At 33.2% G+C, this 133,216-nt stretch overlaps 5 protein-coding genes, 1 long non-coding RNA gene, 1 other non-coding gene and 1 pseudogene across 7 annotated transcripts; 2 read left to right on the forward strand and 6 right to left on the reverse strand.

The window, feature by feature from the left end:
• Positions 1-9,310: 9,310 nt before the first annotated feature.
• LOC106796704 (proline-rich receptor-like protein kinase PERK13) lies at positions 9,311-81,192 on the reverse strand (annotated as a pseudogene).
• On the reverse strand, positions 19,437-23,581 carry LOC102665813 (protein PHOX1). Its single transcript, XR_003266412.2, has 3 exons — positions 21,467-23,581; positions 21,130-21,364; positions 19,437-19,710 (listed from the first exon to the last, which is right to left on the reverse strand). It is a non-coding gene; the product is annotated as a protein PHOX1 (transcript).
• Positions 25,988-31,939, reverse strand: LOC100806575 (calcium uptake protein, mitochondrial). The gene is made up of 7 exons (XM_003549248.5): positions 31,417-31,939; positions 31,240-31,307; positions 29,899-30,122; positions 29,299-29,382; positions 28,746-28,959; positions 27,185-27,481; positions 25,988-26,919 (listed from the first exon to the last, which is right to left on the reverse strand). The coding sequence occupies exons 1-7, from the start codon at positions 31,787-31,789 to the stop codon at positions 26,716-26,718; spliced, it is 1,464 nt and encodes a 487-aa protein (XP_003549296.1). The 5' UTR covers positions 31,790-31,939; the 3' UTR covers positions 25,988-26,715.
• On the forward strand, positions 38,525-39,875 carry LOC121173792 (uncharacterized). The gene is made up of 3 exons (XR_005889187.1): positions 38,525-38,933; positions 39,058-39,396; positions 39,483-39,875. It is a non-coding gene; the product is annotated as an uncharacterized lncRNA (long non-coding RNA).
• LOC100780557 (uncharacterized) lies at positions 52,562-53,660 on the reverse strand. The gene has a single exon (XM_003550145.5). The coding sequence runs from the start codon at positions 53,517-53,519 to the stop codon at positions 52,905-52,907; it is 615 nt and encodes a 204-aa protein (XP_003550193.1). The 5' UTR covers positions 53,520-53,660; the 3' UTR covers positions 52,562-52,904.
• Positions 81,193-92,367: 11,175 nt separating the features above from the next.
• Positions 92,368-93,474, reverse strand: LOC102670504 (myb-like protein J). The gene has a single exon (XM_006601601.1). It carries the CDS (start codon positions 93,472-93,474, stop codon positions 92,368-92,370), a length of 1,107 nt encoding a protein of 368 aa, XP_006601664.1.
• An 18,217-nt stretch (positions 93,475-111,691) lies between these two features.
• Positions 111,692-112,555, reverse strand: LOC102659712 (uncharacterized). Its single transcript, XM_006601602.1, has 2 exons — positions 112,220-112,555; positions 111,692-112,000 (listed from the first exon to the last, which is right to left on the reverse strand). The coding sequence occupies exons 1-2, from the start codon at positions 112,553-112,555 to the stop codon at positions 111,692-111,694; spliced, it is 645 nt and encodes a 214-aa protein (XP_006601665.1).
• An 11,302-nt stretch (positions 112,556-123,857) lies between these two features.
• LOC100808697 (BAG family molecular chaperone regulator 1-like) lies at positions 123,858-126,045 on the forward strand. The gene is made up of 4 exons (XM_041010975.1): positions 123,858-124,693; positions 124,793-124,939; positions 125,036-125,199; positions 125,756-126,045. The coding sequence occupies exons 1-3, from the start codon at positions 124,403-124,405 to the stop codon at positions 125,099-125,101; spliced, it is 504 nt and encodes a 167-aa protein (XP_040866909.1). The 5' UTR covers positions 123,858-124,402; the 3' UTR covers positions 125,102-125,199; positions 125,756-126,045.
• The last annotated feature ends 7,171 nt before the right edge of the window (positions 126,046-133,216 follow it).

The following is a 133,216-nucleotide window of genomic DNA, read 5'->3' on the forward strand; positions in this document are numbered from 1 at the left end:
ATCAAACAGTAAACGTGTTATCAGTATTAGAAAAGTTTTTAAATTTTCAAAAACATAATTCAACTTCTCTTCTTGTTTTGTTTGCTTCTACAATGCTCAATACAAGGAATTACATGATTAATAGAGTATAGGCTAGGGAACAACGAAGTCATCCTTGCTAACTCACGAGCAACTCCATTAGCAGCTTGCTTCTTAACAAATCCTATTGCATAGGATGAATGAGCAACTAAAATATTTCTACATTCAGCAACAATATTTCTCAATTTTGTTTGTCCCCACATGCAGTATTTATCTTGCCAACTATCATTTTATAGTCCAATTTAAACACTACATGATTCAAATTCATTGTAGCTACAAAATGAAGTCATTAATAAATCCCATGTTTCACTTTCTTGAACGTCCATGCATAGTTGTCTCCACAATGTCATTGCTTAAACCAATCCCCCATGCTCATCATGAACACACAAACCAATTCTAGTGGTATCACAAATCATATGGAAACTAGAATCCATGTTGAATTTGAGTCATTCATGTTCTGATTTTCACTAACTTTCAATGATGGGGTTTCGAGTGTCAATTCTCCCCCGCTAATCTTTCATCTATGCACACTTCCAACTCTACTAAAGCTCCTCCCCTCTCCTAACCACAAATTCACTTGGGACATCTTATTTTTTCAAACCTTGTCATTCCTCCTCCTCCATATGCTTCATCGCAAGATGGTCATTTGATATTTCCTTTCTTTATATAGTTTTAAAAATAAGGTGAAGAACTCCTTACATGATTTGATCTGTAACAAGTCAATCAACTCAACTTTTAACTATTAAGATTAGTTTTTAATTATTAGAATATATGTAAAAGATACAACAATTGAAGAATGTTTTTACATATTTGAAATACTCCAAATCTCCACCCTTGATTTTGGAGTTCAAGAAATGATTTACATATTAGAATATATATAGTCGTCGGTGAATGATGGGTTAATGAAACATTTAAAGATTGCTAATAATTAATATAGAGAAAAAATATGATCAATCCTTGCATAAATTATTCATAATTGAAATTTTTTGGCATTTCAACTGAGTGACTATTTTTAATTATTTATCTACAATCTTAACAACTAATTGTTTTTTTATAAGGCAAATAGTATTATTAATATAACGAAAAGGGTACCAGAATCAGTTATCAAAAGAGAATGGTGATTTTCGAGACATCATTCTCCATATAACTAACTCTCGCCATATTAATCAAGCAAGAAGAAACTTACTTTAAAAAACTACCCCTGTACTATTATATTTCAGCAACCACTACTAAAAATTATACATTTAGCCACGCTCGTCGAAAACTCTTTCCCTCTCTCGACTGTGCTTCCCTGTGTCCGCCAATGGTGTCCCTACGTTACCTGCGTTACCTGACATTGGTCTCCGCCATCGTCCTCACTGTTTGTGGCACAGTGCAACCCTAAGGTAAAGTCTTTCCTTCTTGTTAAGTTGTTCTCAAATTTTCGTACTTTGTCTTCTTCGTTTCCCTTATTGCAAAAGGGTAGATGTGGTACCATGGTAGGGCAAAAGGGTACCCTTCTTCTAATTTGATAGGGTTGGCTGTTTCAAAGAATGGGGTTCATTGGAAGTGTGGTGGAGGCCCTGCTAGGTCAAGTTCTAATGTGGGGCATTAGGCCTTCTGAGATGGTGATCATGTCCAGTTCTAGGGTTAGAGGCTCTAGTGTTGTTTACTGGCTTTACTACACTAGCTTTGTTTCTAAGAAGGAGGGGGACTATATTCTCATACTTAAATGTTTTTGGACCAGGTCTCATTTCTTCCTCGGAGACATGACTTGGCTACATTCTCATACTTAAATGTTTTTGGACCAGTAGTTTCCCTTTCTTTAACCTGATGTTTTCTTTGTTTTTTTTTATAATTGATAAGTCCAGACGCAAGTACATTCTATGTATATTCTTATAAGCTTTATCTATGACTTGTGTCTATGTTAGACTTCAACACTGGAGGTAGAGGCTTACCCAGCTTTAGAAGAATTGATCTCTCAACTTAGCACACTTAATCTTGAACGTGTTAGACAAATCAAGAGTCGTTTGGTTGCACTCTCCAGTCGTGTGCAGAAGGTATATAATATTCATCATCCAACACCTGTCACCATGCATCGCGATTTGTAACTACTTTACATAAGAATTTTGGAAAATGAAATTAATACACCCTCTGATAATATTTTATAGTACATAATCAGCAGTGTGCAAATTGATTTGAGCATTAGCAACTAACCATAACATTTCATTCTTCTTTCATAGATGCCAACATGTAGTAACACTAAGTAAGTCATAAAGAACTTGTAACATTTTGTTTTCACCGTGGCTATGTGCAACTTCTGCAAATGCTGGTCGTTTTGTATTGCATTTTGCAAACGCACTTGTGAGGTTATTATTTCATTGCCTTCTGAGATGGTGATCATGTTGTAACAATAATTCTGTTTGGTTTATGTTGGAACCATATATGAGTTTGTTCCTTACCAGTTGTATCAACTTTTATTGGTTGAAGTTAAATTTTAGATTTGATAATATTTTTCCAAGAAGTTATTGGACTCCTCAAGGATGTGGATGGGCCTATTAACCAGTACACTATGCCAAGAGTACCACACAGAATATGCATGTAGTAAACTTGTATCTTTCTTCATCTATGTTTCTGCATTAAAGTGGCTGAGATCTGCCGGTCTCTATCACTGAAGCAAGCTTCACTTGAGTGGAAAGGGTTTGGCTATTCAAAGTAACGACATAATTGAACAAAGTACTACTTCCAAGTAAAAATTGGACACTCACACTACATGTGTGCCCCTTTGTACACCATAGCATATATAATTACTATAAGATGTGTCTTCCTTAAGGTATATGCTAGGTCAAGCTCAACCAACCCAAGTGTTACCCTTGCTCATGTGATCAAGTCCCAGAAACAATACCGGTGGAACAATGGGGTTTAAATTTTAATTAAACTCATGTTTTAGACACAGCTTTTGGCTTTTCTTTGCCTCATGCACTAGCCTTAGATTTTGTTCTCATAAATCTACAGTGATTTTTATTAATATCCTATTTTAATTCTTTAACCACTCTAATTTTTTTATATAAAAATATAGATATTAGGAGAAGGGTTGTTCCCATATAAGGTACGAGGTGAGAAACACAAAAGTTGCTTTTATGTCTCAACCTCCTTGCTAGAAATGCACTATTAAAAAAAGATTACCCCTCTCACAGATAAATTAAAAATGATAGGATGGCTGATGAAGAGAGAGAGAGAGGAGACTGGAAAATGAAACTAGTTTTGTAAAATGGTAGCAGCCTCTCTTTGCTTAATTTTTTTTTTCTTTCTTTTCCATCATCATATATATAAAATGTGTAGGTAAAAGGTACATGTGTTGCTTCATTTTAGCAATAAATTAAAGGTGTGCATGTGTCAGGCAGCAATTCTATATTGCAAAACTGATATGATTGGTTTCGTATGCACTGCTCATTGCAAAAGTGATATGTTTGTTATGTTAAGATGTTTCCTTCATGAATGATGATCAGGTGTTGTGGCCTGAATGTGGTTGGCTTTCAGTTTGTTTGACTGATTTGATTACTGCTTGCTGTTAGAAAGGTTTATAGGAAAGCTACATTGTGCACTCATCCTGATAAAGTACAACAAAAGGTACATTTGCTTCATCTTTTCTGTTGTTGTTAAACCCAATGAGTGTCACTCAATTAAGCCCAAAATTAATGTTGTTGTTAAACCCAATGAGAAATTTATTACTGCTGCTGTTAAACCCAATGAGTGTCGGTCAATTAAGCTTCATCTTTTCTTTCCCAGGAACTCTATAGGTAGAAGATACATTTCTTTGGGTTTTAGTGGTCAGCTGATCGAGGTACGAGGTTTGTTTGCTACGTCATCAGTCTCTTGGCTGGACTTGCTAGACGTAATCTTGCAGATACAGAGGTACAAGCTGATCGAGGTACGAGCTGATCAAGATACATTTCCTTGATATTTTTGTATGCTTTGCTCTGCTGATGATTTTGTTGGTGAGAATTGCAATTGTGATGTCATGCTATCTTGAAACACAAGCTGACAATTAAAAAGATATTGATTAGTATAAATAATAGGGAATTTAGGCCTTAATTATCATGTTGTTTTGAGAAAGAGCTCATAAAATCTCCGAACCTTGTTCATATATTCGTCCGAACTGTGAGTGTTTTAGTGAAAATAAAGAAATCCCCTACTAAAGGATCTCGATAAGCAATTCACAAAGTAAAGAAGGCTGATAGAGTATGTTATTTCTTAAATATCTAGTGCATATCTTATTCTTCTGTAGTTGCTTTTGAAGGATATTTCTCTTCCTAATCTGTAACAAGATCCTACAAAACCTACAGTACTCCATTGTCATCTTGAGAAGTACCTAAAAGACTCAAGCAAAGAACGGATACCATGTGGTGGAAGATGAAACATATAAGAGTACATGATAACCTGGAAAGATATATGTCAATCATAGAATACTCTAGACTGTAGTAGTTACCTTTGTATGAATGAAGTTTTCAACATTGGTTCAGACTATCTGATTCATAGCTATAGTGGTAGCATATATATATATACATACATAGCTTCATTGCTTCACCAATATCCCATTCCCATACCAATGTATTGTCTTTAAAGAAGCTAGTGTTTGGAAACTTAAACAAGTCTTAGCTTAGCTGGCTTTAAATGTAATGTCATCCACTACACTAATAGTGTATGGCAGCTAGCTGCAAATAATTGAAAGCAGTGCTAGCGTGTGCATGTGGCTACTATAGGGTCAAACACTTGCGCACTTCTATATAATTGAAAGCAATTGGATTCAACTGTAAAAGGAAACTGAAAGTACAAGCACTGATCAGCCAAATTTATCAAATTCATCCAATGAGAGTTCCACAGATAAGACTGAATTGAGCAGCAGGAAGGAAGAACAAAGTTCAAATGATGCACAATAGTTACTAGGTGTAAATGTAGTGAAGTTTAAATCAAGGTCAGCAAATTTTATCCACATGTAAAATTAACATATATCCTTTTTCTTTTGGGAGTAATGTAGGTGGCAAGTTCAATGCAGTTACTAGTCTTAATGTTCAATATTTTGAAAGGTTTATGGAAGCTATATACTCTTGTCCCCTCCTTTACCCTTTCTGTTTACCAAAATTTTTTCAGTTTTGTTTTGATAGGAAGAAGCTGAGGATTTGCGGTTACTCAATCCATTCAATGAAACATCAATTAAGTTTACAAATTCCACTTGCTGCATTTACATTTTTGTGGCCTTCACCAAAAACTTGTGTTTTATTGGCATCACTTATTTGAGATGAAGAACAAGGTGCATACCCCTAGGCCGTGGTCTATCCTTTGCCACTACTGGTATTTTTGCCAATTAGTGTGTGCCCGGAAAATATAATGGCGAACTGTGCATTGTATTGATTTTGCTGATTCTTCTTTGCCACCAATTCAAGTTACACAAATCCTTCTAATTGGAAGCTTAAAATTAAAACCATCCCCTGCAATGCAATTTTGCAGTCTTAGTCCTTAGATATTTGGATTTGGGTCTAGTTTAACCCCAAAAGCTAACTAAAAATGTAAAAATTGTCTTTTACTTATATACTTTATTTTGGTCATATCATTAATCGATATAGGATTTTCAACATGCAGTGCATACACACGACAAACCATTGTGTTCAGATTTAAGGCATGTCTTGACCCCTAAGTTGTATGGTAATATCTTAATTAGACTAAGAACTCAATCACCCTTGTCTGTACCTTGAATCTCTAATAACTGGCCACTAAGGCCAGCTTGTAGTGAACTTGGAAGATCAACTTTGAGTACATTTAGTTAGAGATGCATGTGTGTTTGTGACATTCATAATTGTGGACAATCATACATATGACTTAAGTTCTAATGGGGAGTGTCAAATGAATAATGATTCGTGTAGGTTGTGACACCCTTTACCCCACACATATATGTACTAATAATAAAAGAAATAATTAAAAAAAATTAAAATTAATTCAAGTTTTTAAAACATATTTAAACACAAGCCTTTCAAGAGGGTAGCAGATTCACATTCACCTTTCTAACATCATCATAAAACTTTTCTAAATAAATAATAAATTCACTTCGGCTCAAACAAGGCCGTCTATAAAACCCTATACCCCAATGCCACATCCTATCAGAGCGTTGTGTCTCGACGTCCTTCAGCACATGGTTCCTTAAAGCAATTCACCTAGTCATCTGCTCCCCCGAACACAAAGTTCAAGATCATCACAGGATCCAAACACAAACAACACACGGGGAGTGAGTTATCACATTCCTAACTAATAGAGAAACAAGACAACTAGATATACATATCATATAAACCAAATAAAACTTAGTTACACATAATTCAAGTAATTCCACTACCTTGTCATTCAAAGTTCACTTTTCAATCATCAATCACATTACACAAGAATCACACGCTCTGATCAAGACATAATAACACATCAATTTCATAATAAACAATTAGCAAGCGCATGAGACAGTTATGCTAAGACTCAAGCCTACACTCTGAAGAGTCCATCAGGGCTTCTCCCTCCTGATTCAGGTCCAACCCCTAAAATCATTTTAGCACACAGACACTGCTCGTGAATTATACAATACTCATGACCTCACACTCGTGTGTTAAACACGTACAACATATTGCGCTACAATTTAACACTGGTTCCTAAATAGGAAACCTACACTTTCTCTTTAACACTGCGCATTTACACTTTTCTCAAGATAACACTGGTCGGGTTATTGTACAATTCACAGCTTACAACATAAATAATGTCACATCAAGAGTTAATCACACACTTATTTACAACCAAAACTCATTCACAATTTCACATCTCATAATGTCACAATCCATCATCACATGTTTTCACGTATCTCACAATTCAACACATGTTCTACTTTACACTTTTACTCAATCTCAATAACAATATTATAATCTCAAGGCAACATATTATTCCATAATTCATCACATATTTCATTTATAAACACTGCTAATGAATTATACAATACCACGACCTCACACTCATGTTTCAAACATGTTTAACACAATTGCGCTACAATTTAACACTAGTTTCTAACTAGGAACATACACTTTCTCTTTAACACTGCGCATAAACACTGGTCGAATTATTGTATAATTCATAGCTCACAATATAATTAATGTAACATCAAGTGTTAAACGCATCCACTTATTCACAATCGAATGTCATGCCCACACTTTAACATCTCATAACATCACATCAACCATCTCATAACATTCCTAATGATATTCATAAGGTACAACCTACACATGTTCATCATATTTAACCATAATATTCTCAAACTCCAACACTTAATTTTTGGAATCATACTATAACACTCTACAATATTATTTACATAAATTATCAATATAAATAACTACCTCTATATATATAAACTAGCATACATCATATTGAATCACAAATTACAAAGTAAGCTTTCAATGCACAAATTCTAAATAATTATATGAACACTTTGGTCAATTTCAATTATGATATTAATTTTTTAAATTATATATAAAAACCTAAAAAAACAAGAAAAAGAGAAAATACAAAATCAATATCTCTCTCTAAATTTTTCCTTACTTTATTTCATCAATTCATATTAATTAGAAAAATGTTCGATTTATAGGGTTCACGCTCAACACAATAACATATCAATTTCACAACAATTGGTCTGTCAAACATATATAATTCACTGTAATAATTATAAGGATAAAATGAAAATTGCAAAAGCACCCCAAAATTCATTCCAATTGATATCTCTAAGGATCCCTACACATGTTGTCACTAATTTCCAATTGTGAATAACTCATCCCTTACCTCTGAGCGGACTCACATGTCTTCAGCCAGCAACAGCAGCATCTCTAGCGATTCCTTGAGATTCCTTCAGTTATTCCTCCGATTGCTCCGATAAAATTCCCAAACGTCAGAGACAGAGAAGAGATTGAAACCTCCACTTGTACTGTCTTCATGCGATTCCTTTTTCTCCCTCTACGAATATTATCTCGCAAATCCCAATGGTGGAAGTGTGCACAATTAAATTTCGAACAATAAATTTAAATTTCATGAAAATCCAACAGTTAACGAAACCGGGATTATAGTTTTACCGAGACAGTTTTGGGTTTCTGCGGGAAATTAAAAGGCTACAATGCGAAGGGTTTTCCTATATGCGCAGACATGATTTTGAAATTTCCAACGGTGAGAGTTCTCGGAATTGGGTTGTGAACCTGGTGTTTAAATTTCATGACGATCCAACGGTGAATGAGTCCGAGATCGTCGTTTTTCTGAGACAGGTTTAGTGAGCTACGGGAAAAAGAAAGGTTTTTGAGAGGAGAAGGGGAAAAACGAAAATGAGAGGCAGAGGAGGCTGAGGAGTCAGTCTCTAAAACTTAGCATGTTGTTATTTATAGCTAGGGGTATTTACGACCTATTATTTACTCTATTTATTTATTTTTTTTACTTTTACTAAAAAACTTTTTAAATTTATTTATGAAAAAAATGGGATGTTACATAGGTTACCTTAAAGGAGGTAATATCTACTGTAAACAAATAGAGAAAATTATATAGAAGTGCGCAAGTGTCTGAGATAATAATTGAAAATTATATAGCTCAAAATAATTGAAAGCAATTGGTGTTGTTGCCCTTAAATAAAGAATGAATAAATTAAACTAGTTAATTCTAAGATTTTGTGAAATTACTTTTTGTTTTAACTTTTTTAACGTTGAAATTTACCTTGTTTGTAGACTGCTTTTGAGTTGGGAAAAAGGAACCATACCCACCAAATTTTGCACCAGACAACAATTACTGCTCTTTGATTTCTCAGTACAAGGTTAGAGTTTTATTATTCCAGTCATGTTTAATCGTATTATAAAATCTACAATTAATTATTAGACAAAAGTAAGTACCTAGTTTTTAGCTCCCACAAAACCATGATTTATCAATAAAATCATTAGTTTATGATAATAAATTTGAAATTTGACTATCCCTTCTGCTCGCAACCATGATTTTGGTTTATGATCATTTGGCATGACATTCACTGCTTATCCTGAGTTTTACCATTATTTTGAGAGGTTGATTCTGTATGATTAAGCGAGGGTTTCACATGATCTAATAACGTTCTATTACTACAAACCACGTGGTCTCTTGTTCTATTCGCCCCTCTCTATCTCTCTTTATTATAACTCTCTCACTCTTATGTGTTTATCTCATGGGTAATTCAATCGTATTCTAGATAGGGCATGTAATCATAGACAATGACACATACACCCTTGAGCCACTCCACCACCTCTTGCATGCTAGGCCTCTTCTCTGGGCTATTATCTGTGCACCTCATAGATATCATGACCACAAATTTCAATTGCTCTAAATCAAAATGCCCCTTCAACTTTGGATGAGCAATATGAATGAAGTTACCCTTTTGGACATGTGGTGTGACCCATTGAACTATGTCCCTTTTCACTCCACCAGGGAGTTTCTCAATTGGTTTCTTGGCACTCACAATCTCCAAAAGCAAAATCCCAAAACTGTAAACATCACAGCACCCAGAAACCTTCCCCTACATAGCATACTCTAGCGCCAAATATCGAAGGGAGCCTTTAACCCTTGTTGTGAGATGGCTTACACCTTCTGGTATCAACTTAGCAAAACCGAAATCAGCAACCTTGGCTTCAAATTCAGTGTCTAAAAGAACATTGCTTACCTTTATGTCTCTATGAATGATGTGAGGATTTGCTTCATGGTGCAAATACCTTAAGCAAACAGAAACACCTCATATATAGATGACAAAGTTAAATAAGTTGAATAACACATATATGTAAAAGCTTTTTACATGATTAACCAACTAGAACTTGTCAGGTCTAATAACTTTATTAACTTTATAGAATAGATGAACAAATTAATATCGAAACTTCAATATATGATGTTTATTAATTTTGATTTCATATATAACTATATACTAGCATGGTAAGATATATTGATGTAAATAATGAGAGTTGAAAGGTAAAAGGAGCACATACATTAAGCCTTCTGCAACTTCAATTGCTACACACACACACACACTTTACAACAGTTGATACACCCTGGGTTGGCTGGTGTACTCACAACCTAATCCTTCTTGGTTGTCACATATTCCATCCACCTCTGTTAGACCACCTTCTCATTACCAGTGGGAGGGATTTCTCTTTTACTACCCACACTAGAATCCCATACTCTTGTATGTCAAGAATGTAATATGCTATACAAACAACTGTTGATGTCAATATTTGTCTGTAATCAAAATTTAGATTTTGTATGTTCTTGTACGTCATCAATGTAATTTGCTATATAAACAATTGTTGTTCATGCTGAGTGAACCTTAGATTCTCTTTTGAGACTGAATGCAATGATTCTTGCGGACAGTTTGCATTAGTCATTGTATTTAGTCTTGAATTATCCGTTTGGACAGTTTGGGGAGACTCGTATTTTTATGTTAGGTTCATTCGTTAAGGTTATTATTATTTTGATTAATTTGATGAAATTTCGGTACAATGCATTTCAAGTTGTTCTCTGAGTGCATACTTGATTATCGGGAAATTAATTTCACTGATGTCATGTCGTGTACTTGGAGACCAATGCGAAATGCTGCCAAAATTTAGTCAAATTTTTCAAAATAATGCTAACCCTGACATATGAAGCTAACATAAAAGACAGTCTTCCTAAATGGGATAGGGCCACACCTATAAATAAAAAAGTGAGATTTTCATGCATGAAATTGCTTAAATGGATCGAAGTTGGATGAATGAAAGTCGCATGAGCCCAGAATATGAGGATGGCATCGAGTAGTTCTTGCAATTTGCTTCAAAAAGAGGTCGACCAAATGAAGAAGGAAAATATTATTGTCCTTGCATCAACTGTTTGAACGGATGATGACAACTACTGGAAGACATACGGGAGCATCTATTGTGTGATGGGATTAAGAAGAATTACACGACATGGATATGGCATGGTGAAGTGATAGACATGTAGAGTGGGTCCCAATCTGAACTATTTGATATAGAAATGGGAGATCGCTTAGAGGACATGATTCGTGACCTTGGACAAGAATTTTTTCAACTAGCACGCGCCCCTGTGCATGAAGGATTGCAGAGTGATTCAAAAAAGCCTTTGTATACGGGGTGCAAGAATTCCTTAACTCTGTTTTTTGTGGTGTTAAGTCCGGTTAATGTGAAGGCCAAGTATGGGTGGAGTGACAAAAGTTTTACCTCACTGCTTGAGGTAGTGCACAATCTGCTTCCAGAGGACAACACACTGCCTAAAAATTACTATAAGGCGAAAAAGATATTGTGTCCAATGGGTATGGAGTGTTAGAAGATTCATGTTTGCCCCAATGATTGCATACTATACAGGCATGACTTCTAAGAAATGTCCAAATGCCCTATCTGTGGAACTTCACGGTACAAAGTGAAGGATGAAGAGGAAAGCAGTTATGATGAAAACTCAAAGAAGGGCCCTCCAGCAAAGGTTTTGTGGTATCTTCCAATCATTCCAAGGTTTAAGCGTCTTTTTGCTAATGAGGACAACGCAAAAGACCTTACATGGCATGCAAATGGAAGGATTTTTTATGGAATGGTCCGTCATCCGGCTGATTGCTCGTAGTGGAAGAAGATTGATCATTTGTATCCGGATTTCAGGAAAGAGCCAAGAAATCTTAGACTTGGACTAGCCAGTGATGGAATGAATCCATATGGCACCTTAAGCACTCAACACAGTTCATGGCCAGTTCTGCTAGTAATTTACAATTTTCTTCCTTGGTTGTGCATGAAGCAAAAATACATGATGTTGTCTATGATGATATCGGGCCTAAGACAGCCAGGAAATGACATTGATGTTTATCTAAGTTCGTTGATTGAAGACCTGAGAAAGTTGTGGGATGAGGGGGTTTTAGTGTTTGATGTGTTTCGCAAGGACACATTTGAAATGCGTGCAATACTTTTTTGTACCATTAATGACTTTCCAGCATATGGGAATCTCAGCGGTTACAGTGTTAAGGGTCATCATGCATGCCCTATCTGTGAAGAAAACACAAGCTACATACAACTAAAACATGGAAGAAAAACAGCCTACAGTAAGCATCGCCGTTTTCTAACACCCAATCATCCTTACAGACGACTAAAAAAAGCTTTTAATAGAAGTCAAGAGCACGATATTGCACCGATACCGTTGACTGGTGAGCCGGTATACAAGTGGGTTCAACACCTGAATATTGTATTTGGAAAGACTCAAAAGAAGAATAAAAGTAAGACTTGCATATGGAAGAAGAGGTCCATTTTCTTTGATCTTCCATACTGGTCTGATCTAGACGTTAGACATTGTATTAATGTTATGCATGTGGAGAAAAATGCATGTGACGGTGTGATTGGGACGCTCCTTAACATTCAAGGCAAGACAAAGGATGGCTTGAATACCCGTCAAGATCTAGTTGAGATGGGGATACAATCACAGTTGCATCCAAGGTCTGATGGTAAGAAAATTTACTTGCCCCCAACTTGTCATACTTTGTCTAAAAAGGAGAAGATAAGTTTTTGTCAGTATCTTCATCAGGTGAAGGTTCCACATGGATACTCTTCAAATATTAAGAGCCTTGTGTAGTTAAAGAAGCTTAAGCTTGTAGGGTTAAAGTCTCACGATTGTCACATGTTGATGCAACAATTGTTAGCAGTGGTTATACGAGACATCTTGCCAAACAAAGTCAGGTTAGCCATAACTCGCCTATGCTTTTTCTTCCATGCCATATGTAGCAAAGTCGTTGATGCTGTCTAGTTTGATGAGCTGGAAAATGAGGCTGCAATTATATTGTGCCAGTTGGAGATGTATTTTCCCCCTACTTTCTTTGACATCATGATTCACTTGATTGTGCATCTGGTCAGAGAAATCAAATATTGTGGTCCTGTTTATTTGCGGTGGATGTACCCGGTTGAGCAACAAATGAAGATATTAAAAGGGTATACAAAGAATCTATATCATCCAAAAGCATCTATTGTTGAGAGGTACATTGCAGAAGAAGCCGTTGAATTTTGTTCATAATACATTGAAAAGGCTAAACCTGTTGGCCTTCCTGAGTCTCGGCATGATGACAGAGTGCGGGTAAGGGTTCAAGAGGACTGCATGTGATCACTTCAAGTCTAGAAGATTTGTTACAAGCTCACTTGTATGTCTTGAACAATAGTAATGAAGTTTTTCCATACATACTTAAGCATGAAGCTTTAGTCAAACAGAATAATCCAAAAATGTAAAAGAATTGGGTGTTGAAAAAGCATAACAAGACTTTCTGTGATTGGTTTAAAGATACAATCTTTGCAGATGAAAATGCTTCAAAAACATTAAGAAAGCTAGCAGATGGGCCTAAAAGAAATGTTATAACTTGGTAAGGATACGACATAAACAAGTATTCATTTTACACAAAAGCACAAGACGACAAAAGTACAATGCAGAACAACGGGGTCACCCTAAGGGCTGAATCTCAACACTTCGCAAGTGTGCATGATGTCAATCCCTGTGTAGCTTCCATCCCTTACCTTGGGTTCATTGATGAAATTTGGGAGCTTAATTATGTCAAATTTACTATTTGTGTTTTCAAATGTAAATGGGTTGACAGCAACACCGGTGTGTGCACTGATGATATAGGATTTACGCTAGTAGACCTAAAGAAACTTGGTTACCACAATGACCTTTTCATCATGGCAGAACAAGCAAGACAAGTATTTTATGTGCAAGACATTTGTGATGAAAGGTGGTGCGTGGTTCTACATGGCAAAAAAATTGGTGTTAATGTAGAAGATGATGATTCATACATGGACACCTATGTTAGTCCTTTGTCCACACAAATCACTCCTAACGTTGTCAGAGAAGAAGAAGCTGATGACGTTCATGCTAATCGTAATGATCATGATGAAGGAGAATTAATTAACATCGTCTAATGTAATTTTTTATTTATATATTTGATTTTGCTAGATTGATTTACATAAGTCATACAGTTATTTTTTGTAATGTTTATTAACCCTGGTTTTTTTCTATAAAGGATCATGGCTTCTCCACCTGGCTCGCCTCCTCCTCCTCTTCCTCCTTCAGATGCATCAGCTTCACCGTCTACTGTGAAGTGGGCACGCAAAGCCATACATCTACGATCCTTGTCTACTAGACCACCTGGTGGTCAGAGACCAGTGGTCCACATTGATCCTGCTACCAGCAAGGCCAACGATCCCCACAAGAAGAAATTAAGAACATATTTGGGGGTTATGGCGCGTGATAAGGTGGACGTCACGTACGAGAACTGGAAGGAGATCCCTACTGCTCAGAAGGACTTGATTTGGGAGGATATTTAGGTATTTTTCTTTTCTTATTTGATGTTCTTTAATTAATAGCCAAAAAATACATTATTGTAACAAATAAACCTTATTTGTTATTGTCAGATGGAATTTGAAATCCCAGAGGCTTCTGACAGTAGGACGAAAAAGAAATTACTTCAGACTGTCGACGAGAGATGGAGGCAGTTTAAATTAGACCTCACGAGGAAATGGGCCCTTGCAGTCGATCAGGACGGTGTGGATGTCACTGTCTATGAGAAATACGGCAAAAGTAAGGAAAAATGGGCCCAGTTTTGCTAGACTTGCAGATACCCTTCTTGAGAGGTATGTACCTTGCCATTTAAGTTGTTTTTCAAAAAACATTAACTTGTTATAATTCATTCTAGCAATTTGAAAGATTATTGTTTTATTTTTGCAGGATGTGCAGAAAAAGAAAAAGGTCATCCAGAAACAGAACACTGTCCCCACATTTTGTCTCGTGGGGGTTATGAATATTTGGAGCAGAAGCTCCCGGTTGAGAAGACCAAGAAGAAGCTGGAGGAAACTGCACAGTCAGGAAGTGTGGATGGCGTCATTGACCCTCCATCCCCCGTCAGACGCCACGTGAAGTGGAAAATGGCCCGCACCAAGAAAACAGGGGAGATGACGACTAAGGCCGTAAAGGAAATCACTGAGAAGATCGTAAGTCATTTTCAACTAACCATTGGAATTATATTTCTTTATTTTGTGAATGTCATGTACAAATGTGTCTTTTTTGTTCAGGATTCCTCTGAGGAGCAGGCGTCACAGGGATCCTTCGTCCCCCATGGACGTCAGGATGTTCTCACCGCTGCTATTGGACGTCCAGAGCACCTTGGATGTGTCCGTGCTGCTAGAGCCGGTGTCACCATCAAGCAATACTTCGGATCGGCTCCACGGACGTCCCGCATCTCTTCCTCGTTGCCTCCTGAAGAATTACAGCAACTAACCCAGCAAATCAGGGACCAGCTAGAGGAGTCGATCACAGAAAAAGTGACTCAGCAGCTCATGGCATCGTTTAGCCAGATGCAGTCCCAGTTTTAGTCCCAGATGCAATCTCAGGGACTTGCACTACCTCCGGAGCCTCTGGTTGGTCTCTCAGGTCCTCGAGTAAGAACAAAGGAGATTTGTGTGGATCCCTCAGGAAACGATCCTGAGACGGGTGACTCAGACAGGTGCGGCTTGTACATCGAAGCAAATCTTGCCCGCCTGGTTGCCCTAGGAAGAGTTTATGAGGGATCCACTGTTGTTCATAACACTTCTTTGTTGTCTAGCCAAGTAAAGATGGGTGTGGAGGAGGTTAAAGATCCAGATGCTCCCGTTCATGTACCCACTGATGAGGTTTCCTTAGTGGGGTAGGCAATTCACACCTTCCCTGCTTGGCCGACACATCTGGTCAAGCCTTTATCACAGCAGGTACTTTACTCTTACTATATGTTTCTTCTTTTTGAATTAATTCATTCAATGTGCCTTAAATTAGGTCATTTAACTTTGTTTCATGAACAGGCAGTTGTGTCTCCAGCAAAACCACCTGAAAAGCCGGATTCGAAGGTCGATGATCCGCTTTATTTAATGGCATTGACCATCCCAGAGCTTTTCTTGAGGCCTTACTAGGTTACATGGGATGCCACCATGTTCGGGGTCTTTAATCCAGGCTTCCCACTCTACATAAAGCACGAAGACCTCTCCGAAATCGCACACAGTGGTCAATGTCTCAACATATCAGTGTTACAGTTGTGGATTTTGTAAGTCATTTTAGATTACTTTTAATTACCTATGTTATTGCTTTCAATTCATAAATATTTAACTTTGACTTAACATAAACAGGCATCTGACTGAAACAAGTATGCGAGCAGGGAATTCTGATCTGTATGGATTCCTCGAGCCACAGTCCATTCAGAGGTCTGGGCAATCGCAATTTGAGGCTAAACGTTACATAAAGAGTTGGATGCAGAGTTCAAAACGTGATGTCTACCTTGGAGCCTACCTGAATGGGTAAGTCACACAAAATGACTGAATTTAATTAATGTTTACTAATATACTAACCCATATTCGTCTCCACTGCAGCAGACACTAGCAGATGGTGGTCATCCTGCCCAAGGAACACCTAGTTGTCTGGTTTTATTCATTGCATAACAGGCCAGACAACTACCTTAAGGGGATAATTAACAGGTCAGTGTTCTTTTCAATACATTTGCATTCAAATACCTCAACAACACCAGTTTTTAATTGTTACTCATCTGGAACAGTGCTTTAAAAGGTCTTGATGATGCTCCACAACCTAAATCAAAGGCTCCTGCTAGGTGGATTATCGTCAAGGTACATCATTTACATAAAACTTCCACTTATATATACTTTTTATGTGTTTGTACACTAATTGTTTAATTAATATCCAAATTTCATTATGTATTTAGTGTAATAGACAAAAAGGAAGAACTGAGTACGGCTATTATGTCATGCACTGGATGTCCACCATCATTTTAGGAAGTTTCAAGAATAACTAGGAAGCGGTACGTTTATTTCAAACAAATTCGATTTTTTTATAATTTGTATTACATTATTAACTTATTATCATTTATTTCATCATGCAGTATTTTAACAATCCTAGACCATTGGAGCCAGAGAGATTAAAGGCGTTGCGGATTCAGTAGGCACAATATTATCTCTGAGTTAGAGCTTAGAGCTAGGATTTAGGGACATTAAGTTTAGCTTAGTTTACTTTGGTTTAACATTTTTGTCATTTCCTATGTTATTTGAACATTGAATTCATTTGTTGATAGTTGTTAATAATAAATCAATTATTCATTGTTTATTGTGATTAAAACTGCTTGAAAGCATAATAAAATGTTTATTTGTTGTGAATTGAGTATGAAATTGCATTTTATAGGTACAATTTTGGATTTATTGTAAAAATAGAAAGTTTATATAAAAAAAACTTGAAAACAACATCGGTTATTAGTAAAAATCGATGTTAATATAGTAAACAACATCGGTTATTTAGAAAAATCAATGTCAACATACACCTTAACATCGGTTTTTAAATAAACCGATGTCGGTTATTTCTAATAACATCGGTTATTTATACTTAACCGATGTTAATATACAAACGTTAACATCAGTTATTTATAAATAACCGATGTTATATATAACTAACTACAGCAAAATAAATGTATAGATGATGGACGTTCACATCGGTTATACACAAAAAAAAAAAAAAAACTGATGTTAATCTATTAGTTAACATTGGTTTTCTATAGAAAATTGATGTTAATCTATTAGTTAACATCGGTTTTTCTAGAAAACCAATGTTAATTTATTAGTTAACATCGATTGTATAACAAAACCGATGTTGGCGTTCATCATGTGTACACTTATTTTGCTGTAGTGCTTTATATATAACATCGGTTATTTAGAAAACCGATGTTAGCATTTTTTTCTTAACATCGGTTTTTAAAAACCAATGTTAACAATAATACATTCAACATTGATACTTTCAACATCGGTTTTAAAATCGATGTAGAATGTCATAAATAACCGATGTTAAAAGTGTATTTTTTAATAGTGAACTTCCCTAATCCCACCTCCAGCAGATGTTTCATTCATCCTTTCATGTTCAGAACAGATTTTCTGGCGAGCACCACTAAGGATTGTTGAATAATTAATTTTTGTATGATATTGATATATTTTTTACAACCAAAACTGATTTAAAAAATAAAATGAAAATGCAAGGAGATAATGAGGAAAAACAACTCGAATAAATATTATTTTAAATTTAAATTCAAACTAGACTAAATTCCCACTTATGAGCTTGATGTGGATGTGATTATTAATATTTGCTTCACATTTTTCTAAAAAAAATCAATTGATACATCTATTATAAAGATTTAATTTAAGTTTTATATAAAGATAAATATGACAATTAAAAATACTCTTATAAGATAATTTGTATAAAGAGGTGACAAATAAAGTTCTATAAAAAATTAAAGAAGTTATTAAATGCTATACAAGCATAAAAAATATAAGATAATTCATATATATATATATATATATATATATATATATAGATAAAAGTAAAATTATATTTTGGTCCCCTTGTTGTCTCTAATTTTGATTTTGGTCCCCCTTTAAAATTATAGACGCATTTAGTCCTCCAACTATGTTCAATCCCATAAATGTGATCCTCAAGTTCAGATTTAGACGTTTGTTATAAAGGAATGTTGACTACCATATATTACATTCTGATTAGACGATGATTGTCACGTGTCCTAAAATATAAAATATGGAGATCAAAATCAAAATTGCCTGTAAGAAAGCATTTAGGCAAGGGTAATTTAGAAATTTAAAATTCTGAATTGTGAACAGAGTTTGAAGAAGCAATGTGATGTACCAACGACAACATCATTAATTTAATTGATCAATGTAATTTTAGACATCGATTTTACCCCTAAATTGATGTTTAATTTACACGATGAAGGACTAAATGAAATCTAAGATATTGGATATGCCACCTTTATGTCATATGTACCTTTAAAAGAATATTTTCAATCATTATTCTATATATTATATAAAATTGCAAAGGAGTAATTATCTTGTGTATTTATTTAAAATAAATTCACAATTAGATATCTATTTAATATAAAAAAAATCCTAGTATAATAGATATTACATCAATTTCACCTTATTTGAGATTTTTTGTTAAATATTCATTCTACAATGTAAAACTAAATCAACAAATCTCAATCAACAAAATGAAACTTAAAATATTCAACTTGAATAACCAAGGAAACAAAAGAAATATGTACACACATGAGAACACTTGTTATTACACTTGTTATTCAAACATGAATTGGGAAAATATATGTGTCACTCAAGAGAATATTAGATTAAAAAAATGCACAACATACTATACAGTATACAGCACTCGTATAATGTTACAAATGACAACTTGACAACTAAAAATAATCATCAAACCCCAACCAACAACCTTCCGGCTGATTTTTTTTTTCTTTATTGCTTTTGTAAGGCCAATAAATCAAAATCCAAATACTCACTACCTCAAACCACCAAAAAGAATCATATACTGATATCACAACTGTAAAGAATGACACACTAACGGCACATCCCCTCTAAAAGATGACATCAAATCATATAACTAGGCTTTCTAGCCTAAGATATCAAACTCATACAAAACTGCAACAGAAAAGAATAATCCAATCGTAGCACCAATCATTAAGTTAACAGTATGGAGAAAAAATACCTGCAACCAAAAGGCAAATGAATCCATCAGGTCAATCACATAGATGTCATCATTGATAAATTAAAACTTTAAAAGTAGAACAAAAACATAAGATCAGTTAGAAGTTGAAGATGAAAATATTGATCATACCAAAGGAAGATAAATGAAAAATTTGTTCTCTAGAGTTACTAGTTAGTCGATCCACTAATCTTATTTACCCAACAATGAACATCTCTCAAATTATCATATGATTTATTTCATCTTAAGCCAACTCAACAGGAGAAAAACTGGTTTTGAAAAATATTTGCAGGAGCCGTGGCCATCATTGAAATGAATAATCATACCCATAATAGTAATTCAAATCAGCAAATTTCATCAATCCCACTAAAAATTGAAAGCCTTATCACACAAAATTCACTAGGGTTTTTTTTCCTGCTTTTTCTTTTTGGTCTCTGCTGTACTCTTTCCGTTTGTGATTGATATTCTCCATTTTTATTTCATACGGGGGCAACATATCAAAGGCTATTGACAATGTCATTAATTCCCCAAAACATTTTGAGTAAGGAAGATGATACCTGTCCCCAGAGACCAGAAATCTTTCATTATAATATGCTTCAAATTTTACACAAGGCCTATTTCTTATGCAATGTCACCAGAAAATCAATGCAAATTTTAACATGATAATCCTTTTCCCAGAAATATAACTGAGATTACCTTAGCAACCTTACTAGTATATTGCCTCATCAATAACTTGTTGCATCTGTCAAACCACAGAAGCATCTCAGAGAGTACTAAAGACATCAGCATCAAATTGTGATTCCAAGCAGCTATCATTTGTCAATTAATTATAGTATTCTAGGTCATAGGTCAACCACATACACCCATAGGTCTATAACTTGTATAAAGAAAAGTTTTCAGAATTTTTACTATCTTTTTTTAACATGAGTAGAAATATATTTGCTATTTGTATTGAGGGCAAGCCTTGGCGCAACAGTAAAATTGCTGCATTGTGGCCTAGAGTTTAGGGGGTTCAAATCTGGGAAACAGCCTCTCTGCTTGTGAGGGTAAGATTGTGTTAGTGTGCATCTACCTCTCTAGATCCCACTGAGTGGGAGCCTCATGCACTAGTTGCCCCTTTAATCTCTCTACTAGTATTCTGAACACAGAAATCAGTATATTGAGCTCTCAACTGAGAGCCTTAAAACAGAAAAGATAATTCCTATCATGAGCCAGCACAGAAAGATACCTTAAATATTTTTAACAACAGAAAACACTTGTATAGCATTATGTTGTTCGTGAAATTGCAATTTCGGTTAACAGAAAAAGCTTGTAACACTTTCAGATTCTACCAAATCTCCCTAAAGTTTCAAGAAAATTTAAAAGATATTCTGAAACAGGAACATGCAAAAGAAACTATAGTTGAAGCATGATCTTACTTACCTGTCTTGAAATCAAATGAAGAAGCCTTCAAAAACTTATAAAGAAAATAGAAGCACTAATATCGCCTCTATAAAGAATAACAAACAAAAGAAGAAAACTCAAAATTGCTCCAGGATGTAATGGAGTGTAGGAACACGCCGACGGAACAATGGTTCAAGTCGAATTGATGGAACATCAAACTGCCACCCATCATACATCTCATTCGACGCTTGCACTATCTCATCAATTTTGAACCCTGCCATTATGAGAATCAGTTAGTTAGTTCCCTGAAATATATGAAACTTCAAAAAGGAATTTGAGAAATACACACGATGGATCACATTTTCCCATTTCATACCTTCCATTGTTGTTTCGTTAGAACAGTGGTTCTTTATCATGACCCCAATGTCAGTTGTAGAAGCTCCAGCCAGTTCAAATTTTTCAACAGCAACCTCTAAACATTCCTCCCATGTTGGCAGGCCTAGCTTATACTCTACAACAGAACGCTCGTACAACAAGGTACCCCATAAAAGATATATTTGCAACCTCATCCTTGTAGCCTGATCATCAGCTTCATCAGAAGAAACATCCCTGAAAAGGCCATGCAACCCATTTTTTCTAACTGCTCTTTATACTTATCCGATTTGGAAAGTTCATTCAAACGCCGCTCCTCAATCTCCTCCCACATCAGCATGCCTTTCTCCATGCTATCCTCTGCCTTGTTATAGAACTGCAGAACCTCATCGGAAGAGCTAGTTTCCAAACCCTTATTTTTTGCAATCAAATAAGACCAGCAGAGCCTTGCTTGCTCAAACTGCTGATGCCCAAGAGCAAGCAGCCCTTCATAAAAATCCGATTTAATCTTCACAGCCTCTTCAAACCTCTTCTCTGCATTCATGTACTCCTTCAGAGCCCACTCATACCCCACCTTAACAAACTCAAACGATGACTCCCTCGATCCATCGTCTGGAATACTCACCATCTTCCTCGCCCTTGACATATGCACACTCCCCCAATTAAACAACGCCAAAGCGGCCATCTCCTGAAACCTATCCGCCGCAATGTCAAACAGCTCCTGGGCATTCTCACTCGTCACCGCATCCTCCATTGCCTCTGAATACAACTTCATCCCAATCCCATGAATATCTAAATACGCATCCGAATCAAACCCAACATGATTCTTAAACAGCCTCGCAAACTGCACAAGCCAATCCTCCATAGTACTCAACCCTTTCCCCACACCCTTCCCTCCATCCCCAGCCCCACCCCCACCCCCACCCCCATTCTCAACCACCTTCATCCCCATCCTCCCACCATCCTCCACCCCTGCCACACCATCATCATAGCGCAACTCCTGATCCGGCTCAATCTCCGTAACATAAAGCCGAATCGATCCAAGCACATGACAAGTCTCCGCCAACCTCAACTCAGCAATATTAGTGATAGTAACCAAATCACCCTCCCTATCCCTATACTTCACAAGAACACCCTTCAACCCGGGAAACCTATCTCTTATCACATCCCTCACCAGCCTCATCCCACAATTCACCGGCAATTGCGCCCATCTAATATCCTCTCCATGTATCAACTTCACAGTCCTAGTAACAACCCCTTTTTCCTTGTCTTTCTCCCCCAATTTCTCGTTCTCTTTCACTTTCTTCACCACCTTCTTCTCCTTATCCTTATGATCCTTATGAAACTTATGATCCTTATCCTTATAATTATCCTTCTTTTCAACATTCTCAACCTTAACCTTCTCCTCAATTATAACCTTTTTTGCTTTCCCTTCATCCTCTCCTCCCGTGTGTTCCTTCTTATTCTTAATCTTCTCCCTCACAATCTTCCTCAGTCGCGCTGAGGCCGTATCAGGATGGTGCTACAGGGCGGCGAGGGCGATCTCTGTCTCATCGACGACAATCCCCTTCTCCTCCATCGTCATCCTCAAGCTATCCAAAACCTCCAACGCCATCGAATTGTTCGGCTCCAAGTTCAAAACCACGCGCACGTCCCGCATCGCCAAATCCACGCGGTTCAGCGCCTCGTAGCATTTCACGCGCTTTAAAAGCGCTTTGGTGTACCTCGGCGAGACCTGCAGCGCCATGTTGCACTCGCTGATGGCGCGTGGGTACTCGCCGACCCCCAGCTGCATGTAACGCACGGCCATGCTGGTGTGAAGATGCGCCACGTCGATGTGGCTCTTCGGTAAGAGCTTGAGGGCTTTTTCGTACTTTAACATGGCGCCTTCGTGGTCCTTCTTCTGGAAGAGCCTGTTCCCTTCCTCACGAAGCTCCTGCGACATGTTTATGAACATCGCCGTGTCGTCGTCCAGCGCCGAGGACGACACCGCCACCACCGCCACGCGTTTGTTGTTGTTGTTGTCCTCCCATGATTTTGACGGGCGGTGGTGGTGGTGGTGGTCGTTGGCCTTCGGAGGAGTCGAAGGACATTTCTTTTTCCTTGTCGACTTCCCCATGTAACTCTGAATCAATCAAGGTAAAAAAAAATATATCAAATTAAATTAAATTAAACTAAACTAAACTAAATTAGTGAATAGTAATGAAAAATGAAATTTGGATTGGATTGGATCTTACACTGATTATATTATGATTAAGATTTGGTTATGGTTATTCCTTCCTTACAACTTTGGCTTAGGGTTTTCTTTTGCCTGAAGTCAACCTTGGGAGGAGGAAGAGAAAGAAAGAATTGGTGTGGTTTGGAATGAATGAAATGATTGTGAGATGAAATAAAGGGTGGGTGCTTTATTAGGGGGAAATGAAATAAAACAAACATAGCATTAGCATGTGGAATGAGGCAAGGGTGGGGTTGAGATGATTTATAATTGTTGCACCTAAAATAGATGAAACGACATAGTTTGAGCCCACATCTTGTTTGGGTGGAGAAATTCGGCGAGGGAAGAAAGAAGCAAACCAAGATACTTTTGTGGCTTTCATTTTTTAATGTAAATTTGGGTGTATTTAATTTTCACGTGTGGACCTTTTCCTTCCCAATACGCAGTATTTATTATTTGATTTTTTTAGATCACATATATTTTTCTATTAGAAATAATTTATTGGAGTAGAAAAGTAAAATATAACTCTCTCTTTAAGTATAATGCAATAACATATTTAATATTATAATTAAATTAAAATAATTTCGCCAATTAATCTACACCTTAGATGATATATATGCAGTATTTATTTTGTTCTTTCTTTAATTACCACTTTCTTTAACATTTAAGGCTGTAACGACTTCTTAATGAGACCACAGGACACACGGGACAATAGAGATACTACTCGACCGTTTTTATTGTTGTCCTTTTCTTGGCGGTTATACTAGTTGTGATACTGTATATTTGTTGGCCAATTCTAATGACAGCCAAAGATTGGTAGGGGTATATTCTTTGTTATGTTTTGTTATTATTTGCTGAGATTTATGTAAAATTATTAAATCATAGATAAATTATTTTAAATGTTGATAATATATATATATATATATATATATATATATATATATCATACTAACTTAAGAAAATTAATTAATCATATTTAATTACATCAATTTTAATTAAAAAAATTTCTAACTTATTTTTCATTTAAATTTGATATTAAAAATAAAAAAGAATTATTAAAACTAACATATTGGTTACATAAATAATATTTTAAAAATAATAACATTAAATAAAATAAAATTAATAAAATATTTCTTATATTTAAAATTAAAAAATATATTTTTTTCTTATATTTAAGATCAGAATGAATATACGATCTATGTGTTTATAAATATTTAATAACAATAAATAGTATTATATTTGAAAGAATATGGCAATAAATGTTTGATTAATAGTATTTTTTTAGTTTATAAATATGCACATGTAAATTTACAGTGTATTAATTATTTTTAAAAAATTATTTTATTTCTTTTCTCAACAGTATCTTTCGGTCAACATCCATACACTAATTTTTTTTAAAGCAGAAATTACTATATTGAGTTTGTCTTTTCTAAATACTTTTATGTAATCAGGAACATTAAATAGTCACATGTTTAGAGAGTAGAAATGGCAGAAAAATTGAAAAAACGATACCGAAATCTATAAAAGCTGTTTATGATTTTTGGTTAAAAAAGAGAATTCAACAAGGATATTAATTTTTTTTGTCATAAGGTTAAAATAGTTTTTTCCTTCCTCTTATTACTAAAACTTATTTTCATTTTTTATTTTAAAAAATATTCTCTAACTCCCAAATTTAAGTTAATGTTGTCGTTTTGGATTTTAGAAACAACTTTGAACCATTATTTTTTATTAATAATAATTATGTGATACTTATCTGATTGATTCACTGCATAAAAACTATAAAACCTATTTAATGATAGGAAAAAAAAGTCAATAACCTAGTAAAGAAATACTTGAAAAGTGAATTTTCCGAGTAACCAAACAAAATGCATTAGATTTTTTAGTCTCTGTTTTTTTTTTGTTACATCTCTTTGTTTTTTGTTACAAGTGTCTTTGTTTTTTGTTACAAGTCTCTCAGTTACTCAATGGACTCTGTTTTCACACCATTTTTTTATTATCTTTACGGTTTTTGTTTTATTAATTAGTTTTTTTTAAGACCAGGGCTAATGCCCTTAAAAATTATATTAAAAACCACGAGGAAAGTGAACAATTGTTACATCACTTAAAATAGCCGAACTTAAAAGGAAGGAACAAAATGAAAAGCATGACCATGAGTGTCAATATTTAGACCATGCTTCCATAGGAGATCTACTACTTGGTTTATTAGGTAGGTTTCATAGTTTTTATGTAAGTGAATTTTAATAACCCACGATTTTTCAATGAATTTGGGATATCCTTCGGTTCAAAAATCATAATCAACAGATATGGATCGAAAGGAATACAAAGATTTTGTAATATATTCGATGATGCCTTGTAATTTACTCCCCCGCTTTTCTCCTCAAGGCTAACAATCTCACTGTACAGTGTACTCTCTCTGAATTGTGCACTAATAAAGAGCTAGAGTATTTGTTATAGCTGCATGCCCATACCTATGTACTACATTACATCAACATAAACCGCAAAGCATTCATAAATAGTATCACCATTCATGGCAAAATAGTTCCAGGTGTTGGGTATCACCATTCAACCCAAAATCAAAAGCACAAAGGGGGAAAAACAGGTGACCACCTCAGTGGTACATATTGACTTTACAATATATGAGTGTGTTTGGTTTGCAGTTGGCAAACCTCAGACGTCGGCGATTGTTACTTCTCATTTTTGTGCATGGGAAAGTGGGTATTTCCGTTTGCATTGCAAGTATGCAAACGGGTTCCCAAACACACATACTTGTTTGATTTCTAAGCTATTACGAAGTAGATTATTTATGTGCCCATCTTTTCTTTAAGGGTACTGCAAAGTGAGGTGATATAAGGAAGACCTGTGTTTGACCCACAAATGTATTTTACGGGAAACTTCTCCAGTCCCAGACCAACCATCACTACCCATCTCTTCCTTTGTTTTTCTTTCGTTTTTCTCTTCCCATCAAGGGTTCCAATCCATTCTGTTATGTCTGTTCTTGAAATGTTTGTGGCATTAAATCTTCTATATCAGGAAAACAATCATGAAGATGAGAAGTTATGCGTACAGTTCCAACCGCAAGACAACCAACCCCGTATTCCTGTCTCCACGGGTTGTGCAATGTCCCTTTCGCGCTTGTGTAGCACTCTGACAAACTCGTCAAAACTTAGGTTTCCATCCCGATTTGCATCAAACAAATGGAAAACAATTTCAACCACAGTGTCCGAGAGAGATATGCCACATACCTGAAATTATAACAATCAGACAAAATAAGAATTTACTGTCATCGCCGTATAATCTAGAAAAACCCACCAAGGAAAGAAAATTAGAAAAACACTTTGTTTAATCTAAAGTCCACACTCGAGATCATATAATAGAAAAAATTGATAGCAGAAAAAAAGATTTGCCGCATCAGTTAGATGATATGAAAATCTTATCCTCTATAAAAAAAATGTCCATTCATAACTATTACTACTATGTTGAGCAAAAAATCAAAGATAAACGTCATACATGTGATGCTGCTCTCTGAAAATCATCTCTTGTCAACAGGCCATTTACTTCTCCAAAACTGAAAAGGGCCAATGAAAATGGCAGTAACTTTTTCCGTAGCTCTGCAAAGTTTTTGAAGTCCTCAAATGTGATTCGTGCATCCTTAAGGCGTGGATCATCATTCAGTCCATCAACCCTTTCAAGCAACCTGCCTAGATGACTCATGTCGGCAGAAGCAACCATGGAGAGCGCAAAGTCCTTGGCTGATATGGTTTGGCAAGATTGGTAGTCATAATGAGCAAACTCCAGCCTCAGAATCTGCATAAAATATTGCAACTGTCACGCATAATCACTTCTAAGGTCACTATAGAAAAGAATCTACATTAATGAAACTTTTCCAGCAAATGGAAAAGAATAATCTAGTGTATATAAATTTATGGCAGGGATTCAAATCCACACAATCGTTTATGTAGAAGCATAAGTGTCAAGTTATCTCATTAAATCACAACCACATGTCACATACTGGTAGATAAACCCCCATTAGTAGTTAGTTACAATAGGTTAATTAGTTAGCATTTGTTAGTTATGTGAGATTGTTTGAGTAAGGCCTGTCCCTATAAATAAATAAAAAAGGGTTGAGGGAGGGGGATCTTATCAAGTTGGAAAGGTTTGGACTCTTGGAGAGTGGGAGGATGTCAGCCTCTCAAAAATACCCTAGCATTAGTGTAATTCATCTCTGGCTCTGTTACCAGAGTACAGAGTGGTACTAAAGAATAAAGCACATTTTGTCACTTTTCTTCCTCTATTTTCTTCTCTATCCTGATCCATACCAAGCAGAATAAGTATTTTCACTATCCTTGTGCTTGCTTTTCCCTTTCTTAGATCAAAATAGATCTAAAAGATAGCATGCCAAATCCACAAGTACAATCACCATATCTGGCATAGTTCTAAAGAATTATTGGCTGCCAAACAGCTAGTCTTCATGCTTCCTAATTCCTATAGTGTTTAACATGACTAAAACTTAAATTTGCAAACATTAAAATTTCTTAAAACTATCTCTAATTACGCATACAAGCAAAAACAGTTTTTTGCAGTTCTTAATGCTATTATCACAAGTCTCAAGTACATCCACATTAATGATATTAAAAACATAAAAGTATAAAGATCTTTTTCCACATGCATAACTATGCAATATATCACAAATATTCAGCCAACTTATAATACATGGTTTCCGAAATATGTGGACCAGAAGTAACAAGCATACCCTTTATCACTATCCTTCAAGCCAAAATACCAGAAACCAAAAATCAAACTTATGATTTTACCTTTCCCTGCATTTGGGAGGGGGTGTTTAAAGAAGAAATTTACCAAGACAAAAGACAAGAGCTTACAGTGCATTTAAAGGATAAGGAATCCTCTCTAACATAAGAGAAAAACACCGAATGAAAAGATATAGAGAGGGTTAAGAAGAAAACTTCAGTGGAGTACAGCTGCTTAATCCCTCAACATACCATTCCCTACAAAATAAAAGTAAATCAAACCCCATAATGACAGGGTGTGATTGAAACAACTAGAAATTTACCTCATCATGCAAGCCTCTCAAAAAATTTACAAATTTATCATGTTGGAGGCATCCATTTCCATCTTTATCAAAAAAGTATTCCACCAGCCCTCCATCTTCCACAGAATCACTCGCCTTTAGGCCAGTTCGCAGTCCATCCCTGTGGTGAACACCCTGTCGATGACGAGATCGCATCAATGCCATCACTTTCTTGAATTCTTCCTTATTTATCTCCCTGTAAATGGGGAAAACAAATTAATGTCATCACAAGAGAGGTATAATTGTAATAGTGGAAAAGCAAGCGCCCACAGGGATGCAAATCCAATTCAAATGTAGCTAGAATTACAATGCAACATTTTGTGTAGCCTTGAAATTGATGCCATCACAAGTTCACAACAAACTAATTGCAATATCCTTATGAAAATGACTGATTAATATAATGGTTAAAATGAGTAAAGTGAAGAATATACTGTAAAAGAAAGAATCACATTTTACAAAATATTAACTCGGGCTATATATACATTGAGACTACCAAGTGATACTTCACTTTCAAAGGAGTAGCACAAACACTAACCCATTATTGTTGACATCAAACATTTTAAATGTCACTGAAAAGCTTGATTCTGGGATGCTGAGTAGTGTTACAAAAAAGATATACCTGCTCCAGAGAAAAATAACAGTATTTAGACACACATACAAACATATAGATCACGAGGAGACCGTTTGAAAAGAAAGTGCAAAATAGAAGAAAAATAGCCAAATAACTTAAAGTGGCAGCAAGCCCCTTTGAGGACTGCTTCATCCTCAAATCATATCCTACATAGGCTTCCTTGCCTCCACTTTACCTTATCCCCCCCTTCCCATAACAGGTCGTAGATGTCCTTTGCAACTAAAAAGGAAAGAGAAGAAAGCAAAGGACATGTTTAGTTTGAGAAAACATTTTCTCTTTTCATTTTGTATTTTCACATACAACTACAAAATCATCACCTCATTTTTACTTTGTTTCATTTTTTCAAAACGCTGCACAAAAAATGTGAAAACAACACGTTTTGTGAAACCAAACATGCGAAAACTGCATACACAATAGTAATACACCCTACCCCCGCAATCACCAAAAAAAATAAAAAAAATACTTGACAGAGAACACAACATTAAGACAAAGGAGATAACTCACTCTTTAAAAGATATCAGCCCATCATTGTTTACATCAAAAAGCATAAAAAATTCTGAAGAAGGGCAGCATAAATGGCCCGGCCTCCTTTCACCTTCCAAGTATCCATCTCTAACAAGGTGGGATTCAGAAGGAGGGAAAACAGGAACCACTGCTCGCATTAGGTCTGCTGGTTTCATCAAAACTTCTCCTTCTGAACTACGATCAGATGCAAAGTACTCAAAAACCTTAATCAAAAGAGTAGTAGACATTGTCAATGCAGTGATCATTCAAAAGCATATTACTTTGTGTAACATTAATTGAGTAATGCTACATTCTATTAATAATTCTCCTAATTCCCTACAAGATAATAATTAAATGAAAAGGGACAGCCATCTAATATCTTTAAAAAAAATGAAATGCATTCAATACTTTCATGCATTTCAGAATGCAGGAGGATTTGCGAGAAGATGTTACAGAGAGGTTTAGAATTATCTTTTTAAGTAGAAATTTAGCCCAACTTTTTTCTGGACTTCTCTTCTCCTTTAAAGGAAGAGCTAAGCCAAACACATTTTCTGAAAAATTATTAAAACATCATCCAGCTTAATTTTATAAAAGGAAAGGAAAAAATAACGTTCTTAAAAAGTTGAGTTTTTTAGAAAAAAGAAAAATTAGAAATATACACCCACTTTCTCTTTCTATCTATATTCCTTTTCCCATTACATCACTTATAAGTTATAACAACTATCATTTTTTTCTCTTTATCTTTTCTTTTTCTTCCTGTCTCCTCTTTCCACCTCTATCTCTATCTTTTGCTCCCCACTCTCTCCTCAGTCCTTCCCCTTCATGTTCTAATTTCTATCTCTCTCCTCCCTTTCTTTCAAGTCAGTTTTTAAGGGGAAAAAAGTTACATGATCCTGGATTACAACATGTTTATGGTCCCAATCAGTCTCCACACAACACAACTAAAATTCATAATGCACTCTCATATGTTTTCCAATAAAAAATTTCCTCTTTTAATACCGTAAAGGCAATGGTTAGCAAGAGCCACAAAATAAATCTCAATTATGTTTTACGTGAAAATTGGTCTAATTCTAAACCATAGTAGTCTAGAGTCTAGACCATGTAATAATTTCTCTCTCTTTAAGCTTAAGAGAAATGAATTTTGTCATACAACTTTTACTTTAGTTCTTAAGTTCTGAGATTTAACTTTAAAGTAAATTTCTAGTAAAAAAATATCCAGACTAATAAACCACTATTAAATACATGGATTGAACTTTGTGCACGTAGAAAGATACTATTATGTTACAAATTAATTAAATCACTAAATATTTACAGTGATACATATGCCATTATTAAAATCACCTTTTCCGGAGGGCTTCGCAACCGTATGCGCTTCTCATAGTTGAAGAAAACCTTTCTCCTGAACGAATCTGCACCACAGAAAAATAAATAAAACGCATTATTATTATTTAAAAAAAAAAAAACCTAGAATTTTAGAACCACCGAATGGACCTTAAAAAAATGATGAGAGAAACTTGCCTCCAAATAGCAAGGCACCGGAACATTCAGGGAGCGAAATTTTCGAAAGGAACGAACGACGCCGTTCTTGGTCCTCGGAAATCGGCGTTGACCGGTCAACGAGAGAAGAAATTGAGCTCTTCAGCAGAGACGAGTCGAACTCGGAATTGTGCGAAGAAGAGTAGCCGTAGAGAAGAAGCCCTGATACGCTCGCGCCGGCGAGGACGGTCGAGAGTGCGTTTCGACCGAACCAGGTTCGAACCGGGTTCGCGGTGTTGTGGAGTGAGGAGGAGGAGGAGGAGGAGGTTGACGCGTGGCGGATCTGGGACCGTTGGGTTGAGAAGCGTCGGGCGAGGAAGGGTGAGGATCTTCTGAGAGTGGAAAACGAAAGCATGATGATGATAACTGGAAAGTGGCGTGTTTGGGTGAGTGGGTGAACTCGAACGGGGAAGTAGTAATTAAAGAAATGAGGGGAACAGCAAAACCAGGTGCGGAACTGGAGAAGCCAAATGAAACTAATGAAAGGACGTTTTAGTAATTTTGTTGTTCAAAAATCGGTGGGTGAAACCATTTTTTAGGGGATCGCTATTTGCTATTCTCACCCCACACTTTTTGAAAAAACCTTTTACACCCCTGACCTAGATTCCCCAATAGGAGGGTGTTGGAGAGGAGTTTCTCCGAGGCTGAAACCGAAATAGGTTTTGTGCTTGGAAGCTTTATGAGGAACTTGGCTTGGGGTTTCTACGATGTCGAACGGTCTTGAATGGGTTAATTTTGTGAGTGCTGTTGTGCAATGGTGCTGTGAAAACCTTTTATCACCAGGTTTTGACAATACCTGAGTGTGAGGTCGAATTCGGGGTTGTCTATGTTTTGTGTTGTTCTATGTATAATATGGCACCTTTTTTTTTTTTGAATTGATATTAGTATACAAGGATATGTAATAGAAATTTGATTTGATGATTCCGTGGAAACTAGGCAACGAAAATTCGGATTGAAATATAAATTGCTGAAAAATTGTTAGGCAACGAAAAATTTGATTCTGTTACGTAATTTAAGCAACAGAATCGAGTTTTGCTGGAATGGGTGGTGAATAATAGCAATGGAATTACGATCTTATTGTTAACTTTACAACCAAAAAAAATATGATTTTGTTGCATAGTTTTTTCTTTTATGCAACAAAATCATATTTTCATTTTTTTTTCACCTTTATATCTTATAAAGAAAATATGATCTTGGTTTAAAGTTCGTAAGGATTAAGGAATCATGTTTCTCTTGGAAAAATATGATTTTAGTTTTTATATTTTCATTTACTATTGGCTCCCAATTCCATGCTTGTCTAACCTTAATCATCTATCATGATACAAACAAGTCCCTGACAATGCCTACGTGGCATTGTCAGTGCCGACGTGTCGCAATGTCAGCGCTTCTCATTCCCGCCCAAAAATGTCTTATCGGTTGCCATTAATTGTTTTTGTCGTTTTGTACATAACCCTTCAGTTACCGATGCGCCTTTTCAAATTATGCACTATTTTCGATGTCCCACGCTTTCCATTGTTACACGCCTTTCCATTTTCCATTTTCGTCGTGGCTTTTGGTTTTTGGGTTTTGAATGCTCTCCCGTTTCGATTAGCTCTCCTTTGCATTTATCGTTCGACTCACCGTAGGTGCTCTTTTTTCCTCATTTTTGTTTTTGCTATTTAGTTTGGTTTGCCATGAATACACGCCTTTCCATTTTCCATTTCCGTTGTGGCTTTTGGTTTTTGGGTTTTGAATGCTCTCCCGTTTCGATTAGTTGTCCTTTGCATTTATCGTTGGACTCACCTTAGGTATATCGGTGTATATTACGTGTTTTTGTTATGCTACATGAGTTTTCGCAGGCTAACAAGACAAAAGGTTCGACCTTTGTTCATTTTGTCATTCGTTTATGTTTTCCTATACCAAGGTTTTCCATTTTTGGCTGTGAACCCTTTTTTATTATGCATGTGCATTCTTTATAAGGTTTTCTTCCTCATTTTTGTTTTTCCTATTCAGCTTGGGTTGGACTGCATGATGAGGTTTGAATATCGGTGTATATCGGTTTAGGTCTTTTTGATGATGCATGTCTATCAGTGAATACGTTTTTGTTTTATTCTTAAGTTTTTGCAGGACAACAATACAAAAGGTTAGACCTTTGGGCATGTCTACCAGATTTGTTGTGTTTGGTCTTCGTTTTAGGTCTTTTTGATTATGCAGGTCTATCAGTGAATACGTTTTTGTTTTATTCTTAAGTTTTTGCAGGACAACGATACAAAAGGTTAGACCTTTTGCCATTTTATCATTATGTTATCGTTTCCTAAAGGTTCGATCTTTGTTCATTTTGTGATTCGTTTCTGTTTTCCTATACCAAGGTTTTCCATTTTTAGTCGATTATTTGTGTCTGTGAACGATTTTTGACTGTGAACCCTTTTTTAGGATGCATGTGCATTCTTTATAAGGTTTTCTTCCTCATTTTTGTTTTTCCTATTCAGCTTGGGTTGGAATGTATGATGAGGTTTGCATATCGGTGTATATCGGTTTAGGTCTTTTTGATGATGCATGTCTATCAATGAATACGTTTTTGTTTTATTCTTAAGTTTTTGCAGAACAACGATACAAAAGGTTAGACCTTTGTTCATATCTACCAGATTTGTTGTGTTTGGTCTTTGTTTTTGTTTGGGTTGGTTTTGTATGTTTGGTTTTTTCACTTCTTTATCGTTTCTTAAACCCAGATTTGTTGTGTTTTGGTGTATGCCATGAAGCCAAAAGGTTCGACCTTTGTTGATGTTGCATGTGCATTTTTAGTACTTTTTGTTGTTGTTTTCATTTACTTTGGCTACCCTCATTTTTGTTCAATACTCTTTAATTTGGTTGTCTGTTGGCGGAGAATAACCAAGTAGCCGAAGAGAAGACCTGCAGGTTTGTTCTTTCCTCATTTATTTTTTTCAATCCTCTTTTATTTGTTCAATGGTTCACATAAATTTTTTCTTTGTAGTCATGTCTCGCAAACAAAACCTCCTATGTGAACTGCATACAAAGAAAGGTACTTGGAAGATTGTCGTGCGAATAACTGATATGTGGCGTCTTAACAAACATAATGGTCGACAATCCATTGAGATGGTGTTGATGGACCATACGGTAATTTAAATGTTATTCAGTTTAACAAGTTTATCATCTTTAGTTAACTGACAAGTGTCATTTGTATTTGTTGTAGGGTACAAAGATTGGGGCAACTCTATGGCAAGAATTGTTCCCTGAATTTGAACCCAAGTTGCGTTGTGGTGGTGCATATGTTATTCAGAACATGAAGGTTGTTGATACTCATTCTGACTACAAAGTGAATGCAATTAAATATTTGGTTTATTTTGTGAAGACAACGTCTGTCAAAGAGGTGGACAGACCTGAGATTCCTCCTAATGTTCATGCCATTACTTCATTTGCTGATATAATTTCAGGCGTTGCAAAACCTGATACTTTAGTTGGTATGCAATTTATTTTTTTGGTATACATCATTGTTGTACGCATCATTAGTTGGTATGAATATATTTAACATAATTAGCATTACTCTGTCTGCAATGTAAATAAATATTGTGGGTGTTATTGCTGAAGTGATTGAACGCAAAACAGTTAATTCAGCATATAGAGTGACTGTCAAGTTGAGAGACAACAGGTTTGTTTAATTTTAATCCACCTCTGTAGTATTCTGTGATCTGTAATCAAATTTCACTTTGTCATTCTACCCCAATTGAGACCCAACATGTATGTATATGTTTTGTTATGTTATAGTCATGTTGAGATCTTCATGACTATGTGGGAGGAATATGCTCTTCAGCTGGATGATGCTATTGAGAAAAACCATTTTGTGCAAAAGCCATTGGTTGTTATACTAACTCTTGCTAAGATCAAAGAACCCAAGGGTCAGTATTAAGTCATTCTCCATTTATTAAATGTTTCATTGTTAACTTCAATTTATGAATGCATTATATGTGTTATATTTTGCAAACAAGTATCCCCTCAGTGTACAGAATATAAAGCATGATTTGAAGTTGTATGTGAATGGTGACAAAAACGAAATTCAACAGTTCCATGATAGGTACAATGAATGATTTGAATTTGTTTGATGGGTTATTAAGCAGTTTGGTACAGGTATACATTTAAATTGTTAATTGATGCAGTTTACGTGTGCCATTTTATATTGGCGGTCTAGATGATGAGGGTGGTGTTTCTCAGTCACAGTCTACCCAGAATTGCCAAGATAAGTTTTTGCATAATGCTCAAATAGTGAGCTTTGGTGAAATAAAGACTCTGCAACAGGTAAGTCTATTAACTGTTGTTAATTTAAAATTATGAGAGTCGTTATCATTTTCAAGTATTACCACTTAAAGGCATTGTTTTTAGATTATAGGTAAGTCCATATTGTACAACCACTTTTGATCCATTAAAAATAGGTGCAGCCTGCCATTCATGCCAGAATCATGTTACTCACACTATTCCAAGGTAACATTTATTTTTTGTCGAATACGAATTGAATAGTTATTCGAATTTATGTTCTTTAAGTCATCCAGATTCACTGTTTTCTGTAACAATGTTTTGTTGATCTAGGTATAAGTTAGTTGTCAAGATGGAACAGAAGTGAGAGAAGGCGAACTTCCATTTTTGGGATGCAGTATGTATCAAAATATTTGGTAAAACTGCAGAGGAATGTCGTCAAGAGTTGATTGCGGTAAGTTATTTATATTACAATTATATTACAAAATGATCAATGATCACAAATGTGTATTTAAAATGGTTTTTTATTTGTAGAGTGGTGATGAGATCAAGGTGTTCCCTGCGTGTGTTGATCAATTGTTGGGTAAAACTTGGGTTGTGAGATTCAAACACCGTATACAAATGCACCCATCATCCATGTTGGATTTTTGTGAACAGGAACATTATATACAGTCAGTGATATCCACGCTAGGTCTATAGGTAATAATAATTTGTCCATGTCAGTGTAATTCGTAGATGTTAAAAAAAAATTCTTATCAATCTATTCTTACTTGCAGGATGAACAATGTATAAGCAACAAGTCAGCCGATGTTGGTGTTGCATCTTCATCACAACAAGATTATCATCCTACAGTAGACATTTTATTTATTTGTTTACATTATTTGTTTTTACCGGGAATCACTTTAATTATTATTGTATTGTTATTTACTAATAATTGTTATTTACTAATAATATATGTATTGTTACACAACCTTCATTGTCACAGTCATCTGAATATGATCCTGGAAATGCTGCCTTTGTAACTCCTGCAAAAAGAACGTCCGATCAGCAAGGAAGTAGTCAGTTTGATAGTGACGACTTCACAACATATGAGCTATCAACCAACAAGCATATAAAAGATGAGTAATTAGTTGTTATTTTGATTTAAAAAATTGTAACTTTTTAAGTGATGTATGTATTTTATGTTTCACATGTCATACCTTTTGGTTTGAACAATGTGTGTATGTTATGCTTGAAATGTCATACCTTTTGGTTTGAACAATTAGGTCATCTTTATGATGTATTTTGTGATGTGGAACAAGTTTAATTACCGATGTATGAAGAATGAATTGTATGAATGTTACAACTTATGCCAGCATCAACCTTGAGTTATTTTATAAAATAGTTAATGTAGAATATGATAATAACAAAATAATAACTTCAAAATTGTTCATAATGAAATACGGATATAAGATTCATATTAAAATACCAAACATTAATGTATTTTAATTGTTGTTGAAATTTTACTGAAATTATTTAACGTTTTGTGTTGTGTTTTAATCGTTTTATGCATTGTATTAAAATGAAATTAACATTGTTGTCAAATTCAAATTTGTGTTATGAATTTGTTCAATAAATTTAATGTATTTCATTTTCGTAAACAAAAGTTCAGTTTTATTATTTTAGTATATAATTTTAATAATATGGAATGTCATACTTTTATTTACACATGCAGGTGTTTGAAGGGTTTTATGCATTGTAATACAAAATTGTTGAGTATTATTATCTTAATATATAATTTTAATATGGAATACAAAATGTGATTCTTTATTTACTTGCAGGTTTTCAAGTACAAACGTAGGATTTAAAACTTCACATATCATGCTGACGTACTTATGAAGGTAACGTATACTCATTTACAAAATCCGGCCAAAGGATCATCTTGGAAATAGTACATATACACAGGTATGCTCGATGCCATCAAAAGGATCATGGGGTTATAGCTATAATAAGTCTTATGGGTACAAACGTAGGATATATATCAGTACATGTAATTAATTGGCCAGTTATAAAGTACAAATGTCAGCAGGTGCAAATTCCCAATGCACAATATATGTGTCGAAAGTTGTAGTGGTCTAATCATTATTGGGGGGGTGAGAAAGGTACTCATTATTATTACGGGGAAGTGTAAAAGCCTCCCAACTAATACACATCACCAGTATTAAATATATTAATTTAGTTTATATAATTAAGAAAACATTTATTATTATGAACTGTTAATTAACTGTTGATAGTCGCGCTATTAAATTAAATAGTATTAAAATAGTAGTATATTTGAAGAGACGTCGCTTAAAAACCCATGAGAATAAGCAATAACTGCTACGCCAAGTAGGTTATGCATTTATTAAACTCCATTCATTTTCATTCAATAATAATAATTACAAAACGTGAAGTATATCAAACCACCACCAACAATTATCCACATTTTTTATATCATTTCTCAAACAACGTCATACAACCCTTAACAGCATGAGTACACAGTCATCAACCGCCTCCAATGTCGAAAGTTCTTTAACTTTTCCATCCTTCGTCTTTACTTTGTATATGTTTTTCCATCTTCCTCTTTTGCTTCTCATTTGTATATGTTCAACATTCGTTCATCACTAATCGTTGCAATGTTGTTAGTGAATTTTACTTTTCCCTCCTTTTTGTATGGTTATTATATGTTATATGCCCTTTATAGACTACATGATGTTGATGTTTGTAACACTGTTGACTACGATATTCGTCATGTTCAGTCCGCAGATTTACAAAATATGTTGTTAGATTTATGTCTTTTCCTATTATTTGTGTGATACTTCTTATATGTTTTTGGTCGATCTTTGGTTACATTTTTTAAAAAAATGTCTTCCAAACACAAACCCAAGTACATATATTTTGTTGTGCCTTCGTATAGCGTATTTTTCTATTCTGATTTGCAGGTTTGTTGTAATGACCCATTATTTTTGTTTGTATTGCCTTATAATCCCCCCTGTGCAAGATTCACTACATTTTTTTGCAACCATTATTTAATATTAAGGATTGTATTCGGAACATTAACGGTATTTATTGATCATTTTCGTCAGTACCTTCGTATACCTGTTGTTATGTTTCATTATTTGTTTGTATTAAATTATTTTATTTGCTTTCATTTTGGTTATGCCATTCAGGACCCACCTATGTTATTCGCATTCGGTATGACATACCAATTTAAGGTCGTATTTCATGTTGATAGGGTTAGTATTTGTCATCCTTTATGATATTTATCCATTTGTTTTAATCCCACAAAAAAATAATATATGTTTAAATATTTACATGATCCCTTATAAATCAGTAACACGTTTAGGTTTTTACTTCCAGAATATCATTGAGGTACCCTCTGTTTATCATAAACAATGGGCTCCAGATTACCTGGATTATGTGGTGTTGGACTACAATGGAAAGAAGCACCATATAAGAGTTAGAAAATTTAGTAACCGAGTCTACATTGCTGATGGCCTCAAACACTTCAGGAGGGATATGAGAATATATGAAGGTGTGATGATCACATTTGTTGCGCCGAACAAGAATTGGAAGTTTGATATCCACTTCTCACCGCCACTGCATGCATAGACATGTGGCAGGCTTGTCCATTCTGCCAGAGAATATGTGTTTACTGTGGATGTCGACAATCAGATGATTGTTAGACTTTATCCATTGGTAACAGTTTGGTCATATGAAGTTTGTTTTTGTTTTCTAATATCATACTTTTTAAATATTTACTGATTAGCTTCGTTCCAATGTAGGTACTGCCACTCGATGTTGTGGGTTATGTTAATGCAGGAGACGACTATGTTACTGTCCTTGGTGTTCGTGGGCATCATCACTTTTGGAAGTTGAGTATGCATAATGGGCTTAAATGTTTTGCTGAGCCATGGTTCCAATTCTTAACAGAAAACGATTTGATGGCCAGTGACGAAGTTGTCTTTTATTTCAAGCCAAATCAACTTCTTTGGGAGGTCATTGCCAGAAAGCAAACTGTGTGGGACGAGGACGAGGACGATTCCCCATGATTATTTATGTTAAGAATTCACTAGCTTTTAATATTTTGGTTTAAAATATTTGTAACTTTGTTTGATATTTTATTTAGTAATCATGTAATATTTATAAGCATTTTAATATTCCCTTGGGGAACCAGACAATTTATTATTTGGTATGTAAGTTTTATGAACAACATACTCGCTTAAGATTTGGATGCTATTGATTATGAATTTACTTAGTTGCTATATTTATGCCTTTACCTGTTTGAATAAAGTGTTTGATGTTAGTTGATTAATATCATATTTATTCCTGATTGCTTAACATTACCAATGTTTGTTAATTAAGTGAATTTTTAGTCCTGAAACAATGTAATGGGTACCATGAATTTAGTTTTTAGTCTTATTAATCATTCTGTTTGAATACCAACAGATTTTTAATATTACCTACTTACATTAAATACGATGAATAATATATACCACTTTAACTACTATGGATAGTTATAAAATATATTTTATGAAGAAAAAAATATATTCTAGATTTTTTTAAGAAATATCGATGCATATTAATAAATTAAATATTTAAAAAGATATCACAAATGCAACAACTTTTCCCGTTTGTCAAATCAAAAGAGCAAATTTGCAGGATTAATTAGACATTTGTTTGCATATCAATAAAGGCTACAACCACATTTAATGGAGCAATTAATAACCAGTACTGTTGTTTACTGTTGGTCTGATTGACACAAGCGTGAGGGCCACACAATCTTTGATTTCAGGCTTGGAGGAAAAGAAAACTCCACAAATTAGTGGCAATGGACCGAAACCTCTTCTTCTTTTTTGTTTAACAGCTTTAGTGCAGAATACTAATGGAGAATAATTCATAACCTTAGTCTCCCATCTTCAACAACATTCGCTCACATTCATCACCATCTAAAACTCATCTATTGATAAATGAAGAACCAAAAGTGAAGCTGCTAAACAACAACACCACATCACTTACTTCTACTACTAACTGCCAAGTAAGCTTTTTATGTTAATGCAATAAATTATATTTTACATTAATTATTGTCCAGTAATTGATGTACATGTAGGGCATGCATATTACATAATGGTGTTTGAGTATGTTTATCTGACATTTGTATTATGAAGCTCTGACACAATATTGTAGAACTTATTCATTACGAAAAGGTTAAATGGAAAATTTTGCTCAACGGAGGAAACATAGAAAACACATTTTGCAACAAAGAAGACAAAGCTTTGCCACTCCAAATCCAGATTTACATAGTGGTAACAATACATTCAAATATTCTTTTAATTTGTACTTAGTTTATAAATTCTTATGCATGTATCACAATTATTGGTGCAAAAAAGCGTAGACGTACCTCATCATGTGAAACACACCCTTTTGTAGACAGTGCGTTACCACATACACAGTCTACACCATTATCAGAAAGCACTTTGACTATGAATCAGAAACAACAAGATTTTACAAGACAATTTGAAACTCGACCAAAAATTTTTGTGAATTCACGTACCATCAATGCATCTTCAATACAGAGGAATTTGTTGTCCAAGTTTGGGAAAGAGAATATAACTATGTCAACCCTTAATTCATCACCATGTATTCATCACTTGCTTGACACACATACATTTGAGGCTTCCTACCTCTTCTCCCTCTTCCTGGTTTGGGCCTCCCATGTCACTTTAACTCATCACACCACTAGTTCTCAATCTCCTTAAAGTCATCATGTGCAACTGAGTTGCCCATCCAAAATCATCATCGGCAAATTAACCCTAGATAATGGAGATGAGAAACCAATCTTGTATGAAGAGAGTGTGTGATCTAAATCAAGAGAGAACGGAGGTTGTAGCCATTGTGAGAGTATGCAATCTGAACGAGGTAATAGCCACCGAGAGTGTACGATTTGAATGAAGGTTTTCATGACCGTGAGGGAGTGAGAACGAGGGTCGCAAGGGAGAGTGTGTGAGTGAAGAGGAATGAGTGAAAGCAAGTGAGGTGTAGGTGCAAAGTGATCGAGACCAATCGTAGAAAGGAATGGCAAAGAAATTGAAATTCTCTCATTTTTGCAAAGAATTTCAATTCATGCATTCTCTGTTGAATAAAATTCTTTATTAAAATGACTGAATTCAATTTCTCTTTAAATGATTTATCCAAACGTGTAATTTCACCTTAAAATATTTTAATTACAGGATTAAAATGAATTATCCAGTTAAAAGTCATCATCATGTTATGTAACTAAATCCATATACAAAACGAAAACACAAATTCATTATTTATGAGGGTAAGGGCTATTTGTGTTACTTCACTTGTCCTGTCTACAAAGCTTTTGCTTAGGAGTCGACTTTCATCTCCTGCACATCCTTGGCTTATTGATATTTGATTTGTTAATGGTTGTTACTTCATGTATGTATAGATTTTCTAATTACTCTATTATTTAGTATTGTTTGTATGTCAATTTGTTCACTAATTTATTTGTTTGTTTACTCTTATAGGTTTATTCAAAGGATGAATCTCCCCTACCTCCTATTGCACCACAATGGAATACATTTTGAAATTGAGAAGCTTGTTCATGGCAAATATCATATATGCAACACATACAACAAGTAAATTCATTTCAATTCAACCAGAGGAGATGGATATGTAGTAGATATCATTAGAGACTCACTATAATCATTTGTTCATTTTTATTTACTTCTTTCATGGTACACGATTTAATTATTGTTAGACTAATTTGGAATTAGAATTATGATGGTATTGATTTTTATTTGATATTATGGACACTACTTTTGGTCAAGTTATACCATTTGGCCTGTTTGCTAAATAGCTTTTTCTATTTGTGAAAAACACTCACAATTGTTGTCCATAAAACACGACGAAAAATGCATTTTCATGATGCATCTTTCTCGATTTATGCTATGCAACTAGGATGCACATCTTAATGTGACTGAAGCACATTTCCATTGAACAAAATACATAATGGAAATATGTTTTTGTTGCATATATAGGGGTGTAAAGTGAAGCATAATAAATCCATTTTGGTTGTATATTTTGTTCAATGAAAATGCTTGGTTGTGCATTCAGTTACACCTTCATTTAGACAACAAAAATATTTTTTTGTTGTGTATTTTGTCCAACGAAAACACATTTTCGTCAGGAAAATATTCAAAATGTAGAATTATCAAACAAGTAATGGGGTGGAAAGAACAAAAAGTGGGATGAGAATAGCAAAGCCCATTTTCACTCCAACCTACTTAAAGTGTCTATATTCTCATATAGATTAATTTAGTCTTTAACTTTAAAAAACAAAGATTTAGTCTCCCTATCTAACAATTCATCATGCTTTTAAAGTTGAGAAAGACTAAATCAATATATATATATATATATATATATATATATATATATATATATATATATATATATATATATATATATATTTAATTTTAAGAGTTAATTTTATCATTATGAAATTATAGGAATCTAGATTATTTTTTATCAAAGGTATAAGAACTAAAAATCTATATTTTTTTCTAAATATATATTGAGAAAAAAACAATATTATTTTACTATCATTATTAATTGCATGTTTAAATTCACATGAAATCATTTAAAATTACATTGAAATAACAACTAATATGTTTTTAGGTAAATTATGTTCACATCTTAAACAATTTAGATAGAGTCCAAAATTAATAAATTGATTTTGAATTGAAATAATTTTAAATAATTTTTTAATTGATAGTGACTTTTACTTTTTAGAATAAAAATATTTAATTATAAATTAATTTAATTCAAAATTAATTTTAATTAAATAATGAAGTTTAAAAAATTAATTTAATTCAAAAACAATTTTACAATTACTCACCCAAACACAGGCTAAGTGTGTATGTTTCTATATCATTTTAAAGTCATGTTGAAATACTAGTTAATATAATTTTAGATAAATATTTACATATTTAATCTGACATTTTAGTGACTCTTAGTATAAAATTAATTTCAAATTAAAGAAATTTTAGTGACTCTTGTGTTGAATAAAAAAAATATACTATACTTTACTGCTTTATTTTTTTTATCAAATACAAATTATTCCACTTTTAAATCATCAATTATGAAAAGTTAATTTTATTTAAAACCAATTTTGCAAAACCTAATTAAAACCCACCCCTAAACTCTTTGGTCCATTATTTGCGATAAATACAAATTGAATTTAATTTCAATACATGGTTAGTGCCAAAAATTTACATTATGAATCAATAAAAAAAATGATAAATGTTACTTTTAAAGTAGTCATCATAAGTTCATAAACTAATTATACATTATAATTTATAGTTAGAAGGCACTATAAAATTTATTTATATTATTAGTACATATACTACTTATTCATTTAAGTTTACATGTATTATTATTAATATATTTCCTATATAAATAATTTATTTTTTTTTTAATTTTTAAACTTATCAATATTTTATCAAGCATAGAAAAATCAATCTTTTACATTGTGCTGGGAAACAATGGTAGACTTTACATATGTTTGAGACTATGCAATTATACCACCTGAATTTGATAATGTTACAAGTAAATGTGTTAACATTTTATATTTGTCTTTTTTTGTTTTTATATCTTTTTTAACCCACTACTTCTTCTATATAAAAAAAACATTGCTTCTCAATTTTTTTTATTTTTAATTATAAAATATGTAATTTATTTGATTAGTTATATTAAAATTTTATGGTTTTAATATTTATGTCATTATTTGTATATATAATAAATATTATCATTAAAAAAAATTAAAATGCATTGGGAAAGATTGTAAAAAAAATTGATGAATGAGAAAAAAGAAATGCAAAACAAAATTACAGCTTCAAATGCAACACCCCTATGGTATCAGACAACATTAAAGAAGCCGACTGAGGGGGCATTGTGTCCAATCTTGAAATGAAACATCATGACTGACACCATATTTAGCAAGCTAGTTAGTACATGAATTAGCTTCATGCAATGTATGCTACAAGTTGACGCTCCAAGGTAACTGCAGTAGCTTCCTAATTGCATTAATCAAAGGAAAAAATGGAAGAAAGTGATCCAAGCTACTCTTAATCAATTCCAAGGCCATCATAGAGTTTGTATCACATAAAATAACACAAAATCCTTCCCTTTAAGCTTTGTTAAGAGCATGAAAAAGAGCGAATAGCTCAACCCAAATACTAGTTGAAGTGCCACACGACCCATAGAAGCCAGTGATCTAGTTTCCCATATGATCCCTAAACAAGCCTCCAAAATTCATTCTTCTTGGATTTCCAAATGAGTTTCCATCAATGTTAATTTTGGTGGCAAGAAAGGTTGGTGTTTCCCATCTGACTTGTTGACATTGTTGGTGTTGTCTTGGATGGTTAAACGCCTTCATGATGTCAGCAAAAAAAGATTGGATTTGACTAACAATCTGCCAAAGGTCCCATAGCTGATCATGAAAAATAGTTGCATTCCTAGATTTCCACAAAATCCAAATGGTGATTGCAAAAAGAATACCATTTGGTCCTTTAAGATTGTTGACCAGCCAATCAAAAACATTAGATGTATAGAAATTTGAGGGCTTGTCTAGCTTCAAGTGTTGCCAAACTTGGGTTGAATGATCACAGTCACGAAGAAGATGGTAAATGGTCTCATGTGCGTTGCCACACCTATTACAAAAAGCATGAATAGACATATGTCTATAGACACGAAACACGTTAGTAGGGAGGCTACCATGCAAGGTAAGCCATAAAAGGTGTATAATATTCTGCGGTAATTTTAATTTCGAGACCCAAGTCCAGTTCACTCAATGAGGAAAAGGCAATGGACTCTTGGAAATAAGCCAATGAAAGACGAATTTAGAGGAATGAACACCATTAGCAAACGGTCCCCAAATTACCACATCATCAACAATGACATGACTTTTGAGCCCCTCTTTCACCTCTTCGAGTAGAACCATAGCAAGCATATAAAAATGCCAAGTACCACCATGGAAAATATCACATAATCGTAGAGTGGTGTCTTAGATATTAACAAAAGGGACCAAGTGGCAAAAATAATAATCTTGTAACCATTTGTCATACCAAATAGATATTTCTCTCTTTCCAATTCAAACTTGAAACCCCATTCTGAGGTTATCAATAGCTTTAACAATTGAGTTCCAAGTATAAGAAGCTCCTTTGATAATAGATGCATGAAGGATGGCACCTTGCCTCAAGTATTTGACTTCTAGGATTTGCACCCACTGTTTATGTCTCGCATGCAGCATATCCCAAGCATGTTTTCTCAAAAGAGAGATGTTGATGTGTCTAGCAGGGCGTATGCCCAAACAACCACTAGATGTAGGAAGAGTGATGGTTTTCCAATCCACCCCATGGCAATGATTATTTCCCAAATGAACTGGCGGATAGTAGAGTCAATCTTGTAACAAACACCTTCAAGTATCCGTAAATTTTGCATAGTATAAATGGGCATAAAAGTCAAAATATTGATTTAGCTAATGTAACTCTACCAACTCTATTTAGAAGCTTCACATTCCAACCTACTAATCTCAAATTAGTCTTCTCAAGGATTTAGTTGAAATCACTATTTCAAACTCTACTAGACAACATCAAAAATCCCAGATATTTCCCAATTTGGTGGGTATGTTGGAACTGAGCTATAGTCACAAACTTGTCTACCTTGATATTAGAAATATTTTTAGAAGTCATAATTTTGGGTTTGTGAACATTAACTTCAATCTATAAGCCAAGCAAAAAGCATCAAGGACTTCCTTGACAAGTTTTATTTAGGAAGATTTGGCCTTAGTGAACAACAAGCAATCATCTACATAGAAAAGATGAGAAATACTAGGACCATGGTGAAAAATTTTAATGGGCAACCAACTTTTCTCCTGCACTTTCATTGAATAAGCAATGACAGCTTTTCCATGCAAAGAACAAACAAATAAGGAAACACGGGGTCCCCCTATCTAAGACACCTCTAAGGCTTAAAAATATTAAGCTTTTCTCCATTCCATTTCATAGACAAAGTCGTGGAGAAGGTGCAATTCATGATAATGTCAATAATCTTTTGGGGGAGTCCAAAATCACTAAAGGTGATTCTCAGACATTTTCAATCTACTTTATCATAAGCTTTTTCAAAATCAATTTTGAACATGACAAACCCTTTTTTCCCTTTCTTCTTCTTATGCATTTGATGAACTATTTCTTGAGTTATTAACACCTTGGGTATAGCTTTGAAGAGGACGTTACACAAGCTTATGTGTCTAAAATCTTTAAAAGTCATAGGAACATATACTTTAAGGATAGAAACAATTATAGTTTTTGTCAAGCTAGTGTCAAAAGTCCCTGTAGCAAAGGCAATAGCTACCATACTCAAAACATTATTAGCAACAACACCCCAATAAGATTTGAAGAAGATTGGTTGGAAGCCACTTACTCCAGGAGCTTTGTATGAACTCAGAAAAGATAACATGTCTAACATCTTCCATGGATACCTGTTTAATGAGAACATCAAAAAAACTCTTGATCTACTTGAGGAACATGGAAAAGATGAAGGCTTCATGGATAACACTAGTCTCTAGATTGAAAGAGATTCTTGAGGAAACATAAAGCCTTCTTTTTTAGCACCTCATCGCCAGTACACCAAACACCTCCAATATCAAGGCTTGATATCCTGTTTCTTCTTCTCCAGATGATTGTTTATGTAAGGAAAAATTTGGTATTCTTGTTACCAAACTTAATCCATTGTTCCCTTGATTTTTGATACCACAACATCTCCTCTTCATGGAGTACCTGATCATACTGGACCTGAAGTTGTTTCTCCAAAATAATAAAATGAGAATAAGGGAAAGTATCAAGTTGCTTATGCATTCCCTTAACCCTAGCCTCAATCTGACGCTTCTTTTGAAAATGTTGCCAGAAACTCTCTTATTAAACTCAATTTGTTCTGAATATAGCCAAGTCTTTTATGAACATTACCAGCAATAGAAACCCATGTGTGTTGAACAAGAGGTGTATAATTTGGATGAGACATCCAAGCTGTTTGAAAATGAAAATATTTAATCCACTTACTCCTAGCTTTCACATAACTAAGAAGAAGAGGGTTATGATCTGAGTTATGCATCGAAAGAAGTTCAAGTAAAGCTTAGGGAAACATTAAGCACCAATCAGAATTAACTAGACACTTATCAAGCTTTTTCCTTACATGACCATCGGCCTGAATATTTTTCTGCCAAGTAAACCAGCCCCTTATCTTTTCCAAATCCATAACACCACAAGCATTCATCATATCCGCCATGAGACAAGCACGAGAAGAGTTGAATTGCCCTCCTGAAACTTTTGAGGGGAGAATAATATCATCAAAATCCCTAATCAGTAGCCACGAACCTCTAATTTGATTCCTTATATCTCCCAAGTGATCCCATAAGTGATGACGGTTGGAAGGTACAAGTGAAACATAAACTGTAGTGCAATACCAAACAATATATTCCTTCTTTTGATTGAAAAGGTTATTGCTTGGTTCATGGAATGAATCAACGAACATGTAATATTCACTGTAAAGGACAAGACCCAAATGCCCAGAGTGGCCCACAACTTCTTGAACAAACAAAGGAATGTATCCTAACCTGTTCCAAAAATCTTCAACCCTAGAAAAGAGGCCATGAGATTCAAAGACTAAGAAGAGGGAAGGATAATGCAAATTAACAATATCGCAGACTTGACGCATAGAGCTTTGACCCCAGGCACCCCTAATATTCCACGTTATAATTGAAAAGTCCCGAAACAAATCCATAAACACACAAATAGTAAGCATGGTAATAAAACTGAAGGTCTACATTGGTGCGGTTTGTCCTTCCAAGGGTGCCTCCTAAGCCATATCATCCTAATTGATCACATGAGTCTCCTCCTTATTGGTTGTGTCCATTGGTTGACTTTGACTATCTTCCTCATTGCTTAAAATAATAAACATGTTTGGAGAAGTTGTCTTCATAGGCATGGTTGACTTTGCATTGAATCCCATGTCATAAATGGTGGTACCATCATTTGTTGTCAATGGTCCCACATGGTTAACGTGTTGATTGTCAGCATGCTTGTCCCTTGTAGTTTCAAATTTTTTAACTACACTATTCTTCCACACCACCTCATGATTTGGCTTTGCAATGGTCAGTACATCATGTCGTGGTTTTTTTTATTTTTTTTCTTAATAAATGAACCCTTGTCTTTGGTAGGCGTTGCAACATACCCCTAGGCCCCATTATTAATTTATGGATTCTCATGATGCATAGAATTATTGTATCTATTTCTATCATGAAAAATTTGTTGATGCTAATTTATAGGCCTACTTCCCTTATTCCCCTTTTCTTGCTTTTTATTTTTCCTGTTATGAGATCTCTTCTTCACCACCAACCAATCGCCATGTAATTGATCAATCTCATGATTGGTTTTGTCCTCCCCATTAATAGCATCATTATTGGATATAAATATTTAAATTAGTAACTGCATGAGATGTGGAGCCCACGCGAACCATCGTTGAAGTAGTTGCAAATTGTTTCTCCTTCCCTTTATTGATCGGAACATGTGACTGAGCAATATTATGATCATCTACAAGGACAACCTTAGGATAATTATGAGCCAGGTGACCATAAAACCTGCAACAAGAACAAATCCTATGTAAGCCTTCATATTCCACTTTGTACCAGTGCCCCTTCAACCAAACCTTACCCACTACAGGCTTGTCCAAGTCAATTTGCACACAAACTCTTGCAAATTTCCCACTCTGACATCTAGTGTATTCGAGTCCACCCTAATAGGTTTGCTTATGGTTGTAGCAAGAGAGAAGGATGCTATTATCATAATAAACAAGGTTCAAACATGAAAACCTAACCCAAACAAGGGTTTTTATCAATTTTTGCCAATGGAGATATGAATTCCGGGGGACCATGTCGGGACTGTTAGGTAGTGATAAAAAATCATCCATGGACCATCTTCCATAACCTTTGCTTTGTCAGCCTCCATATCAAATTTGACCATATAAAAATTATTCTCAATGTCTAAGATATCAAAACCTACAGTTAGTCTCTATACTCTTGATAGCCTATCCTTCATGACAGGATAAGCAATATTTTTTCCCAGAAGCTTCACCACCAGAGCGTCTTGCCAATTAAGGAGCACACAAACCCATCAAAAATTGAATCTACAATGTGCACCATCGATTTCAACGGATTATCATCTTCAAAAACTATCATTGTCAACTTCTGTTGAATCAAGTCTATTTTTTTTGCCTTGGTGGCACAATCACCTTGTTCTCCAACATGAGATCTTAGAAAGAAGTCTATTTATTTTCTCATTCGTCATTCGGAGCCTCTTTGTCGGAATCCCCATTACCCAACCCTAATACAGAGAAAAACAAAACCTTAAATCATTGTATGCATGATAGTTTGTAATTAGATTGTAAAATGAAAATGTAAAGAGTAAAATCAAGTTTTCCTAAGACTGTTTTAATTTTCAGTAACTTTAATATCAAGTTAATAGTTAATTAATTTTATTCCTTCCTATTAATAAATATTAATTGCTTGTCAACTATGGATCATATTCAAAAAGTTAGAGAGGACTACTTCTAGTTTCCACGCGTTGCGCGTGCGTTACAAGACCAAATTGTCAAATTGCTGAAAATTAACGTTTGGTCCAAAATGTGTAGCCTGTAGCGTAGAAGTAACATATTTAATTTGGGATAAAAAGTTAAAAGAAAGAAATAAAAAAAATGAGATAATATTCAAAGTTGTTTGTTAGAAAATAAAATAAAATATCAAAATTTAACAATTTTGTTTTATTTGATTATGTAGAAAATAAGAAAAACATGTATATAAAACAACTTAGGCATTCCTAAAAAAGGAAAAAAAGTAGAAGAAAATAAGGACATTTTTTATTATTATGGTTAAAAAATAGTTGATACAAGTTGTAATATGAAAAAATAATTCTAAATTCTCTTATAGTATCCTCTTGCTTCCTTTGTATGATAAATATTGAATGCATTTTATATTTTTAAGACATTAAATACAATATTTTTTATTTAAAATTCCTTTATAAAATAGTAAAAAAAATTAATAGGAAATATGGTATTACTCATATGCAAAAGTCTTATAAAAAAAGAAACAAATTTATAAATAAAAAACTTGTATAAAAGAAGGAAAATGCTGATTGGTACGAAATCATTTTCGTAAGATATGTACGAACGTCTTTGTTAATTAATATTTATTTTAAGAGAGAAGATTATCCCGTATAACTGATTCTTGTAATTCCAGCAAGGAAACGTTGGTACGAAATACCATTTTTTATAGAAGAATCATGTTGTAGTTGTCTATTGCATTTTTCAAGTATAAATGTCATCTATTTTTTCATAAAAAAGGAAAAATATCATCTATTTGCTTTTTTACTACCTCACTTTTGTTTTTTAGAATTCAATAATGTTGTACTTTTCATGTGAACTGTCACATTATTGTTTTCTAGAATTCAATGACATTGCTCATTTCACATGAACTGGAAAAAGTCCTGCCGCAAAATTGAGAAATTCTTAAGGCAACATTTTCAACATAACTTGTAATAAATAATTTAATTTAATTAATATAAATTCGATTAAGTGTGCTTCCCAATGTTCCCATATTACCATCTGGTGAAATTTTCACATAATCACCCACTGCCACTTTTTTTTTTTAACTTTGAGTCGTATTGCACAATAATTACAATAAATGCAACTTTAATTATAACGAATCACATCATAAGGCAGCTAGCTGTCTTCATCTCATGAAAATATTATTGCAATATTCAATATAGCTAACTTTATCTCATGAAAAGATTTTTGTGATATTCAACATACGATTATCAGTGCATTTCAACTCAATCTACCTTTTTCCAACTTTTTAAGAATTTTTTGGCCAAAATTAATCACTTTATTTAAAGTGTTCTAATTAGAATTTTAGGTTCTCAAATGTCAAGAACTTCTCGAAAATTTTAATTGTTGATTATGAGATTAATTTTTTATTCTGAACTTCGTTCTTTCTCCCTCTTAATCACTTTAGAGGAACACTCTTAATCACTTCACACGAACAGTTAGGTGCTTCTTTTTCTTTTTTCATTTTCTTTTCACTTTTCAGAATATTGTTAAAATCTTTTTTTTATTTAATTACTAGTTTAATTTTTATAATTTTTAAATTTATTTATTTTAATCCCTATAATTAATATGTAAATTTTTTAATCTGAAAATTTACATTTTAATTCTCAAAAAATATTCGCAGTTAAAATTCTTCAGTTAAAATTCTTTAATTAATAAAATTAAAGAAATTTAATAAGAATTTTTGGGAAATTAAAATATAAATTTCATAGATTAAAAAATTTCCTTATTAAATATCAATAACTAAAATATCTACTGGTCAACTATAAGACATAAATTTAAAGATATAATAGGATTAAATGAGTATTTAAACTATATTTTTTTTTATCTATTTCTTCTTTATTTCCACTTTTTTCTTAAAATATTTTAAAGACGTCAATTCCACCTTCCTTATTTTAAAGACGAAATCCGTCCATCTAGGATAGCTCCGGCACCAAACATCTGCACAACCAAACTAGCAATTAATCAAATTAAATAAAATACAATAAAATAAAAACATAAAAAACCATTAAGAGAAAAAAAAAATACCTTGCACCAAACGCAAAGCAATGAACGAAAGATAACGGAGGTTCAACGGCGGCGACAAAACCACCACACAACGTGACGAACGAATGACGGAACGCTAACGGCAAGAACAACAAACTCATGAATGCATACTCGCTAACTCGAATTCTGAAGATAAAAATTTCACAAAATCAAATTGTGAATAAAGATTATACTTTAATTTTCTAGGGTTTTATTTTTTTTTAATTGAATTTTAATTAAAAACTAAAATTGTCCAAAAAAAATTTCCTTCCATAGCAAATGTTATGTACAAAAAGAATTCTCCGAGTCCAGGGTCCAGCCTCTTAGGTCTACGCCAACAAAATCTTCCAAATTCTCCGGCGACGCAATCGGAGAGAATCCGTCACCGGCGGCGGAGATCCGAATATTCCGGCGATTCAAAAACAACCTGTGAGAGAGAAACAAATAATAATAATTCATAGATCTTATTTTTCTTCTTCTTCATCATCAGCTTTTGACATGATTGAAAGACGACTCTGTCGCGGTTCAAACGCCGTTCTTCTCCGCTGTTGATGCGATGAAGGACGAATCAGCGCGGTGAGAGCACGTTTCACCCACTCGCCTTCGACGCCACCGATTCTCACGAGCGAGTTCTTCATTGCGGACCGGCGCATGTTGAGCCGGTTCGACGGAAACGAACCGGTTTGCGCGCTGTGGCTGTTTTTGTGGAGGCTGCATCGGAACGAACCGGGATGCGTCGTAGGGGAACACATGCACGATTTCTTCTGAGCCGTGACGTGGCGGTGCTTCGCGATGACGTGGCTCGAGACGGTCCGGTTCGGGGAGATGGACCGGTCGAGAGCGAACCGGACCGAGTGCGAGGGAAGCGGCGCGGCGCTGAATAGGTTCACACGTGTCGGGGAAGTGGAGCGGGGAGGCACGTGCGAGTGAGGTTTTCTGAAGAAACTCGACGAAGGTGAGTGAAACGGTGCGTTTGATGTTGAGTACGAACAGAAGCTGTTAGAATGTGAGAGAGAAGAAGAAGAAGAAGAAGAACGAAGCACTGGTCCACTAGATTTCGTTCTTGAAGAACTCGCCATTACGAAGAGGAAAACTGAGAGAGAGAGAGAGAGAGAGAGAGAAGGAAAGGGCAAAAAGGACTTTTTGTATTCTTCTTCTTGTTGTAAAGTCCCCTTTGGGGAGTTGGTTCGGCAAACCTAGCGAGTCTCGGAGGCTGGTCTTATACTGCGTAACAGATGGTTCATGGTTGTAATTAAGTTCAAGGTCAAGGGTATATTCGGAAGATGCTAACTAACCATGGTTGAGTGAGGTTGGTTAAGTGTGGTTTAGGATCTGATCAAACGGCTTGTTAAAAAGGATGCAGAATCTGAACCGTTGATCTCTGTGTAGGATGTTTCCTCGGCCACTTCAATGGCTGCCACGTGGGATTATTTATTAACTAAAGTTAAATGCGCTTAATTGTCGGTTAAATGCAAATTAATTAACCACGGTCCACGGTGTCCCTACTACCTTTTGAATAATCTTTCCACGGGGCGTTAAGGCTTGACCAAGTTGCTAGGACGCATAATTAATGGGCTAACTACTTTCATTATTTTTGTATATATATACGAATATACGTATACGATACCAGTACATTACGGACATTTTTTGGATTTTTTTTTTCCTTAAAATCACATTTGTTTTCTCGGATTTGATTCCGAATGCTGTATAACTCAAACTTTTGAAATCTCTAAGGTTTGAAATATGAAATATGAATGGTGTGACATATCTCTCGTGACATGTTGTAGTGTTAGGTGAACGTTTCAGTATATTGCGTATTTACTTTTTTTTTTTTGTGAATGACATTATTGTGATCTATGAAGGTTTTGTAAGCAGATAATTAACCTATCTATTTATTCTAGCCTCCAAAAAATATATTTGTATATACAGTATATATAAAACTTAAGTGAGTTATTAGGGTGGATATTATTTTTAAATTAGTTAATATAAAACTTTAAAATTTATTATTGACGATAATTTATGATTAAATAATAATATATAATACTAAAACTATTTTGTGTTGTTAATTCATAACTCATTTTTCCTACTTTTCTTTCTTGGTTATATTTTTATGAATCATATTAAATGCTATTAAATTAAAGAAAATAAATCGTTATTCTTTTTTTGGTACATAAAACAAATCGTTATTCTGGAGTACACTTGAATTTAGCCAATGAATATTCCCTTAAAAGAAATTTACCCATGATTATGAATAAGCTTTTAGTTAAGTCTTTCAGATGAAAAAAAAAAAACGAAATAGTATGGCAGCGTGTTAATACTCGTAGCTTTTAAGTGGGAAAGCGGTAGTTAAGAATCCTTTTTTCTTCTTTCAAACAAATAAAAGGCTTAAAAATAATAATAAAAATATTAATAACATCCTTGTTGTTAATACTAATAAAAAAGTCATTAATTGTAAACTAGTAATAACATTTAATAAAATAAAATTTTCACAACTCAAACTGGATTTGATTGAAGTTTGTCCCCTAAATTTGAGATTAATTCGATTTTATCATTAATTTTTTATTCAATTTAACATTCTAATTTTTATGTTTCTATAATCTGACTCCAAATTTGATCTTTTATTTTAGCCAGTGAAATGATGAAATTTTTTATATGTTAATCGTAATTTATCATTTAAAAAATCTCCTCGGCCATCTCTAATAATCGATGAAAGAAAAAATGAAACATAAAAAAAATAAAGAACAAAAATGTGTTCATAAGCATGGTTCAATTATTATCAAACTAACTGATTATGAATGAGTATATTTTACAAAATTCATTGATTTAATTTTTAAAACGTTGGTCCAAGATATTATTTAAAAATTAAATAAAATAATAATTATAAGCAAGGGTGATGTTTAAGGGTGCATTTGATTTATTAAAAGGATATGGTAAATAAGACAACACTAGACAAGTAGCTAAGTTACAATACAACTTTTTGTATTATACATTGTTTGGTGATCAATACATAATACATAATAGAAGTAATTTTATATTGTATTTTATTTGATATACTTATGTTGTGAACACAATAATGTAAATTTTATTATAAATTCTACTTGTATTAGCACACCTTGATAACGTAACTAAGGAGAGACACTTCCATGAAGGAAGCGCAATCCTTGACACCACAAGGTCATGATGATGGTAGTGGTGACATAACGGCGCAACGTGACATCGTAGAGTTGGCCAAAAGAAAAGAGTATAGCGGGAAGGAGAAAGATAACGATTGAAACATTTGGATAAATTAATAATAAATAAATAAAAAAGAAATAATGAGTAAAAAAGAAACAACACCCATTTATACGACCCTCATGAGGGACTAAGGTACAACGTTTTGAAGAGGGAGGTTTAGAGAAGGAGATGCATATGAAAAAAAAAGATAATGAAAAGTCAGAAAATAAGATTTTTACTCTTGTTAGACACTTGACAAAAAGTTATACGATTTAGTGAGTTACAAGTTTTTGGGTATTTGTCAAGTCCATTATTTAGTTATTTTTTTAAATCAAATATTGGACAAATATTTTTGTGTTGTTCATTCCCTTTTTTTTTATCGAATCAAATACAACCTAAAATTGATTAATTTGTGCTTGAATAAATATTTATAAGTTTTATTTTATATAATTTTAAAACAATTAATTTTACTTAACATGAAATTTATATAAAAGTTGTAGTTTTTAAAATAGTTGACTTCAGATGTATATTTATAATAAAATTTAATATAAAAATAATTAAATTAATATACGCTCAAGCAAAAGAAAGAAATTCTCTCAAAGACTAATTTTAAAGGAATATCTTTATAATAGTTTCAATAATCGACAAACTATAAAGATTTGAGAGTTTCTAGTAGACATGACAAGAAAACTCGTACTCATGAGTATCCGACCAAATTCGTTCCAACTTTAACGGGTAATATCCAAGTTAATCGGGTATGGATTCAGGTTCGGGTTTTTCTCGATAACCAAAAGTCGGGGATGGGTATGAGATTACTACATCCGCCCCAACCCCGAACCCGGACCCGTCACGCCACTTAAAATTTATAATTTTTGCATAATTTGATCAAAATGCCTTGAATTTTTATTACTAGTTAATTTTATTTTAGAATTTTTACATAATTTAATATTCTTTTCTTAACCATTTTTGTAGACACATGCGCTATAATAAATTTATTGATATATAAGTAGTTAAAATTAAATGTTTAACAATCAATTTATTTATTCTAAAATTAAATTTTTAATATTTTCTTTACAAAAAAAAATATTTTTCTAATTTGAATCGAGTAGGGTAGGAGATACTCAATACCCGACGAGTATGAGGATGAGATAATAAATTTTATCTTATCGAATATAAGATACGATTAGGGACATGTTGAAAAGTGAGGGTCAAAAATTTGGAAGACAATACCCATTCATGTCCCGCCCATTATCATGTCTAGTTTCTAAAAACAAGACTTTGAGAGTTTGCATTTATTTGGTAAGGTTAAGAGAAAGGAGATTTGTATCCAAGTTGTTCTATATTATCGTTTTTTTCTTTATCTCTATAATTTATGTTTTGACTAACATTTTTTTTATTCTCGTTCTTTGGTTTTTAAATAATTCAAATTGCTAGTAATTATTTTTTATCTCAAGTTCTCATGGGATCCATTCTCTACTCTTTATATTAAGGATGACAAAAGGTGGGTTTGACTATTCTCAGTCTGACTTTCATTAAGAATAAGTATGAAAATTAATTTACTTCTATACAATTTTATTCTCGTTCTTTGGTTTCTTTATCTCCGATGACTGTCAACTTTTTCCTAAAATTAATTTAGTTCTATTCAATTTTAAATAAATCATATACTAAATCATTTATTACATTTTAATTTAAAGAATATATAAAAATGAATAAATATTGAATCAGAAAAATAAAAATTCAATACGTAATTATTTTAATAAATTGTAATTTTATATTTTACTCCCTCCATTCTTTTTTAATTATGAGATTTTGAAAAAATATGTATTCATATTTATTTGTCACTTGCAAAATTCAAAATTATATTAATTACTCTTTTATCAATTATACTCTTATTAGTTTTTTATTTTTAATTAATTTACACATGTATTTTATTGTAAAGTAGAAAGAGAAAGGAATGAAATAGGAAATTTCACAATTATTTTATTGAAATAAAAAATTAATGTATTTTTTTATTTCTACAAAACAACCTTAAAAGATAAAAAAAATGAATGTTGTATTATTTAATCATTATTATATTTTAAATGATTTACTATCTTTGTGTTTAAAAAACAAGTATTTGTCATTATGTATCATATTTTTTAATTTATTTTTTTAATCAAGTGATTAATAGGTTAAAATTAAAGTTAAATTATTTTATATAGTACCTGAATTTGATCTGTAATGAAAAAAAATCTTGAGTAAGTTTTATCGGTGGGTTAAAACAAAAAAAAAATCCTTTTGAAAAGCATGTTTCACCTTTTTTTATAAAATCCATTTCAAATTAATTATTTTTCTTTTACCTAAACATTCTTACATAATGTTCAATATTTTAGTCAATAAATAATAGATGTTGTAAACTAAAAAGATAAGCTTTTCCTCTCCTATAAGAATTGGAAAAGACGACTAATTAGTTATAACCAAAAAGTAATAAATAAAAAGCACAACTATTATTTTTTCTCAAAAATATTAATTAATTAAGATGAAAACAATTAAATACAAAGTGATATAACGAATCTAATTAATATTAAAGGTTTAGAAGAATAATAAAAACTATTATCATTTAAATTGCTCTAAAAAATATTTATCATTTAAATTAATCAACTTTCTTAGTTTTCTTAAATTAGTTAAAAGGTTTTATGGAAAGTTTTGACACAAGTATTAAGAAATATAATCAATATTTTAAATTTCATAAAATATACTCTTTATTTAATTACTTTTACCTTATTAATGATATTATCCCCGAAATATATTTCAATTAATTGACACTGATTTTCAATGACTTCTTTTAAGTTTTGATATCAAGCCTTAATAAAAAAACATTTTAGAAAAAAAAATTAAATGTGATCGATGGGTAAATTTCAATCACATTAACTAACCTTTTTAATTATTTTTTTTAAACAAACTTTTTTGATTGACCCAAATGTTATTAGTTAATTTTGTTTATATTTGAGTATGAGGATGTACCTTTTTTTGTCATCATCATATTTATTTAAAGTATCTATTAATTTTATTAAATTTTGTCAATTTTTAATCTTTTATGATAAATTTGACTAACTAATTGAAACATGTCAAGAAGAAAAGAGTAACTTAATCTTTTGTCAACCATGTTTATGAATGAATGGATAATTGTTTTGAAATCGTCTGCCGTGCCCCCTCTCTAAGGAGTATATGATTCAACAAAAATCACATAGGGATAGATTTGATATAATCAAAACCTCTCATAAAATATGTACCTGTAACTAGCGGATGAATAAAGTACATTAAATAGTCCGTTTTAGGGATTGACAACTTATCCATTCAATGACTTTGACACGGGACGTTCATTGGTTTTATAAAATCACAACTAATTGAAACGTGTTTTCTTTTTCTATCTAAAACATCATATAAAATGAAATAAAAAGAGTAATTATTATCAATATTTTTGGGGTCAGATTGCCTTGTTGTCTGCATTTAGGGTTTCCGGTTTCGAAGAATCGTTATTAAAACTAATAATAATAATAATAATAATAAATTCTAAATATTACATTAAATAATATCAAATAAATATAATATAATATAATAATTTTATGACAAAAAGAAAAAACTAAAAAAGGCATCATTTTATAAACATAAGTAACTAACATAATACAACAAGAGAAAAACTAGAATACGTTATAGTGTAAAATAATTTTGTACTATCTTCTAATTATAAAATATTATTTATAATAAATTTTTTGACTTTTGTTAAATTATCTTAAAAATTACACCAACCTTAATTTTATGATTGGATGACAATTAGTATATCATAATTAAACTCATAACAACATCCATTAATGCTAACAAGTTTACATTTAGAAAAAAAAATGAAAAATTAATATAATTTAAACTTGTAAAAAATGAATCAAGATATAAAAGTTATAGATTAACATAAATAATTAAGTTATATGATTTATAAGATAAACAATAACAATAATTTATAAAATAACTTGTAATTATGTGTAATCCTTATTAAATATCTAGTATTATTCATGTTAAAAATATTTTAGATTATTTTTTTAAAAAATTACCCATTCAAATCATTTTTTACATTAATTTTGACCTATTCTTTCCAAAAAATGATCTAGTTTTTTTTAAGAATTAATGAATTAGTCACCAAACTCAGACCGACAAAACTGTTTAATCTGATTTTAAAAATCATGGTTACTATAATAATTAATGTATATTTTTAATAATTCTAAATTATATTCTACAAATATATTATTAACTATAATATCTCTATACATAGATAGATAATTAAATAGATACATAGATGGAGTTCATATCTTTGATCTTGAAAACTACATAGCCCAAAAATTCGAACCTGACCCTATCCTAGTCAGAATAGATTTTTACTTTAACTTTTTAATTATTATATATTGAGGGTTACTCACTTACACTTATAATTGAGAGTGGATAATTTATTATTACTCCATCCTTTTTAAAACTAGTGATGTTTAAGATGAATGTTCAGTTTTTAAAGAAAATGTACATGTGTTAAGAAGTATTTAATAATTGTAAGATATTAATATATTTGGTTGAAAATTTAATGTAAGATGCAAATGCGATGTAATTGTTTGTTGAAGTGTTTTTTTTTAACTAATTGTTTGTGATTTTTTTTTATCCGTGAGTATTGTAAGTGTTATTCTTCATAAAGATTAAATCTAGTTATTTTAAAAAGGGACACATGCCTAGAAACATAATCATTGAGACTTAAAATTTGTAAAAATCAATAATTTCAAAATAAAAATAAGGATAAATATGATTTTAATTTTTATATTTTTCGCTTTTTCATGTTTGGGAAGCTTCATATACTTTAATTTAATTCATGTACTTTATTAAAAATATGCTTTTAGTCCATTCACACATATTCTTTACAAATGGCCTTAGTTCTTGGGAAATGAATTATTGTTAGTATTTACTTTCAACAACATCAATTTTTCTCACATACACATTCCTTTTGTTTCGTTATGAAGAATAAGTTATGAATTTCAAATCACAACTATCACATACAAATATCGATGAAAAATCATGTGATTTCATTGATCTACATCACCAACTGTTGAAGAATATAATGAAGGTGGAAATAAAGACAAAAATAAAGTAGTTGAAAATTAGAATTTGATATGTCTAAGGAGACATTTTAATAACTTCTTTTTTTAAAAAAGAATAATTTAAAAAAAATAAAAAAACCTAACCATCAATTCTAATAGACAAAATTAATGTCCCATGTGAAGAATAAAAACACGTTTTTAATAAAATATATAAACTAAATTTGACTATATCAAACTTCAAGAAATTAAAATCAGGAAAAAGTGAAAATATAATGAATAAAAGTATATTTTTCCCATAAAAATAATCCTATACCGCCGCCAAACTTTCATTGTCCTTCAAACAAACTTTCATTGTCCTTCAAACAACTCACCTTTACTTACGTAGGCAGCTCTACATGCCACATTAACCATCAAAGAGTAAATGGATGGTTGGATTAAAATTTATAAATATAAGTTTAAATTCAAAGTATGTTGTAAACTTTTTTTTTTTGATAGAAATATGTTGTAAACTTAAGTTTAATAATTAAGAAAAAGTTTACTATAATGCATGTGAAAACATAAATCAGAAGTACTTTTATTTTAAAAGCAACCCATTTAATATTGTTTCTCATCTAAACCCAAATTTACCCCAAACATTAGTTACAAAATTAATTTTAAGAGAATACAAATATGACACAACTGAATTCGAGATTCTAAAAGTATGTTTAATGTATGTAGGCTATCTTTAATAAGATATTTTAGTTAATTTTTAATTTTTTTATTGGATTAATAATTTATTTGATTGTTTGATAAATAACTTTTTGAATAGTTTTTTAAATGCTAATTGAACTAATTTTTTTTTAAAATTTAATTTATAATTTTTTATATTTTATTCATTTTTATCTTTAAAATATATATTAATTTGATTTATTATCGTTTTTTAAAATAAAACAATATTTTATTATTTATTTGTTTTTATTCACTCATTCGAACTACACATTTTTATATTTCACTATTTGTTTAATAATTGTACTATTTATAATATTTAATTTATTATTCCAACATTAACTTTACAAATTTGACAATGATAAAAGTCAGATTTATTTTATTTTTCTAGTATTTTATGAATTTATTTAACTGGTAAGTCAAAAGTTAAATTATAACTTAAGACAAATTATGATTTTTAATTGTTTTGATTATATGCAAATAAATATAAATGGTAAAAGCAATGTCCAATGCATATAATCAAAACAATTAGACCATAATTTAGAAGATAATTTAAGAGAAATAATTAAGAAGATGATTTATTTCTCTATGTTTGATATTCTATTTGCAGAGATATTCCTCTAGGATTCAACAAAATCCTATGAAATGAAGTCCAAGATTTGAAAGTGATGATGATAATCAAAAGACACACTCTACTATATAGACCTGCTCTGACGGGGTGAAGTGACTTTCTGCTGAAGTACTCAACCCGATAACCTATAAGAGTGGACTCTTTACATGAAGTACTCAACAACCATTATCATCAAATGAAAATCAAGTGAAAAATTTAATTGTTAAGAGACAACAAACACTTGAAGATGAAGACTATAAATACCATAAACTTTGAAGAAGAAGACACCCTACATGAAAAAAAGATGTGCATTTAATGCAAGCATTAAATACTCCCAACAACCATTATCATTAGATGAAGATCAAGTGAAAAATTCAACCATTGAGAGACAACGAACACTAGAAGATAAAAACTATAAATACTAGAAACTTTGAAGAAGAAGACACATGAATCTCATATGTGTTCATTCTTTCAATCTTTATTTAAAAAGTTTTATGTTTATCATTGTAAAGTTCAAAAGCTCTCAAAAAACCTTTTACATATTGAGAGAAAAGACTAAAAACCCGAGTGTATATTCGTCTATAAAATGATCATAACTTAGTTAGTGAGCAATTTCAAACAAAAAATCCTTTGATTTTTTTGGAGACAACATTTGCTTGGTAGGACAAAGAATACTGAGTTTTTGTCAAACTTGGAGTAGAACTTGATTGTGTAAGAGTTAGAAGTGACAGTGAACGATATTTGTAATTCATGTGAAGTTAGTGAAACTTGGTGGTTTGCTATGAATTTGACGTAATTGTGAATGTATAAATACATGATTTTGATGATGTCAAAAAATAATCACACAAGGTTGCTTTCAAGATTACTTCAACAAACATTCAAAGGTTACACATTGCTTCAAGATTAATACAAAGTTGATTTAACAAACAAGCATTATTTCAAGATTAATTCAAGGCTCTGGTAATTGATTACCAGGCAGTGTAATCGATTACCAGAAGATAATTTTGAAAATTAGCTTTTAAAAAGGGTTTTGAATTTGAATTTTGAATCATGCAATCGATTACCAAATGTTTGTAATTGATTACCAGCAATGACACTTCAGAAAACACTTTGAAAAGTCATGACCCTTCAAAATATAACCGTGTAATCGATTACCTCGATTACCAGTGAAGAATTTTAGAAAAAGTTTTTTGAAAAGACACATATTTTCAAACTATTTTGAAAATGCACAAAGGACCTATATATGTGTGTGTCTGACTTCGAAAAACAAGAGAGAGATTCTAAGAGAACTCAATTTCCAAATGCTCTTCCAACAACTCTTGGACAAACACTTGCAATTTTATTGAGAATTCATCTAGGAACTTCAAATTGTATTATCATCTCTAAAAGAGAGAAATTCCTCTAGGATCTTCAATTTGTATCATCCACTCTAAAGGAGAGAAATCTTTCTGTTCATATCAGAAAGTCAGTTGTAATCAACAAACTGGTTGTCTCTTGGATTGTGAGAATTGTAATCAAGAGACAGGTTATCTCTTGGATAATCTTGAATACAAGGGTGAGGATCCCAAGGTGTGTTCAAAGTTTGTAGAGGATTTAGTGGAAAATCTCAAGTGGGTTGCTTGAGGATTGAATGTAAGCACGAGAAGTGGTCGAACCAGTATAAATTGAGTTTGCATTTCTCTCTTCCCTTATCTTATTTATTTTATTGCAATCAATTTTGTCTTTCACATTTAAAGAACATTATTAAATTGATTATTGCTTCTTCTTCTGCATTATGAGCCTATCATTTAAAAAGAGGGTAGTTAAAAGTTTGTTAGTGGAAAATTTTGTAAGACTTAATTTACCCCTCTCTTAAGTTATTGAGGTCACTTGTCCAACAGTAATCTTAATGGTAGAGATGAACCATTATAGAACTTCTTGTGTCTACAAATCTTTCTTGCTTTTCTTTGAAGTTTTAAACTAACCCAAGGATGTGAATTTGTTTTTAGATTTAAAAACAAATGTCTTGTCTTTTCTAAAAATTTGTTTACATTGTCTGATAGGTTTTGAGAAAAATATTCTATATGCTTTCTAAAAAGTGTTTTATACAAACTTTCTTATAAGTTAAAAAGGTTTTAAAAATTTCTGAAATCATAATTGAACCCCCTTCTTATGATATTTGTCTTTACGTTAACTATTATACTAATTAACATAATAAAAATATAATGTCTACTAATTGTATATTTTTTAAGTTTATTTAAAACTTGATTAAAAACACTTTAAAATATAATATAAGATTAATAGTAGAATAAATAATACGAAAAAAATGCAATGATTGTAACTAAAAATGAAATAAAAATACTTCATCTATAAATAAAAATTACATTATAAAATTAATTAATTAAAAACTAAAATTATAACACCTCAAAAATATTTTTATTCATAAAAAAATTAAAATTTATATATTCATTTTTTATCATTTTACATTTTTACCTATTTCAACAAATATTTTTACTAAACACTTATGATTTAATAAGTCATGCATTTGAATGAGGAATTTTAAAACATCATAGAATTCGAAATACTCATCAATTCAATTAATAGCGATGAAATGCCATTCAATTTTAAATTAATTTATTTGGATTATTAATTTTGAAATTTTCATAGTAACTAATTATAAATAACTACAATTTTTGTTTTAAAATTGTCTTCTCTCTCCTCACTTTCTCTCTCTGTCGCACATAACTACCAAAACTCAGCAATGTTTCTCCTCACTTTCAACAATCAAAGATGATGTATCGTCATATGACACCTCCTTCGTGGTATCGTCATATGACACCTCCTTCGTGGTGATCTCTGACCAACAGTTTGGTTTTTTTGGTAATTTTCAACTCTTTTCGTAAACATATTTGTCTCTGATTCTCTTGTCAGGGGTTTGGTTCAACGTTGTTTGTTGGCAATTTGGATCTCCAAGAGAGAATATGGAGATGATCGATAGAGATCAAAAATTTGGTGGGAAAGGTTCGCTGAAGAGAAGCAAGTGTCAAATGAACAGTGGAGGGTTAGGATTTTGTTTAGGTGAAGATGGAGAGATGAAGAATGCGGAATTTCACAAATTCCACCTATTTTAGTGGAATTTCAAATTCTGAATTTTACAAAGAATTGAAATGCTGAGGAATTCTTTAAATTCTAGTTTTATAGTATCCCAATGAAGCATTTTAGTGAGTAGTAATTAAAATATCTTAAAAATTACATTACCCACTTAGATTGCATCATCCAAACACAGGGTTAGGGTCTATTTGGTAGAGTGATGGAAATAAATGAAATGAAAGTGAATTATGATGAAATTTGAAATTAAAATAAAATATAAAAACATCATTTTACTATTTATTCTTCTTTTTTGTTTTCTTTCTAATCAAATGAACCAACCTTTAATTACCAACTAATTTTCTTAAACTCTTAAACGGGTATTTAAACATACCCTCAGGATTTCCTCAGTTTTTACTTTGGTTCCTCTAGAAGTATCTCAGGTTAATTCTCTAATGAGTTAGTTGTGAGGCATTTGTAGTTGTAGCTAGGTTGATTGGATGGCTGGCTTCTCAATCTAACTACAACCTGTCCAGATATTAGCTATGCCACCCAACAAATAAGTTATAGTTCCTTGACCTACTATGCAACATTTCAAGACTGTTCATCATGTCCTGCTTAATTTACCTTAAAGGTTGTCTCGCGGAAGGTCTTTTCTTCCATCATTCTTTCTTCCATATTCAACTTCTTGATGAGAAGTCAATAGTTAATTTTATTTTGTTTCTAGCTAGTTTGTCGTTAGCCTTCTTCTAAAGAATATATTGCTCGAACCTTCACTTTTATAATCATTTTTTTTTTCATTTCAATTTCTATGAATCAATCTTTCTTCAGTTTTCCTTTTATTTGGTACGAGTGTTATCAATCTAACGTTAATGAAGAATCAACTCATGACTCTTAGAGTGCGTTTACTTCACGGACTAAAAATTCATTTATGGGAATATGAACTTGGAAATATAAGGGATTGTTTTGGTTAGAGAAAATATTTTTTATTTTTATTTCTTGTTTTCATTTCTTGAAAACTAATTTCATTTTCAAATTTTTAAGTTTTAAAAATGTGTTTTTAAGTTCATATTTATTTATGGAAATATGAACTTGGAAATATTAATATTCTCAGTTTTAAAAAAGATTTGAGTATGTTCATTTCCGAAAAAGTGATTATAACATATGATTTTTTTTCCATTTTTATTCCCATGGTGAGGGTCGGTAAATTGCATGTATTTCCATGAGAATGTGGACAATTATTTTTTTAAACCCACTTATAACTTCCATTTTAACTCATTTTTTATTTCAATTATTTTTAATTTAAAAAATATTTCTAGAAATATTAAAATTTAACCAAACAATTTTTTAAAATATTTTCTGAAATATCATTCTAACTAATATTCTTAAATATATGATTCCTGCAGAAAATACAGTATTATACCTTAAAACAAATGTCCCCTTACAACACAAACTAAATACACGTTCTACTTTTAATTCTCTTGTCTTTTTTATAACTACAATTGAATATAATCTTGATTCGAGCTGCTAGAACTAGTTTGAAGAACAAAATTCTTCCTTTGAACACTAATGTAGTTACATATTAAAGATTTAAACTTGTGATTATTAATTAAGATGAAATAATTGTGAGAGCTAGTTAATCTACACTCTCAAGGGTTCCTATAATTTCTTGGGAGCTTTTATTTCAATGTCAAAATTCTTGCAAGTGTCCACACTTGGACGTGACCTAAGAAGATTTTTGAAAACCCCTTCTTGGAGCCCATCTCTTCTAGTGAGTATTCCATTCCGTTGGATCAGTGTAGAACACGAATGATCTTTTTTTAAAAAAGATAAATTAAAAGGATAAATATAAAGAAGTAAATGGAAAGAAGTAGGTCAGTGTACTGCAAGAATACTGAAAGTTTACTCGTTGCATATATGCAGTTTGTGGACTTATTAGCACTATATGTGTTACCAACCAATGCAAATATGTTAAATGCATTTAAATAAATAGTCATTTTATAGGTTTTTGCCTTGAAAGAGTAGTTGAACAGAAATGAATGTTTCTACGCAACAGTTGGAAGCTTTATACAATTTCCAACCATAATTTGGTCTTTTTATAAGCTTCATTTGACTCTGTAGCTCTGTTGCAATTTTTTATACAGAAGCAGGAGAACATCTTGCGAATAGCTGGTGGTGGGATTTTAGAATAATTGAAGTCTTTAGACTATGATAGGTCAAAGTTTTTATAGCGAACTTTCGTTGTCAAACTTATATTATATATTGAAGTTCATAAAAATTGATAGGCAAAATAGTCAATTTGATCCTTGAGAGTGTTTAGGGATTTCAAGTTAGGCTCTAAATTCAGGGACTAATTAACTTGAAATTATCATATATTTTAATAATGGGAATGTCTAATTAAGAGATTGAGGAGAGTTTTGGTCTTCAAGCTAAAATAAAACTTATTTTGAAACTTATTTTTTCGTTTTACATGACAGTTAATTATGAGACAGATTGGGTCTAGGGCTACTCTGTATATAATGTCGACCCTTTTGGCCCAAACAATCTAATCACTGAATTAGTTAAAGCAACAAGTGTTGATCGAGGTAAACATTAGGTATAAGATTTCTAACATATTTTTATGAAACTTCGACTTAAAACAAAGTTAATTTGTTGTGATCCACCCCATGACAAAAAATTATTGTTCAAGTTAGGCATTAGACCTCATGCTTGGAAATTCAACCAATCTTAATTAAACCTCTATAAATAAAATTAACTCATTATACTATATAAACATTTAATATATATAGATACTTTGGTGGAATAATTTCTATTGACTTGAGCACAAAAGTATTTTTTTAATAGGTATTTAGTCATTTTTTCATAGTCTCAACTTTACTAGAGAAGCAATCAAATTCAAAAGATCTGAAACCTCAATCTACTCAGAAGCCTCATTCATCCAATATACACTAGGGTTCTTTTGTAGTCAATATATAGTCCACTATAGACATGTTTGTTTACTCCATATCGGGGTGTATAACAACTTATTTTTTTTAAACCACAAATATCTTTTATAGGAGCCAAATAGATAATCTTATTTGATTAGATCAGAGTGCTTAGTAGTAAAATTCTTGCCCTAAGTATTCAATGTATTCGATGTAATTATATATCCAAGATTCAAACTAGGTCAGATGGTGTATAAAAACTTAATTAGAATATACTAATAGTGTAAAAAGTTCTTTTTTATATATATATATTTCTCTTTAATTATAAGTTATCATGTAAGATATAATTATTATATTTTTTTAATATTTAGTTTAAAATTTACTTACAAATTAATTAACTTTATCGTGTAAATTTTTTTTATCGACGATAGTCAAATACCGCAAATAAGATTAATTTATGATTCAATGGATTGAAAACACTGATAATTTTTTACCTAGGATAAAAAAGAAGTAATTTTAACACGTTAATAATTGAAAAATCTTTATACTAACGTTCTATTAAAATTCAACTCTTAAACTATTCATATTTTAACCTAACATAATACCTTTATCACAAACTTGCGGAGTAAATGAAACCCCAATATAATAAACTTGGGCGGTCACCTGTGTGTGAATGTGAGCGAGCGAGACAAGATTGTGGAATATAACAATGTATATTGTTGAAGAAAGACAGTTGTCATTATCATCACGAAAGAGACTGGAATTTCATATATAACAAATTTGGTTGATTTAAAATTGAAGGGACAACAATTGACAATGATTGGTTATGTTCATCTTATCATTCAACCATTATTTAGCTGTCTCAATTTGATTGTTAATTTGTTTTGGGGGCCATTAAATATTTACGACTTACCTCCAAGTATTTTGTATATCAATTTATCATTAGACTTAAATTCCTGTACCAAAAAAAGAAAATCATTAGACTTAAATTTCTTTGACAATGTTGGAGGATATAGCAGGCGGCGACCTTATCCGAAAAAATTAAAGACATGGAAGAAAAATTGTCTTGCCCTTTATCATAGCTTTTGAGCAGATTCAAAGGCCATTTTAAGGACAGTAATACATAGACGTATAGGTATATATAGGCGGGGACACAAAGTGTGTTTGGAAAATTTCTCACTATGATTGTTGTTTTTGATGTACTTTCACTGTTTCTAGTTTTGTTCTTGGAGCTTTAACGTTATATAAATATCTTTTGGTGGCATTAACTTATTGTTGAATACGATATCTTGTACCCGAAGTTAATGAGATAAGGATTGATCACCTATAATGATGGAGATTAATTATCAAAGATGGTAATTTATCATAGTTAGCTAAGGGAAAGGGACTATGGTTATGAACCACCTACATTTGGATGGCAGTTTGGATTTGTGGAGTGTCGAAGGGTTGCTGGAAAGGGAAACATAAAGAATTAAAGATACTTTGATAGGTGAGGTTGTGGATGACTCAAGTGTTGGGTGTTGCAAATGTAAACACATGCAAATAAACTAAATGGTAAATAACGGGAAAAAAGAAGGTGAACTTATTTATTTTTTACTCACCCTATCGATATGCTTTCGTGATAACATATGTATGAATGTCCATATATATTGGTGCGTCCATACTAAAATTTTATGGGTTTTTATTGGGGAGAAGGAAAACAAGAATAAATAGAGCATTTGATAGCAATTACTGCAGATGAAAAAACTATACGAACAAATTATCATTTGTATCGAGATATCACTGCAAATTCCCTATTTAAAAAAATTATTTTGATCTTCTCAATCATAAATTCTTGATTTGATCTTTCTTATTTTGATGTGTGACTTCTCTATCAAGGACCGATAAAAAAATATATGATTGAGTGTAGATACTTACGCATGCACTTGTTAAAAGGATTACAAAAATAAATTAATAATTGAATCACCATTGAGATCTTGTGTTTTGGCCCTGCAGTTTACTGACACTATTGTATTTTACGACAGACTTATTATGATGGTTAAATAAAAAATGTCGTTGAAGGTAACGCGATGGTAGTCTTGTAATTTTAAAAATTACATACACGCCGGTTATTGAATGACCGTCTTAGAAGGCGAGTTTAATAATTATTGCGATGGATAGAAAAGACCCTCATAGTTGTATTAGTGTACAACAATGACCTTTTCCTTTTGACCGTCTTTGAATGATTTACTTATTTTTATTCCCGAAATGACTAATAATAACGTTAACCTAGCTATCTTTGTCCTCGAGAGCTCTCAGTCGCGCGTAACCTTGCTTCTTCTCCTCGAGAGCTATGTTTGAATGATTTACTTGTTTTCCCTCTAATCAGATGTTTTCTGGCCCTAGTAATCCCTCCATTAATAACTTTGTTTGAAAAATTGTGTGCCACATTTGAGGTATTGGTAGGATTTGCATGGTAGTAGTACTTCGTGACCAGGTGTATGTTCTTGTCACTGGTGGCAGAATCTAGCTGAAAACTGAAATGGAGAACTGGTCTTGCATTGTAGAAACAAATAGAAAAATTTAAAGATAAAATATTTAAAGATAAAATTTTATCACTCATAATAATATTACGTATTAAATTTAAATAAGATTGTCTTTCTCCATTACAATATCTGTTGTAGAAGAAAAATTGGTTGGAAAAAGGAAATCCAAAAATCAATTTGTTGTCACTTTACCTAATATGTCCTTTTTTCAGCTTGGTGGAGGTTATCTTTTTGGGCTTCTAGTGGGATTCCTTGCTGACTCTATAGGTGCAATTGTTGGTGCTGGAGCTGCATTTCTTCTTGGTATAACAATAAGTTTTTCAAATTTTACATTTTTAAGTACTTGTCAAAGTTATACAAGTTTTTGTCCGGTATTTGCTACTCAAGAGTTGATTTATGCTAGTTTTTCCTTGATTAATACAAGGTGCTCTCTCTTCATGTGCATGATTTTTGCAACGTCATTAACATTTCTATTGGGCGTAACTTCAATCCGTGTTTCCATATGATGATATAATTATTTCTATCCTATTACTTTACTTACCCATATCTTTGTCAATTTGGACAGATTGGGAGATCATTTGTCATTTCTAGTTTGAAGGATTATCCACAATTCAGATCAGGGGAAATTGCAATTCGAAGATTTGCTTTTAAGGTTTGTAGGTTAATTTTTAACACTGGTGTGAGATTCTTGATTCTATTGTTGTTAACTTTCTAATGTTCCTCTCCTCTTTTTAACCTTTTTTCTAGGTTTCTTATTTCTGAACTCTCAACTCTTTGTGGTGTGGGTCATGAAATTAAGAAAACTTTAAAATATCAATGGATATATTAAAGTGGTATTGTGTTTGATCATCTGTTATTGTTAATACAAAGAACTATCAAGTACCAAGCCTATCCCACTAGGCAAGGTCAGCTTTTCATGGATCATTTAGTAAAACACTATAAAAAACTGTGATTGCCTGTTAAAATGAGCAAGTATACTTTCTTATTTATTGTGAAGGTCATATTGGTATGTTGGTTAATGTTAATGAGGTCCATCATACCAGAGATCATCTTTAGTAGCAACAACTAGTTGTATATCAGTTCTAGATGTATATTATGTCCTTGTCTTGATAACATCAACATCAAGACAGAATCTACAAAATCTAGTCAAATTCCATTTTGGTCTTTATCTGCATATAACAGTTTACGACACTGAAAAATTAGTTTGTATGCTCTGTATATTTGATTGGCCAGAAAAGGAGGAAGAGGAGCAATTTTAATTAAGCTGCTAAACTTATATGTCTTGTCATATTAATGAAACTATACCTCCGATTTTGGGCCGACCTATATGCATTATAGATTTGTGGTTTGCAGAACTATATCTTGTTTAATTTTCAGCTGAACCTGATTTAAAACTAAGTTTTATTGTAATTATATTTCGAAACTTAGTTTGAAATAGAAGCAAGAGTAGAGTTTTTATCCAAACTTTAGTTCCAAACTGTAGTCCAAACATAGCCTTACCAAGGGAGTGGCCATGCTTCTCAGTTCTGACAACAAGGACTGCAAATTGCAATGCAATAACCATAACCAGGCTGTATAGCAAAGCACATTTGAAGTTCGTTTCTAGGAATTGAATATCATGGCAGACATAGGACACACAAATCACATCAAATGTCAACATGTCAATATATATATATATATATATATATATATATATATATATATATATATATATATATATAAAAAGTCAGACTAGAGAAGGAAATTTTCTAATTTATGTAAGAAATAACTATAATTAGGTTGTCCGGTTGATATGATTTTTCTCTTCATCAACTTGTTAGTATTTTCTTAATGAAAAAAAAATCATCCAGAAATCAATCTTATATTTCTAATATATTTACAAGTATCTCATTCACTTTTATAAAAAAAAGAAGTACAATCATTAATATGTGTTACAAGTAATTAGAAATAAAAGAAAAATTTAATAAGAAAATAATAATTCTATATTTTTTATAATTAACAAAAAATATATATTTTTTTACTTTTTTATAGACCGGGGTAATATGAGGTACAATAAAATCTTTGACTGAGAGGATCAAATTTCTTCCATTTGTAGTTCTAGAAATTGGCAATGTTACAAAGGAGTTTGCTAACACATGTAGAGTTGTGACAAAACTTCCTACAATCTTTAACATTTGGCCTCGAAATTTGTTCTTCTTCGTGAAAGATTGCTTCCTTACAATCTTTTCAAAACTTCCTTTTGTATACTAGGGACCTCGAAACATTTGTACTTCTACAAATCTCCTTAGAATCTTTAACAAATGCCCTCTATCCATCCACATTTCTACAAGGACTGATCTTTCTAGAGATAGGTGGATTGTGTAACAGTCGTTTTTTTTAATAAATAAATAATACAGTAATAAGTTAATAAATAAATAAATAAATAAAAATATAATTAGGTCATAAATCTCCACTATATAAACAAAATGTTAACCTAGAGCAGCTTTTACAAAACACTTCTGCCCCTTTTTCTTTTCTGATGCACAAGAACCCTAACAAAGCAACCAGAGGAGGAGCTCTAGAGAGCACTAGAGACGCCACCATTGCTAACAGAGAACATTTAAGCGACTACCTCGAGGTAAGGGATGTGTTACTCACGCTTGGGGATAAGAAGGAACATGTATAGGGGTCTCTAGAGGATCAATTTTGGGTTGTTTTTATAAAATGTTAATTCATGATTCTTTCAAATTGAATAATTCTTACGCTAAATTGAGTGTAATATCTTCTATCATGAAATTCTATGATCCGGTTTAGTGTATATTGATATGATATTTGTGTTAGTGTATATCAAGTTTTTTTAAGTGGCAATTGTTATTACTGGATTCTTTTTGTATATTAACTAACGTGTATAATATTTGTTGTTTTGTGCTTGTGAATTACTTTTTTAAATGTGTCAGTGAATTGTTATAATTTGAATGAAAGAATTTGAAATGTGTCAGTGAATTGTTATAATTTGAATGAAAGAATTTGACCCAAATAATTATATTCCTTTTTTTGTAATAAAAATTTATGAATAACGCGTACTGTGTCTTTGCATATATTTCTTTTGTTGAAACTGCAATTCCCACCTACACTACGATGCAATATGTATATTCCCTTTTGTTAAAGTTGCAATTCCATGCTCTGTATCTACGTTCGTTATATATATATATATATATATATATATAATAAATTAAATATTGTTATGAAATTATTATTTTATTGTTTTGCAGAAATAAATTAAATATTATTGTGAAATTATTTGTATTTCTTTTCATTTATATATGTTATATATGTATAATAATCAATTAAATACTGTGTAAAATTATCCTTAATAATAATTATTTTTGCTATATCTTAAATTAATTATTATAGAGGTTCTCTTTAATTGGAAATAATATATTTTATTTAAATTACACTTATTTTGTGCAATATGCATTATTACTAATGACATAATTGCTTGTTTTAATAGTATAACAAAACTGCAGCAATTAAAATGAAAACTTTGATACGTTAAAGTGCATCAAATATGCTTGATACGTTATTGTTTCTGCATATTAAATTGATAAATAAATTCCAACATTAAACGTTCCTTTTAAAGTGCGGAGAATATGCACGTTATTGTTTTTTCTTCACCTTGATTTGAGAAACGAATTTTGAGCAGTCATATATTCCTTTGCAATAATATATATATTTAATATATTATTCATTAAAGATATTATCCTAGTAAGTGCAGCAACGAATACACATGCTTTTTACTTTTCATGTTATGCACATATATATATATATATATATATATATATAAAATAAATTAGATGTTGTTGTGAAATTATTATTTTACTGCTTTGGAGAAATAAATTAAATATTTTGTGAAATTATTATTTTATTGCTTTGTAGAAATATATTAAATATTGTGAAATTATTATTTTATTTTATTTAGTTATATATGTATAATAATAAATTAAATACTTTTGTAAAATTATTGCTTAATCATAATTATTTATGCCACATCTCAAATTAATTGTTGTAGATGTTTTTATTTATTTATTTTGTTGAATTAATATATTCGGTTTAATCTATATTTTTGTTGTGTCAAGTAAATGTTACTAATGAATGATATGTGTAGGATGCATGAGATACGATAAATTATTTTATTATGAAATTATGGTTGAGACTGTGTGTGTAAGTGATAATCATTTAGTACGTAATGGATTGTGAATTACATAATTGTTGAGATGTTGTATGTTTTGAGTTGTGAGCCATGAACTATGTAATCACACAACTGTAAGACCCTTTAAGGGCGACGAGTTAATGCGCGATGAGTTGTGATGGGATCCACTGTGGGAACCCGACGAGTTAATCACTTGAGGCGCACTGAGTTAAAATATTTTAAATATATATATACATTCGAGATTTTGAAAACAATTGAGTAGTTGTGTGTATTGCATAATTCATAGGTAGAATCTGTGTGTTCAAATATATTTTTTTGGGTTGGACCTGAATCAGGAGGGAGAGGCCCTGACGGACTCTTCGGAGTGTAGGCCTTGGGGGTCATCCGGTTTGAGTGCTCCTGTAAGCCTATGCCGATCCCACATGGTTGGAGCATTCTCGCAAAACAGCGTGACCCTGACTGGTCTCCCTATAATTTCACTTAGTGAGAGTGACCTGACTTACCCATTGTGAGGCATGTCCTGTCATGTACTCCTAGGCGCCCGACGAGGTTTTTCACTGGAAAATGGTACCACATTGCATGTAGGCTTGAGTCTAGAGTATTTGTTGCATAACACATGTGTTTGTCTTTCATTGGGTTAACAATTATGGTTTGATGTTATTTTCTGGAGTGGACGAACTTAAATGAATGTGCATAATATGTGTGATTTTGTGAAACGGTGTTAATTATATAAATTCAGTTGTAAGCACTATATGTTTTACATGCTCTAATATTTTATTATATATGAATGTGATAACTCATTCCCGGTGTGTGTTTGTGTTTGGGCTGATTGTCATTTGTTCAGGTGAGCCATCATATGATGAATTCCATGTTAGAGCCGAAGAGACTTAATCTGTGATAGAGATATGCTCTGATAAGTGTGACATTGGGGCATAGGAATTATTTCGCATGCTATATTTTTCCGCAAACAATATCGTTGAGTTATGTTTTCTGTTTTAGTTCTTTTTATTATTCATTCAGTATGGACGGCCTTGTTTTGAGCCGGAATAACTTTGTTGTTTTTATTTGAACAATTTCTATTATGTTTTCATTTAGTGAATGTGAACCCTTTATCTTTTGAAATCAATTTAAAGTCAATATGTTTTTTTTAAAAAAAATAATTTCCGCATGATTTTATTTCCTTGTATTTGTTATTTGTGAGGGTAGAGGGTGTCACAGATTGATACTTGGGTGATTTGATTAGCGATGCATATAACTATGAAGTTTATTGCTTTAGAGTTCAGAATGATGATGAATGACAATGCATATAAATGTTTGTGTTCGAGTATGTCACCCTCATGGATTGAATGCTTATTTGTGCCTTTGTGTTTACAGTGACCCTTGAACTCACCCGCACTGTGTCACTCATGCTTTGACTGGGTCCTCTGTGTCTTCAATCTCTGGGAACCAACGCCCGAGAAGATCATCAGTGAAGTCTCCATCAAAGGTAAGTACCCCTGTTTTATGTTTTTTCCTTTCATGAAAGTTTGGTGGTTTCTTTATTTACTAAAGCCAGTAGTTGGATATTGATTAGCGTTATCCTCCTTTTAATTATGTTGCGAGCATTTCTTACTTATTTGTGGATTATGATGTAATACAAAAACACGTTTTCTAGAGAAATTATGCACAAAGAAAATTAGGAGAAGATAGACTGTTTTTGTTTAGAAAATGTAACAAGATACATAGAATAGTAAGAGCAAAATATCCAAGCCAAAGCAAAACCTTTGGTCACAAAGACAATGCCAAATACAAACTGTAAGGCTTTTGGTGCCCTCTCCCATTGCAAAAATTCCTATTGAAACAAATCTCGTTAGACCTTCTTTTCTCTGTCCCCTAACTCTCTTTCCTAAATCCTCTTGCCCCTTTTAGATTATGCTTGTGAGGGCTTTTAGTAACAAACCCAGCCTTAGTAGTTGCTGGGTTGGTTGGACTGTTGGCTGCTGAGTTAATTGGATCTGAGTTTCCTATCAGTATCTTAATGTTTCAGAACTAAGGAAGAGTCAACAATGACATCTTTAGTAGCATAAGCAATATTCAGATAATTGGGAAAAACGGCAGACATGCCATCAATTGTCCTATCTTCAGGAGCCTCGACCTAAAACATCTAGGAAACTTTTAAATGCCACTTCAAAACTTTCTGCATCAATGAAGACTATGAATATGATTATACCAGGTCATCCAATTGATCCAATGGCTCATATTAAGTGGTGCAACAGTGCACCCAGGGGTGTGCCATCATAGACTTGTCCAAACAATATGATAATCTATATACAGTAGTATCCTTTCTTTATGTTCAGGAAAAGGAAACATATCCAAAGGTTCCAATGACCCTAGTTGATACATGGGTATTGGCAGCATAAGCTAACCTCGCAAGTCCAAAGTCAGCAACCTGTGCTAAAACAAGGGTGAATTACCATCCAGACTTCGTATTTAGAGAAAACTAATGTGTCTAGATTGAAAAACAAATTTCAGCATAGTACATGACCAAAACAAAATGTATGCATACCTGTGCCTCATAAGCATTATCCAAAAGTATTTTTGCGGACTTTATATCTCTGTGAATAATCTTTTGGCTGCCTAGAGATAGATAAAATACTTTAGTTATTCATAGAAATGAAAAATTAACATTGACATAAGAAATTTTGAAATGAAATATGAAATATAAAAATCCAGAAGTTTTTTGCAGGCAGTTGTCTTCCTATTAAATAAAAAAATCATGCGCTATGTAATTCCTTAGTTAGGTCCTCAAAAAGGTTGAAAATATGCCACACTCTTGTAAATGTCTTCTTTGTATTTGTAATAGTTGGAATAGTTGCTAAGCTCTACCCAAAATTTACTTCTGTTTGTAGTTACAAACACAGTGGTGTTCGGAGAAATGTTCAGAAGAGTGAAGCATAGTCAATAATTATGTGATCTCCTTAAGATACAATGAAACATAAACAAATAAAGTGACTCAAAAGTAACAACAATCTTTCTTAAAGCGTGAAATGAACTTCATAACACTATTGAATAAAAAAATCATGCGCTATGTAATTCCTTAGTTAGGTCCTCAAAAAGGTTGAAAATATGCCACACTCTTGTAAATGTCTACTTTGTATTTGTAATAGTTGGAATAGTTGCTAAGCTCCTACCCAAAATTTACTTCTGTTTGTTGTTACAAACACAGTGGTGTTCGGAGAAATGTTCAGAAGAGTGAAGCATAGTCAATAATTATGTGATCTCCTTAAGATACAATGAAACATAAACAAATAAAGTGACTCAAAAGTAACAACAATCTTTCTTAAAGCGTGAAATGAACTTCATAACACTATTGACATCTAAGAGGTATTCATATTGTAACTTGTAAGATCTTATAGGCTTTAGGATAGTTCTCTGCTTCAGAAATTTTTTATACATCAGTACATAATCTTCTCGTAACATCCATCAAACATCAAGCAAAGTTAAGGGATGAGAGGATAACAAATTAAGAATTATTAAATTGTTGGCCCATAATTCATGGAGAAAGGGTAGCTAGGAGTGTCTTCAGATAACAGAAAATTATGACTCACTCGACAAGGATAAAAGGAGTATTTCAACACATCACTTGAAAACCTATACACATCATATAATGAGTTTAACTGAACCCCCTTAAACCATCCGCGTTCCACCTAAAATTTGTCAGAAATTAAAATTAAATTGTGCAGTTCAGATTTTCTACACAACATTTGCACAATCATTTTGTTGGTAAATATTTGTGTTTTAATTTAAAATTTATAAATATATATTAATTCTATTTTATAAAATAATATTTATTTTAGATTCTCTTAAGATTTTGTTTTAATGAGTCAAACTAGTTTGTTATATTTGTTGTGACAACTGTAGGTTGGTTTTCCAACGGTCATATTTTCAACGGTCATATTTTGTTGTTGCAAAATGCCTATATATATATATCTCTTTCCTCTTTTCTAGAAATGACAAACTGAGAGCTCTGGTTTCTTTCTGTAAAAAATTTATCTCTTTCTTTTCCTATACAAAACTTAATTTTTGTGAGAGCAAGAGCATTGGTGTTCATAAGGTTCGGGGATCCTTTCGCTGCACACGATCGGAACCAACGGGTTGTCGTATCTTGGGAGAGGAGCGCAATCAGAATTTCTTACCCGTGCAGTGGGGGCGTTTTCTCTCTAAGGATAGCGTTTACGTGCTTCAACCCAGGCTATATCTTTCTTCCCTTAATTTTTTTTCTTGTGCTTATTGTATGTTATAATGCATTATTCATGTGCTGTCAATTAAATTTAATTTGCTACTGCTATTTTGTTATTTAATTCAAGACTGTGCATCTTCTTCATATTTATTTTCTTTCATTTTTTATTTTATTTTCCATCAGTCTTAGAGAGAAAAATTTTATTTTTTCACTTTCTTCTTGCATAGTCTTTTTGCAGTAACATCCTATTTAAACTTTTTTTATAAGCACTTATGGGAGACGAAAATAAATACAGATATGCTTACAGTCCTCATGCAGATATGCTAGGCCCTTTGCAGCACCTATTGCAATCTTTAGCCTCTTGGCCCAATGTAACACTTCCATTCCACTTTCTGTAATAATACACATATGATGATGAGAAGCAAATGAAATACAGAGAAAACACGAACTCCATTATCATTTTCGAAGAAAAAATCAAGTGAAACTCACATTACCATGCAAGTGATGATGAAGTGTTCCATTAGGAACATACTCATAGATAACAGTTCTTTGCCGCTCACATATGCAATAACCAACTAATGCCACCAAATGTCGATGATGAACACAGCTGATGATCTCCACTTAAGCCTTCAATTCCCTTTCTCCCTGTCCACTGCCAGCCTTAAGCTGCTTTACTGCAACTGTTTTTCCATCTGGCACCCAACCTTTGTAAACACACCCAAACCCTCCTTCCCCAATAAGCTTTTGATTAGAAAATGCATTGGTCATTTCCATAACCATTTCATAGGTAAAAATTATTTGAACACTTTTGAACTGAGCCGAGTCGAAAGAAGCGCCTAAATGTTGCATGCTCATATTCCCATTTCCATAGTTGTTTGCAAGGGGGGGCGATGGGATAGGCTGCTGTACATAACAATGCCCATTAGCACCTGGTGGCCATCACAATTAGACAAGAAAATCAAATGTAGCAAGGCAATGAATAAGTAAAGAGAAATGCTGATTGGTATGAAAACTTAGTGAAAGACATATATGAAAGTGAAATTTCTCTCCCAGGATAAAAAATTATTTGTTACAAATTTCCGGAAAAAATTATTTGTTACAAATTATTTATTGGGAGGTTACACAATTATTTTTTTTAATCCCCAAAATATCTTTTTATCCTTATTCTGGATTTTACCATGTTATTAATGTAGTTAGGACATTTATGTTTAGTTACTAAATCTGTTGATTATTTAAGTTAGTTACAAAAGTTAAACTTTGTATAAGTATGGCATTTACCTAATAATAATAGTTTGTTGTACAATGAAGCATATCAATACAAATCCATCTTTCATCTTTAAGCTCTCTAAGACTGATATCTTATACATATAATTATTATTACTCCAATGAATGAATCCTACTAGTAAGCAAGGTTGTAAGTGAGCTAAACTGCTCATGAATTAGTCAGAAATCAATTCGTTAAATATTTCAGTCAAACTCAATTCTCAACCAAATTTCTTGCATATCATCTATTACTTCCTCCTATTTCTTTTGTGATCATATGATCCACTACCTTCTCCACTCCTAACATACCCTCCACCCTCACTTGTGCTACCACCACTAACAAAGCCTTCACAACCTCCACCATCACTAGTGTAACTACCACCATCGAAGCCTTCACAAACTCCTCCATTAGGAACTGCTCCTCCTCTAACTTTGAAATCCAACAACCCTTCTTCATCAGGTCTATGATATAAGTAATTACTATAGAAGTTAGGAGAAATCCTTTGTAAATTGTGTCAAAATAAAGTTTATTATTGATTGATTGATTTTTTTCTCAATGTTATACATAGAATCTTGTATTTTATATTTGTTTTTATCCAACAAATGAGAGTTATGTACAGAAAGTAAAAGCCTAATTAATGTTAAGATTATTTTACTAATGTGGTTGCATGTCTATGTAGGCTGATAGAGTTATTTTGTCTTTAAAACATGAGAAACCTCATTGAACATACCAAAACTGTCCCTATTGATGAAGAGTACTTCATGTTGCATCGAACATGACAAACCTCATTGAACCTATATAATTGCTTTAGATATAAATATATCAACATAGTTGCCTTGCATGGTTTTCAATCATTTGAATAAGGCTTAATAGCTTCAATTTTGCCCGCCTTTGTATTGTTTTACTTCTTGTTTTGATTGTTTCCCCCATTCATGGTACAGATTATATCAAGGACTTCAGAAATACATATTTTCTGTACCATTTTACTACATCCCTGCACTCATTGTGGTTGTTAGTCAGCATCTTTCGAGGTATGTATGTATTTATGAAAGTATTGTGCTTATTGTACGTCCTTGTTGAAATATAAGTATTCTTTTATATTCGTAGTTACGTGCAATATGAGTGAAACCTAGTTTCCCGTTTGAGATTCAATACACTGATTAATACGAATAGTTTGGATTAATCGATGCATTGAGTCTTGAATTGTCCGTTTGGACAGTTTGGGAAGACATTTTTTTATAGTTGATTCATACGTAGAGGTAAATTCTCTTTTGAATGATTTGTTGAAATTTTGGTATACTGCATCTAACATTGTTCTTTGAGTGCATATTTGACTACGGTGATTATGCAGCATGTCATCGCTTTCTTTTTGTGTACCTGAAGACCAATGCCAAATGCTGCCGAAATTTCGTCAAATCACTCGAAAGAGATTTTACCTGTACGTTTGAATCAACTATAAAAATGTTTTCCTGAATGGGATAGGGCCACACCTTTAATGAAAAAAGTGAGTTTAGCATACATGATAGATAACTTAATGATTTTGATCAATAGCACAGACGAAAGATGGATCGAAGTTGAATGAAAGCATCACGCATCAGTGACGAGTATAGGAATGGGGTCGAACAATTTCTACAATTTACACAACTTAATGCTGAAAGTTTGAGGGGAGATTTTTTTTGCCCATATGTTCAATGTTTGAATGGGAGACGACAGTCAATAAATGAAATCAGATCACATCTTATATGTCACGACATCATTCCGAATTACACAAAATGGATATGGCATGGGGAATTGCCCGACATTCCAACTGTTTCTCGTACTCAACCGGTACATGAAGACACCGAAGATCGTATAGAGGACATGATCCGTGATCTTGGACAAGACACTTTTGAACAAACATGTGACACCCTCTACCCCTCACATATATATTAATAAAGGAATAAAAATTCAAATATTAATTAAAAGTATTTTTTTAAATTTTTTAAATACAAGCCTTTCAAATGGGTAAAAGGCTCACATTCACTTTCTTCTACATCATATTCAAACTTGTCCAAATAAATAATAAAGTCATCTCGGCTCAAACAAGGCCATCTAAGTTTCATACAATTAATATAGAACCTATATCCTAATGTCACATTCTATCAGAGCGTGGTGTTCTCGTGTCCTCTAGCATGAGGTTCTTCATAGTCATCCACCTATTCATCTGCTCTCCCGAACACAAAGGTCAAGATCATCACAGGATCCAAACACAAACAGCAAACCGGGAGTGAGTTATCACATTCGTAACTACTAGAGAGAAACAAGATAACATATAGTAGCCAAATACAATTTACTTAGCATATCTCACATTATTTCATCACTTTGTCATTCATCAATCACACTTTCCATCCATCAAATCACACCTTTCAATCATCAATCACAATACACAGGAATCACACACTCCGATCAAGACATAATAACACATCAATTTCATATTAAACAATTAGCAAGCGTATGAAACAGTTATGCTAAGACTCAAGCCTATATGCAATGTGGTACCATGTCAGTGAAAAACCTCGTCGGGCGCCTAGGAGTACATGACAAGACAAACCACACAATAGTAAGTCAAGTCACTCTCACTAGATAATATCATAGGGAGACCAGTCAGGGTCACAGTGTTTTGCGAGAATGCTCTAACCATATGGGATCAACATAGGCTTAAAGGAGCACTCAAACCGTGTGACCCCCAAGGCCTACACTCCGAAGAGTCTGTCAAGGCCTCTCCCTCCTGATTCAGGTCCAACCCAGAAAACATTTTAGCACACAGATTCTATCTATGAATTGTACAAAACACACAACTCCTCAATTGTTTTCAAAATAATTTTAACTCGTCGCCCTTAAAGGAACTTAACATTAACTCGTCGCCCAAAAAGGGACTTAGCATCAACTTGTCGCCCAAAAAGGGATTTAGCATTAACTCGTCGCCCAAAGAGGGACTTAGCATTAACTCGTCGCCCTAAAAGGGACTTAGCATTAACTCGTCGCCCTTAAAGGGACTTATGGTCGTGTGATTGTACAATTCATAGTTCACAACTCAATGCACATATATATCTCAATCATATACATACTCAATTTATCACATACACTTAATCTCAATCACAATGATATAATCTCAATTTAACATGTTATCACACCTCATGAATCATATACATTTTACTTATGAACTATGCAATACACACATTTACTCAATTGTTTTCAAAATTATTTTAACTCGTCGGGTTCCCACAGTGGATCTCATCACAATACTCGTCGCCCTTAAAGGGTCTAACAATTGTGTGATTGCATAGTTCATAGTTCACAACTCAATACATATATCTCATCTCAATACACACATATTTCATTATCCGTCACATGTTCAATTTATCACATACGCACAGTTTGAATCATTATTTCATAACCTAAACATAACAATTTATACAAAAGATTTTATCACAACATGGGGTGTAAAACCTCTGAAATAGTTTTTCACAATTGTATCAAAATTAATTAATCAAAATCATGGGTTAAACACAAAGATATCAAGAGCACTCAAGTTTATCAATCAATTCTCATCAGGACATCAATTGGTACATAGAACACAATAATATTGTATTTATAATCATAAAGGAAAAATTATAATTCAATAAACATCCCAAAATAAACTCAAATTTAGTTCTCTAAGGATCCCTACACATGTTCATTCTAACCCCCAATTGCGATAAACTCATCCCTTACCTCTGAGCGGACTCACGTGTCTTCAGCCAGCGATAGTAACATCTCTAACGGTTCTCTGAGATTCCTTCAGTTATTCCTCCGACTACTCCGATAGAGTTCCCAAACGTCAGAGAGACGGAGAAGAGATTGAAACCTCCACTTATACTGTCTTCATGTGATTCCTCTTTCTCCCTCCACGAACATTATCTCGAAAATCCCAACGATGGAAGCGTGCGCAATTAAATTTCGAACAACATATCCAAATTTAATGAAAATCCAACGGTTAACGAAACCGGAAACGTAGTTTTACCGAGACAGTTTTGGGTTTCTACGGGAAATTAAAATATTACAATGCAAAGGGTTTTCCTCTAAGCTCAGATATGATTTTGAAATTCCCAACGGTAAGAATGTTCGGAATTGGGTTTCGAACGTGATACTCAAATTTTACGACGATCCAACAGTGAACGAGTCCGAGATCGTCGTTTTTCTGAGATAGGTTTGGTGGGCTGCAGGAAAAAGAAAGGGTTTTGAGAGGAGAAGGGGAAAAACGAAAATGAGGCCAAAAAGAGGCACCTGACTTAACTATTTATACCTAGGGACTCAGCCTATTATTTGCTCTATATTTATTTATTTTATAAAAACAAACTTTATTTTATTTTCTATCAAACATGAAATACTCTTTTTATTTTCTCTCAAATCATTATTTTAATTAATAATTATATCTCCTTATTTATTTATTTATAAAATCTCATCATTTTTATAAAACTCTATTTATTTATAAATAAAAATCCTTTTTAATCTAGAATACAAAAATTGGGATGTTACAAAACACATGCACCTTTGTATGATAACATAGAATGTGATTCAAAGACGCCATTGTATTCAGGGTGCACAACTTTCACACGGTTGTCAATAGTCTTAGCTTTGGTCAACTTCAAGGCAAGATTTGGGTGGAGTGATAAAAGCTTCACTGAATTGCAGGTGTTATTGAAGAACATGCTTCCTAAACATAACACGTTGCCAAAAAATCACTACGAGGCAAAAAAGATTTTGTGTCCAGTGGGAATGGAGTACCAGAAGATCCATGCATGCCCTAATGATTGCATATTGTACAGAAATGAGTATGCAGAAATGTAGCAGTGCCCTATGTGTGGGGTATCACGATACAAAATGCAGCATGACGAATTACGTGATGATGCAACCACAAAAAATTTTCGTCTTGCAAAGGTCAGCTGGTATCTTCCAATAATACCAAGGTTTAAGCGATTGTTTACTAATGGACATGATGCAAAAAACCTTACATGACATGTAGATGACAGAAAAAGTGATGGATTACTCCGACATCCAGCTGATTCTCCATAATGGAAGACAATTGATTGTTTGTATCCAAATTTTGGGGACGAGCCAAGGAACCTAAGGCTTGCTCTTGTTTCGGATGGAATGAATCCTTATGGTAAGTTAAGCACCAACCATAGTTCATGGCCTGTTTTGCTGATGATTTACAACCTCCCTCCTTGGTTGTGTATTTTGCGAAAATACATTACCCTGTGTATGATGATAGCGGGTCCAAGGCAGCCAGGGAATGATATTGATGTGTAGGCAGCCAATTAATGACTTTCCAACATATGGAAATTTAAGTGGATACAGTGTCAAAGGGCATCATGCATGTCTTATCTATGAGAAAAACACAAGCTTCATCCAACTCAAATATGGAAAGAAGATAGTATATACCAAACACAGAAGATTTCTGAAACCTTTTCACCCGTATCGACGATTGAAAAAAGCTTTTAACGGAAGTCAGGAAAATGAAAGTCCGCCGGAACCATTAGCTGTAAAAAAAGTTCATGATCGGGTAAAAGACATTGTAACTATATTTGGGAAGTCCCAAAAGAAGACATCATCTCCCACAAACATGTGGAAGAAATGATCAATATTCTTTGATCTTCCATACTGGTTTGATCTACATGTGCGTCATTGTCTAGATGTTATGCATGTGGAGAAAAATGTTTATGATAGTTTAATTGGTACCCTTCTTAACATTAAAGGCAAGACAAAGGATGATTTGAAATGTCGTCAAGACTTGGTTGACAAGGGAATACGAGAGAAGTTGCATTCGATATCACAAGGTTGGTGAACATATCTGGCCCCAGCATGCCCCACAATGTCAACAACAGAGAAGAGAAGTTTTTGTCAATGTCTACAGAATGTAAAAGTTCCACAAGGATACTCTTCAAATATAAAAAACCTTGTAGCCCTCAATGATCTGAAGTTGGTTTGCTTGAAGTTTCATGATTGCCATGTTTTAATGCAACAATTATTGCGTGTTGCGATTCGCAGGATCTTGCTTGACAAAGTTAGGGTTGCCATAACCCATTTGTGCTTTTTTTAATGCCATCTTTAGCAAAGTCATTGACCCTCAACAATTGGATGATTTGGAGAATGAGGCTGCCATTGTCCTTTGTCAGTTGGAGATGTATTTTCCTCCATCATTTTTTGACATCATGGTTCACCTAATTGTTCATCTTGTGAGGGAAATTCAGTTGTGTGGTCTGGTTTTTTTTTTTGCGGTGGATGTATCCAATTGAGTGCTACATGAAGGTGTTGAAGGGATATACAAAAAATCAATACTGACCAGAAGCTTCCATTGTTGAAAGGTATGTTGCTGAAGAAGCTATTGAGTTTTGTTTGTAGTACATGAAAACAGTTCAACCTGTCGGGGTACTGAAAACTCGTCATGACCGGACATGAGGAGGTAAAGGGACACAAGGATACAATGTTGTTACCATGACTCAACAAGCGCATTTGTATATCTTGAATAACACACAGGAGGTCGTTCCATACATACAAACTCACAAAGAATATCTAACATCTATTCACCCAAAAATGAACTTGATGAAATTGTTGCAAGAGCATAATAGAACTTTCATAAACTGGTTTAACGAAACAATCATCAGTGATGATAATGCTTCCAAAACATTAAGATTGTTGACTATTGGTCCAAATCTAAATGTCCCCACTTGGAAGAGGTATGATATAAACAATTATTCTTTCTACACAAAGTTACAAGATGATAAAAGTAGTGTGCAAAATAGTGGGTCATTGTAGAGGCTCATTCCGAACACTTTTCTAGTGCATCAGATAACAACCCAATTCATGCCTCAATGCCTTACATCGGAGTTATTGAAGAAATCTAGGAGCTTGATTATAATTAACTCAGAGTGCCTATATTTAAATGTCAATAGGTTAATGGAAATACCGGTGTTCATAGAGATCAAATGGGATTCACTTTAGTAGACCTTAATAAGGTGGGCTACAAGGAGGAACCATTCATTATGATAAAACAAGCTAGGCAAGTGTTTTACATCCAAAAATGAACTTGATGAAATTGTTGCAAGAGCATAATAGAACTTTCATAAACTGGTTTAACGAAACAATCATCAGTGATGACAATGCTTCCAAAACATTAAGATTGTTGGCTATTGGTCCAAATCTAAATGTCCCCACTTGGAAGGGGTATGATATAAACAATTATTCTTTCTACACAAAGTCACAAGATGATAAAAGTAGTGTGCAAAATAGTGGGTCATTGTGGAGGCTCATTCCGAACACTTTTCTAGTGCATCAGATAACAACCCAATTCAAGCCTCAATGCCTTACTTCGAAGTTATTGAAGAAATCTAGGAGCTTGATTATAATTAACTCAGAGTACCTATATTTAAATGTCAATAGGTTAATGGAAATACCGGTGTTCATAGAGATCAAATGGGATTCACTTTAGTAGACCTTAATAAGGTGGGCTACAAGGAGGAACCATTCATTATGGCAGAACAAGCTAGGCAAGTGTTTTACATCCAAGATCCAAATGATTCTAGATTATAAGTGGTTCTACAAGGAAGACCAATTGGTATTAGAAAACAAAATGATTATGCAACCCTTGACATTTGTGAGACTCCTCCTTTTTCCACAAAAATGCCTTCCATATGTGAACAACCCGAGGTGGATGATGTGTGAATTTTTGTGATAAAAAATATTTAGATAATAAAGTTTTAGTAAATACTCATTTTTAAAATAAATGAAAATTTGAATTTCATCTTTATATATTTTGTGTAAAGTAAATTTTTGGTAAAAGAAAATTATGGCAGTGGAAGTTGACTTTGAGTCAGCATGCAAATATGTTAGATTTGTGTGTCATTGTATGAATCCATTTACTGCTGAGCACCACATTTACATTGTTGCAAACAAGACAAATAAATTTTCTATAGGATTATTGATGAAGTTCAATTATTAAAGTGTAGATATTTTATCTTAGGATTTACTTAAACTCACATTATAGTTAACTTATTTTAGGATTTATATAAAGAGAAATAGATAGCACCCATTTTTACAAAATTGCCAGCAAATTGACAATAGTTACGTAAAGATATAAACAAATTTTAATTTATAAATACTTATTAAAAGAGTTTGAGTGAGTTAGAATAGCCGAAATAAAAAAAATTGGGATATGTATGTATTAAGCTATCAAGAGTAAAATCAATACGGATATATTATTAACTAAATTTGCATTTCTTTTTATTTATTTTTTATCTTTTTAAATTGAAATCAACTGAATTTTATTTACCGTTATAAATAGATATTTTTAATTTTTTGATAGTATACCAAAATTTAAATTTAAATAAATCTAATAAGGTTACTGGGTTTTTGAACAAACTGGAATATTGAGAAATAAATAAAGTAAAATTTGTAGCTTAATTCATGGTAGAAACAAAATGTTACTGTTTAATACTACAGACTCAAATTTATATAATATAACACTCATCCAAGGAGTTTTTTTAATAAATTGACCCAAAGAGTTAACATGGTATCGTGTTTTTTTAAATTTATAATTTTTCATACTTAAATATGTTTGAAACATCTGATAAATAATCAAAATTTGTTTTGTATTGTTAAAAAATAAAAAAATTTGCATTGGATTCTTGGGATATTAAAAACTTTTGTTACGAGTGTTTGTCGTTCTTGGACTCACTTTTTTCTTTTGAATGAAAAGAGCGAAATACAACCAAAACACTATATTATCCATGTCAAAAAAAATTAAAAAAAAGCCATAAAAAATGAAAATAAAATCACAACGGAATTTCTCTTTTAAACCATCTATCAGCAACCAGCTAGCAAAAAAAAATCATCAGGAGGCAAAAGAACCATCCTATCCAACGGAGTGCCCTTAAAAAAGATAACATCATCTTCTAACCAAATTTCAAAACCTTTTAGTTAAACCTAACCAGCAAAATCTTTGCCAAATTAGTGGGAGCCAAAAGCCTTGAATGATGCTTACATGATCCGAACTAGAGTCCTAATGTTTTTAGAATTTTACTAACAAGGTTATGTTCCTTTCTTATAGTATATGTTTGAAACATTTAATAAATGATCAAAATTTGTTTTGTATTGTTAAAAAATAAAAAAAATTACATTGGATTCTTGGGATATTAAAAACTTTTGTTACGAGTGTTTGCAGTTCTTGGACTCACTTTTTTCTTTTGAATGAAAAGAGCGAAATACAACCAAAACAATATATTATCCATGCCAAAAATTAAAAAAAGCCATAAAAAATAAAAATAACATCACATCCGAATTTCAATCTTTTAAACCATCTATCAGCAACTAGCTAGCAAAAAAAATCATTGGGAGACTGAAGAACCATCCTATCCAACTGAGGGCCCTTAAAAAGGATAACATGCTTTTCTAACCAAATTTCAAAACCTTTTACTTAAACCTAACTTTGCTCCTCATATTCCTTCCTTTTTGTGGTTCCCACTACTAAATTAAAAGCTTCTTTATCTCTTCTTCACTTTCCTTAATCCATCACTCCACTTAGAATAAATAAATAAACATCGTCAATCTTAATCTCTAGATACATATCTCCCTCATTGTTTTTGTTTGAGTGAATCAAGTGTAACCTTTTTTTTCTAGCAGCCTCCCACCTCCACCTCCACTCCTATCCACAGGACAAACCAAGCAAGTCTCTCCTGTACAAATTGTCATATCAAAATAACCAATCAAACAATATTCTCAAGAATCAGATGCACCAAATTATGTTAACCACCTATACCAAGGCAACCTCCATTTCAAAGGACTAATCTAATCATATGGTTTGATGCAGTGCTGCGCCTAATATTCATCCGCCTCATATTCATCATTATGCTCATACAACTCTGATCATTTTCCTAGGAATCAAGCCAAGAAACCCCTCCTTTGACATCCCCAATGCAAACCTCAATGCAGTGTACTTTGACTCAACAGAGTAATGGTGACTTCAGCCTCCTTGCAAGCATCACCAATCCCAATAGGAACATTGATGTGAGGTTTGAGTTGTTTGATGTTGAGCTTTTCTTCTCAGACAGGATCATATCAACACTCCATTCAGCCCTTTACTCAGGGAGAAGGGAGGGCAGGTTAGAGTCCTTGTTGCACACTTCATATGTGAGTCTTAAAGGACAGGGGCACAATGGAACAGGGTTAAGTACAGTGTAAGAGGAAACATAAAAGTGATTAAAGTGAGAGTGAGTGTGGGATTCTTCCACTTGTCTTACTTACTGGTTGTTGCACAGGAGATGCCAGATAGAGATTGACTACTGACTACTGCTCCACCACCAACTGGTGTCTTAGTAGATAGGAAGTATATCACAAAGATAAGATTCTTCTACTTGGGATTCTTCCACTTGACTTACGGCTTATATGTGTTTTTCAAAATTTGGTTAGAATAACATGAATGATTCTAAGTGAGACAATCATAAAATTCCGTGACAAATTTCCATTTGAGCATTTTTCCTCTCTCTCTTTTTTCTTCTATTTTTCTCTTTCACTCTACCATTCATTTTATCACACAACCTCTTACAAAAATAAATAGTGATCATAAGAAAGTTCAAACATGAACAAACTAACACACTTTTTAGTTAATATGAGAATAAGAATGACAAGTGACGACTACATGGAGACAGATACACAAGCTTTTAATTCAGCATGGCACATTAGAAACCTCTTGAGCATTTTAGGAAAGTTAAAACTGTGTTGACCAGTACAGAGTGCAGAGTGCAGGCAAGACATGAGAGCAAAATTGGTGGAATTTTGACAAATATACAAGCAGCATATCATACAATTTGCTACTGTGTTGACCAACATGAGAGTGCAGGCAAGACAGGAGAGCAAAATTGGTGGAATTTTAACAAACATACAAGCTGCCTATCATACATCTAGCTACTGTGCACTGCAAAGAAACAATTAGCAAAAGCAACCGTGTTTAAGCCATAATTCACAGGATAATGTAGTAACTTAACTATATTTGTTCATGATAGTTAGAAATAAAACAACATGAAAGCAAAACTAAGAGAAACATTATACCTCATGTTACTGCCGATTTTCCACGAAGTAGCCTATGGTGGTAATTCATATTTCCAATACAGACTTCTACCATTTACTACCTTTGTTCAATGTAGATGATAGAATTTACTGACAAATGTATCATCATCACACTTATGATATGCTTGGCAGCCACTACACATATCTGCAAATAATCATTTCCATTAACAGCCATTGTGTGAACATGAATTTGTTTAGACAGAAGTGAAAAGAATTCACAAAGATGCAGGTATTTGATTCAAATAAGCAATGCAATACTATCATCGAGTGAAAAGATTAATATGCTAAGGAGATGTTTTGCGTAGACTTGGGAAATCAGACTTACTCACAATATTGGAATTTTGCTGACATTACAAGTCTCTCAAGGAATTGACTTGTGACACTTCATATAACATATTACCCAAGTTTTTACAGCCTGCATATATACACACTTATCACAACAACCCACAAACACACTACCTGTTAGTATCTAATAGTAAAGTATGAGAATTGAGTCTTACATTAGAAGTACGAGATAGTGGTGTGAGATTTATTAAACTCGGATTCCTCAATTAGAATGCCTAACTTTTATATTCAGATTCTTCCAAGATTTTTATGAATTGACATCAAAACTTTTGGTCATGTCTCTTGGCTTCAAATTATAAGCAGCACGGGACAGTAACATGATTATTGTTAAAATAATAGACGTCTGAATGCAACAACGTAATCGTATTATGGTGCTTAAACAATTCTTAAGCTATAACCTGACACAATCTTTATTTAAAGAAAGAATTAAATAAAGTGAAATCCATAAATGCATAATCTAATAACATCTATCTAGTTGATCCCTCATTGTTTTTGTGGTTGAACTTGTTCTTATATTCAAGGATCTGTTGTGCAATAAGATCCAACTCATTCTGGGGATGGCCACTATTAAAATTTCTATATTCATCCATTTGAGGAGATGAACTATGTAAGTTGAGCTACTGCATCTGCATATGTTGTGCTCGTTGCATTTCATGTGGCTGCACTGCAAAATCTGGAGGAGTTGGAACCCAATTATCTTGATCAATAAGGGAAGTATGTGGTGCAAGATTTGCAGGTGATGGAACCCAGTTATGTTGATCAATATGAGGAGTAGGTGGCTGCACTGCAAAATTTGGAGGAGGTGGAACCCAAGTATATTGATCAATATGGGCAGTACATGATTGCACTGCAAGATTTGAAGGAGGTGAAACCCAATTATTTTGATCAACATGAGGGATACGTGGTGGCACTGCAAAATTTGGAGCACAAGGAGGAATCCAATTATGTTGATCAGTAACGGTAGAATGTGACTGCACCATAAGATTTGAAGTTGATGGAACCCAATTACTGCCGAGAGTATGTGGCTGCACTATAAAATTTGAAGTTGGTGGAACCCAATTATGTTGATCAATGCGGATTATATCAATGTCTTCTAAAATTGTGTCGTGGATGCTTCTTCTCTTTCTCTCTTTCATAGGGCTATTCTTTCGTTTGACGTAATTTTGAGCATGACTGGCAACTTGAGATGCGGTTTTTGATGGAACATATTTATCTGAAATCTGTTTCCAACCTTTCTCTTTCTTTATCTCAAGCCCAAAGAGAAATGACTTGTGTTCTTCTATTGTCCAATGTTCGTATTTCTTGTGATGAACTGAATGGGATGAGTCACCGGACAAAATGACATGACTAGGGTCCATATTATGCTGCAGCAAGTGGTGTGGGTGGCTGCTCGACAATGTCTCCTCAGATGGCTTGGTAGGATCCTGAGAGGCAAGAACCATCTGAGGAGCAGGATCCAGAGCAGTGGCAGAAGTATGAACCCTGTTAGGTGCAGGTGCAGGAGGAGGAACAGGAAGAGGGGCAGGAGCATCAAGAACCTCATGGGCAGGAAGAATCTCATCATCCGCTGGAGGAGAAGAATCCTCATTGGCGGGAAGAATCTCATCAGCTGGAGGGGAAGAATCTTGAGTGGCAAAATTGTTAAATAAGTCATCAAAGACTGGCCAATCATTCTCCTTCAGCAACTCTAGTATCTCCTCCTCGTCAAAGTAATAATCAGACATTGTTTTCTTTCTTTTTCCTCTCTGATTTCTATCAGTGATTACTGAATAATGAATTAGCTCTGTTTGTTTGCCTTATAGAGAGTAACAGATAGCATCGAAATTTTTCAAAATTACCGCCAAAAGTTAGTTAGTTACTTAAGGATTGACTGTGGTCATTTTAACCCTTATGATAGATTTGTTTGCCTTCGTTATTTTTTGAACTTGCGCGCCCAAATCATTATTAAAACAGGTTGAGAGACTTATCATCAAATTATCATACATAAAAGAGAGATATACCATAGCTGTATTATAGTGACCAGACTCACAAAATTCGGATGTATATATTAAACTATCAACACGGATATCCTTTTAAATACATCTTTTCAACTTGTTAATAGTGTACCAAAATATTGTTTAAATTCATTAAGTTTAATAATTTTGGAGCCAACTTAGAATAGAGAAATAAAAAAAGTAAAATTAGTAGCTTATTGGAAAAATTTTAAAATGCTCCTGTTCAGTATTAAAGACTCAAATTTATAACATAATATAATGCAATATAGATCCAAAGAATTAATATGCTTAGTTTGACCACCTTTTCAATTTATAATTTTATTTCAAAAATCTCTTAAAAATTTGAGAAAAAGTTGTCCGTGTGAATTTTTGTGATAAAAAATATTTAGATAATAAAGTCTTAGTAAATACACATTTTTAAAATAAATGAAAATTTGAATTTCATCTTTATATATTTTGTCTAAGGTAAATTTCGGTAAAAAAAAATAAATTATGGCAGTGCAAGTTGACTTTGAGTCAGCATGCAAATATGTTAGATTTGTGTGTCATTGTATGAATCCATTTACTGCTGAGCACCACATTTACATTGTTGCAAACAAGACAAATAAATTTTCTATAGGATTATTGATGAAGTTCAATTATTAAAGTGTAGATATTTTATCTTAGGATTTACTTAAACTCACATTATAGTTAACTTATTTTAGGATTTATATAAAGAGAAATAGATAGCACCCATTTTTACAAAATTGCCAGCAAATTGACAATAGTTACGTAAAGATATAAACAAATTTTAATTTATAAATACTTATTAAAAGAGTTTGAGTGAGTTAGAATAGCCGAAATAAAAAAAATTGGGATGTGTATGCATTAAGCTATCAAGAGTAAAATCAATACGGATATATTATTAACTAAATTTGCATTTCGTTTTATTTATTTTTTATCTTTTTAAATTGAAATCAACTGAATTTTATTTACCATTATAAATAGACATTTTTAATTTTTTGATAGTGTACTAAAATTTAAATTTAAATAAATCTAATAAGGTTACTAGGTTTTTGAACAAATTGGAATATTGAGAAATAAATAAAGTAAACTTTTTAGCTTAATTCATGGTAAAAACAAAATGTTATTGTTCAATACTACAGACTCAACTTTATATAATATAACACTCATCCAAGGAATTTTTTTAATAAATTGACCCAAAGAGTTAACATGGTATCGTGATTTTTTAAATTTATAATTTTTTCATACTTTGAAACATCTAATAAATGATCAAATTAGTTTTGTATTGTTAAAAAATAAAAAAATTTGCATTGGATTCTTGGGATATTAAAAACTTTTGTTACGAGTGTTTGTCGTTCTTGGACTCACTTTTTTCTTTTGAATGAAAAGAGCAAAATACAACCAAAACACTATATTATCCATATCAAAAAAATATAAAAAAGCCATAAAAAATGAAAATAAAATCACAACGGAATTTCTATCTTTTAAACCATCTATCAGCAACCAGCTAGCAAAAAAATCATCAGGAGGCTAAAGAACAGTCCTATCCAACGGAGTGCCCTTAAAAAAGATAACATCATTTTCCAACCAAATTTCAAAACTTTTAGTTAAACCTAACCAACAAAATCTTTGCCAAAGTAGTGGGAGCCAAAAGCCTTGAATGATGCTTACATGATCAGAACTAGAGTCCTAATGTTTTTAGAATTTTACTAACAAGGTTATGTTCCTTTCTTATAGTATGTTGTTTCTTTTGTATTCTTAAAAAATAAAAAAATTACATTGGATTCTTGGGATATTAAAAACTTTTGTTAGGAGTGTTTGTCGTTCTTGGACTCACTTTTTTCTTTTGAATGGAAAAAGCGAAATACAACCAGAACAATATATTATCCATGTCAAAAATTAAAAAAAGCCATAAAAAATAAAAATAAGATCACATCCGAATTTCAATCTTTTAAACCATCTATCAGCAACTAGCTAGCAAAAAAAAATTATTGGGAGGCTGAAGAACCATCCTATCCAACTAAGTGCCCTTAAAAAAGATAACATGCTTTTCTAACCAAATTTCAAAACCTTTTACTTAAACCTAACCAGCACAATCTTTGGCAAAGTAGTGGGAGCCAAAAGCCTCCTTGAATGATACTTACATGATCAGAACTAGAGTCCTAATGTTTTTAGAATTTTAAGAATAAGGTTATGATCCTTTCTCATAGTTATTAATGAATAGTCTTAGTCGATACTTAAGAGATTGGATACAGTTTCTAGTATTATATATATATATATACACTTTTATTGATGTGGATGTTATGCCACCAACATTCAAAACCCAAATCTCAATGTAGCTCAACTTTGCTCCTCATATTCCTTCCTTTTTGTCGTTCCCACTACTAAATTAAAAGCTTCTTTATCTCTTCTTCACTTTCCTTAATCCATCACTCCACTTAGAATAAATAAATAAACATCATCAATCTTAATCTCTAGATACATATCTCCCTCGTTGTTTTAGTTTGAGTGAATCAAGTGTAACCGTTTTTTCTAGCAGCCTCAACTCATTCTTAATTCTCAAACAATGCTTGCCCTCCCACCTCCACCTCAACTCCTATCCACAGGGCAAACCAAGCAAATCTCTCCTGGCCAAATTGTCATATCAAAATAACCAATCAAACAACGTTCTAAAGAATCAGATGCACCAAATTATGTTACAACAAAGTCAATTAGGCCACAACCACCGATACCAAGGCAACCTCCATTTCAAAGGACAAATCCTATCATATGGTTTGATGCAGTGTTGTGCCTCATATTCATCCGCCTCATATTCATCATTATGCTCATACAACTCTGATCATTTTCCTAGGAATCAAGCCAAGGAACCCTTCCTTTGACATCCCCAATGCAAACATCAATGCAGTGTACTTTGACTCAACAAAGTAATGGTAACTTCAACCTCCTTGCAAACATCACCTATCCCAATAGGAACATTGATTTGAGGTTTGAGTTTTTTGACGTCGAGTTTTTCTTCTCAGACAGGGATCATATCAACACTCCATTCAGCCCTTTACTCAGGGGAGAAGGGAGGGCAGGTTGGAGTCCTTGTTGCATGTCAACGGAATTAAATGCCACAGCAAATTGTATGGGATTGCACATTCATTTGTAACAATTACTCTCTTAATTAGGATAATTAGCTGTAATTATATATGACAGTTTAGCTATTTATTGGGCTGAAAATCAGCTTGACAGGTTGTAAATAAAGTGTATTTATATGAGAAATCTCCATGAGGAGCAAGCAGTTTTTGGCCTAACCTTTTTTTAGTTTAAGATGGTATCAGCCTAGGTTTCGATCCAAGACCCTAGTCTGCACTTCTTTCCTTGTTCTTTCAGCCTCGTCCAAGTTTCAGTTCTCTCCAAGTTCTTGTTTTTTTTCTGTTTCTTGGTCATTTCTTTCCCAGTCCAGATTACCATCCCTTGTTCCATGTCTACCGAAAAGTATGATGTTCTCTTGGTTCACCTTAATGGCAAAAACTACTCAGCTTGGGCATTCCAATTCCAGATCTTTGTCACAGGAAAAGACTTATAGGGTCATGTTGACGGCAGCTCTCTCGTCCCTCACAAAGACATAGCTAAGGTTGAACACGCCAAATGGACAGTCAAAGATGCTCAAGTCATGGCCTGCATCCTAGACTCTGTCGATCCCAACATTGTGCTGAATCTTCGGCCTTACAAGATAGCAGCCACAATGTGGAATTACTTGAAGAAAGTCTACAGTCAGAACAATGAAGCTCGAAGGTTCCAGCTTGAACACGACATCGCTACCTTTAGACAGGATAGTCTCTCCATCTCTGATTTTTACTCTCAATTCATGAATCTTTGGGCTGAATACACTGATATAGTTTATGCGGACTTGCCTTTTGAAGGCCTCAGTTCAGTCCAAATGTGACACCCTCTACCCCTCACATATATACTAACAAAGGAATAAAAATTCAAATATTAATTAAAAGTATTTTTAAAACATTTTTAAATACAAGCCTTTCAAAGGGGTAAAAGGCTCACATTCACTTTCTTCTACATCATATTCAAACTTGTCCAAATAAATAATAAAGTCATCTCGGCTCAAACAAGGCCATCAAAGCTTCATACTATTAATATAGAACCTATATCCTAATGTCACATCCTATCAGAGTGTTGTGTTCCTGTGTCCTCTAGCATGAGGTTCTTAATAGTCATCAACCTATCCATCTGCTCCCCCGAACACAAAGTTCAAGATCATCACAGGATCCAAACACAAACAACAATCCGAGAGTGAGTTATTACATTCCTAACTACTAAAGAAAAACAAGACAACATATAGTAGCCAAATACAATTTACTTAGCATATCTCACATTATTTCATCACTTTGTCATTCAAAATTTACTTTTCAATCATCAATCACACCTTTCAATCATCAATCACAATACACAAGAATCACACACTCCGATCAAGACATAATAACACATCAATTTCATATTAAACAATTAGCAAGCGTATGCAACAGTTATGCTAAGACTCAAGCCTATATGCATTGTGGTACCATGTCAGTGAAAAACCTCGTCAGGCGCCTAGGAGTACATGACAAGACAAACCACACACTAGCAAGTCAAGTCACTCTCACTAGGTAATATCATAGGGAGACCAGTCAGGGTCACAGTGTTTTGCGAGAATGCTCCAACCATATGGGATCAACATAGGCTTAAAGGAGCACTCAAACCATGTGACCCCCAAGGCCAACACTCCGAAGAGTCTGTCAAGGCCTCTCCCTCCTGATTCAGATCCAACCCAGAAAACATTTTAGCACACAGACTCTATATATGAATTGTACAAAACACACGACTCCCCAATTGTTCTCAAAATAATTTTAACTCGTCGCCCTTTAAGGGTCTTATCATTAACTCGTCGCCTTTTTAGGGTCTTATCATTAACTCGTCGCCTTTTAAGGGTCTTATCATTAACTCGTCACCCTTAAAGGGACCTAACATTAAGTCGTCGCCCAAAAAGGGACTTAGCATCAACTCGTTACCCTAAACGGGACTTAGCATTAACTCGTCGCCCTAAAAGGGACTTAGCATTAACTCATCGCCCTTAAAGGGACTTATGGTCGTGTGATTGTACAATTCATAGTTCACAACTCAATGCACACAACACCTCAATGCACATATATATATCTCAATCATATACATACTCAATTTATCATATACACTTAATCCCAATCACAGTGGCATAATCTCAATTTAACATGTTATCACACCTCATGAATCATATACACTTTACCTATGAATTATGCAATATACACATTTACTCAATTGTTTTCAAAGTCATTTTAACCCGTCGGGTTCCCATAGTGGATCCCATCACAATACCCGTCGCCCTTAAAGGGTCTTATAATTGTGTGATTGCACAGCTCATGGCTCACAACTCAATACACACTCATCAATATACATTAATTTCACCATTTATCAGAGGTTCAATTTATCACATACTCGAAATTTGAATCACCATTTCATAATCTCAATATAATAATCTATACAAAAGGTTTGTCACAACATGGGCAATAAAACCCTTCAAATAATTTCACACAATTATATCAAAATCATGGGTCAAGATGCAAAAACATCAAGAGCACTCAAGTTTATTAATTAATTCTCATCAGAACATCAATTGGTACGTAGAACACAACAATATTGTATTTATAATCATAAAGGAAAAATTATAATTCAATAAACATCCCAAAATAAAATCAAATTTAGTTATCTAAGGATCCCTACACATGTTCATTCTAACCCCCAATTGCGATAAACTCATCCTTTACCTCTAAGCGGACTCACGTGTCTTCCGACAGCGACGACGACATCTCTAGCGGTTTCCTGAGATTCCTCCAGTTTTTCCTCCGACTGCTCTGATAGAGTTCTCAAACGTCAGAGAGGCGGAGAACGGATTGAAGCCTCCACTTGTACTGTCTTCATGCAATTCATTTTTCTCCCTCCACAAATATTATATCGTAAATCCCAATGGTGAAAGTGTGCAAATTGAATTTCAAACAACATATCCAAATTTGACTACAATCCAATGGTTAAGGAATTTGGGATCGTAGTTTTACCAAGACAGTTTTGGGTTTCTGCGGGAAAATAAAAGGCTACAATGTGAAGGGTTTTCCGAGACAAACTTTATTTTATTTTCTATCAAACAAATAAATAAAATACCCTTTTTATTTTCTCTCAAACCATTATTTTATTATCACTATTTTTCTTTATTTATTTAATTATAAAACATCATTATTCTCTAAAATTTTATTTACGAAAAAAATGGGATGCTACACCAAACAGTTCATGAAACTACTAAACCCGATCAATTTCTTCTGAAATTGAGATATGATTTTGAAGGTATTCGGTCCAACCTCACGCATAGAAATCCTGTAGCATCATTGGATGCATGTTTCAATGCTCTGTTGCGTGAAGAACAGTGCCTCCTTACACAGTCCATCATTGAAGATCACAAATCCACTATTGTTCCAGTGGCATATGTGGCCCGAGGAAAACCAAGAAGCCATGACATGCGTACTGTTCAATGTTTCTGTTGCAAGCAATTTGGACATTATGCTTCTAACTATCCGAACAAATTCTGCAACTACTAAAAAAAGGATGGACATATTATTAAAGAATGCCCCATAAGGCCACCCAAGCAAAATCTCACAGCTTTTACAGTCTCAATTGATTCATCTGTTCCTAATAATTCAGCCAATCCAGCACCTGTTCGGCAACAAGCTCCTGATCCTGCTCCGACTATGACCCCTAAAATTGTTCAACAAATGATCATTTCTGCATTCTCTACTTTAGGATTCTCAGGTAAATCCTCTTCCCCTTGGTATTTTGATTTGGGGACTTCCAACCACATGACCAACAATGCTTAATTTCTTACTAATATAAAAAAATATCTTGGAGACCTCAAGATACACACCGCTGATGGAAATCCTTTGCCTATCACAACCACTGGTGATATTTCTCCATCTCTAACCAATGTTTTTGTTTCTCCTGGTCTCACTAGTAATCTCATTTCAGCTGGTCAATTAGTTGATAATGATTGTCAAGTACAATTCTCACAGTCTAGTTGTCTTGTGCAGGATCAACACTTAGGAAAGATAATCGTGAAGGGGCCTAAAGTTGGACGCCTTTTCCCAATCCATTTCTCATTGCCTTCCAGTCTTTCTTTGCCTTTAGTTTCTTGTAATTCTGCTATTGTTGATTACCAAGTGTGGCATAAGCGTCTTGGAGATCCAAATGCAAATGTACTTCATGACTTGCTCAAATCTAATTATCTTGGAAATAAACACAATTCATCTCTTAATGTTGTTCATTTTAATTGTAGTCCTTGTAAACTTGGTAAAAGTAAAATTCTGTCTTTTCCAACACATCAGTCTAATGTAACACAACCTTTTGACATCATCCACAGTGATGTTTGGGGGATGGCACCGATTATATCTCATGCTCATTATAAATATTTCGTAACTTTTATTGATGATTATAGTCGCTTCACTTGGGTCTATTTTCTGCGATCAAAAGATGAAGTCTTTTCCACTTTCAAAATTTTCCATGTTTTTGTTCATACCCAATTTCATCAAAAATAAAAATATTTCACTCTGATAATGGGGGAGAATACATGTCACACTCATTTCAGGACTTTTTGCAATCCAATGGCATTGTATCCCAAAGGTCATGCCCCTCAACTCCACAACAAAATGGGGTAGCGGAAAGAAAAAATTGCCATTTGCTTGATGTTGTCCGCACCCTTTTGCTAGAGTCTCATGTGTCATCACGTTTTTAGTGTGAAGCCCTTTCCACTGCAGTTCATCTTATCAACCGATTGCCATCTCCATCAATAGGTAATGAATCCCCTTTCAATCGGTTATATGGTCACCCACCCAATTACTCCAATCTTCGTATCTTTGGTTGTGTGTGTTATGTCCATCTTCCTCCAAGAGAACACACGAAGCTCACTGCATAATCTGTTGAATGTGCCTTTCTTGGATATTTTCCTCATCAAAAGGGCTTTCTATGTTATGATCCTACCATCCGTAGGATTCGAGTATCTAGAAATGTCATTTTCCAAGAAAATGTATACTTTTTTGCATCACATCCTGACCTTACCTCTCCTCCAATTTTTGTTTTGCCATTGTTTTCTAACTCTCATGCAGGAGAACCATCTCCTAAACCTCTCTTGACCTACAGCAGACGTAGCACTACAAATGAAAATCAACAGACAGAACCTCAAGGGCCCCCTCGAGATAATTCCTTAGCTGCTGATCCAGTAGAAGAACCAGAACCAGCTCATCCAAGACGCAGCTCACGCATTATTAAGCCCCCAGACAGGTATATCCATTCCATGACAGCCTTATTATCCTCTATTCCCATACCTTCCTCTTATAGCCAGGCCATGAAGAATGCTTGTTGGCAGAAAGCTATTGAAATTGAACTTCTAGCATTGGAAGAAAATCAAACATGGGATATAGTCCCGTGTCCTACATCTGTTAAGCCTTTAAGTAGCAAGTTTGTGTTCTCTTTAAGTCTGCATGCAAATGGATCCATAGATCGTTACAAAGCTTGTTTAGTTGTGCTTGGAAATAAGCAACCATATGGACTGGACTATGATGAGACTTTTGCACCGGTCACCAAGATGACAACTGTGCGCACTATTCTTGCTCTTGCTGCCTCACAATCTTTGCCACTACATCAAATGGATGTCAAAAATGCATTCCTGCACGGTGACTTTCAAGAGGAAGTTTACATCAAGCTTCTTAGTGGTATGTCTACCCCTTCATCTAATACTGTTTGCAAACTGAAACGCTCTTTATATGGATTAAAACAGGCACCAAGAGTATGGTTTGAAAAGTTTCGCTCGACACTACTTGTTTTTTAATTCACTCAAAGTCAGTATGATCCCTCTCTTTTCCTACAAAGGACTCCTAAAGGCATCGTGGTGCTTCTCGTTTATGTGAATGACATTGTGGTCACTGGTTCAGATCAAGATGTTGTTTCTAGAATCAAAAATCAGTTGCATTCAACCTTTCAGATGAAAGACTTAGGCCATCTCACTTATTTCTTGGGTTTAGAGGTGCATTATCATCACCAAGGCATTTCTCTATGTCAACACAAGTATATTCAAGACTTGGTCCAACTAGCTGGACTCCCAAATGCCACCCCTGTTGACACTCCCATGGAAGTTAATGTTAAATATCAGAGAGATGAAAGTGAACTTCTTGATGATCCCACTCACTATCGCAAGCTCATGGGAAGTCTCATCTATTTAACTATCACTTGCCCAAATATTTCTTTTGTTGTCCACACTGTGAGTAAGTTCATGCAATCTCCGAGGGATTTGCATCTTTCAGCAGTAAAACGGATCATTGGATACCTCCTTGGCACCCCAAAGCATGGTCTGTTTTTTCCTACTGATTCCTCCGAACAACTCCAAGCATACAATGATGCTGATTGGGCTGGTTGTCCAGACACAAGAAAATCTACTATTGATTGGTGTATGTTCCTAGGGAATGCTCCTATTTCATGGAAATGTAAGAAACAAGATTCAGTCTCAAAGTCCTCCACTAAAGCAGAATATCACGCGATGTTTGCCGCTTATTCCGAAATAATATGGCTGCGTGGTCTCCTCACAGCGCTTGGATTCTCTCAAGCACAACCAACTCCGCTGCATGCTGACAACACCAGAGCCATATAGATTGCAGCAAATCAAGTTTACCATGAATGGACTAAACATATTGAGGTTGACTGTCACTCTATTCGCGATGCCTATGATCGAAAAGTCACCAGTCTACCACACATCTCAACTTCCATTCAAATAGCTGACATTTTCACAAAAACATTGACACGTCAACGACACAATTTTCTACTTGGCAAATTGATGCTGGTCAATTTCCGGGCATCAATTTGAGGGGGGATGTCAACGAAATTACATGCCACAACAAATTGTATGGGATTGCACATTTATTTGTAACAATTACTCTCTTAATTAGCATAATTAGCTGTAATTGTATATACGGTGATCCCATTTTTCGTAAGCCAATTTAAAAAGAATTTTTATTTTTTTAAAATAAATAGAGTTTTAGAAAAATGATCAAGTTTTTATAAACAAATAAATAATGAGAAATAACGATTTGAAGGAAAAAAAAAAAGACATTTGATTTATTCATTTGATAGGGAATAAAATAGAGTTTATTTTTTTATAAAATAATAAAAATAAATAAATAGAGTAAATAATAGATCGTGAATACCCTTAGCTATAAATAGTAACATGCTAGGTCAGTTTTTAGACTGACTCCTCAGTCTCCTCTGCCTCTCAATTTCGTTTTTTTTTCTCTTCTTTTCCCAAAACCCTTTCTTTTTCCCGCAGTCCATCAAACTTGTCTTATAAAAATGACCATCTCGGACTCATTACCCGTTGGATCGTCGTGAAATTTAAGCACCACGTTCACAACCCAATTCCGAGCATTCTCACCGTTGGGAATTTTAATATCATGTTTGAGCTGAGAGAAATACCTTTCTTCTCACCGTTGGGAATTTTGATATCATGTTTGAGCTGAGAGAAATATCTTTCGCATTGTAGCCTTTTTCTTTCCCGTAGAAACCCAGAGCTGTCTTGATAAAACTACGATCCTGATTTCGTTAACCTTTGGATTGTAGTAAAATTTGGGTATGTTGTTCGAAATTTAATTTCGCACGCTTTCACCGTTGGGATTTGCGTGATAATGTTTGTGGAGGAAGAAAAAGGAATCTTATGAAAATAATACAAATTGAGGCTTCAATCCCTTCTCCGTCTCTCCAACGTTTGGGAACTCTATCGGAACAATCGAAGGAAAAACCTGGAGGAATCTCAAGGAACCGCTAGAGATGTTGCTATCACTGGCTGAAGACACGTGAGCCCGCTTAGAGGTAAGGGATGAGTTATTCACAATTGGGAATTAGCGAGAACGTGTGTAGGGATCCTTAGAGATATCAACTAGAATAGGTTTTGGGGTGTTTTTGCAATTTATATTTTATTCTTATAATTATTACAGTGAATTATATATGTTTGACAGACCAATTGTTGTGAAATTGATATGCTATTGTGTTGAGCGTGAACCTTATAAATCGAGTTTTTTTTTTAATTAATATGAATTGATGAAATAAAGTAAGGAGAAATTTAGAGAGAGATATTGATTTTGTATTTTCCCTTTTTCTTGCTTTTTAGTTTTTTATATATAATTTAAAAAATTAATATCATAATTGAAATTGACCAAGGTGTTCATATAATTATTTAGAATTTGTGTATTGAAGGCTTACTTTGTAATTTGTGATTCAATATGATGTATGTTAGTTTATATATATAGAAGTAGTTATTTATATTAATAATTTATGTAAATAATATTGTAGAGTGTTATTGTATGATTCCAAAAATTATTAAGTGTTGGAGTTTGAGAATATTATGGTTAAAAGTGATGAACATGTGTATGTTGTACCTTATGAATATCATTAGGAATGTTATGAGATGGTTGATGTGATGTTATGAGATGTTAAAGTGTGGACATGATATTCGATTGTGAATAAGTGGATGTGTTTAACACTTGATGTTGCATTAATTATATTGTGAGCCATGAATTATACAATAACCCGACCAATGTTTATGCGCAGTGTTAAAGAGAAAGTGTAGGTTTCTAGTTAGGAACTAGTGTTAAATTGTAGCGCAATTGTGTTAAACATGTTTGAAACATGAGTGTGAGGTCATGGTATTGTATAATTCATGAGCAGTGCTTATAAATGAAATATGTGATAAATTGTGGAATAGTATGTTGCCTTAAGATTATAATATTGTTATTGAGATTGAGTAAAAGTGTAAAGTAGAACAAGTGTTGAATTGTGAGATACGTAAAAATATGTGATGGTGGATTGTAACATTATGGGATGTGAAATTGTGAATTAGTTTTGGTCGTGAATAAGTGTGTGATTAACTCATGATGTGACATTATTGGTGTTGTAAGCTGTGAATTGTACAATAACCCGACCAGTGTTATCTTGAGAAAAGTGTAAATGCACAGTGTTAAAGAGAAAGTGTAGGTTTCCTATTTAGGAACCAGTGTTAAATTGTAGCGCAATATGTTGTACGTGTTTAAAACACGAGTGTGAGGTCGTGGGTATTGTATAATTCACGAGCAGTGTCTGTGTGCTAAAATGATTTTAGGGGTTGGACCTGAATCAGAAAGGAGAGGCCTTGACGGACTCTTCGGAGTGTAGGCCTTGGGGGTCACCAGGTTTGATTGCTCCTTTAAGCCTATGCTGATCCCATATGGTTGGAGCATTGTCGCAAAATATCGTGACCCTGACTGGTCTCCCTATGATCTTACTTAGTGAGAGTGACCTGACAAATCCATTGTGTGGTGTGTCTTGTTATGTACTCCTAAGCGTCCCAGGGTGGTTTTTCACTGACATGGTAGCACATTGCATATAGGCTTGAGTCTTAGCATAACTGTCTCATGCGCTTGCTAATTGTTTATTATGAAATTGAGGTGTTATTATGTCTTAATTAGAGCGTGTGATTCTTGTATAATGTAATTGATGATTGAAAAGTGTGATTGATGGATGAAAAGTGAACTTTGAATGACAAAGTGGTGGAATTACGTGAATTACGTGTAAGTAAGTTTTATTTGGTTTATATGATATGTATATCTAGTTGTCTTGTTTCTCTATTAGTTAGGAATGTGATAACTCACTCCCCGTGTGTTGTTTGTGTTTGGATCCTGTGATGATCTTGAACTTTGTGTTCGGGGGAGCAGATGACTAGGTGAATTGTTTTAAGGAACATTATGCTGAAGGACGTCGAGACACAACGCTCTGATAGGATGTGACAGTGGGACATAAGTTTTTATATTAATTGCATGATGTTAGTCTATTTTATTTTATTTCACTGATTTAACAAAATATCTATGTAAATTTTGATAGCCTTATTTTGAGCCCAATATGTTTTAACAAGTTTTAATTGATAATAGTGAAGTGAATGTGAATCTTTTACCCGTGTGAGTTTGGTTTCCGATATTTTTATATATTTTGCTTATTTATATATATGTCGGGGTAGAGGGTGTCACATATGGCAGCTTAGCTATTTATTGGGCTGAAAATCAGCTTGACAGGTTGTAATTAAGGTGTATTTATATGAGAAATCTCCATGAGGAGCAAGCAATTTTTGGCCTAACCGTTTCTGAGTTTAACATTGCACACTTCATATGTGAGCCTTAAAGGACAGGCACAAGGGAACAAGGTTAAGTACAGTGTAAGACGAACCTTAAAAGTGATTAAAGTGAGACTGAGTGTGGGATTCTTCCACTTGTTTTACTTACTGGTTGTTGCATAGGAGATGCCAGATAGAGATTGACTACTACTCCACCAACTGGTGTCTTAGTAGCTAGGAAATACATCACAAAGATAAGATTCTTCCACTTGGGATTCTTTCACTTGTCTTACGGCTTATATGTGTTTTTCAAAATTTGGTTAGAATAACATGAATGATTCTAAGTGAGACAATCATAAAATACCATGACAACTTTCCATTTGAGCATTTTTCCTCTCTCTTTTTTCTTCTATTTTTCTCTTTCACTCTACCTTTCATTTTATCACACAACCTCTTAGAAAAATAAATAGTGATCATAAGAAAGTTCAAACATGAACAAACTAACACTTTTTAGTTAATATGAGAATAAGAATGACAAGTGACGACTACATGGAGACAGATACACAAGCTTTTAATTCAGCATGGCACATTAGAAACCTCTTGAGCATTCTGGGAAAGTTAAAACTGTGTTGACCAGCACAGAGAGAAGGCAAGAAATGAGAGCAAAATTGGTGGAATTTTAACAAACATACAAGCAGCATATCATAAAATTTGCTACTGTGTTGACCAGCATAAGAGTGCAGGCAAGACAGGAGAGCAAAATTTTTGGAATTTTAACAAACATACAAGCTGCCTATCATACAATTTGCAACTGTGCACTACAAAGAAACAATTAGCAAAAGCAACCGTGTTTAAGCCATAATTCACACGATAATGTAGAAACTTAACTATATTTGTTCATGATAGTTAGAAATAAAACAACATGAAAGCAAAACTAAGAGAAACATTATACCTCATGTTACTGCCGATTTTCCACGAAGTAGCCTATGGTGGTAATTCATATTTCCAATACAGACTTCTACCATTTACTACCTTTGTTCAATGTAGATGATAGAATTTACTGACAAATGTATCATCATCACACTTACGATATGCTTGGCAGCCACTACACAAATCTGCAAATAATCATTTCCATTAACAGCCATTGTGTGAACATGAATTTGTTTAGACAGAAGTGAAAAGAATTCACAAAGATGCAGGTATTTGATTCAAATAAGCAATGCACTACTATCATCGAGTGAAAAGATTAATATGCTAAGGAAATGTTTTGCGTAGACTTGGCAAATCAGACTTACTCACAATATTGGAATTTTGCTGACACTACAAGTCTGTCAAGGAATTGACTTGTGACACTTTATATAACATATTACCCAAGTTTTTAGAGCCTACATATATACTCACTTATCACAACAACCCACAAACACACTACCTGTTAGTATCTAATAGTAAAGTATGAGAATTGAGTCTTACATTAGAAGTACGAGATAGTGGTGTGAGATTTATTAAACTCGGATTCCTCAATTAGAATGCCTAACTTTTATATTCAGATTCTTCCAAGATTTTTATGAATTGACATCAAAACTTTTGGTCATGTCTCTTGGCTTCAAATTATAAGCAGCACGGGACAGTAACATGATTATTGTTAAAATAATAGACGTCTGAATGCAACAACGTAATCGTATTATGGTGCTTAAACAATCCTTAAGCTATAACCTGACACAATCTTTATTTAAAGAAAGAATTAAATAAAGTGAAATCCATAAATGCATAATCTAATAACATCTATCTAGTTGATCCCTCATTGTTTTTGTGGTTGAACTTGTTCTTATATTCAAGGATCTATTGTGCAATAAGATCCAACTCATTCTGGGGATGGCCACAATTAAAATTTCTATATTCGTCCATTTGAGGAGATGAACTATGTAAGTTGAGCTGCTGCATCTGCTTATGTTGTGCTCGTTGCATTTCATGTGGCTGCACTGCAAAATCTGGAGGAGTTGGAACCCAATTATCTTGATCAATAAGGGAAGTATGTGGTGCAAGATTTGGAGGTGATGGAACCCAGTTATGTTGATCAATATGAGGAGTAGGTGGCTGCACTGCAAAATTTGGAGGAGGTGGAACCCAAGTATCTTGATCAACATGAGGAATACGTGGTGGCACTGCAAAATTTGGAGGACAAGGAGGAATCCAATTATGTTGATCAGTAACGGGAGTATGTGACTGCACCATAAGATTTGAAGTTGATGGAACCCAATTACTGCCGAGAGTATGTGGCTGCACTATAAAATTTGAAGTTGGTGGAACCCAATTATGTTGATCAATGCGGATTATATCAATGTCTTCTAAAATTGTGTCGTGGATGCTTCTTCTCTTTCTCTCATTCATAGGGGTATTCTTTCGTTTGATGTATTTTTGAGCATGACTGGCAACTTGAGATGCAGTTTTTGATGGAACATATTTATCTGAAATCTGTTTCCATCCTTTCTCTTTCTTTATCTCAAGCCCAAAGAGAAATGACTTGTGTTCTTCTATTGTCCAATGTTCGTATTTCTTGTGATGAACTGAATGGGATGAGTCACCGGACAAAATGACATGACTAGGGTCCTGAGAGGCAAGAACCATCTGAGGAGCAGGATCCAGAGCAGTGGCAGAAGTATGAACCCTGTTAGGTGCAGGTGCAGGAGGAGGAACAGGAAGAGGGGCAGGAGTATCAAGAACCTCATGGGCAGCAAGAATCTCATCATCCGCTGGAGGAGAAGAATCGTCATTGCCGGGAATAATCTCATCAGCTGGAGGGGAAGAATCTTGAGTGGCAAAATTGTTAAATAAGTCATCAAAGACTGGCCAATCATTCTCCTTCAGCAACTCTAGTATCTCCTCCTCGTCAAAGTAATGATCAGACATTGTTTTCTTTCTTCCTCTCTGATTTCTATCAGTGATTACTGAATAATGAATTAGCTCTGTTTGCCTTACAGAGAGTAATAGATAGCATCGAATTTTTCAAAATTACCGCCAAAAGTTAGTTAGTTACTTAAGGATTGATTGTGGTCATTTTAACCCTTATGATAGATTTTTTTGCCTTCGTTGAACTTGCGCGCCCAAATCATTGTTAAAACAGTTTGAGAGACTTATCATCAAATTATCATATATAAGAGATAAGAGAGAGATATACCATAGCAGTATTATAGTGACCAGACTCAAAAAATTCGCAAGTATATATTAAACTATCAACACGGATATCTTATTAACTAATTTTCCATTTGGTTCTATCCTCTTAAATACATCTTTTCACTTTGTTAATAGTGTACCAAAATATAATTTGTTTAAATTCATTAAGTTTAATAATTTTGGAGCCAACTTAGAATACAGAAATAAAAAGAGTAAAATTAGTAGCTTATTGGAAAAAATTTAAAATGCTCCTGTGTAGTATTAAAGACTCAAATTTATAAGATAATATAATGCAATATAGACCCAAATAATTAATATGATTAGTTTGATCACCTTTTCAATTTATAATTTTATTTCAAAAATCCCTTAAAATTTTGAGAACAAGTTGTCCGTGTGAATTTTTGTGATAAAAAATATTTAGATAATAAAGTCTTAGTAAATACTCATTTTTAAAATAAATGAAAATTTGAATTTCATCTTTATATATTTTGTCTAAGGTAAATTTTTGGTAAAAAAAAAAAATTATGGCAGTGGAAGTTGACTTTGAGTCAGCATGGAAATATGTTAGATTTGTGTGTCATTGTATGAATCTATTTAGTGCTAAAATCATTACTCCCTTATGATTTACAGCAATGTTGAAGGAAACACTGAGCACCACATTTACATTGGTACAAACAAGACAAATAAATTTTCTATAGGATTATTGACGAAGTTCAATTATTAAAGTGTAGATATTTTATCTTAGGATTTACTTAAAATCACATTATAGTTAACTTATTTTAGGATTTAGATAAAGAGAAATAGGTAGCACCCATTTTTACAAAATTGCCAGAAAATTGACAATAGTTACGTAATGATATAAACCAATTTTAATTTATAAATACTTATTAAAAGAGTTTCAGTTAGTTAGAATAGCCGAAATAAAAAAAAATTGGGATGTGTATGTATTAAGCTATCAAGAGTAAAATCAATACGGATATATTTTTAACTAAATTTGCATTTCGTTTTATTTATTTATCTTTTTAAATTGAAATCAACTGAATTTTATTTACCTTTATAAATAGATATTTTTAATTTTTTGATGGTTTACCAAAATTTAAATGTAAATAAATTTAATAAGTTTACTAGGTTTTTGGACAAATTGGAATATTGAGAAATAAATAAAGTAAAATTTGTAGTTTAATTCCTGGTAAAAACAAAATGTTATTGTTCAATACTACAGACTCAAATTTATATAATACAACACTAGGAGTTTTTGTAATAAATAGACCCAAAGAGTTAACATGGTATCATGATTTTTTAAATTTATAATTTTTTTCATACTTAAATATGTTTGAACTATCTAATAAATGATGAAAATTTGTTTTGTATTGTTAAAAAATAAAAAAAATGGCATTGGATTCTTGGGTTATTAAAAACTTTTGTTATGTTGTTCTTGGACTCACTTCTTTCTTTAGAATGCAAAGAGCGAAATACAACCAGAACAATATATTATCCATGAGAAAAAAAATTCAAAATGTCATAAAAATAAAAATAAGATCACGACCGAATTTCCAACTCTCCTATCCTCGTAGACATGGAGAGTGGCATCAAGTTAATGTTGGCTCCCAAATCAATGAGAGCTTTACCAACAGAAATTGCACCAATAGAGTAAGGAATGGTAACATTCCTGGGATCTTTGTGCTTCAGTGGAAGGATTCGTTGAATCACTGTACTACAATTTTCCTCCACAATAATAGTGTCACTATGAATGTGCTTGCTCTTTTTAGTTAGCATATCCTTCAAAAACTTTGAGTAGAGTGACATCTGCTGCAGGACTTCTCCAAAGGGAATTGTTATCTCCAATTTCTTGAAGATATCAAGCAATCGAGCTAGGTGTCACTCCTTGTCTTTTTCAGTTGGTACCAAAGGATATGGCACCTCCTTCCCTATACATGGAATAACCTCTTTTTTCTTCTCTAGTGCAAGCTCACTTTTGATCCTCTTTTCTTCTTCTTTTCTCTCATTTTTTTCATTTTTTTCTTTTTCTTTTTGCTTTTCTTTTTCTTTTCCTTCCTTTTCTTGTACATTTATTTCTTTGCCTTTATCAGTTATTTGTTTTTCCTTCAGCTGGTCCTCTTCCTCTTCCTTTTCTTCCTCTCCTTGTTCAATTACTGGTTGCTGTTTATCATCACCTATCTTCTCCTCATCTTCAAACATGACTGCTTTTCTGTTGTGGGTCAGTATAGACTTGTATTCTTCCTTCAGATTTTTCTCTGTGTTTGCTCCAAAGGTGCTGGAAGAATTGTCAGCTAACTGTTTGGCCAACTGTCCCACCTGGATTTCAAGGTTTCTGATAGCCGACTCCGTGCTCTTATGATTCGACATAGAAACCTGCATAAACTGAGCAAGGGTCTCCTCCATCTTGGTCGTCCTTTCTTAAAGGATAGGCCCTTGTTGCTGAGGCCTATTAGATGGCCCACCCTGGTCCTTGTTAAATTGATTTCCTGGGTGAGACCTCCACTGTCCTTGTTGTTGGTTATAATTTGGATCATGTTGAAAACCTGAATATCCACCTGCACTGAAATTGGGTCTGGGCTAATTTCCCATGTAGTTTACCTCTTGAGCTATGTCATCCATGGGAATACAACACAACGTGCATACTCGTGGGCTCCACCATAAATGATGCAACCTCTAACCTGTAAGACAGCGGAATGTGAAGGTTGATTAACATGAAATTGATTTGGCAACTTACTCAAGGTTTCTGTTAATGTCTCAAGCTGCTTAGACAACAACTTATTTTGTGCCAAAAGTGCATCTTGAGATGAAAGCTCCAGTAGACTCCTCTTGGTAGGAATATGAGTCTGATCACGCAAGATAGCATGATCACTTGCAACCATATTTTCAATCAATTCCATGGCCTCTTCTGGGGTCTTCAATTTAATTTTTCCCCCATCAGAAGCATCAAGCAGCTGCTATGACTATGGCCTTAACCCGTCAATAAAGATATTAAGCTGAATCGGCTCTGAAAATCCATGAGTCGGAGTTTTTCGCAGCAAGCTACGAAATCTTTCCAATGCTTCGCTTAATGACTCATCCGAAAACTGGTGAAATAAAGAGATGACAACTTTTCCTTCTGCTGTTTTTGACTCAGAAAAATATTTCTTCAGGAATTTTTCAATAACTTCATCCCAAGCCATCTCTTGGCTTCTCCAGACAGTGAAAATGAAAACAAACTCAGCCTAACTGCGTTCTCCGACACACCAACAATCTTGACTGTATTGCAAATCTCAATGTATGTGGCCAGTTGTGTGTAGGGGTCCTCATTTGGCAAACCATGGAATAGATTTCCCTGTATGAGTTGTATTAAAGAATGAGGATAAGAAATATTATGCGCTTGAACCTTTGGCCGTGCTATACTGGTAAGGAATTGAGGCACAGTAGAGCTAGAGTAGTCTTCAAGGGTGATCCTCCTAGGTTGATCATCGGCCATTATGTTTGCTTCAGGTTCCCCTGTATCAGATTCCCTTGTCAATGGAAAATTAGAAGACGGCTTAGATGATGGATGATCTTCCGGAATTGGTGTTGTCCTGTCCTGCAAGATTTTTCTTCTTCGCTCTACGTTGTTCCTTCTACAAGTGGCTTCAATATCCAAGTCCAATTGAACCAAATCACCTACAGAAGATCTACATCGCATACAAAGCACTAGCAAGAGCAGCAGTTAACCAATACAAGAGAAAAATAAATTCTAAACTAACTATCTATTCACAAAAACAATAAATCAAAGAATAAAGAATCAGTACCTACAAACTGAACTAAACTTCCCATATGGAAAGAAGTTTCCCGGCAACAACGCCAAAAACTAGTTACGTGACCGGTGTATATTCTTCGGCAAGTGTATCGAGTTGCGCAAGTAATATTAAAACAGTAAGAAATCGAGTATCGAACTCAGGAAACTTGTTTCATTTAGTAAAGTTATCATTCAATGAGCAGACATTTGTGTAAAAACAGTAATTATGAATAAAAGTTATTTTGTTCTTTATTCTAATTTCTAACTACAAAAAGTATGAGCAAGCGTGAGTTAAACAGATAATTAAAAATGTTGAGTCCTCCTACTGAATTACCATGTGTTCTATGCTGAGGGCAACTACTCCAAACCATGATTCTTCACGTGAAAGGACTAATCCTATTTAAATCTCGTTCTAGGATGTCTCGTCGAACTCAGCCTAAATGAATTGCATTACGATTACAGCATAATAAAACTAAATCACTACACTCTGTGTCCAGACATACGATAATCTAGCCCGTTCTATCCTATTCTAAGGATTCAAAACATTTTCCAATGCTAAAAATCCTAACTTTACATACACATGGGTGATCAAGCCACAAGCATGCAGAAATTAAGCACAGATAGAAATATTGAACACATAAAAACAACTTTAAATAGATAGTTAAGAATTTACATCAAATTTCAGCAGAATTCCCCAATAGAGGGTTTAGCCTTCCATCACAAGGCATCACCTTTCAGCTACAAGAAAGGGGGTTTGAGAGAAAATTGCATATTACATAGTGGTGGGGATGTCTCCTCCACCTCTAGAAACCTAGAAATTACTCCTAAACCTAAGATCCTCTTGAAAGTTGAGGTTTTTGGCTTCCTTGCTATATTTTGCACTTTCTTTCTCTGTCTCTCGCACACCTCTCTCCTTTTTTTCTAACTTCATCCTTTAAAAGGGTTTTCTGACCTCGAAGGGTCGCTTAGCACCATTTTCGCGCTAAGCGCGAGTAAGTGAACTTTGGCTTAGCGAGCCAGGCGCGCTAAGCGTCAGAAGAGATAAACGACTCGCTGTGCGAGCTGATGGCGCACTGGGAGGGTGAATGCGTGCCAAATTTCCTTCAAGATACCTTTGACTTGCTAAGCGAGCTGATGCCTCGCTTAACGGATGATACTCGCTAAGCGCACTGACCTTACTTAGCGAGACACCAGCTCTTACACCTTCCTAATTTACCTCTTTTTACCTGAAATTGAAGTTAAAAATGCATTAATTTTTATGTGGAGAGTATTTACTGAGCAAAAATTAAACTAAACAAGAAAATATTTACAATCCTACAAAAAGAATCATAAATTGGAGAAAAGATATATTTTATAAAACATTTCTATACAAAAGTTAATCATAAATGACGACTAACAGTTGTCTTGGCATCAAGTATCAGGGTATCTTGTATGCATACCCCGTATCTGCATAGTAGCAACTATCAAGATGGTTTAGCTGTTATGACAAAATCAAAAGTTTGGAGTTCTATGTGAGATAATTGAAAAGGCCCATAAATTGCAGGGTACTTGAAAAGTTGGCTGAATGACATACAAATTAGGATATATGTTACACAAGTCATGCTTACCAAGCTTTGTACGGATATGTTGTACAGTCAAACCAATGGCCACATGATTATCTCCTCCACGGGGTATAATTATATCAGCATACTTCTTTGTGGGAAGAATAAAGTCATCAAAAGCTGGCTTCACAAATTTTGAATACTGCAACAAGTATTACATAAGAATCAGCAACGCAAATCCATTAAATGGTAGATATTAACCATTAAAATCTGATAAAGAAAATGATAGCTTGATTAATATTACTATAAAAACAAAAAACAATCCTTAATGACTTAATTCCATAAAAAATGAATGACCATACGTTTCAATACTCAGTAGGTTAGAAATATATAAATATAGATAGAATAAATACAAAAATATAAGATTTTATTTACAATTTTACTGTTTAAAAATCTTTTATTGATGAATTTTAAAAAATGAGGAGTAGGTGCTCCCCTAGCCACAATGTAGGTCTGCCAGTGATTAAGGAATTTGCATAGTAGCCAACCAGTAACATGAAACTAAAATAACATTTCCCAAGTCTTGCAATGAAGTAAATATAACCAAGGTGAAAAAGATACAAGAAATAGTCAAAATATGCTAACAGTAGCACTAATGGTGTAGCAGAAATTTACTACCTGGTCAAGAACTGCTCCAATATCCCGACCCTTCTCGCTAGTGTCACGCCTAATTCTTCTTGCCAAACGAACATCAGCATCTGCACTGAACATTTTAAAATGTAAAGACAGCTTAACTTAACAATGACATATAGGTAACAGGTTGGCAAGTAGAAGTACAAATAATAACAATCTAAAATCAATTGAAACAATTTAATAACTATATAAAACGAAAAGTTCATATACAGACTTATAAAATAACTAAAAGATACTCATAGGTAATAACTTAAGAAAATAATAAAGAACCAACAAATAAAAGAAAAAAAAATTACGAAGATGGATCAAAGTGTAATAGACTTGTAGTCAAGGTTGTTAAACTCAAGTGTTTAACTTGCAAAATCGTATGAGTTTACTAGCTCACACCTGCAAATTGAGTTGAATCGGTTGTGGAACCATTTCTGGGTGAACTCAAATAAAACACAGGAGAGATCACTCAAAATTGTGAGTTTGTAGCTGAATCTACAAGTCTACCTCCACTCACAAATTTAGAGCAAAACAACATTGTTTTGTGCTGGTCACTCACATGATTAGGGCTCACTTTTAGACCTCATCTATCTCATGTCCCCTCTTGCACATTCTCTGCCACTCGGTGGAGAAATCAGGGTCCAACAGTTTCTGTTCTTAGCTCTCTTCCCTCACATGATATAATGCTTATTGCGGCCCATTCAACTCATCCATTCAGCATGTATTTTACTCCATTAAGCTTTCTTGTTTTCACTTTTCTGTGTGTAAAATATAATTTAGTTTTAAAATCCAGAAACGCGCATAAGATATAATCTGGATTATGTTATGTGAGTACTGAGTTGTAAATTATGATTAATCTGTTTTTTTTTTTTTAGGAAAAGAATTTATAATATGATTTCTGTCTGATATTAATTGTGATATAAATCATAAAATCCCTAAAAACGAAGTTAGCAATACCATATAAAGGAATTGCAAAATAACAGAGTGCAACAAATAATTCTGATTACATGTCAATTTTATGTGATATCATTAATCATATTGTTGTACATCCAGCTAAAGTGCACTGAAAACTGATTTGAAAGGTTATTAACGTGAATGAAAACTAGCAATTACTAGCTCTAGTCCTATTTGAATTACATTTATGTAAGTTTGTTCAATTAGGAAAGCATTATATTATATATTATCTAGCGACTCCTCTTGATAGCAATATAGCAGCACCAGAGGGAGAAACAGGGAGCATGGCAAACACGAACATAGGGGTATAAATGGCAAAAGCAAAAAGGAGAATTACCATACCCGCGTAGCTCAGGGGACTATGCTTGATACGCAATGCAAATGATGAGAGCTGACCTGACAGTGCAGAATTTGTTAGATTCTAGTTGTCTCCTGCTAGGAAGCATCCATAACCAATTCTGTTATACAAATATTCCTAGAGCAGGCATTATACATATGTAAATAACTAGCAAATCAATAACAACAACTACGCTTCTTTCATCATTCTCTTCTCTGTTTTCCTCCTTCTCCTTCTTCACTGGAGGTACAAAAAAAGTAAAATTAGTAGCTTAATGGAAAAATTTTAAAATGCTCCTTTTCAGTATTAAAGACTCAAATTTATAACATAATATAATGCAATATAGACCCAAAGAATTAATATGATTAGTTTGACCACCTTTTTAATTTATAATTTTATTTCAAAAATCCCTTAAAAATTTGAGAAAAAGTTGTCCGTGTGAATTTTTGTGATAAAAAATATTTAGATAATAAAATCTTAGTAAATACTCATTTTTAAAATAAATGAAAATTTGAATTTCATCTTTATATATTTTGTCTAATGTAAATTTTTGGTTTAAAAAAAATTATGGCAGTGGAAGTTGACTTTGAGTCAGCATGCAAATATGTTAGATTTGTGTGTCATTGTATGATTACTCCCTTATAATTTACAGCAATATTGAAGGAAACACTGAGCACCACATTTACATTGTTACAAACAAGACAAATAAATTTTCTATAGGATTATTGATGAAGTTCAATTATTAATGCGTAAATATTTTATCTTCGGATTTACTTAAACTCACATTATAGTTAACTTATTTTAGGATTTAGATAAAGAGAAATAGATAGCACCCATTTTTACAAAATTGCCAGCAAATTGACAATAGTTACGTAAAGATATAAACAAATTTTAATTTATAAATACTTATTAAAAGAGTTTGAGTGAGTTAGAATAGCCGAAATAAAAAAAAATGGGATGTGTATGCATTAAGCTATCAAGAGTAAAATCAATACGGATATATTATTAACTAAATTTGCATTTTGTTTTATTTGTTTTTTATCTTTTTAAATTGAAATCAACTGAATTTTATTTACCATTATAAATAGATATTTTTAATTTTTTGATAGTGTACCTAAATTTAAATTTAATAACTTTACTAGGTTTTTGGACAAATTGGAATATTGAGAAATAAATAAAGTAAAATTTGTAGCTTAATTCATGGTAAAAACAAAATGTTTTTTGTTCAATACTACATACTCAAATTTATATAATACAACACTGACCCAAGGAGTTTTTTTAATCAATAGACCCAAAGAGTTAACATCGTATCATGATTTTATAAATTTATAATTTTTTTTCATACTTAAATATGTTTGAAACATATAATAAATGATCAAAATTTGTTTTGTATTGTTAAAAAAAACTACATTGGATTCTTGGGATATCAAAAACTTTTGTTACAAGTATTTGTCATTCTTGAACTCACTTCTTTCTTTTGAATGAAAAGAGTGAAATACAACCAGAACAATATATTATCCATGTCAAAAAAATTAAAAAAAATCCATAAAAAATAAAAATAAAATCACAATCGAATTTCTATCTTTTAAACCATCTATCAGCCACCAGCTAGCAAAAAAAATCATTGTGAGGATGAAGAACCATCCTATCCAATGGAGTGCCTTTAAAAAAGATAACATCATTTCCTAACTAAATATCAAAACCTTTTACTTAAACCTAACCAGCAAAATCTTTGCCAAAGTAGTGGGAGCCAAAAGCCTTGAATGATACTTACATGATCAGAACTAGAGTCCTAATATTTTTAGAATTTTACTAATAAAGTTATGATCCTTTCTTATAGTTATTAATGAATCGTCTTAGTCGATGCTTATAAGATTAGATATAGTTCCTAGTATTATATATATATATATATATATATATATATATATATATATATATATATATATATACTTTTATTAATGTGGATGTAATGCCTTCTTTCACTTGTTATATTAATAGGACAATTGATTGCTAATGAAGATGTTCAAAACAGATATTTAGTATATTCCTAACCGAGAGTTCAGCATAATTGTAGAAAGCTAACCACACCAGATTTGTGCATCCAAAGATGCAATCTACCAAATAAACCTATACGTTAATTTTATGCATAGTAGGTTTGCACTATGTTCATAGGCAAGTGTCTAGAAAAGAAATCAACACAAGTTTAAAGAAAAAATATGTAGTATAGTAAAAGGTAATATAAAATTTTCATAAACATAAGGATAACGTAATGGTATTTCAAGGTTCAATAGAGTCAAAATTGATTTAGAACTAAAATTCAGACCCCAATACGTAATAGAACAAACTTAAACCTATTTTCCAGAGGAGGTCTCACGGGTAACGATGAACAACTGAAATTATTATGGATTTTGCTTCTGCTATACTATGACTATGGGAAGAAACTACCACTTGCTCATCATCATTTGTTCCAAAGTACCGATCTCCAAACTCACCCATGCTAGGTATGACACAAAAATCTTCATTCAAACCAATCTCAATCTCGGATGTCACTATCTTTATCCTTGGAAAACTTTTACATACCACATGCGCGAAAACCATTTAAACGACGCAATAAAAAAAGAGAAGCAAGAGAGAATTAATCACAGTAAAAAGAAAATTACCAGGAGATAAGAAGAACTAAGACATTAGTCACTTACATATATGAGATTAAGGAATATAATGTTGGACTCAAGTACATCCTTTTTTATGAGTTTTATAAAATTATTTATTAGTTTTCACATAAAATTAAAATTAATTTTTATTCAAATGATATAAGAAGAACATACATGTATTTATAATTCATACTTTCTTTTATTTCGAGGTTTGAAAAAAAAATTGGTCTCAGATACAATAACATTTAAATAGACAATAATCTCAATCTCATAGTAAAAAGGAAAAATGAATTCATTAAATATAATAATAAATTAAATTTTATAACAAATATATTTAATATAGTCTTGATAATAATTAATTTTAATACTTAGATATATAGATAGATAAATGATACTTGTAATAATAAAGAAACATAATTAAACAAGATAATAAAAATTGATAAAAAAAAAGGTCATAAAAATATCATTATTGTTATATCTATTAATTAATGCACATATAAAAAAGGAGCTACCAAAGGAAGTGAGAATAATTGAGGATGGTTAGAGAAGAGAGTGAATGAGTGGGATAGAGAACTTGAGGGAGGGGGTGTTTAGGGGTGGAGGTGGGGAAAGGTAAGGATAATTTTGGAATTTTTTAAGTCCAATCTATTTCTACTCTCGATTGGCTGTGTCCCAAATTTAGGTTTTATGGCCCAACTAGTAATTGAAATTGTCTATTTATTTAGATAGTCTAAAATATTTTACTTGGAATTTTGGTTTCTTTCTTATTCCCCTTCACTCGTTTTATTCTATTTCAATCCCTAATTAACTTGGTTTGAGTAATAACTTATTGAGTTAGCAATTGAACAAATGAGTTAATATAAAAACATATTGCTATTTAATAATATGTCATGGTGTATAGTATAATGATTGACTTTTTTTAATAACTAATTAAAATGTTACAACTGCATGATGATTCTACTTTATTGTCAAGCACAAGTGTTTAGGTTATTCATCAATCAACAACCAGTACAAGTCTCAACTTTTGAATTTCATCTCATGACATACAATCACAAACACACAATCTGAATCCGAAGGACTTTCTAGGCTTGTAATGAGGCTGGGCTACAAACAAATCATGATTTTTCTAGGATACAAAATCTTAAGTTCTAGGAGAGCATTCATCCTTAGATCAACTCTTTTCTTTTTTATTCCAGCTCAATTACTAGCCTTTTTCCATTTGAAGCACTTTAACTTCAAAAAACAGCCCACACAACCTTTTTTCTTGAATTTTCTTAATTTTTCTCTTTTTTTATTTTTATTTTAGCAGCTTTTATTTGCTGCTTCTTGACAATTTTTCTGTGTGGTTGTTATTTGTCTTACCAATCTTCTCTTCACCCAATAATCTCCCCCAAATTTGGGACAAATTTGCTTTCAACCACGATGCTCTCCTACAACCTAAGACAAGGTAGATGGAGATATAATTTTACAGGCTCAAGGTCCAGCTCAATCAATCAATAACAAGCTAAACATGGGTGCAAGCACTACTAGAAAATATGATATTTACGACGTGCCATCTACGACGGTTCTGGAGAACCGTTTTAGAATATGACGCGGTGACAATTTTGTAATTAGGAGAACAAAAATTTGCTTTTACGTCGTACATTCTAAGACAGTTATTAGTCATAAATAACCGTCTTAGAATGTGACACGGTGGCATTTCCATGATTATCAAAAACTTGAACAAGGACGGGTTTAAAGCAAAACCGCCTTCATATTCCCTCACGACAGCTTTCTCTCTCTCTTTATTTCTTTACCCTCTTCGTATTCCCCCCATTGCACGCTAGGGTTTCTGCGCACGCTCCACACTGCTCCCAATGGCTTCGTTCACAACGTTTCAGCGCTCCGCAACTTCCTCACCCACACGTGCAAGGACGACGCCACCGTTTAGGTCCCCGTCCCCAAAGTTCTGCCGCCGCTTCCACCTCCATCCGATGCTACTCCTATTGGCCCTAAGGCGCTCGATGAGTCCGCCTCCATGAAGGCCAAGCGCATCACCCTCTTGCGCAAGGTCCCGAAGGAACGTGTCGCATCGTCGTCTGACAGCACACAAATATCGGTGCACTAGAGCCCCGAATTGGTTACCGAATCCACCTTCACCTCTTCCCCTCGCGAATCGTGCTCCAATCCATACTTTTCCACTTCTTCTTCCTTCTCCCAACCTCCCACAACGTTCATGGGTCAGTATTTTTATATTTTAAAATTTTTTATTTTGTAAATCCTGTTTTGCTTTCCTTTTGCATGCGCGTGGATGCGTATTTTCATTTTGATTGTGACCAGAGACGGTGGTGACTGTTCGCAATGTGCTGGGAAGATGGGGCAAGAAGGCCGCAGAGGCTACTAAGAAGGCTGAGAGTCTCGCTGGAAACGCGTGGCAGCACTGTAATTTTTCTGTTTAATTTTTTATTTTTAATTTTGTCGTTTTTATTATGCTCTCTTCAGACATGCAATTTTGTCGTGGAAACACTTTATAGACTATGAATTTGGAAGATTTTGAACTGAACTTGAGCAATTGTTTCGTAGGAAAGAGTTGAACTGTAGGAGTTTTCGCTAGGATCGTGTCCTCCTAGCTTGGCTTTGCAAGGGATGTTGTGGTCAACTATTGGTGATCAGGTTTTAGTTTTCTTCGCTTTCAAATCTTTCAGCTTTTTTATATATTGAATTTTCCAATAATTTTTATACTTTTGAAGTGATATTGGTAGGGAGAGAAAAAAAAGTGGGGGAGGGGGAGCAGTGGTAGTAGCATTTGTATAATCTGTATTTTTTAGTTCAAATCTGTATAATCTGTTTTTGTGAGTAATGTGAGAAACATATTTTAATCCAAATCTGTATTTTTTTTCCTTCATGTGATTTTACAGCGCCACTACAATCACTGGGAGCACTGCTTTTGTGATCTATAGGAGCAAGTGGCCAGGGAATTTTTAATATTCATAGTTTGGAAACTAAAGCTTTACTTACAAATTAAACATTAAAGATCATAATTAATGAATCTAAGGTAGTTTGCTTCTTCGCCCTTCATTTTTCATGAGGTCTATGACTCTATGCTGTATCCTTTAAATGACTAGATATCCATGATTTTGATCAAGCATTCTGTTGACCTTTTACAGAGATTTCTGCAACTGGGTTTCGACTGGGATACAAATGAAATGAGCATTTTGTTGCTTGCTAAGCTTGCAAAGCCATTGATTGGAACTGCTTGAATAGTGATTAACAGCCTTCATATCAAGGGTGATGTATGTAAAGCAATGTCCTTTGCATTTTTGCTTCTCTAATGTAAACAAAAGCTATGCAAAGTAAAGTAAAGGACATATACACAATTTGATTTGATTTTTTAAGCATGTAATTAACACTTGTTGCTTTGAGAATTATCAACCTTGATTACTAGCTTATTGCAACTTTTTATTTTGAAGTTTCCATTTGACTTTTTCATCTTTAATTCATGGGCTTGGCCACTGATTTTCCTGCATTACTAAGAAACTGGTTTAATCCCTTTTCTTTTTATTAATCTAATCATCATTCATATTCGTTTTGCAGCTTCTTGCCTCACCAATTCTAGATGGAAAAGCACTTCTGTATTCTTTCGTATCAACTCCTGAAGTGAGAATAGGAGTTGCCTTTGGAAGCGATGGAAGCCAATCACTTCCTGCCACTGAATGGCCTGGTGTTTCTTCTTGGCTGGTGTGTTTCCACTAAGTTTAATATTATTCTTGTAGAAAAGTAACAATATACTACTGCAATGATACTGGTGTGTTTCCACTAAGTACAAATTATACTACTGCAATGATAAACCTTCTTGCAATCTTTTTGTGTTACAAATTGATGGCTGGTATGTGTACTGTTCCTCTTCCAATATACTAGTATATGTTTTTGCATGCCATACCTCTTAGAGTAATTGTGAAAATACAAATAGTATCTTTGTAGAGACAATTAAAACACTGAAAGAATAAGGAAATGAAAAAGGCAATGTAGGCAAAGAAAAATTGTAAGAAATGGAATGGCCCTAAAGAAAATTGGAATTAAAAAGAGTAGAGAAGAAAACTGAATTATAAAGTTTGGAATTGGAATGGTGATGGACTTTTTGGCAAATGATAGTAATTGAAAGTAGCATACACCGAAAGACAGGAAAAACATATAATATACAAAGTTTTGAACAAGTCAAAGTGAAGTATGGCTCATCCTATCACCAAATTCAAATCAGTTCTCATGCAAGTTTTGGTAATTCCATCCTTACTTCATTTTCTTTGAAGTATGGCTCATCCTCTTTTTAATTGATTATTGATGGACTATTGGAAGTTGGTTCCTGGGGATGCAGGGGAATTGAAGAAAATGTTAACAGAACCTACAGGATTGCACGTTCAGGATCGGAAATTGATTTACAAGAAAAAAGAGAGGGATTCAAAGTCATATCTTGATGTTGAGAGGGTCAAAGATGGATCAAAATTGGTGCTGCTTGTGGACATTGAGAGTAGAGAAAGAAGGTTACTTGAGATGTTAAAAATTGCTAAGAAGGAGAAGACATTAAAATCCTTGACAGAAATAAAGGTGGAGGTTGATAAACTTGCCAAGAAGGTAATAGCACCTAGTTTCACACTATTAATTTCCACAACGTGAACTGGTGTACCTATTTTTGCGACTAATTAATGTTTTCAATTCAATGAAATTGGACAGGTAGCAGCTTTGGAAGCTGCTACTTCCACAGGTGGGGTTATAGCAGAGTTAGATATAGAGACCTTGACAGAGAATTTGATGAGAACATTGATTGCATTGGATGAAATTTATTATGAGGGTGAACTAAAATTGCAGAGAAGAGAGCAGGTACTAAACTCTTGATTTTCTAAACTGAAATCTATATCAAATGATATTTTTGGGTGTCATTAACGTTGTACGTATTGGGAAAAAAATTATGTGAAGATTAGGAGAGTTCAGAAACACATTGACACTCTAGATATGTTGAGAATGGCAAGGGAACGACAATAGTAGGTGGTTGTAGATACAGGCGGGCCATTCCTGTTGGTCTTCGAGGGCTCTTAAACATTGATGCCAATTATGGCATTAGGAAAGCTTTCCTACCACAGGTACACAATACACATTTAACTTTTACCCTTTACAAGAAATGAATTTTCTGTTAAAATAAGCTTTTTACCATTACCTTGTTATTAATTGCAAGGTTCCCATTTCGTTTAGATAACTTTTTCTGTTTAGCTTTATAATTGTACTCTTTTAATATTTTATTGACCTTGAATTCTCTATAGAAGCTTGCTTGTAATTCACTTCATTCATTTGTTTTAATTGTACTCTATAGCCTAATTCACTTCAACGGTAATTTACGTGTTGGTTAAATTCAAGACTCTATTTACCCAAAAAAATTATTAACAAGACTCTAACAAAATATTTCTTTTTTTTTTACTAAGAGTTGGTTAAATCCAATGATTTTACCGTTAATCAAACAATTGGATCATAATAGCTAGTATAAACTAACTTATTTTTGTAATTGAGTATATATATATATATATATATATATATATAAACCGTCAAGCTTCATATAGTTAATGAGATGTGACATGTTTCATTTTTGATACTCCTTTAAAGTTTTAACTTTCTGATAGCTTGACTTGTGGTCATTTTTCATAGATGTTGCGTCAAAGGCTCCTTTTGGAAATCAATCAACAACTAATCAAGCAGCTAGCCAGAACTGCTTAATGTTTCGGTAAGAATAACCAAGTTCTTATCCAGCCTGTTTTTTCATGCTGGATAACATAGATAAACTTTTCTTGTAACAGGATCAATTATGCATATTACAATGGTGAATTGAAAACATGTATTGCCCCTTACATCTTAAATTTTATGATGACACCCAAAATTATGTTTGATCTGCTAACATTCTTCACAAATCACAATCAAATTTGGCTTGTAGTGGTTACTTAAATGGGGAATTTTTATTGAGAACAAGAAAGAGATGTTGAGAACTGTTGGTTGTGGTAGTATGGTTAAAAAATTGTGTTTATGGTTCATAGGATAGTGGGAAAATGCATGTAAGGCACTAGAAATATACTTGGATAGATATGCACCTCCTGTATGCGCACCTAAGAAGGTTGATACCATCTCCAATAGTTAGGAAATTAAGAGTGAAAAGTTGTTTTTATTGAGAAAAGTAAAATTAAGAGATGGGTTTAGTAAGCTGAATCCTTTGCTCTGAAAAGTGTGGATCTGTGAAGCACGCCATAGGCCACGTGTACCATTTAAGAGGTTGATACCTAGCGAATTTCACCTCATTGGCCATTCCAAGGCCTTTCCTGTAAAAATTCTTAAGGGGTTTCCTAGATTATCAATTATAAGAAACAACAGGATCTTGAAACCTATCATTCTCACAAATAATCAATAAACAATGATGTGTACCTTTTTCCATAGGAAACTTGTATCTTTCTCCATAGGAACTTCTCTCCGGTGTACTTTGATTTCCTTGGAAAATGAGAGAAATAATATTTCACTACCTTTGGCCTTTCTTTCTGCCTCTCTCCGTTAGTGATGGCTATGAGTGAGAGAGAACACTTTTCTGGTCAGGAAGAGGACTTTATTTCACGTTAGTGGGTATTAAGCCCCTTTTATAACCACTACTCCCATCAAGTAGTAGTTAACCCTAGAAACTTCTCCTATTAAGCCCAATTACAATTTAGTCCTTAATCGTTAATTATTTACTTATTAGTCCCTACATAAGTCACATGCCTCTCACATGAGACATAAATTCTAACATTCTCCCACTTGGCTCATGTGACATTAATAAACATTATGGACTAAATAAATAAATAGATTAACTAACATAATGCGCATTAAAAATTGACTAAATTGTTCTATACATTGGGTACATCATAATTTCATGATTAAGAATAGGAACCAATTCGAGTCATGGCAGTTGTACATCATCTAATCGACATAGTCCCTTCCATGTACTACAAATTAGTCTTCTCCTTAATATGACCATTAGTTAGGAGACATAATTGGTCCAACATAATGTCTTCATTCAAGACAAAACCTGTTAACATTACTCTAACACAAACATGCATGCAAACATAGAGAACAGGTAATCAGAAACATATCATAATTGAGCTCAGAGTGTCACTAAAATGCATAAGATAAATTACACTTAATGATCATCAATAACAATAATGCCCATACTTTCAACATGTTTTATAATGTCTTGGGCGGTAATCCCTTATTCAAAGGGTCAATTATCATAAGGTTTGTGCTAATTTATTTTATTGACACTCTTTGTTTCTAAACTTCTTCCTTCGCGACAAAGTACTTCAATTTCATATGCTTAGCACCCTTAGAGTACTTTTCGTTCTTACAAAAATATTGTTGCGGAGTTATCACAATACATTTTCAGCGGCCAAGCGATACTGTCGACAATTCCAAGCCCTGAATTAAAGTTCTGCAATCAATTAATCTGAATTGTAGCCTCAAAACATACTACAAATTCAGCTTTCAGATGCAACAACAACTGATGCATACAAAATAGCTTTCATTTATTTTCGTTCCATATCATTTCTAGGACATTGTGCGAGACCAAATTTGTCTCCTTTCTAAATTAGAACAGGTGATCTTAAACACCTTTCCATCTTGAATCTCTCTAGTACTTTATTGATATATATACTTTCTGAGATAAGCCTAACAATCCTTGTGATCTATTATGGAATATTTCTATCCCTATCACATAACTTACCTCACCCATATCTTTCACTTCAAAGTTTATAGAGAAATTTCTTAGTTTCATGAAGAAGACCAAGATCGTTAGCTGCAAGCAAGATATCATCAATATACAGAATTAGAAAAATAACCTTACTCCCATTGACCTTCAGATACATACACTGATAAATAGTATTTGTCTTAAATCTAAAGGAAACAATGACATCATTAAACCTCAAATACCATTGGCGGGAAACTTACTTCAAGACTGTATATTGATTTCTTTAGTTTGCACACTATGTGTTCCTTTCCCTCAACTGAGAACCCCATTGGTTGGTCCGTACAAACATTATTCTCTAAATCTCCATTAAGAAAGGCAGTTTTCACATCCATCTGATGTAGCTCCAAGTCATAATGGACTACTAATGCCATGATAATCCTGAAAGAATCCTTTCGTGAGACCGGTGAAAACGTCTCTTTATAATCAATGTCATCTTTCTGAGTAAATTCCTTAGCAACAAGTCTAGCCTTGTAACGTTCAAGGTTGTCATGAGAGTCACGTTTAGTCTTGAAAACCCACTTACAACCAACCCTTTGGTAATTCTACAAGGTCCCAAACACCATTATGTTCCATGGAATTTATCTCTTCTTTCATGACATTTAACCACTTCTCAGAATTATCACAACTTATAGCTTGTGAAAACGAAACTGGGTCATTATCATTAATGCTTAAGTTTATTTCTGTTTCATGTAGGTATACCACATAATCATTCGAAATAGCTGACCTTCTTTCTCTTTGAGACCTCCTTAATGCTACTTCCAACGATTCTTCCACAATGGGTTCATTATGTATCATGGGCTCATCATTGTGTTGTACTTCTTCATTATTGTTTGTAGCAATAACTGAAGGAGTAATCACCTTACTACTAGAGGCAAAAGCTAAAGGGACTTGCACTCTAACTTCTTTAATTTTCACTTCTCGTGGAACTGTACTCCCACTGATTTCATCATTTTCAATGAACCTTGCACTTCCAGTTTTGGCAATTCTCATACTATGATTAAAACAATAAAACATATACCCCTTTGACTTTTCTGGATAACCAATGAAATATCCACTGATTGTTCTAGCATCCAATTTTCTTTCTTGTGGATTATAAATCCTTATTTCTGTCTGGCAACCCCAAACATGCAGGTGCCTTATACCAGGTGTCCTATTTGTCCGCAGTTCAAAGGTGTACTTGGAACTGCCTTACTAGGAACCCTATTCAACAAATACATAGCAGTTTTCAAGGAGTACATCCACAAAGATACGGGTAAAGTCAAATTGATTAACATACTCCTAATCATATTCATTAAAGTTCTATTGCGCCTTTCTGATACACCATTTTGTTGTGGTGTACCGGACATTGTGTATTGTGTACAAATGTCACGTTTCCGAAGAAGCTTAGCAAATGGACCTGGGTGTTTCCCAGGTTCATCATATCTTCCGTAATACTCACCTCCTCTATCATATCTAATAATTTTCACATTTATGTCTAATTGCCTTTTTATTTCATTCTAGTAAATTTCTAAGGCATACATTGCCTGAGAAATCTCAGGCAGTAAGTAGACATAACCATAACGTGAATAATCATCAATAATGGTGATAAAGTATCTTTCCTTTCCGAAAGAACTAACATCAAAAGGTCCACAAATATCAGTATGCATAATTTAAAGAAGCTGAGTGCTTCTTGTAGCTCATTTCTTTGTATGTTTTGCTTGTTTTCCCTTAATACAACCCACACAAATATTTAGATTCGTAAAATCAAGATAAGAAAGAATTTCATTCTTTATTAATCTTTCTATCATTTCTCTAGAAATGTGACCTAAACGTTTATGCCACAAGAAAACAGATCGTTCATTCACTAAACTACGTTTAGTGCCAACATTATGATGCAGAGTTAAAAAAGTTTCAGCATACAAACTGTCTATTTCCAATTTATATAAACCATCACAAGAATATCAGTACCAATGAGATGATTATGCTTAAATAAATTGAAACATCCATTACCAAAATTAAAAGAGTATGCAGTAACATCAAGTTTAGATAATGAAACTAAATTCCTAGATAAACAAGGTACATAAGGAGTTTCTTGTAAATTTAAACGATGCCTAGTGTCGAGTGTTAAACAATAAGTCTCAACTGTTTCCACAGGAGCTTTCACTCCATTCCCTATGAAAAATGAACTTCTCATTTGGGCTTATGGTTTGGATTGTAAGGAATCTCTGCATAATGTTAGAAACATGAGTCATACATCCAGAATTAATCCATCATGTATCATGGGAAACTTCAGTTAAGTTCGATTCAAAACATACATGAGCATTAAGCTCACCATTATTTTCAAACCAAGACTTACACTTTAGGCAATCCTTTTGGAAATGTCTTGATTTCCTACAAAATTGACAATTATTGCCCTTTGATACCTTCTTCTGGATTTGCAAAGAGTCGTCATTGTTCTTTAATGACCCTTTGCCTTTATCATGCTTCTTCATAAATTTCTTTTCAAGCTCCTTGATTCCCTTGGTGGCTTACATAATGGACTGAGTGACTTCCTTGATTCTTAAGCCTCGTTTCTTCCTGAACTAACATATTGTGCAATTCATGCACATTCCATTTATCTTTCATGGTATTATAGTTCATTTAGAACGGGGCCAAACTCAAACGGTAATGAGTTTAGAACAAACTGAACGAGAAAGTTCTCATTGACAGCCATTATATTTCCAAGGTCTTAAGTCTTGCTACAATGTTTGTCATCTCAATGACATGTTCATACATAGTACGTGAACCATCAAATTTCATGGTGGTCAATGTACTCATTAATGTCGCAGCAACAGACTTATCAGTTGTTTGAGAGCATTCTCCCACTAATCCCATAAACTTTTTAGGAAGAGTTGTCTTAATACTGTCTGCAACAGTCATTCTCATCAACATTAGGCTGAGTCTGTTAGATCTTTCCTAAGTTTTATAATGAACTTTCTCTTCATTGCTACTAGCATCAATAATAGTAACAAACTTCTCTTCCAACATAGCAAGATCATGATCCAAAATACCGAGATGAAATTGGACTTGTTCATTTCAGTCAGAGAAGTTAAGCCCATTAAAATTGGCACAGATGATACATAAGAATCCAATGAATTCAAAACATGTATTATATAATAAAATTCACATAAGTGTTTTGAGACATAAAATACATGTCATACATATGATTCATTCAGGTAACGGTCAATGCATATTGATGTTCTCCTTTGGGTGATACACCAACACACAACATACAAACATAATGATGCTAATAAAATTTTAACATTATTGACAATTAAATATGCACCAATTAGTAGTATCTATTTCCTTTGGGCATATAAATAAAACTAATGATACACACAAATCGCCTACAATTATATTCATTAATTATAAGAACAACTAATCAACCTTTGGGCGATCCATAAATGTCTTATAACAATGAATTTCAATTACCCATAAACCAATAATCATATAATTTAGCATCCATTATTCTATGAGTAATTGAAATAATCATTAATTTGGAATTAAATAACCTTACAAATTTGGTCACTTTGATGACTAGCAAATTCAACATACATTTAATTTCAACCAAGTATAATTGAAATAATCATTAATTTGGAATTAAATAACCTTACAAATTTGGCCACTTTGGTGACTAACAAATTCAACATAAATTTAATTCCAACAAATATATATGGCCTGCACATACTTATTGCTATTAACAATTCATAGCCATTCTATTAATTTCATTCCAGGCCATAAAATAATATTTGCATTTATTTGTGTTTTTGCATTCAACCACGTTCAAGCAAATATGTAGCATATACATATATTTATTGCTACCAATAATTTCAAAGCATTCACGTTAATTTAATTACAGGATATAAACTTTCAATCCTTTAATCATATTTAATGATCATTTTCGGGAAAAAAAAATAAGCAAGTGGGATTGGAAATGGCAGAAAGGGGTTTGCATATAGCAATTCGAAAAGGAATCCTTTTCCCTGCAAACAACTACATGGCGACACTTTTCAAAGAATTGAAATTAAAAGGAAAGCGTTCATGTCGTCCACCACGCAACTTTACAAAAACAATAATATTTTCTTTCTCCAATAAAAAAAACATGAATTGGAAGTCTAGCAAAAGTCACTCTGGCTTTCTTTCTCAAAATCATAATTTAACAGTAATTATTGCCAATAAAACAATACATGCAGCGGAGAATAAAATCCCTAAATTTCATAATAAGGGTTGATGCATAATTGGGAGAAATTAAATTATCCCTAAATTTCATAATTAGGGTTCATACATAATTTGAAGAAATTAAATCATTCTTGGAAAATCATAAATTTCACAATACATGCTCTGATACCACATGTAAAAATTCTTAAGGGGTTTCCTAGATTATCAATTATAGGAAACAATAGGATCTTGAAACCTATCATTCTCACAAATAATCAATAAACAATGATGTGTACCCTTCTCCATAGAAAACTTGTATCTTTCTCCATAGGAACTTTTATCCGATGTACTTTGATTTCCTTGGAAAATGAGAGAAATAATATTTCACTTTCTTTGGCCTTTCTTTCTGTCTCTCCCCGTTAGTGATGGCTATGAGTGAGAGAGAACACTTTTCTGGTCAGGAAGGGGACCTTATTTCACGTTAGTGGGTATTATGCCCCTTTTATAACCACTACTCCCATCAAGTAGCAGTTAACCCTAGAAACTTCTCTTATTAAGCCCAATTACAATTTAGTCCTTAATCATTAATTATTTACTTATTAGTCCCTACATAAGTCACATGTCTCTCACATGAGACATAAATTCTAACATTTCCACCATCTGTTTATGTAAAAAAGTTAGTGATTACGTGTTAGTAAGTAGTAGTAACAAACGAAAAGTATATGACTTCTAGAGGAATTATTAGCAATGAATAATTAAACTTGTAAACTTGAATGATTTCATTAACGAAGCTCTGATATATAAATTAGTGTTTATTCATTCCTATTTGTATATACATACATGTACAAGCAAGTAGAGATTAACGTAATATATATATATATATATATATATATATATATATATATATATATATATATATATATATATATATATATATATGCTAGTTTGTATATACTACTACTTTTTTATTTAATATTAATTTTTGTAATTGGTAAGCATGCAAAATTCATTGTTTCAATAATACAATTGTTTATGCCTACCAATATTCATTATTTTTTATTTAATATGTCAATTTTTATTAATTTTTTTTACTTAAAATCCCATTTTATGCTAAAATTTGTTTGATCATTTCTTAAAAAAATATTAATTTTATTTGAAATTAGTTATCTCAT

Source organism: Glycine max, chromosome 17 (genome assembly GCF_000004515.6).
Source record: "Glycine max cultivar Williams 82 chromosome 17, Glycine_max_v4.0, whole genome shotgun sequence".
Classification (NCBI taxonomy): Eukaryota; Viridiplantae; Streptophyta; class Magnoliopsida; order Fabales; family Fabaceae; genus Glycine; species Glycine max.

Coding starts and splice junctions, on each gene's coding strand:
- LOC100808697 (XM_041010975.1), top strand. CDS start 124,403: ATGGACTATTGGAAGTTGGTTCCTGGGGATGCAGGGGAATTGAAGAAA. Junction 124,694..124,792: donor TTGATAAACTTGCCAAGAAG/GTAATAGCACCT, acceptor GAAATTGGACAG/GTAGCAGCTTTGGAAGCTGC. Junction 124,940..125,035: donor AATTGCAGAGAAGAGAGCAG/GTACTAAACTCT, acceptor AATTATGTGAAG/ATTAGGAGAGTTCAGAAACA.
- LOC100806575 (XM_003549248.5), bottom strand. CDS start 31,789: ATGCTTTCGTTTTCCACTCTCAGAAGATCCTCACCCTTCCTCGCCCGA. Junction 30,123..31,239: donor TGCGAAGCCCTCCGGAAAAG/GTGATTTTAATA, acceptor CTTTTGATTAAG/GTTTTTGAGTACTTTGCATC. Junction 29,383..29,898: donor GGGCTGATATCTTTTAAAGA/GTGAGTTATCTC, acceptor TCTCTGGAGCAG/GTATATCTTTTTTGTAACAC.
- LOC102670504 (XM_006601601.1), bottom strand. CDS start 93,474: ATGTCTGATTATTACTTTGACGAGGAGGAGATACTAGAGTTGCTGAAG.
- LOC102659712 (XM_006601602.1), bottom strand. CDS start 112,555: ATGGAGGAGACCCTTGCTCAGTTTATGCAGGTTTCTATGTCGAATCAT. Junction 112,001..112,219: donor ATAAAGGCAAAGAAATAAAT/GTACAAGAAAAG, acceptor GATATCTTCAAG/AAATTGGAGATAACAATTCC.
- LOC100780557 (XM_003550145.5), bottom strand. CDS start 53,519: ATGGCGAGTTCTTCAAGAACGAAATCTAGTGGACCAGTGCTTCGTTCT.